This window comes from Musa acuminata, chromosome BXJ1-10, assembly GCF_036884655.1.
Source record: "Musa acuminata AAA Group cultivar baxijiao chromosome BXJ1-10, Cavendish_Baxijiao_AAA, whole genome shotgun sequence".
Taxonomy (NCBI): Eukaryota; Viridiplantae; Streptophyta; class Magnoliopsida; order Zingiberales; family Musaceae; genus Musa; species Musa acuminata.
This window is the reverse complement of record NC_088336.1, coordinates 306,946-451,124: the sequence shown is the minus strand read 5'-3', so window position 1 is coordinate 451,124 and position 144,179 is coordinate 306,946. Positions and strand designations below refer to the sequence as shown.

The 144,179-nt window shown below is 39.5% G+C and overlaps 1 protein-coding gene across 2 annotated transcripts; it reads left to right on the top strand.

Moving 5' to 3' along the window:
• The first annotated feature begins 45,107 nt into the window (after window positions 1–45,107).
• On the top strand, window positions 45,108–113,170 carry LOC135584575 (mitochondrial thiamine diphosphate carrier 2-like). 2 transcript variants are annotated; one of them, XM_065085654.1, is made up of 7 exons: window positions 45,108–45,412; window positions 53,209–53,325; window positions 60,268–60,379; window positions 76,718–76,845; window positions 94,896–95,048; window positions 106,467–106,616; window positions 112,627–113,170. In XM_065085654.1, exons 1-7 carry the CDS (start codon window positions 45,296–45,298, stop codon window positions 112,843–112,845), a joined length of 996 nt encoding a protein of 331 aa, XP_064941726.1. In that variant the 5' UTR covers window positions 45,108–45,295; the 3' UTR covers window positions 112,846–113,170. The 2 variants fall into 2 exon arrangements, with proteins under 2 accessions (XP_064941726.1, XP_064941727.1); XM_065085655.1 differs by having other exon boundaries at window positions 45,306–45,412; window positions 53,209–53,317.
• The last annotated feature ends 31,009 nt before the right edge of the window (window positions 113,171–144,179 follow it).

The window sequence follows — 144,179 nt, the reverse complement described above, 5'->3', positions numbered from 1 at the left end:
GTTGGGTTGTCCAAATAACCAGACTTGCAACTAACTCGTTATAATGAGTTATTGCAGTTGCCATTGCCGAGGCCACGATGGAAAATAGACGACGTTGCTTGAGCAACTAGGAGCGGAATCTACTGGCATTATAGAGTTGTAGTTAAATAAGTTCAATCTCATTCTGTGCATCAGCGTCAGTGAATTCTTTTAGTTGTGACAATGGAAAGAGAGGCCTCTATAAGAAGTTTCGGCAAAAAGGGGGTATATTCTGGTGTCTCTGTTAAGAAGGTAGTAATAGTTCAAGCATAATAAAGATCATAAACAGCGCTCAGAAGGTCTGGGTTCGGTGCTTTACTTGAAGTATAGGTCGTGTAAGAGGGAATCATAAATCGGCTCTTAGTCTTAAAGTAGAGAGTCTCGAGTATAATAAGTTGCTGTATCTAGATCTTAAACTGTTGGCAAGTAAGTTTCAAGTCATTCTTTATCTTTACTATAATATATACATTGTTGGATTTCTTTATCTTTACTATAATATATACATTGTTGGATGGGTTCATTCTCCTCTTTCTGCTCCAAGTCTCAAACAAGTATTCCGGAAGTCTTATAAGTTGCAGCAGGAAGTTCCGTTGAAAGTATTGTTTGTTCTAGATTCCGTTGGAGAGTAAGGATAAGAAGAAAGGGTCTGTCTAGCTTAGAACACCGACAGCAGTACAAGCAAGGGAAAAAGCATAAGCCGAATCCAAGTTATCAACTGCCCCCGCCGGAGCGATAAAGTCTAAAGTGTCAGCAGCAATCGGGTATGGGTATCTCGGGCGAAAGGAATCCAATATGTAATAACATTCAATATCTTTAGTTTAGTATCAATGAGCCTTAAGGAGTTCTAAATAATACTCTAAAGTATGTTAATAAACCCTGGGAAAAGCCGGAATCTTCACGCCTTAAGAATCATGAAGGGGAGGTCCTTCGCCACACTCCCGCTCCAGACAGAAAGGTAAACTCTAATAGTCGCAGAAGAAGAAAGGCTGGGTAGGATCGTCAACTCATCTGCGAACACCTAACAGCTGAGGTTGGTTCCCAGGACTTGGTAATAAACTATAAATACACATCTTTCGAGCGCAGAAGCTCTTTCTTAATTGAGTATAGAATGAGATTGAACTGACACAATAACCTCTCTTGCAGACAGTGACTCTTTCTTGCAACAACTGTTGTACCGTACCAATAGGTAGAACTCAAGTAATACCGAAATCCATACTTTTGGCCTATAGTAAAGGAAAACCAGTGAATGGAACTTTTGCAACTAAGTCAGGTGCCGCGCCTAAGCTTTTAACTGACTGATGATGCACCTCATTTCCATATTACTGATTGATGTTCTATACCAGAGGAATGTAACCTTTCTCTTACTCTGATTACGAGATATTTCCATATACAAAGCTCATGTAAGCTTCTTCTTATACTTGACCTTGAAACCGCTCCGCTTCTTATTTATATATTATGGGTAATCTGGCTCGTCGACTTCTTTTTCACCCCAACTAACTCAACCACCCTAAACATAAAGCAAGCCAAGCACCCACCTTTCCTACTAAACTACTTGGTTCCTATAACACAACCCCTAAACATAAAGAAAACCAATTGAATCGCTCACACTCCTGAGACTTATTTATAGAGCGCATCTCCTCTCCTTATACATCTATTCCAGAGAATATATCCTCTCCTTGGTTACCTATATTCGATTAGATCTATTGTAATATAGCGGGTAACAATAATTCTTTCAGTTGCTTCTCTATCTTCGGCAACTTATCCTATCCTAATTAACGCTTCCGATCCCGATCCTAGCTCTTCTTTCAACTCTCACAGGAACAGGTCATTCTTCTGCTTGGGATCCGTATTCAGATCTATCTTCTGCCGGAACTGTTGCTTTAAGAATTGAGGAATCCCAACGAATGCTATACTAAAGTACAGAATGAAGTTTGGCAAGTCCCATAGTCCCACATCGGGAAAATCAGACTTGTTATCTCATATTGGAACTATAAATAAGGGTCTGGGCTTTGAACTCAGATGCACCACAAGTAGCATCACAAGAAAAACCTAAGTGTTTGCTTTGGGTTTAAGTCCACACTCAACTTTACTTTCAATTCCAAACTCAAATAAAAACAGGATATGTTTCTTGCCTTGCGTCTAGTCGTTAGCTGAAAACTTTACTTTCCGTGAAGAATTCCATTATTGATTACCCGGTTGCTACTGACGATTTAACCGTGGAGTCGTGAACTGATTTAGAGCCAATAACTTCATTTTAGGAATCGTTTGCTTATGATCTAGCTTCATCTCTTCTTGACAAAACTATACTTGGAAACTTTCCTTCCCACTTATACGCCAGTAGATTCTTTCCCGAACAAAACTTTAACTGCGAGCTTGAGTCGACTTTCCATCTTCATACCCGGACTTTGATATCTGCTAAGAAGTCAGAGTTCAGGGACATAATAAAGCCCAAACTTTTCTAGAATGGTCATCAATAAAAGTAACAAAATAAAGAGCACCTCCTAGAGTTCTAGTTTGCATAGTACAAACATCAGAATGAACTAAATCAATAACATCAGATCTTCTAGATGATGGATATGTCTGAAATGCAACTCTATGTGTTTTTCCAGCTAAGCAATGATCACAAGATTTAAGAGATGTACCTTGCAACTCTGGTAAGAACTGCTTTCTAGCAAGAGTTTGAAGTCCCTTCTCGCTGATATGTCCAAGCCTCTTATGCCAAAGATCTATACTTTCACCTTTTCGAATTGCATTAATCTCTCCTTTGTGTAGCTTAGCTTCCATGACATAAAAAGAGTTAATCTTCTTTCCTTTTGCCACAATTAGAGAACCTTTAGTGAGTTTCCATTTACTTTCACCAAAATAATGTGCAAAGCCCTCATCATCAAGTCTACCTGTAGATATCAAGTTAAGACGAATATCTGGAACATGCCTTACATCTTTGAGTATCAATTTGCTCCCAATACTGGTCTCCAAGCAAATATCTCCAATACCCACAATCTTAGATGTACCATTGTTTCCCATTCCGACATTACCAAAATCACCAGCACTGTAAGATCTAAAGAAATCACCATGAGAAGTAACATGAAATGAAGCACCAGAGTCAATTACCCAATTATTGTCCTGAGCTACAAGGCTAACACAACCTTCATCACAGACAATAGTGATATTACCTTCAAGAGCAACTGTATTGATCTCTTTCTCATTTTTCTTCATTTCATTCTGTTCTCACTTCCAAAACCTACACTCTTTCTTCATGTGACCTGGCCTATTATAGTGAAAACATTTGATATCTCTTCTAGACTTGGATCTTCCTCTATAACCATATGAATTTCTGCTATGACTTCTTCCACGTCTTTCTTGTTTTTCAGTAACAAATGCACCAGAAGAAGATTCACCCTGTTCTTTCCTTCTTGCATCTTCATTTAGCAAACTGTCTTTAACCATATCTATGGTTAGAGTCCCCTCTAGCGTGGAGTTACAAATAGTCACCACATACGTTTCCCAACTTTCTGGTAAAAAGCTGAGAAGTAATAATCCCTGCATCTCATCATCTATATTCATTTTTATAGCAACCAACTTGTTTGCAAGACTCTGAAATAGGCTTATGTGCTCAACAATGTTACCACCATCTTTATACTTCAAATTTACAAGCCTTCTGAGGAGAGAAATTCTATTTCCCACTGTCTGTTTCGCAAAGAGATTTTCTAACCTTTGCCAAACAACATCAGCTCTGATTTCATCTGAAATATGCTCATGCAAGTTTATATCCATCCATCTTCTAATATAGGCAATAGCTTTTCTATGTTGAACTTCCCATTCTTCATCGTCCATAATAGAAGGTTTATCTTTAACCTTAATAGGCTTATACAAATCTTTGCAATATAGCAAATCTTCCATCAGACGCCTCCAAGTGGAATAATTTGATGAGTTCAATTTAATCATACCATCTGACTACTCCATTTCAATCACACAAGAAAACTAGCACCAAACAACCTGATGCTCTGATACCACTTGTTGGGAAGAAACCTGTTAATGCGGAATAATTCTTTTCCCTCTTTGTGTATCAAAATAGGTTCCTCATCAAAATACCAACTTGATATCAAAATGCTAATATCAATCAGCACAGCATAAACAATAGAGCAATAAATCAATCACACAGTGAGACCAAATCTTTTTAACGTGGAAAACCCAATGTGGGAAAAACCACGGGACCGTAGTCCACCTCAAACTTCCACTATCAATAATAATGATAACAGGTTTATAGTAGGTCTTCTCTAGAATAACTAGAGGATCAGAATAACATCAAGAACATAGATCTTGGCTCAAGAATAGCATATCTTCAGCACATAGGTAGATCTCCTCCAAAGAGAATTCTAGGTCTCATAAAGTGGATATCGCAGGAAAGTACCTTAAAGAGGGTAAACTGCATATCAACACCGTTAGGATTGTAGAGTTTGCTGTAAGGATTTTCTACATAAAATTTGGGCCGAAACTGACAACGTTTGGCCACCGATCATCAAGCAAAAAAACTCAAAAATCTTACTTTCTCTCTCTATTTCTCTCTCCTCTTTTCTCTGCACGCCACATGCTCTTACTCTAATCTCACCCTAATTTCGTTCTCTCTAATCTCCAATTAGTTGATTTGGGCTTATGGCCCAAATTGTCCAAGCCCACATATGGACTGGACCCAACATTTATAGAGCGCATCTCCTCTCCTTATACCTCTATTCCAGAGAATATATCCTCTCCTTGGTTACCTATATTCGATTAGATCTATTCTAATATAGCGGGTAACAATAATTCTTTCAGTTGCTTCTCCATCTTCGGTAACTTATCCTATCCTAATTAACGCTTCCGATCCCAATCCTAGCTCTTCTTTCAACTCTCACAGGAACAGGTCATTCTTCTGCTTGGGATCCGTATTCAGATCTATCTTCTGTCGGAACTGTTGCTTTAAGAATTGAGGAAACGCTATACTAAAGTACAGAATGATTGCCTGCCTGAGATGGGAGAAGTAACCTAACAATTAGTTTGATAAGTCTCATAGTCCCACATCGGAAAAATCAGATTTGTTGTCTCATATTGAAACTATAAATAAGGGTCTGGGTTTTAAAGTCAGATGCACCATAAGTAGTACCATAAGAAAAACCTAAGTGTTTGCTTTGGATTTAAATCCACACTCAACTTTACTTTCACGCCGGTAGATTCTTTCCCGAACAAAACTTTAACAGCGAGCTTGAGTCGACTTTCCATCTTCATATCCGGACTTTGATATCTGCTAAGAAGTCAGAGTTCAGGGACATAATAAAGTACTTGCTTTGATGCCCCAAGTCATAGAGATAAGAGAGAGGTTCCTCCTGTCTAGTTCTTGTGCGAGGAACGTCTACAAGCGAGAGATCGGAATCCTGATAAGATTAATAAATGTTTCTTGCCTTGCGTCTAGTCGTCTTCCGATTTGGGGGTCAAAACACTCTCCCCCGCTTTTCTCTAGGGTGCCTTTTCTAGTCCAAATCCACCAGGAGAATCCATGGACAGTCTTGATCCAGAGAGAAATCCTTCAGACTAACCCGCCTGCCGTTCCTCCATACACACACCTGTTAGGAATAAATGAGTTTGACTTCCCACAATCTGTCATTGTAAATGGAAAAAAAAGATTGTTCTCTGAGATGGACATGAAACTGGAATCCCAACAGATCATTATTCCGCTTTTAGTACTGGATGTAAAATGAAAAAAAAAAAATCCTGTAAAATTGTTCTGCGAAGGACTGGCTAGGTCGAAGTGGTTCTTCTCCCTCGATCTGTCTTTTCATTGGAAGGTTGGGTTTTCCCTCAATCTGGGTGTCCCGTTGAGTGCTACATCCGGTTGTCTCCCTGTTGGGAGGTTTGGTTTACTCCTTTTCTACCTTATTTTGGTTTTCCACAACTGAAACACCATGCCCTTTCTCCAGGGCTAGAATAGGATAGGTAAGAACTCCCGATCCAAAAAAGTATTGACTTTACTCTATGCCGTCCGCTTAGACTCTGACTGCTTTGCTCTCATGAGTGCCGGTCGGGGAAGATAGCCGATCCAAAAAAGTATTGACTTTACTCTATGCCGTCCGCTTAGACTCTGACTGCTTTGCTCTCATGAGTGCCGGTCGGGGAAGATAGACCAACCTACTTTGGCGCACGAGGTGGTGGCTAGGTAACATAATGGAAAGGTATCGGACTGCAGAACTCCATAAGCGCTTAACTGCTCAATGGAACTTTCAACACTAAATAGAGCAGTGGTCGACCGAAGCCTTAGGTCCTTTAATTAACCCCTTTTCACGCTAATGCTAATAGGGTTTTAGTTTTTACTCGCATCTATTGATTTGGATTGGATTGCTGCGTGCGATACAGCTTAGTCGAGGTCTACTTGGAGTCCCGGTTTAGAGGATTTTCTTAGCTTTAGATGGGAGGCTTTCTCTCCTTGGGGTAATAGTTTTGTAGGATGGCATCGAATTATGTGGTAGGACGGGAAAAAGCCCTAAACGCAGGAAGAATGAAACAAATCCAAGAAATACTGTTTGTTTGCGAGGAATCAACGCGCACCTTAATCAATAGGTATAACTAGCCGACAAAAGAAAGCCCTCCGAGATGCAAGAAAGGGACGGTAGTTCAGTCATCTGCGGGCCCAAGGCTTTAGGAAAAGGCGTCACTTTCCTTCCGACAATGCTCAATAAAGGCTAAAACTTCTTTATTCATTTACGATTACCCTTATTTTTGTCCTTACCTGCAAACTCATCATTTGAGAGAGCGTAAATAAAGTCCTCTGCTGTAAGGCCCAAGCAAGGAAAGAAGGGCGGGAGACTCAGAAAGATGGGTTAGCGAGGCGGGACGCAAGGTTTTAATTGATTGAGAAGGACTCGGCCCTATCGTCAATCGCCGGTCAATATTATTATTTCTTTCTACTAGACTAGTTCTCCAATAAGAGGAATCGGGGACGGCACTTAATTTTGACATTCTTTCTTCGTTGGTACCCCAGAACAATCAATAGTAAGTAGTCAGGTATAGCCAGTAGTTGGCCTTAAGCCTAGCGGTGTTACGGAATCATGTTCAGGTGTTTCCTTTCTTTAAATATCAAGTCTGAATGTACTTATCTCTAAGAGAATGGCTTGCCCCCACATGTTTTAGATCTAGAATCGAAGAGTAAACCCTCGGATGCCGGTCTTTCACTCCGTGAAGGCTTTACAGAGAACTAGGCTTTTAGCTTCATTGGATAAAGGCAGAGATCACACTGGTTTGTAATTGCTTTCTTTGGCTGTCACTTCATTCATCCGTGATAACCCAAGGCCTTTTCAAAAGCATCTTTTGATCCTGCTTCCTCTGCTTTAGTAGGGTAATAAAACAGAATAAATGGCAACTAGACTAGTGAGTAATTTCCTACTTATGTCGTTGGGGAGCGGAAATGGCACAGCAAGAAGAAAGAACAACCGAAAGTCTTCGACTTACCTCTAGCATTTTCTTCTTCTGTAGCTAATACAACCGATGTTGCTTCATCTCCTTTCCCATCCGCCCGGGGAACCGAGTCCTCCTCTTTAGTTATTAATGAATCGGCTGCTTCAGAGGATTGATACCACTTACGTAACTGACTCAGTAGATGGACGAGACCAACCCTCCTCTTTCACCGAGCCGAAAAGTCTGCGTTGCCAGCTGCTTGTTTCATTCTCTATTCTTATATTCTTTATTTCTTGTTTCATTCCTTTACTTACGAGTTGCATTCTGGTTTAACGCCCCCACTCCTGAATAGATAGAATATCGATGACTCTGACCGAGACTCCTGCTCCTATACCTGAATTATTACTTTGAACTGGCACTCAGCGGCTCCTATACCGCCAAGCAACGTAGACAAAAACATCCCTTTTTCCCAGGTATCGAGTTAGTAGTTGGAGTCTTCGAGTATACGCTTGGCCAGTTTATAGTGTAGTCGGTTAATAAATCTCTGTTGAGTGTAAGTTGAATCGAATGAGAAACTCGGAATAAGGAATTACAGAATGCAGCAACTACTACATAAAAAAGAGTAGGAGACTCCGAATAGGAATAAGGGTACTATAGAATGGAAAGCATGAGATTCCGGATAGGAATCCATCCCTACCAGAAGTAACAGAATGAAACCACAACTATAAAGAATTGTACCAAGGGGTATTCTCTACTGACTATAAGGATGGAACTGCTGAGTATCGGCTTTGACCTAAGAGTATAAGATTGGTACTATCCCTCTCTGGCTCTCTAATTCTTATTTCTCATTACAAACCTCTTCTTATTATATCTTATTATTTGATTACTAGCCACCAAGCAACTGACAAGTAAGGAAACCAATCTAATCAAACTCTACCTAGTACAATACCCTGGAAGCAAGAGCCATCGGACACAGAATCAGAACGAAACCGCTACAAATCTAATAAGAATTGACACCGGATCAAGGAATCCATCCAGCTACAGATAACAACGAGGCTTTGACTCGAAACCGGGAATTACATCGCTGACTAAAAGACTGCTTTCCCTCGAAACCGGGAATTCCACCGCTGACTAAAAGACTGCTTTCCCTAGACCCCAGGCTTACTATCTTGTCTTTCGCTCTTACGTACCCAGCTCTAAAACAAACACTCCCGACTCGGATCTTTGAACTCTGGCTTGGCTCCCCTACTAGGCACAACTCCTTACTTACACAACTCTAAAATTGACATTACCTTCATAGCTTCACACAAGTACGACTTTCTTAGACTTAACGAACACTTCAACTAGAGCACTGAAACGTAACTTCCCGCTTCTAAGCCAACACTCGATTCAACGCAACCTGTACTTTATTCAGTGAGGTCACTCTGGGCCTTGCCTCTTTCTCCCGTAGGATTCAGCACTAGATCATACCCATGCTTATACTTATTTGTTGGGTTCTATGTTCTCTACAACATATCCCGTAATATCCCATCTATAGTGAAAGTACGTTGGATTCAGCACTAAGTATGGGTTGGTGCCTATAGTAGTGAGACTTAGAGACAGGGGCGGTAGCTTGGGAGTGAAGGTATAAGTTTTTAATTGGATTGCCGGACCTAGTATAAGTATGAGTTTCCACTACGATGTACTTGACTTATTATTATTATTATTATTATTATTATTATTATTATTATCATTATTATTATTATTATTATTATTATTATTATCATTATTATTATGACATACCTTATGATATCCCTTTATAATAATATACCTTCTAATATATAAGTGGATAAGTAATAAGTAAAGACAGTCTAATAGGCATGGGTGTTTAACTCGCTACCGCTACACTTTTTCTCTCTTCTCTTTCCCGCTGACTGGATACTTAACCTATGTAGAGCAACTTTACCTTCCCTTTGCTTTGCTGACAGTGAGAGGGCTCTCATGGCTAATCATCTGATTACCTGCATATCTCAACTCGGAAACAATCCTTATAATTCAGGGGTTGGTCTATAATATAAGTTTAATTTCACTTATTTTCTTTAGTTAATCAGTGAGTTCCGTAATTCCTATTATATAGGCGCGGTGAGGGAAATCTTTTTCAATTGATTTCTGCGCAAGAATACTCTCTGTGGCCGGTCAGTCGAAGTCTCAAGGAACAGTAGACAGTAGAAAGAATGCAAATACACTCCAGCAGTTGAAAGATTATCAACAGGGTCAGGATCTTCAGCAGGGACAGAGACTCCATCAATCTATCTGTAAATACACTCCTTCCCTCTTATCGACCATACCTTTGCCCCCAACTCTCCTTTCAAAGAATGCATTTTCTCTTTCGTGGGCACCTCGCCTTAAAGACAAGACCCGAACTAACTCCCAGCCCAGAGATCTTAGTCTAATAACACTTCCCTCTCTCCACAACAAAGAGCATAGGTGGGACTAGAAGCTTCATCAACTGACTCGGAAAGTAAGAATGCAATTTCTGTTTTGAAATTTATAGGTTATGGTGCATTCCTACTTGATATATATAACATCCAGTTCATCAATTTCAGTTTGAGTTTGACTCGAAAGAAAGAGTGGTTTTGTTACCCTACCTGCTAGGTTAATGCGATACTAAGCAATAGAAATGAAATGAAAGTAGAGGAGAGGCAAAAGGTGAACTCGCATTAGTGAGTGGTGCGCTAGTGATATAAGTGGAGCATCAGCAGTAAGGTGCGCTAGTGCTTAGATGTATCTGTTTTGCCTCAGCAGGAGAAGAATCTTGAGTTGGAGAAGTAACTCCTACCGAGAAAGACTGACAGACCCGCGAGCCCCTCATTCCAGCACTCCCCTGGCTAAAATGCTTTCCCCATTAAGATGAAGGAAGAGAAGAGCTCGACTCGACCCATTCATTAGTAAAGGGGCTTGTATGCGAAAATGAAAGGAGTGAAGAAAAGAATAGAAGATAAGAAGTTTTATTGAAAAAAATAATGAAGCTTTATTGAAGAAGCTTTAGCTTGAATCTATTAACATGTTCCCTCTTCTATTTATACAGATTAGGAGGAAAGATTTCCCTATATAATTGGGAAATAAACAGAATAAAGAGATTTCCTTATATAATTGGGGAAATCTTATCCTCTATCCAAGTTGGGAAAATCTTATCTTCTATCATGCCCCCGCAAGATTGTGCTCCTAACAAGGATACCAATCTTGGATCGATGCAAAGAATGGTTTAAAGCAAGAGGCTTCGTGAGTGGGCAAGAGCGATTGCTGTTGCTGTGAGGGCACAAGCGTTCCCTTCGTTCTCCTTACATCCGCCCTTCGTTCTCCTTAAGTCTGCCGACTATTGGCAGATCAGCGAAGACTACCGCGGTGAGGAAGATGAGGATTGGCCGTGAAGCCTCTCAGGAATGTGGCTGCAGCGGCGTTGGTCGCTGGCCGAAGACAAGGGCGAAGCTTCGCTTTTCTCAGCGGCGTTGATCGCTGGCCAAAGGCAAGAGCGAAGCTTCGCTTTTCTCACTGCTCTGATACCATGATAGAAATAATAGAAGATAAGAACAATAATTGAAGAAGCTTTATTGTAGAAATGAAATAGCTTTAGCTTGAATCTATTAACATGTTCCCTCTCCTATTTATACAGATTAGGAGGAAGGATTTCCCTCAACAGAATAAACAGAATAGAGAGATTTCCTCAAATAATTAGGAAAATCTTATCCTCTATCAAGTTGGAGCAAGAGGCTTCGTGAGTAGGGCAAGAGCATATCGCTGTTGCTGTTGCGATTACTGTTGCTGTGAGGGCACAGGCGTTCCCTTCGTTCTCCTTACATCCGCCCTTCGTTCTCCTTAAGTCCGCCAACTGTTGGCAGATCAGCGAAGACTACCGCGGTGAGGAAGATGAGGATTGGCCGTGAAGCCTCTCAAGAATGTGGCTGCAGCGGCGTTGGTCGCTGGCTAAAGACAAGGGCGAAGCTTCGCTTTTCTCAACGGCGTTGGTCGTTGGCCAAAGGCAAGAGCGAAGCTTCACTTTTCTCACTACTCTGATACCATGAAGAAAAGAATAGAAGATAAGAAGCTTTATTGAAAAAAATAATGAAGCTTTATTGATTGAATAGTTGAAGATGCTTCAATACATTAACATGTTCCCTCTCCTATTTATACAGATTAGGAGGAAGGATTTTCCTCAACAGAATAAACAGAATAGAGAGATTTCCTCGTATAATTAGGGAAATCTTATCCTCTATCCAAGTTGGGAAAATCTTATCTTCTATCACTGAGGACGTTAACCCGCAGATACCGGAAAAGTAGGAGTCTCTTCAAGTTAATGTTTCATAACATAAACCGGTCGCGCCATTAACTTTTGCATTCGATATTGGTTGCTCACTAGAGAGCTGTTCCAGCTGTTCCTGATGTCGAATGAGTTCATTACATTCGTGGAGAGAGAGGGAAGGCTTAGCTTCAACTCGACCGACTCGGGTCTCGACTTGTCTTTTACCGCTTTCTTTTCTGATCGCTGGTAAAGCCCACTCCGCTCGATGTCAAGTTCCTGTTTTGTATAGAAAAGGCGCCGATATTCAATGGCCTTATAGTCATTCGCTCTTAACCTTCCCCCTTGCTTGTTCCCTATAGCGCTAGTGAGTATGTCGGAGGAAGTGGAAACACGAGAATGGTGATTATGTCCTGTGAGTATAGGATCTATCTGCCTCAATTCTTAAAGCCAGAGGTGCGCCTCTCTGTTTTTCACAAAATGCAGGAATAAACCAACTATTCTATTTCTTTGTAGTCTATCCTTGGGTGCGTCGAGATTATATTCTTTGACTTTCCGGGCGAAACTGTGATAGTGATGTTAGCGAATTACTATAAGGCCGGGCGAAACTGTGATAGTGACATTTTAGCTTACTTTTGTTTTAGAGTGCTAAGGAAAAACTAGTGGTAGAGAATAAGCTTTAGGCAATGACTGAAGTACTAGCGCTTGGCAACTCCCGTAAGCGCTGCTTTCTTAGTTGTTTGTTCCCTTAACTATAACATTAGGACAGAGAGGCAGAGTGGAGAGAAGAGAGATTGACTTTGCTCACCATAGGAAGGGAAGAATGGGCTGGGCAGTTAACTTCATGTGTCTCATATTGAAACTTCTATTATAATGAAACAAGTTGCGTAGGAACAAACAAGTGCTAAGTGATAGAAGATAAGATTTTCCTAACTATATGAGGAAATTTCTCATTCTGTTGAGGAAAATCCTCTATTCTGTTAGGGAAATTCTTCCTCCTAATTTGTATAAATAGGAGAGGGAACATGTTAATAGATTCAAGCTAAAGCTACTTCACTTCTTCAATAAAGCTTCTTCAATTATTGTTCTTATCTTCTATTATTTCTATCATGGTATCAGAGCCGCTTGCTTAGAGCATGCTCTCTTCTCGCTGCCAATTCATCAAAGAGCTCGCTGCCAATTCATCATTGGTGTTGCCACTTTGCGCCAACGTTCGTTCCCTTCCGCTACGGCATCTCTAGTGTTGCGCTCATCAACACTGCCCCATCTTTCTTCCTCGTTGTAGCTATTTTCCTCCTCTTCTGCTACAACTTCCTCTTCTACTACAGCTTCCTCCTCTGTTGCAGTTTCCTCCTTTGCTGTAGTAGCATCACTGCAACATTGCTGTAGATTTCTTCTCTATCGTCGCAGCCATCGTAATTGCAATCACGACCAACGTCGTTGAGAAAAGCGAAGCTTCGCTCTTGCCTTCAGCCAGCGACCAACGTCGCTGAGAAAAGTGAAGCTTCACCCTTCGGCCAGCGACCAACGCCGTTGTATTCCTAAGAGGCTCCGTGGTCAATCCTCATCTTCCTCACCGCGGTAGTCTTCGCTGATCTGCCAACATTCGGCAGACTTAAGGAGAATGAAGGGAACGCCTGTGCCATCACAGCAACAGCAATCGTAGTAGCAGCAGCAGCGATCTACACTTATCTTACTCATGAAGCCTCTCGCTTGTAAACAATTCTTTGCATCGATACAAGATTGGTATCCTTGTCAGGAGCACCATCTTGCGGGGGCATGATAGAAGATAAGATTTTCCTAACTATATGAGGAAATTTCTCATTCTGTTGAGGAAAATCCTCTATTCTGTTAGGGAAATCCTTCCTCCTAATTTGTATAAATAGGAGAGGGAACATGTTAATAGATTCAAGCTAAAGCTACTTCACTTCTTCAATAAAGCTTCTTCAATTATTGTTCTTATCTTCTATTATTTCTATCACTAAGTAGTATTTATAGTGTTAGAAGCCAAATCAAGAATAAGCTTTAGGCGATAAGTATGTAGATCAGAGTCGGAATACTGCTAGTAAGATTGAATGTCGGAATACGGCTAGTAAGATTGAATTCGTTAGGATAAGGTAGGTCAAGACAGGAGGAGAGCAACCCATGTGTTCTCAGGTAGGTCAAGACAGTAGGAGAGAAACCCATGTGTTCACGGGAATAATTATCTCTATTTAAGGAATCTTGGGAGACCAATTTAACCAGCTGCATCTCTATCCTTTTCTTTCCTTCCGGATAGATGTTGATGGGGATATAAAGCGGAATAACCTTTGTATATGAACAAATACTAACAGACCATGATATGCAGCAGAATTAAATGAAATCACAATAAAATAGAACACCAAGATATACGTGGAAAACCCCTCCAATGTGAAGGGTAAAAATCACGGGACAAACTAGAGATAATCCACTATGAGAATAATGAATATACAAATCTCAATCTGTTGCCCTAAACTCTAACAACAATCACAATAGAACAATTGGGATACAAGGATCACATCACTGTCCACGATATCTAAAACCTCCTCAAGTAATCACAGCAAGAGTTTACTGTAGATTTGATCTAACCTAAGATGAGAACATCGCTAGATGATTGAGAACAGTCTCTCTGCGTTGTCCTTGTTTTCTTCCCTTTCTTTCTCTTGTTTTTCTGTCTTTTTCGTCTCCTCTTTGCTGCTGCGAAGATCACCACGTTGCTGCCCTTTTCTGCCCAAAAAATACAGTCACCTCCGTATAAAAACACAACCGCCACACCCCCCTTATATTGATCTAGGGTTAGGTTAAGAGGGGGTGTAGGCTGTGGGCTGATAAAGCCCACATGGGCTGAATATGGGCTGTCAGCCCAACAACCTCCCCCTTTAGCCCATAAGGGAGGTTGTCCCATGACTCCTCAATGTGAAGCCATGCCGACCAACTGTCGGCATATCTCCTGTCTTTCTTTTGGTAAAGTCTTTGTCAACATGTCTGCTCCATTGTTATCTATGTGAATTTTCTGAAGTTGCAACTGCTTCTCTTCAAATTCATTTCGAACCCAGTGGTATAAGGCATCTATATGCTTTGACTTGAAATGAAACATTGGGTTCTTACATAAATGGATGACACTTTGGCTGTCACAATGCACCACATAATTTACCTGTTTTAGCCCCATTTCTTATAAGAATTTTTTCATCCATAACATTTCTTTGCATACCTCTGTAGCAGCAATATATTCTGCTTCTGTGGTGGAGAGAGCAATACACCTTTGCAACCTAGATTGCCATGACATAGCTCCCCCTACAAAAGTAAGTACATAACTTGAAGCAGACTTCCTCGTATATATATCTCTTGCTATATATGCATCTGTGTAACCTGTCAACACATGTGGTTCACCTCCAAAGCTTAAACAAACCTTAGAGCTCCCTCTGAGATATTTAAAAATTCACTCACTACTGCCAGTGCTCTTTGCCTGGTTTACAAGAAATCTGCTAGTAACACCAACTGCATATGCGATACTGGCCTCGTACATACCATTGCATACATTAAACTTCCAACTACTGAAGCATAAGAAACCTTTTATATTTTCTCCTTCTCCTCATCACTTGACGGACTCTGTTCTGAGCACAACTTGAAGTGACCTACAAGAGGAGAACCAACTAGTTTTGCATTGCTCATACTAAATCTTTCCAATACCTTCTCGATGTATTTCTCCTGTGACAACCAAATCTTTTTATTTTTCCTGTCATGGGAAATCTGCATATCCAGTATTTGCTTTGCTGGCCCTATGTCCTTCATTGCAAAAGACTCACTCAGCTCCTTCAATCTATCAATTTTAGACATCTTTCCCAAGAATAAGCATGTCATCAACATAAAGTAAGAGAATAATAAAATCTTCACCAAACCATTTGATGTACACACAATGATCTGAAGTCATTCTTTTGTATCCATTTTCTGCCATAAATGAATCAAATTTTCTGTACCACTGTCTTGGAGCTTGCTTTAGCTCATACAAGCTCTTCTTCAATTTGCAGATAAAGTTCTCTTTACCTTTGACTTTGAAGCCTTTTGGTTGCTCCATATAAATTTCCTCCTCTAACCCCATAAAGGAAAGCTTTCTTCACATCTAACTGTTCAACCTCCAAGTCCTGGCTAGCAGCAATACCAAGAGCAACATAAATAAAAGATATTTTAATAACAGGAGAAAAAATCTCTTCAAAGTCAATACCTTTCTTTTGACCAAAGCCTTTCATAACTAATCTAGCTTTGTACATTGGTTGAGAACAATATTCTTGAGTCTTCAACCTGAAAACCCACTTGTTCTTCAAGGCCTTCATTTCGTTTGGTAGTAGCACCAAATCATAAGTGTTGTTCTTCTGAAGAGCATTCATCTCTTCCTGCATAGCAACTAACCACTTCTCTTTCTGCTCACTTTTAACTGCTTCCTGGTAATTCTCTGGTTCACCTGCATCAGTAAGCATCACATACTCATCTGTAGAGTACATTCTAGAATGTTGATGTTGTCTAGAAGATCTTCTCAACTGAGGTTCTACGGGAAGTTGCTCTCCAACTTCTTCTTGCTCAACATGTCCTGCAGGTAGATCAACATTATGCTCTATACTATCTTCCTGCACATCTCCCCCATCACCCTAATATACTAGAGGAGTAATTGGGTCACAATCTGCTAATCCTTCTGTAGAAGTATTGGCTGGTGCCTTCTTCTTCAAATCTTCAAAAGTTTGATCCTAAAAAAAGACTATGTCTCTGCTTCTAAACACCTTCTGCTTTTTTGGATCCCAAAACCTGTAACCAAAATAATCATGTGAGTAGCCAAGAAAAATACATTCTTTAGACTTACCATCCAGCTTGGATCTCTCATTGTCTGTAATATGTGCAAATGCACGACAACCAAACACTCTCAAATGCCTGTAGGAAACATCTTTCCCTGACCATACATGCTCTGTAATATCACCATCTAGGGCTGTATATGGTGATAAGTTGATCACATCAACTACAGTCCTCAAAGCCTCATCCCAAAACCTTTTAGGTAGCTTAGCCTGTGAAAGCATACATCTGATCTTTTCCATAATGGTGCGGTTCATCCTCTCTGCAATAGCATTATGTTGAGGTGTACTAGGAACTATCATCTCATGTTGGATTCCATGTGACCTGCAATAATTATTAAACAATCATGTATACTCACCACCATTATTTGATCTTATGCATTTTAATTACCTTTATGTCTCCTTTTCAACCCTGGAATTAAACTCTTTGAAGACATTAATAACCTGATCTTTGGTCTTCAAAGCATAGGCCCAAAATTTTCTGGAAAAATCATCTATAAAAGTGATAAAATAAAGTGCACCACTTATACCAAGAACATCAATAGATCCACCAGGAGTTTTTGTCCTCAAAAGACCACATACATCTATATAAACACGGTCTAAGGCATGCATTTTTCTAGATAAAGCACGACTAGTAAATGAAACTCTATGTTGTTTACCTGTCAAGCAATCAATACAAGGGTTCAAATGTATACCTATGAGGTTTGGTAATACCTCTCTCTTGAAAAGAGCTTGCAGCCCCTTCTCGCTCATGTGTCCCAGTCGCCTATGCTACAACTCCATTTTAAAGTCTTTTTCTGTAGCATTTAACTGCTCACCATAAGCTTTAGCCTGCAACTTGTACAAAGTATGACATTTCTTTCTATTAGCTATAACAAGAGAACCCTTACTGAGCTTCCATTGCCCTTTGTGAAATCTGCTATCATAGTCTTCATCATCTAGCTTTCCAACTGAAATTAAATTCAACCTCAAGTCAACCACATGCCTCACATCCTTGAGCATCAACTTGCAGCCAAGATTGGTCTTTAAATGGATATCACCTATGCCTATGATGTTTGTTGTGTCATAGTTGCCCATCTTGATAACACCAAAATTTTCAGACATGTATGTAGCAAAAACCTCCCTCCGTGGTGTAGCATGATAAGAAGCACCTGTGTCAATCACCCACTCAAGATCCTGACACACACAAGAAAAAATATCATCAGAATGAGACAAAATCAAATAATCACCACCCTGCACTATAGTTGTGATATTATCTTTTGACTTTATAGACTCTACTTCTTTACCCTTTTTCTTGTTCTTCTTAGGTTGCTTATATTGGTTCTTGTAATGTCCTTTCTCACCACAATTATAACAAACAATATCTTTTCTTGATCTTGACTTGCTCCTACTCATGCGTGAACTACTTCTAGACTTTAACCTTCCTCTGTTCTCTGAGATAAGTGCCTGTGAATCATTCTGAGATGTTGCTGAACTCTTTCTTCTCAACTCCTCATTCAACAAACTGCTTGTTACTTTGACCTTCCTCTGTTCTCTGAGATAAGTGCCTGTGAATCATTCTGAGATGTTGCTGAAAATACTATCTAGCATAGAATTACTAAGGGAAACCACCAGTGTCTCCCAACTTTCTGATAATAAACTGAGAAGTAACAATGCCTACAACTCATCATCAAGAGACACTTTCATAGAGGATAACTGGTTAGTAATACTTTGCATTTCATTTAAATGCTTAGCAATAGAAGCACCCTCTCTATATTTTAGGTTCACAAGTTTTCTGATCAAAAAAGCTCTGTTGCCAACTGTTTTTCTTTCATAGACTTTTCAACTTTTTCTAAAGAGAATATGCAGAAATTTCAGTAGAAACATGGTAAAAGACACTATCATCAAGTCACTGTCGAATAAACTCAATTGTTTTTCGATCTAACCTCTTCCACTCATCATCTGTCATAGTTGTGGGTTTTGCACTATCCTCCTACAAAGGTCCATACAAATTTTTGCAATACAAGAGATCTTCCATATTTGGTTTCCATATCATCCAATTATTTTCATTTAAACTAATCATGCGAGAAACATTACTGGCCTCTATGTTCAAATATAAAAATTAAATCACCAAATTCCTTGCTCTGATACCAATTGATGGAGATATAAAGCGGAATAACATTTGTATATGAATAAATACTAGCAGACCATGATATGCAGCGGAATTAAATGAAATCATAATCAAATATAACACCAAGATATACGTGGAAAACCCCTCCAATGTGAAGGGTAAAAACCACGGGGCAAACTATAGATAATCCACTATGAGAATAATGAATATACAAATCTCAATCTATTGCCCTAAACCCTAGCAACAATCATAAGAGAACAACTGAGATACAAGGATCACGTCACTGTCCACGATAAATAGGGGAGCCCCGACCATGTATCGCACTTATTCTGTATAAAGATGAGTCTCTATGGTAAAGATGCCTCTACTCAGTTTCCACTCTAAAAATTATATCGATAAAGGGCCTATGTTATCTATCTTATCTATTTTATGCCTAATCCAGCCTATGTTGAACCAAGCTATAGATTGTTGAAGGCCTATGTTGAACCAAGCTATAGATTGTTGAAGCAAGAAGAGAATCATAGATTGATGTCACATAGTTCCATGTTGTATATTAGATTGCTGCATTGATTTCCTCTTCTGTAGGGGTCTGTCGATCTCATCGGACACCTATTGCTTGGCCGCTTGCTTTACCAATTGGCTTTCAAGGACGTTATTGAGAGTGGAGTCCAAACCAAAACCCATTCATTCATTTAGAATACTAGAATAGCGCTTAATTAGTTGGTGGCAACCAGGCGGAAACAGCCGAGACCCGACCCAACACCATATATCCTCTTCATCACATGAAGAAGGTAAATCCATGTAGTTTCTTGAGTTATATCGATGGTAATCAACGAGAATAGAAAAAGAAGGCTTGCACAGCTAGGCAGACGGGTCTCTCGCGCCGCCACTACTATACATCGAAGGAACATAACAAATAAGAATTTCGAAGGCAGAATAAATAAGAATTCGCATGGTGGTTTGGAAAGATAAGATTGAAGCCTAGCAACATACTTTGAGTTTTCATATACGTTGCCTCTCGCTCAACTAAAAATAAGACCTTCCGTCCATGTCCCTACGTCCAAAAAGAGAAAAGAAAGAGGCTAGAGCACTGAAAATCCACCCGAGGCGCGAGAAACTATCCTATTAAGGAATTTATAAGTTGTGTGGTGTAGACCTATAATCCATTTAAGGGTTTCTGCCCTCTGTCAGTGCATTAGGATGCGTCTATTTCTATCTCTTGACTCGAAATAGGAGAGAGCTGGTTGGAGAAAAAGGATCTTAGAGCTTATAGGGTATCTCTTGACTCGAAATAGGAGAGCTGGTTAGTTGTCAAAAGGATCTTAGAGTTTATAGGGGTCGCCTTCTCTTCTTTCCATCAGAGTTATTTCACAAAGACTTGGTCATGGTAAGAGAGAAGGGGGCACAAGCACACATGAAGAGCGCTGTATAACAAAGAGTTGTATGCTGCCAAGGTCCCAAAATGAATCTATTAAATCTCGCTTAAGGTGTAGGTGCGATGATTGACTTTGACTTCACGGGCGAGGTAAGGGAAAAAAAGAATGGAATAAGCATCTTACTCTTTCAAGCATACAAAACTTGGGGCGATATTGCTTAGTTGGTATAACTCTGCTCTTGCTATTAGGTCGTTCCGATTACGGGTTAGATGTCTAATTGTCAAGGCGGTAAGAAAGAATATAGTAAGAAAGAATAAAGGCAAAGAATATAGTAAGAAATAATTCAGAATATAAATAAATAAAAAAAATAATAGAATAGTATAATATAAATAAATAAGAAATAATAGAATAGTATAATAAATATTGTAAGTATAATCAATATTGTCAGAAATAATATAATAGTTTAATAAATATTGTAAGAAATAATAGAATAGTATATTGTACCTGAACCCGTGGCTCACTTTTCTAAGTAATGAGAAAGAGGACCGCGCTGAATGACTCCATTAGACAAAAATAGAGGCTGAACGTAGAGGAGGTGCGTTGGTCGTATGGATCTACCATGGACAATAGTTTGAGTAAGCGGTTCTCCTAGGGTTAACTCATCTGGTATCCCAGGGGCAGAGAAGAGGGGTATTTTCATAATTTAGACAAAAGATAGAAATTGAAATTTCTCAAATTCCGAGGGGCAAAATTATCTTTTGCCCAGAAAACCCTAATGCTCTCATCCTTAATGCTGTCACCGCCTCCGCCATCCTGTTGGCGACGGGCTATGTGGCGGAGGGTGGGGTCGCTTCCCTCGCTTGCAGGCGGCATGCCCACTAGCGGCACTGCCCCTGCAGCTGGGCGCCCCCGCGGGCTCCGTCGCCTCCGCGGGCGGGCCCCCCTGTGGGCATCGTCCCCTCCGCGGGCGGTTCTGCCCGCAAGGCAGTGCCCAAAGGCGATGCTGCCTCGCCGGGCGGCCACCCCTGCTGGGTTTTTGCCCACAGGAGCAGCGGCCACAGGCGTCGCTACCCTGCGGCACATCACCATGCGAGAGCAACGGCCGCAGGCACCGCTGCCCTTGCGGTAGCTGCTTTAGGCTACCTGCCTACACGTAGATGGCAGCGAGGGCAGCAACAGTTGCTGCCCTTTTTCGCTTTTGCGTCAATGATTTTGACGTCAAAAACTTCTCCAAAATACAACACACGCAGTTTAAAACCAATCTATCGCACGAACAACCTAGCTCTGATACCACTGTTGGGAAAATCTTTGGGGGCGATATCACATGCGCAGCGGAAGAACAAGAAAATAAAATCCTCGATTCCCAAAGAGATGTTCATCGTTGTGCGAAGATTGGTGCGCAAAATCCGCGAAACTGAAAAACTGTATATAGAATAGATTGTGTTACCTAGGGAGATCATATATCTATGTTTCCTTGTAGATCCTTAGGATAGGGTGAAGGAGGTCAAGCGTCCTCCTCTCTAGCGGTGATCCACATAGCAGGGCTGCGACGACGCTCCTCAAAAACTCCAAGCCTACTCTGAGGTGGAGAGGGGAAGGAGAATAGGAGAGGCAAGCAAAGGCTCTAGCCTATGAGGCTCTGAATCCCTCCTATTTATAGAGGTCCCCTGTCAAACCCTAATGGATCCTCGCCTAGTGGGTATTGGATCTGCATCCAATAATCCAAGTCTTTTAGATTAGTGGATCTCTATCCAATAATCTCTCATGGGCTCTTATTGGATCTCGTCCATGGGATCCAATAATTCAGGGGCTTATTGGATATCCAATAAGACAAGGGCTCCGTCGGATATCTTATATCCAAACCTCTACTCATCGCAATGCCTACCATATGTGTGTGACCCTCCAGGCCCAATATCGAGCTGGCCGTAAGTCATACCTGTCAGAACTCCTTCTAACTCAGTGAATTATTATCTCTGTAATAATTCACTTGACTCATCGACTACGGACGTACTAAGCCACTACGCCGTAGTCCCCAGACGATACAGGGGAATCTAATCCATTGGACTTGTCTGTCCTCAGTTACCGTGTACCTATAGTCCCTCATCCATCTAATATCCCAAAGACCATATATCGAGTATGGTGCTGTCAGACCCATACGGTTTCTTCTCGAGTCTCGCTCTAATCGGATTCTCCCGGAGAACTCTTTTTCTCTCAACCCGAATGACCCTGGCCAGGGATTTGTCTGAGCAAGAACATATTGGATATTTCTCTCATGACATTGAGAGTGGATGATCCTCTATTGACACTCAATAGCCCTCGTAAGGTCGACTACTACTCCCAATGATCAGTTGTACTAGATCTGGGACAGTCAAATCTATAAGTCTGGTATCAAAGAGTGGAGCACTTATACAAGACATCCTTAGTGTCTCAAGTCTAAGGACCAGATATACCACTAGGACTATGGAATCGATGTTTGACAATAAGGCATCATCAACCATCCAGCATTCCGTAAGCGAATAAATTAGTGAACTCATTCTCCAATGAGCACCTGTACTAATCCCTAGTGTCCCTACACGAGCAGCTATGAGACCAGCTGCATCCATCATATAGACGGGTATACAGCACACTAGTCTGTCCGGTTATCACGATGTCCCTCTCGAGTAACTTATGACCGGGATTATTTAGGATATGTGTTTAAAGGTGAATCGATCTCATTTTCGTGAACTCATCATGATCCGATTCCCATTGCACAAATCTAAGGATATCAATATATATATATATATATATATATATATATATATATATATATATATATATATATATATATATATATATATATATATATATATATATATATATATATATATATATATATATATGTAATAGTTATAAAGTAATATATGCCAAAATATAATAAGAATAAAGATTCTGTATCAAGTCACACGTGCCATCACTCACGTGATTGGCTTCTTGAGCACTTATGACTAGCACCTCATCCATCTAATATCTCAGAGACCGTATATCGAGTATGGTGCAGTCAGACCCATACGGTTTCTACTCGAATCTCACTCTAATCGGATTCTCTTGGAGAACTCTTTTTCACTCAATCCGAATGACCCTGGCCAAGGATTTGTCAGAGCAAGAACACATGGGATATTCCTCTTATGACGCCGAGAGTGGATGATCCTCTATCGATACTCAATAGCCCTCGTAAGGTCGACTGCCACTCACAATGACCGATTGTACTAGATATAAGACATCCAAACCTATAAGTCTGATATTGAGGAATGAAGCACTCATACAGGACATCCTTGTGTCTCAAGTCTAAGGACCAGATACACCATTGGGACTACGAAATCGCCCTTTAACAATAAGGCAACATCAACCATCCAGCATTCTATAAGCGGATCAATCAGTGAACTCATTCTCCAATGAGCACTTGTACTGTATCCCTAGTGTCTCCACACGAGTAGCTATGAGACCAACTGCATTCATCATATGGACGGGTATACAGCACGCTAGTATATTCGGTTATCTCGATGTCCCTCTCGAGTAACCTACGACTGAGATTATTTAGGATATGTATTTAAAGGTGAATCGGTCTCATTATCGTGATCTCATCATGATTCGATTCCCATTGCATAGATCTAAGGACATCACAATATATACATGCATATATGCAATAGTCAATATAAAGTGATAAATGCTAAAATATAATAAGTAAAAAAATTCTATGTCAAGTCACACGTACCATCACTCACGTGATTGGCTTGCTGGGCACCTATGACTAGCACCTCATCCATCTAATATCCCAAAGGCCATATACCAGGCATGATGCTGTCAGACCCATAAGGTTTCTACTCGAGTCTCGCTTTAATCGGATTTTTCTAGAGAACTCTTTCTCTCTCAATCTGAATGACCTTGGCTAGGGACTTGTCTGAGCAAGAACACATGTGATATTCCTCTCATGATACCAAGATTGGATAATCCTCTATCGACACTCAATAGCCCTCGTAAGGTTAACTACAACTCCCGATAACTAATTGTGCTATATCTAGGACATCCAAACCTATTAATCTTGTATCAAAGAGTGGTGCACTCAGATATTGTTGGGAAATCATTGGGGGCGACATCACATGCGCAGCGGAAGAACAAAAAAACAAAATCCCCGATTCCCAAAGAGATGTTCGTCGTCGTGCGAAGATTGGTGCACAAAATCCGCGAAACTTAAAACAGCGTATAGAGTATATTGTGTCACCTAGGGAGATCGTATATCCCTGTTTCCTTACAGATCCTTAGGAGAGGGTGAAGGAGGTCAAGCGTCCTCCTCTCTAGCGGTGATCCACACAGCAGGGTTGCGACGACGCTCCTCAAGACTCCAGGCCTGCTCTGAGGTGGAGAGGAAGAGGAGAATAGGAAAGGCAAGCAAAGGCTCTAGCCTATGAGGCTCTAAATCCCTCCTATTTATAGAGGTCCCTTGTCAAACCCTAATGGGTCCTCCCCTAGTGGGTATTGGATCTGCATCCAATAAGACAAGGGCTCCGTCGGATATCTCATATCTGAACCTCTACTCATCGCAATGCCTACCATATGTGTGTGACCCTCTAGGCCCAATATCGAGCTGGCCGTGAGTTATACCTGTCAGAACTCCTACTAACTCAGTGAATTATTATCTCTATAATAATTCACTTGACTCATCGACTACGGAAGTACTAGGCCACTACGCCGTAGTCCCCAGACGATACAGGAGAATCCAATCCATTGGACATGTCTGTCCTCAGTTACCGTGTACCTATAATCCCTCATCCATCTAATATCCCAGATACCGTATATCGAGCATGGTGTTGTCAGACCCATACGGTTTCTACTCGAGTCTCGCTCTAATCGGATTCTCATGGTTGGTCGAGTCCTTTCCTTGTTTAAAAGCGACATATTCTGAAAATAAAGATGCAGCAGAAATGAATAACATGCAGATTTTACAAGAAATAAACTATCAAGATATGGACTTCTATCTTAATATGCTCCCACTATTTTACTAACGAGTCACGCGACACCCTCAGCACGTGAAACGGAAGTCTCCGGCAGACTTCTAGTGGGGATCAGGAATGAATCAGCTTCTTATTGTAACCTCGTGGGACTCGACCAATCACACTAAGCCTAAAAGGTAGGCAACTCTTGCCGATCATAACTCCTTGTGATTCCCGTCCTGTTCGGCCTCCGAATCACCATGGCCTCGAGGGACTCGACCAACCATGATGCTCGGTTAAGTCAACACCTTCGTTACAAGATGAGTCTGATTTGATGATATACCCTCGAGGGACTCGACCAAGCATACCATGCCCTAAGGTCACCGGTGACTCTCTATGTCGTAAGCAAGATAGCGAATCGCGATATAGGTGAGTCTCGAGGGACTCGACCAACTCAACCTACACCGGGAATCGGTTCCTACTCATAACGATGGAAGGCCACGTGGGTCAATCTAATTGTCTCACGTTTACCGACTTAATATTATCGAGAGATGTTTCTATGATTTGGTCTCTTAATATGACATGTCACACATATACATATTTAATATATATCTACATCGCATGCAAATATATATATATATATATATATATCTATCTAGTATGTGTATAAACAATCACACCAGATGATCATGGACCACAACCTAATTTGATTAGGCCCGAGCTAGTAGGCCTAATCACTCACATCAAGATCTATGTGTGCAACGGTGCATCTCCATGCCCTGTGATCGTCCATCTCGTCCTCGTCGGTTCCATCGACATCTTGATGCATCTCCATGCATCACGATCGTCCGTCTCGTGGGTCCCGCTATCGCATCCACGCTCTCGCTGCGCCTCCTCATGTGATTACAACTTAATCATAGGCACGCAAGCCCGACAATAAACGAGAAATATAATGGAGGCTCGCAGACCTCAATAATAATCACAAGTACACACATCACACGGTCCATGATCATCCGTCCACACATCATACATCACATGTATAATTAATCATCATAATGTAGGACTACTTGATAATAATAAAAATAATAATCAACTAAACCTTTTAATTAATTAATATTTTCTGAAATCAGGGACATGTAGGGAATGGCTGAATTTATAGGGGTATTTTCATAATTTGGACAAAAGACAGAAACTGGAATTTCTCAAATTCCGAGGGGAAAAACTGTCTTTTGCCCAGAAAACCCTAATGCCCTACTACCCTTTGTTGCTGCCGCCGCCGCCACCACCCTGCTGGCGGCGGCCTGTGCGGCGGGGCGAGGGCGCTGCCCTCGCCTGCAGGCGGCACGCCCGCTGGCGGCGCTGCCGCTGTAGGTGGGCTCCCCCGCGGGCGGTTCTGCCTGCGGGGCAACGCCCGCAGGCGGTGCTGTCCCACCGGGCGACCACCCCTGTGGGGGGGGGTTTCGCACGCGGGAGAAGCGGCCGCAGGCGCCTCTGCCGGCGGGCTGCTAGCCCCACCGGACGCAAGCCTACTGCAAGCAGGTCGCCGGCCGGCTACTACAGACGCAGCCCCTATGCTGCCCGCCTTCGACTGCGCTGCACGCACGTAGATCGAGGGCAGCAACTGTTGCTGCCCTTCCTTGTTTTTGCGTCAACGATTTTGACGTCAAAATTCTTCCTAAACACAACACACGCAGTTCAAAACCAATCATTCGCACGAAATCATTGGAGGTGACATCACATGCGCAGCGGAAGAACAAAAAAACAAAATCCTCGATTCCCAAAGAGATGTTCGTCGTCATGCGAAGATTGGTGCGCAAAATCTGCGAAACTTAAAACTGCGTATAGAGTAGGTTGTGTTACCTAGGGAGATCGTATATCCCTGTTTCCTTGCAGATCCTTAGGAGAGGGTGAAAGAGGTCAAGCGTCCTCCGCTCTAGCGGTAATCCACACAACAGGGTTGCGACGACGCTCCTCAAGACTCCAGGCCTGCTCTGAGGTGGAGAGGAAGAGGAGAATAGGAAAGGCAAGCAAAGGCTCTAGCCTATGAGGCTCTAAATCCCTCCTATTTATAGAGGTCCCCTGTCAAACCCTAATGGGTCCTCCCCTAGTGGGTATTGGATCTGCATCCAATAAGACAAGGGCTCTGTCGGATATCTCATATCTGAACCTCTACTCATCGAAATGCCTATCATATGTGTGTGACCCTCTAGGCCCAATATCGAGCTGGCCGTGAGTCATACCTGTCAGAACTCCTTCTAACTCAGTGAATTATTATCTCTGTAATAATTCACTTGACTCATCGACTACGGAAGTACTAGGCCACTACGCAGTAGTCCCCAGACGATACAGGGGAATCCAATCCATTGGACCTGTCTGTCCTCAGTTACCGTGTACCTATAATCCCTCATCAATCTAATATCCCAAATACCGTATATCGAGCATGGTGTTGTCAGACCCATACGGTTTCTACTCGAGTCTCGCTCTAATCGGATTCTCCCGGAGAACTCTTTCTCTCTCAACCCGAATGACCCTGGCCAGGGATTTGTCTGAGCAAGAACACATGGGATATTCCTCTCATGATGCCGAGAGTGGATGATCCTCTATCGACACTCAATAGCCCTCGTAAGGTCGACTACCACTCCCAATGACCAATTGTACTAGATCTGGGACAGCCAAACCTATAAATCTGGTATCAAAGAGTGGAGCACTCATACGGGACATCCTTGGTGTCTCAAGTCTAAGGACCAGATACACCACTAGGACTATGGAATCGCTGTCTGACAATAAGGCATCATCAACCATCCAGCATTCTGTAAGCGGATCAATCAGTGAACTCATTCTCCAATGAGCACCTGTACTATATCCCTAGTGTCCCTACACGAGCAGCTATGAGACTAGCTGCATCCATCATATGGACGGGTATACAGCACACTAGTCTATCCGGTTATCACGATGTCCCTCTCTAGTAACCTATGACCGGGATTATTTAGGATATGTGTTTAAAGGTGAATCGATCTCATTATCATGATCTCATGACGATCCGATTCCCATTGCACAAATCCAAGGACATCACAATATATGTATGCATTTATGCAATAGTTATAAAGTGATATACGCCAAAATATAATAAGCAAAAAGATTCTGTATCAAGTCACACGTGCCATCACTCATATGATTGGCTTGCTGGGCACCTATGACTAGCATATATGACATCCTTGGTGTCTCAAGTCTAAGGACCAAATACACCACTGTGATTATAGAATTACTGTCTGACAATAAGGCATCATTAACCATCCAACATTGCGGAAGCGGATCAATCAGTGAACTCATTCCCTAATGAGCATCTGTATTACATCCCTAGTGTCCCAACATTAGCAGCTATGAGACCAACTGCATCCATCATATGGACGGGTATACAGCACGCTAGTATATTCGGTTATCTCGATGTTCCTCTCGAGTAACCTACAATTGAGATTATTTAAGATCTGTGTTTAATGGTGAATCGGTCTCATTATCGTGATCTCATCATGATTCGATTCCCATTGCACAGATCTAAGGACATCACAATATATACATGCATATATGCAATAGTCAATATAAAGTGATAAATGCTAAAATATAATAAGTAAAAAAATTCTATGTCAAGTCACACGTGCCATCACTCACGTGATTGGCTTGCTGGGCACCTATGACTAGCACCTCATCCATCTAATATCCCAAAGGCCATATACCAAGCATGGTGCTGTCAGACCCATAAGGTTTCTACTCGAGTCTCGCTTTAATCGGATTTTTCCAGAGAACTCTTTCTCTCTCAATCTGAATGACCTTGGCTAGGGACTTGTCTGAGCAAGAACACATGTGATATTCCTCTCGTGATACCAAGATTGGATGATCCTCTATCGACACTCAATAGCCCTCGTAAGGTTAACTACCACTCCCGATAACTAATTGTGCTAGATCTAGGACATCCAAACCTATTAATCAGGTATCAAAGAGTGGTGCACTCAGATATGACATCCTTGGTGTCTCAAGTCTAAGGACCAAATACACCACTGTGATTATAGAATTATTGTATGACAATAAGGCATCATTAACCATCCAACATTGCGGAAGCGGATCAATCAGTGAACTCATTCCCCAATGAGCATCTGTATTACATCCCTAGTGTCCCAACATGAGCAGATATAAGACCAACTGCATCCATCATATGGACGGGTATACAACACACCAATCTATCCGGTTATCTCGATATCCCTTTCGAGTAACCTATGATCGGAGTTATTTAAGATCTGTGTTCAAAGGCGAATCGGTCTCATTATCGTGATCACATCATGATCTAATTCACATTACACAGATCCAATGACATCACTATATATATATATATATATATATATATATATATATATATATATATATATATATATATATATATATATATATATATATATATATATATATATAGTGATAAATACAAAAAAATAATAAGCAAAAAGACTGCGTATCAAGTCACACATGTCATCACTCACGTGATTGGCTTGTAGGGCACATATGACTAACAATCTCCCACTTGACCTACAGCCAATCACCTATGTATCTATTGAATCTCGTATTTTGATGATGAAACTACTTGATATATGTTTATGATTTAATCTGTGTTTTGAGTGACGTAGGATGCTTCGATCAGGATGAGACAATTAAAGCAGGAAAATCATGTTGTGCCGGAGGAACATGTCAGAAGATTGGACGTCGGGCCGGTAGATCGGTCAACGTATCAACAGAAGGCTTCGGGCAGTGGACCTTGGCATCGGACCAAGAAGAGCGGGTATTGTGCCAAGGATATCGGAGTTGCAGAGTCAACTGGCCAATTGGGCAATAGGCTACAGGAGAGGACGATGCGCCGAAGAATCAGACGAAGCGTCGAGGGACCAATGACATGCCGGACAACTTGGTTAATTACTTAAGATTAATTGTCTCGATCGAAGTTTTGTTCTAAGTGTGCAGGATTAACTACGATGGAAGAAAAACATGCAGCAGGAGTTACGTCGGAATCAAGACAATGATCACGTTGGGAGTTCGAGAGTTCGACGGAAGTTCGGACAATCGTCGGAGGTTCTGCGGGAACAAAATCCGAGAAGTCAATGAGCTTGCCAAAGAAGCTCGTCGGAACTCGCCAAGTGGATCGTCGCAAGTCCAGGAGTTTGTCGGAAGTCCGCATGAGCATCACCGAGGGTTCATCGGATGATCGACGGAAGTTCGCTGGAAGCTCGCCGGAAGAAGCGATTGACGCACCGGAGCAAGTTGCAGTAAATGTCTTAGGAAATATCGTAGTTAGCACAATGATTAAGTTGGAAATGGGAGGTGATCCCATTAACTTAATCTTGGGACAATTTGGCCCCTGAAAAACCCAAATTGGGCTGAATGGATCAACCCATTCGGACCCTGATTTCTGCCAGGCGGTCCAAGCCAGGTGGTGGCACTGCCTGGGCTCAGTCTCTGAGCGAGACTGGGCAGTGCAACCGCCCTAGCCAGGAGGTGGCACCGCTTGGGCTCGGTCTCCGAGCTCTAGTTGAGCGGTGCAACCGCCTCAGTCAGGCGGTGGCACCGCCTGAGCTCGGTCTTCGAGCTCTAGCAGGAGGTGCAACCACCCGTGATAGGAGGTGGCACCGCCCAGAGGCTCAGTCTTCGAGCTCTGCCAGGCGGTGCAACCGCCAGATCCCGGAATTCCGGGAATTGACAGTTTTGAGCTCCAAATTCAAACTGGGTTGGGGCCTATAAATACCCCGCCCTTTCAGCACTGAAAGGGCACCCAGAAACCACCGAAATTCTGATTTTACTTTGTGATTTTTAGAGCTCAAAAGTGTTGTATGAGTTGAAAGTTCTTCTTCCTCTTTTCTTCCAAGTTCTAATTTGTTAAGAGAGGAAAGGAAATTCTGTAAGGGTTGTCTCCTAAGCCCGTCAAAAGGAGTGAAACTGTAAAAGGGTGGTTGGCCTTCGCCTATTGAAGGAAGGCCTCTAGTTGACGTCGGTGACCTCGTCGGTGGAGGAAGCTAAAAGTGGAGTAGGTCAAGATTGACCGAACCACTCTAAATCTCGGTTTGCATTTACTTTGAGCATCTTATCTTTACTACAAACCTCCTCAAAAGCTTACTGCATTCTGCGCATATACGATCGTGTTTCAAGCTCTGCATTTTCCGAATCGGCGTTTAGACGTAAATCGGTTTTATCGTACAAACATCATATTTCAGTTTGCGCTTACATTTTAACTTCCATTATAACTACAAACTGCCTTCATAGATTTCCTTTAACTACATCTCGCTTGATTACAAGTTAAAGAGATTTACGAATCGGCTTTTCTATGAAAATCGTTTTTATCGTACGAACACTTTTTTAATCGTCGAAAGTTTTTCGCTGCACGAATTTACCCCCCCCTCTTAGTGCTCTTGATCCTAACAATTGGTATCAGAGCCCGGTATTTCTCATTTCGGATTTACACCCAAGAGAAATGACTCTTCATGGCTTTCAAGAGGGCTTATCGGTTGTTCGTCCACCGTTGTTTAACGGATTGGACTACACTTATTGGAAAACTCGAATGAGAGTTTTCTTGATTTCTATGAATTTGGATTTATGGAATATTATTGAAAACGGTTTTCAACTTCCCTCTAAACCGATGAACAAATGGTCGGATTTGGAGAAGAAGTATTTTTCTTTAAACGCAAAGGCTATGAATGCCTTATTTTGTGCTTTGGACAAAAATAAGTTCAATCGGATTTCTACGTGCGAAACGGTTTTTGACATTTGGCGAACACTTGAAATCACGCACGAGGGAACTAGTAAAGTCAAAGACTCGAAAGTTAACATTTTATTGCATGATTTTGAGCTTTTCGAATGCAACCAAGCGAGACTATAGGTGACATGTACACCTGTTTCACGGATGTCGTCAATAGTTTAAGAGCTCTTGGAAAATGTTTTTCAGATTTTGAACTCGTAAACAAGATTTTGCGTTCTCTTTCTAAGAAGTGGGATTCAAAAGTAACTGCAATACAAGAAGCTAAAAACCTAAACAACTTACCACTTGAAGAACTAATTGGTTCGTTGATGACATATGAAATGGTGCACAATGCACATGATGAACATGATGAACAAAATCACCTTCCAAAGAACAGGAAGGATTTGGAACTCCAGACAAATGAATACCACTTGAGCGATGACTCAAGTGATGAGGACAATGATGAACTTGAACTTCGAACACTAAATCTTAATAAATTTATTAAATAAAAATCTAAAATAAATAATAAACTTGAACGAAGGAAGAGGCCAAAGAAGAAGAACACAAAGTGGGATGAATCGAGCTCCTCCGAAGATGAGGATAAAATCAAGAAAGGCGAGGTGGCAAACTACGCCTTAACCGCTTTCAATGATGAGGTAATCGAAATCCCCCTAATTTATTTTGAAATTACTTGATGCTTTCATGATGTATTTTCTTTTTTAGTTTAGAATTAATTTTCTTAAAAATTACATGTTTAAAAAAAATTATGATCATGCTAAGTAATTTTGAAAATGATAATATTACATATTTTATGATAAACAAATAAAATGATTTTGATTGAAAATATGAAATCATGGTTAAGAAGTAATAATGTGTATTACGTTGATTTCCATTGTTATTTCTCGATTTTGATTAAAAAAATCATGTTTGATTTGAAGAAATGCATAATGATGTAATATTAAATATTTTGATTAACAATTTTATGCATGAGATTTTAAGCTATACATGATGATAAGCATGTGTTATTTTCATGAGTGTATTTAAAAAACTATGGCAAAAATGTGCTCGAATGCATGAACTTGTTAAGATTATTTTTCGGACTTTCTTGATTCAATATTCAAATCACTTAATTGCCATGATGATTTTACACTATTACATACCTCAATAACATGTTGGAAATTATGTGTTTTGGATACAAAATTTTTATGATCATGAGCATGTTTTATCTTCATGATTGAACTTGAAAATCTATAGCAAAACCTTGTCCGAATGCATGAAAGTGTTAAATTTTATTTTTGGATTTTCTTGATCATAATAATTCATTTTTGAGAATCTATTGATCTTGATGGTTTTATGATGAAATTCATTTTTCGATCCTAAACGTTGATGCATGTTTAACATAAATGAAAAGCATGCTAACATGAAATCAATCACTTAAAATGAAATACTTAAAAAAAAAGGAAAAATATATTATCAATGAAATCATGAATCTACTTATGTTATGAATTTTGTGAACCATAAAAATGATTTTTGGTGATTTGAATCTGAATGAGTTTTATCCAAAATCATGATCTTGGTTCCGTGATATTTACAAATTAAGATTTATTATGAATCAAGATTTTTTCATTAATCGTTCTCGTAAGATTTTCTTTTGATTAATTATGGAGTAGGTTTTTCAAAAAGAAATCATGTCTTTTGGTATTCACATGTTCTAATCTTTCATGATATGATTTTTATGCAATTCCTTGTATTCATGAAATGTTTATCTCATCACCTAATAATTCTTCTTGATATTCCTTATGTGATGATAAGAATACATGAAATATTCATTAATTTGTTTTGATGTATACAAATAAGAAGTTTCGATCATGTATGGTAGAATGTAATTTGACAAATTTGGTACCATCATATTGCAAAATAAATGATGATTAGGAATCATGCATTAATGATGATTGTATATTTTATGATTTGGCATGATGCATGCAATGATGAAATATTCATGAATTTGAAATGATGCATGCAATACTTATGACAATGATGTACATGATGTATTGCATATGATATGTATCATGAATGCTTTAAATGATGAATGTTTGGTATCATGATCAACATGTTGATAAATGCTTAAAAATTTTAATGTTTAAGTATCATGTATGATATACCCATTAATGATGATTGATTTATTTTTCGGTATCGTACATGAAAAATAAGGTTTTTGAAATTGTGTATGTTTTAATTTGAATATATAATGATGCACAAATAAAATTGATATTTACCTTTGTCATAATCTGAAAATTGAAAAAAGGGTCTTCCCTTTTTTTTGACAATGACAAAGGGGGAGCAAGAATTTCTAGCGTGGACATCATGAAAAGAGGCAAACTAGCTAGCTTACACAATTCAAGATAAAAGCAAAAATTACACTCCTCTAAAGAGAAGATGCAAATGTAACACTTGCCAAATTATTTGCTTGCCTCATGAAAAACATTATCTCTTGCTAGTTTGGCATTTTGCTAGCTTGCACTTTACAAAGAAAACAAAAATGACACTTCTCAAAAGAGAAGAAAGAGCTTGTTATCTTGAACATCACAAGTTTGCCAAACAAAAATTACAAAAGTGCTATCTTGCCTATCTCAAGAAGCAAAACTTGCAACTTGCACATTGCAATAGGAAGCAAGAATCATAAGCTTATACAAGAAAGCTATCTTGCATTTGCTTTCGAAATTTTTGCTAACTTGTATGTAGTAAAACTTGCATATTATAAAAATTGCTAGCTTGTAGTATAAAGAGAAGCAAATAGTTGCTATCTCAAGAAAATTAAACATGCTAAACTTACACCTTGCAATGGAAGCAAAATTGCGAGCTCAAACATTGCAAAGGAAGCAAAAATTTGCTAGCTTGCAACTTGCATATTTCAAGAAGCAAGAGTTGCCTTCTTGAACATCTCTAAATTGCTAGCTTGCAAATTCTAAATTGTTGTAACATTGCTAGCTTGCATGTTCTAAAAGTGCTATCTTATATGCTGTAAAACTTACATATCTAAAACTTGATAGCTTGAATGTTCTAAGCATGATGTAACATTTGCTAAATTTTCTGGCATCAAAACTGCATGATGATAAAACTTGATATTATGTTTTTCATGCAATAAGTTAAACTAATATTCCAAACACAAGAATAGTTGGACTTCTCCTTTTTGTTGATGACAAAGGGGGAGAAGTATGATGTTATACATAAGTTTATGCATAAGTTCATGATGACGTGTTGCAAGTATTCATGATGAATATTGCAATGACTTGAATTCAGTTTGAATTCAAGGTTCTATCAATATGGCATATTGATAGGGGGAGTTTGTTTAAACTCCGGGAGTTAAGTTTAACTCCGTCATCAAGTGGTTGTCATCATCAAAAAGGGGGAAATTATTGAATCTCGTATTTTGATGATGAAACTACTTGATATATGTTTATGATTTAATCTGCATTTTGAGTGACGCAGGATGCTTCAATCAGGATGAGATAATTAAAGCAGGAAAATCATGTTGTGCCGGAGGAACATGTCAGAAGATTGGACGTCGGGCCGGTGGATCGGTCGACGTATCGACAGAAGGCTTCGGGCCGTGGACTCGGGCATTGGGCCAAGAAGAGTGGGTATTGTGCTAAGGATATCGGAGTTGCAGAGTCAACTGGCCAATTGGGCAATAGGCTGCAGGAGAGGACGATGCGCCGAAGAATCGTACGAAGCATCGAGGGACCAATGACATGCCGGACAACTTGGTTAATTGTTTAAGATTAATTGTCTCGATCGAAGTTTTATTTTAAGTGTGCAGGATTAACTATGATGGAAGAAAGACATGCAGTAGGAGTTGCGCCGGAATCAAGACAATGATCACGTTGGGAGTCCGAGAGTTCGACGGAAGTTCGGATAGTCGTCGGAGGTTCTGCGGGAACAAATCCGAGAAGTCCATGAGCTTGCCAAAGAAGCTCGTCGGAACTCGCCAAGTGGATCGTCGTAAGTCCAGGAGTTTGCCGGAAGTCCGCAGGAGTATCACCGAGGGTTCATCGGATGATCGACGGAAGTTCGCCGGAAGCTCGTCGGAAGAAGCAATTAACGCACCGAAGCAAGTTGCAGTAAATGTCTTAGGAAATATCGTAGTTAGCACAATGATTAAGTTGGAAATGGGAGGTGATCCCATTAACTTAATCTTGGGGCAATTGGGCTCCTAAAAAACCCAAATTAGGCCGAATGGATCAACCCATTCGGACCCTGATTTCTGTCAGGCGGTTAAACCGCCCAAGCCAGGCGGTGGCACCGCGTGGGCTCATTCTCCGAGCGAGGTTGGGCGGTGCAACCGCCCCAGCCAGGAGGTGGCACCGCTTGGGCTCGGTCTCCGAGCTCTGGCTAAGTGGTGCAACCGCCTCAGTCAGGCGGTGGCACCGCCTGAGCTCGGTCTTCGAGCTCTGGCAGGAGGTGCAACCGCCCCTAACAAGAGGTGGCACAGCCCAGAGGCTCAGTCTTCGAGCTCAGTCAGGCGGTGCAACCGCCAGATCCCGGAATTCCGGGAATTAACAGTTTTGAGCTCCAAATTCAAACTGGGTTGGGGCCTATAAATACCCCACACTTTCAGCACTGAAAGGGCACCCAGAAACCACCGAAATTCTGATTTTACTTTGTGATTTTTAGAGCTCAAAAGTGTTGTATGAGTTGAAAGTTCTTCTTCCTCTTTTCTTCCATGTTCTAATCTGTTAAGAGAGGAAAGGAAATTCTGTAAGGGTTGTCTCCTAAGCCTGTCAAAAGGAGTGAAACTGTAAAAGGGTGGTTGGCCTTCGCCTATTGAAGGAAGGCCTCTAGTTGATGTCGGTGACCTCGTCGGTGGAGGAAGCCAAAAGTGTAGCAATGCACTCCGCTTTTGTGAGTTAGCAGTAGTATCTCGCTTGGAACTCTTCCAGGACACTGCTCCTCCATTCAGGGTATACATAAACCTTGAATTTAACTTGCTATCATCGACATCGAATTGGAAACTTGAGTCTGTGTAGCCTTGAACCCTAAGGCTACTACATCCATATACTAGTAAAAGATACTTAGTCCTTCTCAAGTACTTAAGGATATATTTTACTGCTTTCCAATGCTCCAGGCCTGGATCCGCTTGATACCTACTAGTGAAACTCAAAGCATGCAAAGTATCAGGTCTGATATATAGCATGACATACATGATAGACCATAGTACTGAGGCATAGGGTATCCTATCCATGTTTGCCCTTTCTTCAGGAGTCTTTAGAGACATACTTCTAGAAAGCGATATCTCATGTGTCATCGGTATGAGACCTCTATTGAAATTTTTCATGACAAACCTTTTGACAATGGTGTCTATGTAACTGGATTGGGACAAACCAAGCATCCTCTTGGATCTATCTCTATATATTTGAATCCCTAAGATATAGGATGCTTCCCCTAAGTCCTTCATGGAGAAATGTCTAGATAACTAAGCTTTATTGTGGATAGCATTCCTACATCATTCCCAATGATCAGGATGTCATCCACATATAACATCAAGAAGGTGATAGCGCTCCTACTTATCTTCCTGTACACATAAAGATCTGATTGCGTTATCAAATCTTATGTTCCAACTTCGGGAAACTTGCTTTAGTCTATAAATGGATCTAAGCAACCTGCACAACTTATATGGGCAATCCTTGGACATGAATTCCTCGAGCTATATCATATACACCTTCTCCTCGAGGTTGCCATTGAGGAATGCAGTTTTCGTGTCCATTTGCCAGATCTCATAATCATAGTGTGCTGCAATTACCAAAAGAATTTAGATGGATTTTAGCATGGCTATAGATGAGAAGGTTTTGTCATATTCAACACCTTGCCTTTGATGATACTCATTCGCCACTAGCCTTGCTTTATAGGTCTCTACCTTTCCATCTACTCCTATCTTTTTCTTAAAGATCCACATGCAACCGATAGGTACAATACTCTTAGGCTCATCAACTAGGTTCCAAACCTTGTTGGAGTACATGGAATCCATCTCCTCCAATATGTCTGAGGATCAATATCCTCAAAATCCTCTCCTCTAATATGTCTCACATATCTCTCAAGAGGATGGGATACTCTGTCGGACCTATGTAAAATCGAAACATGTGTGTTAGATACCTGAATAGACTCGGGCTGTAGAGTGGTGCTTGAGCTATGTTCTCTAACCTCGCTCAACTATATCATGCTCCCACTGTCTCCACCAAGAATGTGATCCTTCTCAAGGAACACCGCTCTCTTGGCTACAAAGACATTTTGGTCCTCGGGATAATAAAAATAATACCCATAAGTTTCCTTAAGGTATCCCACGAACTTGCACCGCTCCGTCCTTGATTCTAATTTATCGAGGTTATGTTTTGTAACATGGACAGGGTAGCCCCAAATCTTAACAACCTTAAGATCAGGCTTCTTCCTTTTCCATATCTCATATGGTATAGAAACTATCGACTTAGTTGGAACTATATTCAGAAGGTAAGCTGCGGTCTCTAGGGCATATCCCTGGAATGAGATGGGTAGGTCAGTGAAACTCATCATGGGTCATACCATGTCTAACAGCGTATGATTCCTCTTTTCAGACACATCATTAAGTTGAGCTGTATGAGGAGGTGTCCTTTGGGATAATATCCCATGGTCCTTGAGAAACTTAGTAAACTCTGTACTTAAGTACTCACCTCCTCAATCAAATCGAAGAGTCTTGATACTCTTTCCAATCTGGTTCTCCACTTCATTCTTATACTCTTTGAATTTCTCAAATACCTTGGACTTGTACTTCATTAAGTACACATATCCATAACTTGATAATTTATCAGTAAAGGTAATGAAGTAGGAGCAACCACTAATGACATGAGTTAAGATGGGTCCACATATATCACTATATATGAGTTCCAACAACTCAGTGGCTCTCTCTCCAGTTCCACTAAATAGAGAATTTGTCAGTTTTCCATGAAGGCAAGGCTCACAAGTTGCATATGTCTCATAGTCAAATGGATCTAGATATCCATCTTTTAATAATTTTTTAATTATTCCCTCATAGATGTGACCTAACTTACAATGCCACAAGTATGCATTGTTCACCTCATCTCGTTTCCTCTTAGATACACTTATATTCATGATATGTGGAGTAGTGTCTAGCATAAACAAACTATTATGTAATGTTCCTCTTGTGATGGTCTCATCATCTAATAATATTGAACAATCATTGTTCTCAAAAACTAATTTATATCCACTAACTGTAATAAAAATAATACTTTTAATAATAGAATTAACAAAATAACATGTATCTAATGCAATATTAGCTCCACCAGGTAGATGCAGGGCGACCTCGCCAACAGCCACTGTAGTAACTTTTGTTCCATTGCCCATCTTGAGGCCCATCTCATCTCTCGCCAATCTCCTAAGTCTTGCTAGAACCTGTAACAAATTATAAATGTGATAAGCACTACTAGTATCTAATACCCAAGTGTTATAATAAGATTCTAATAAATAGAGACTTATCATGAATGTACCTGAAGTTTCTTTAAGCTTTTGTTTCGCCTTCTCTGCAAGGTACATTTTGTAATTCCTCTTCTAGTGCCTATCTTTTCCACAATGGAAGTACTGATCTTTATTTTTTGTTAGGTCTTTTTTAGCAACCTTTGTTTTACCTGGTCTGCCCTTATCCTTGCCCTTCTTAAGGGACTTTTCTGTTTTCTTTTTTTTTCTGGTCTCACCTGTGTAGAGAACTGGTTTCTTTTTCTCGATAGTGCTCTCTGCCTCCCTCAACATATTTAGGAGCTCCGGGAAAGTCATATCAAGCTTGTTCATATTAAAATTCATTATAAACTATGAAAAGGAATTTGGTAGGGATTGATGTAATCATCAATAATTTTTTTCCTTAACATAAATTAATTACTATAAATGATATATTACTTTATTATTAACTTCTATATTTGTATATTATAGTTAAGGAAATGATTAGATTTGGTTTCCTTAATCATATGGATAAGTTAGGAATTCTACTAATCAATTAAATTATTAATTGATTTATTTCCTAATGAGTGATTTGATATTTAGGAAGTAAATAGTTTACATTCCATTTTTGTGTTTGAATTATAAGAAATAAATATTATATTACTTTTTTGTGTGTGAAAGCAAATGTAAAATAAATTAAAAATAAAAATTAAATTATTACTTACCTTTCGGGGAGATCTCATCTTCTCCTATATAAAGGGACTATTCATCCCTCATTCTCTACTAGGCCTAACAATAGAATGATTGAGGAGATGACTTTCTGGGGAGATGATATCAAGGAAGGGATAATCGAAAAGAGGTAGGATCCTTTCTTTTTAATTAGTTTTGATTTGTGTTTTGAAATCTTGACATTGAGATTGTTACAATTTTATAATGAATAATGATGTTTTAATTTCGAAATTTCATGATTTTTGAATAATAATAATTGATTTGTGATGTTAAACTAATTATTTGATTTGTATTCATCTTTTAAGCTTAAGTGAATTTTAATATTGATTTAATTATTAAAATTCTTATTTAGTATAATAGTTCTAATTTATTTAATTAGTTATATCTATATTTCAAGAATTATGTGTGAATTTTTGTAATGTAATTAGTTTTAAATTTTAGATCATGAATTTAAAGATTTAATTAATGTATTTGAATAATTTTTTAATAATTTTAAATATTAAAATCTAATTTGATAAGAGTAGTCTAATTGGGGTCTGACTTGAGTCAAGTTGATCGATCAGATCGAATCGACTCAGACCATGTGATCATGTACAACCTAGCTTATGTGACTAAGTACAACCTAGCCCATATGGTCAGGCATGACCCAACCCATGTGGCTAGGTACGATCTAATCCATATGACCATGTATGACCTAGCCCATGCGGTAAGGTACGACCCAACCATATGGTTAGGCATGGACCAGCTCATGTGGCTAGATACAATCCAGTCTATGTGGCAATGTATAACCCAACTCATATGGTAAGGTACGACTCAACCATGTGGCTAAGCATGGGCCAGCTTATGTGGCTAGGTACAACTCAGTCTAGGTGGTCAGATACGATCCCAACTCATGTGTCTATGATCAATTCGTGAGCCAAGCATGGCTTAGTTCAATGGTAAGGCCCAGCCCAACTTATAAGTGAGGCTTAGCCTAGTCAATGAAGTTAAGCCTGCCCAGCTACGCGATTGATATTAGACATATCATCGCTCCTTTTATATAGCCCGTCGTACCTCAACTCAACCTAGTATTTGGAACAGGTATATGCAATGTATATGACCCGCCCAAGACTCAGGTGGGTTGGTTCGGTTTGGATTAGTACTATACGACATAGTCCAATCTCCTTCTCTATTGGTTTGAGCTCATTAATTGACGAAATCAAACAGGTTTGATCAGTTAAAGCTGATTTAGGGTGATTCCAAACTAACTTGACTGGTTCAAACCTATTTGACCTAATCGAGATCAATCAAATCTAAATTAGACCGGTTTAGGGTGATTCCAGACTGGTTCCATAAGGATTTAGTATTGGTTCCGTTAGATCATAATCGAATTGAGTTTGGTTTAAGTCAATTGAGCTATTCCAATTAGGGTTTTGATTGATTGAGGACTATTGAGATATTGATATTTAATGCTTTTATGATATGATGAATTTAAAGGTTTTATCTGAAGATGTCATTTGAAAATGATTATTGGTTTTCTATGTTTATGATATTGATATGATAAGTATCATGTAGTAGATGTGACTAGACTAGTAGTTCACATTGAGAGTGCAACCTGTGAAAGAAGCTACGGGCCCATCATAGTGCGGAGCCACCAATGAACATAGTCTAGTAGATTTACATCAAGTATAGTCTCTCATAATATTTAATCATATTGATTTCTTGATGTATGCATGAGTGATTGAATGAGTGTAAATGAATGATCATGGATGTTTATGTATCCCTGCCGAGGGCAGGTATGGCGATTCCCTTCGGGGATTAGCGGGACGTCAGACGTGATGGTTAGACGGTTCCTTCATCCACTGTTGGGAGGAACGTGTCCCCACTTGGGCGGGTGAGGGATACCACTCCATCCGCTGTTGGGAGTACGATATGGATTATCTCTATCCGTTGTTGGGAGGAATCCATCCCGTGGAATATGCCTCTCCATCCGCTGTTGGGAGAGCGCACCATTGGGTGATGTACGCCTTTGTTATTATGTATGTGTTGTATGTGGCTGATGCATGATTTTGTTTATTATGCAAGAAATTATCATCATTTTTCTGATGCATAAGTTTTATGATAAATAGATATATTTTTATATTGAATTATTGATATTTGTTTATATTTCATGAATATTGAAGATTATTTTTATGACTTTTCTGAGGTTCCTACCAGCATGTGTGGTTGCTGATGTGTTTTTATTTTATATTTATTTTCAGAGTAATCGACTATTGTGTAATATATCTGAAGCTTGGGTGGAAGAGACTTGTGACCCTGTGAAGAAGATGCCATTTTTCTAGCTAATAGAATATCTACTACTGTAAAGACAATAATTTGAATTCAAAGACGAATGAAAAGAAAAGGAGGGAGTTTATTATGTAAATTATGGATAATAAATTACTGATTTATTATTCTTTTTATAAATTCGGGATGTGACAATTGAAGTACAAGATCCATACACAGGTTATTCTCTAGGACCATTCCTAGATTTATGAGTTTCTCTATCCACTCTATCATCTTTAGGATATGGTAGAACTTGTGTCCCCTTAGTCATTCTAGTACGGAAGAGGCTTTTGAATATCTCATATCGTTGAGTCCTTCCCTGTTCCTCAAACAGTTTATGGACATGTAGGAGAATGGATCTGACATTCATCTTTTCATGTTGTCTCTGTAGGTCAAGAGTCATTGAGCCCAATATGTAATACTGAGCAAGAGTGGAGTCATCAATGTACTTCACGTAGCGAGCGATCTCATCCTCGCTTGTGCCTTCCTCGGGCGTGGGCATTATTGTATCAAGGACGTATAAGATTTTCTCCATCGTGAGAATAATTCTCAAATTGCAGAGATAATCCATATAATTTGGACCAGTAAGACGATTGACATCAAGTATGCCACGTAAAGAATTTGAAAATGATATTTTTTTGAAAATAAAGATGAAACAGAAATAAATAACATATAGATTTTACAGAAAATAAATAATCAAGATATAGACTTCTATCTTAATATGCTCCCATTATTTTATTGGCGAGTCATGCAATACCCTCATCACATGAAACGAAAGTCTCCGGCAGACTTCTAGTAGGGATTAGAATACAATCAGTATTTTAGTGTAACCTCGAGGGACTTGACCAATCACACTAAGCCCGAAAGATAGACAACTCTTGTCGATCACAACTCCTAGTGATTGCCATCTTGTTCAGCCTCCAAATCATCATGGTCTCGAGGGACTCGACCAACCATAATATTCAGTTAAGTCAACACCATTTTTATATGATAAGTCTGATTCGATGATATACCCTCGAGAGACTCGACCAAGTATACCATATCCTCAGGTCACTAGTGACATCTTTATGTTGTAGGCAAGATAGTGAATCACAATATAGGTGAGCCTTGAGGGACTCGATCAACTCAACTTGCACCGAGAATCAGTCCCTACCTATAACGATGGAAGACCACATGGGTCAATCTAATTACCTCATATTTACTTACTTAATATTGTAGAGAGAGGGGTTTCTTTGATTTGGTCTCCTAATATGATATGTCACACACATACATATTTAATATATATCTACATCGCATGTAAATATATATATATATATATATCTAGTGGGTGTATAAGCAATTATATATTACATGAGCAATCACACCATATGATTTGGACCATAACCTAATGTGATCAGACCCAAGCCAGTGGGCCTAATTACTCACATCAAGATTTATGTGTGTAGCAGTGTATCTCCATGCCTTGTGATCATCCATCTCGTCCTTATCGGTTCTATCGACATCTCGACGCATCTCCTTGCATCGCGATTGTCCATCTCGTGGGTCCCGCTATCGCATCCATGCTCCTACTACACTTCCTTGTGTGATTACAACTTAATTATAGGCACATAGGCCCGACAATAAACAAGAAATAAAATAGAGACTTGCAGGCCCCAATAATAATAATCACAAGTACACACATCACACGGTCTATGATCATCCATCCACACATCATACATCACATGTAAATATTATTTTATAGGACTATTATATAATAATAAAAATAATAATCAATTAAACTTTTTAATTAATTAATATTTTCTGAAATCAGGGACATGTAGGAAATTTTTTGAATTATGAGGGATATTTTTATAATTTGGATAAAAGGATAGAATATGAAATTTCTAAAATACAAAGGGGCAAAACTATCTTTTGCCTCAAAATGCCCTAATCCTCCCCATCTTGCTTCTTACTGTAACCGTCGCCCCTATGGGCAGTTCTGCCCGCGAGGGCTATTCCTGCAACTACCACCCCTATGGGGGTTGCTCCCTCAACCGTCGCCCCCGTGGGCGAGCAACGCTGGCTACCTGTGGGCGTGCCGCTGCGGGCATTGTGCCCGCAAGCGGCACCCGCGAGTGCCGACGTCGCCCCTTGCATGCCGTAAGCGGCTCTGCTTACGTGCGATCGATCGCCTGCGGCTGCAACTGTGTGCAGCAACAGTTGCTACGCACAAGCGGCCTGCCTGCGATGATGGCATGCTGCATTTTACCCCTATAAATTTATGAAATTTCAATTATGTCCTTTCTTATTTATCTTATCTATTCAACTTTCTAAATAAGAGTAAATGCACTTCTCGATATTTGTAACAAAAAAAAATCGAGCAAGAGTTTTCTTCTAGTTTTCAACTTTTTAAAAAACTGCATTCAAGGTTAAGATTTTGAATCAAAGGATATATGTAAAATTTCATTTTTAGTTCAGTTTTTTCAAATAAACTAAACTAATAAACAAATTGGTTCAAACAAGTATATACTTATTTGCCAGATTATATCCGCTATGGAGGGCCAGATCGGGTCGGATGGGACCCAATCTGTTGTGACCGGTCTTAATATAGTCCAAGATGGTACACGGGAGACTTAGCTTAACCGAAACCATCCGACCCATCTGAATCACATACCCAACCCCGCGTGGAATTTATTTGACTTTCCAAAGTTCGACAAAAGAAAGAAAGAAAAAAAAAGAGACGAATAAAAACCGGGCTTGTAAAAGAACGGGTCTCTATTAAATACTAACAACAAGCCGTCTCTCGGCCTATCTTTTTCCTTTATTTTCCCTTTTCCAGCGGTGGTGTCTTGTCTCTTCGCCTCGTCTCGAACCCCAAATCCCTCACGTGCATCGCCTCTTCTTTTGTTGTCCGGGGCGATCCCGTCATATCCCAACTCGCTTGATCGTGGAACTCCACTTTCTTGCTCCGTGCCTTTTCGGGGCTCTAGGGGACTTTAGGTATTCGTGGTGGATGGAGGAGCCGGGGCAGTTGAAGCGAGCGCTGGTCGATTCTCTGGCCGGCGCCGTCTCTGGTGGGATCTCCAGGACGGTGACTTCGCCGTTGGATGTGATCAAGATTAGGTTTCAGGTGCGTCTCCGTTTCGGTGGATTTACCTTTTTTTGTTCTTTATTATGCATTCAGTTTGTTTCTGTGATGCGATTTTTCTTATAATCAATTTTTTCTCTGTTTGAAAGAATTAGCGTGAACGAAAATTAGTTCATATTATAAAGAATCGCTGTAATGTAGGTCTAAGGTTTGTGTAAAGGGCAGAAGATTTGGTATGATAGGTTGTTTCCCAGCAGGCGAGAGGTTATTTTGCTGGTCTGGTGGTGGTTTGTACTATGGTCCCTTGTGTTCTAATGCTATTATATTAGTACTGTTTATTTTGCTTTCTTAACTGGGTGTGTGTAAACTTTACATCGAACATATACCTGGTTAAAGCCAGACTACTAAATTCTTGACAACATCCGATATGAGAACAACTTTTAATTTTATTATGATATCCCGTAAAGGGTTGTTATTTGGAAATAAAAATAGAGTATCCAAGTATTTTGATTATTGGAGTTAGCTTATTTTTGTTATGTGTAGATTAAGTGGAAGCTGTTTCTGCATATGGACCTTGTACTCAGAAAATGATTTTTACTCATCCTGGTTGAATGGTAATTTTCATTTGTGGGCATTGCACTTTCTACTTTACAAGAAATGGTTTCTTGATCGATCACAATGATCAAAATTCTTTTTAATCAGCATAAAAACAGAACTTGGTGCCTTTTTCCTATTTCTCCTATTTCTTTGATGTATGTTTGATGCTTTGCAATTAGAATCTTAGAAAACATTCGGGAACTATTAACAATGATGCATTATCCAGACTAAAAAATTAATTTTCCTTGCTTATTTGTATACCTGCTTCTCATTTGCTATATTTTCCAAATAATATACATATGAAAGATTTTTTCTAACACTAGTGTGATCACAATGTGCATGTAAAGTTGAGAGCTTACTTATCTCAATTGAATCCTTTTCAAGAGAGTGGGGATATTTGAAATTTCATCTATTTTTTCTTTGTCAAATTTTAGTATTTGTAACTAATAGCTTAAACTGCTATCCATTTTAAATAAGGTTTGTATGTTTGCTATTATACTATTTTTCTAATCCTTAGGTTGTTGTTTATCCCATTGATCGTTGTTTCACTCATAACAATATCAAACGGGTGGCATGTACCAGTTTAGACATAAATCGGTATGCAGACCACCCCCAGGTAATATAACATTGTCACGCACGAAAAGGTCAAGATAACTAGGATCTCAAGAAACACAAAACAGCTAGCTTTTATTAGGCACAAAAAGCTCCTGCAAATGGGCTGAACAATCACAGAGGGTTAAGAAGCATATACACGGACACAGACACTGTGACAAGCCATTTTTTAAAAAATTAGGATACAGACACGGCACACATTGTTTAATATATATATATATATATATATATAAATATAATATTTGATTAACATGTTTTATAGTATTTATATATTTAAATTTTACAGACTCAGTAATATGAATAAATAAGTATCATCACACAAATTTAAATAACGAAAATAATCTAAATCTAAATATCAATCTAAATCTAAAGATTCATGACCTAACTAATCTATTAGCCAAAAATAACTATGTAGAATCTGAAACAATGCAAAATCTTTAACAATACAATGGTACTCTCTATTTTTCAAGACAATGCAAAATCTGAAACATAATAATAATATTCTAAAATAGGTTAATTAATAGGTTAATAATATGTTAGCAAGTTAATCAGCAGTAAAAAAAAAGGTTAAAAGAATAATATAGGTTAATAATATGTTAACAATTTAATTAATAGTAAAAAAACCCAGATTAAAAAAGAAAAAAATAAAAAAGGTTAATAATATGTTAACAATTTAATCAGCAGTAATAAAACCTATATTAAAAAAATAAAAAATAAAAAGGTTAATAATGTGTTAATAAGTGTTTTTTTGTAAAAAAATATAAACAAAATTAATTTACCTTCGTTGGATGTCGGATGTTGCTGAGGAAGAAGCTTTGCTGGATGTTACTTAGGAAGATGGTTTGCCCGATGCTAGTGAAGTCATTATGGGCTCGAGAGTGCACAACGATAGCAGGGTCGCGACAGAGGGGGGCTCGGGGCAGAGGGTTTGGCAGTGCGACGGTAGCGGGGTTCGACGACGTGACGACAACATGGTTGTAGCAGAGGGAAGCTCGGGGGGGAGGGTCCAATAGTGTGACAACAGTGCATGTTGGAAGAGGAGGCTCGGGGCGGAGGGCTTGACAACACGGCGAGGAAAAAGGGAAGCCGGTGAGGAAGAGGGGTTCGGTCGGGTATTTAGGTACTTAATGTTAATCCTCTTGGAATCCATGATGAAGGTTTTCGGATGCCTCCCGCTCGTGGTGAGAAATCCTGGTTTTATGATGTCGTTGCTCTGCTCATGGTGAGAAAGAGTCTGACATGTCATCTCGTATTTGACACGTGCCCAGTCTTGTCGACGACGAATCCATGGTCGACATGTGTCGGACATGGATATGCCACTAAGTCCAGTGTGTCCATGCTTTATAGACATAGGGTCTTCCGAATGTAGGTGCATGCCCAATATTCACCTAGCGCTTTCATAGAACAGAAAGTGGGCACATTAAAGACATACCACTTCTCATAACCAAGGCCCAATTCGACCTAGTGCTACCCATGGGGTTCCAGGGTGTCGAGATAGCTTACATTTCATGCCGCAAGGTCATTAGCTAGAAATTAGCTCGTGACATATGGGAACTAGGTTGTTTTGGCTATTTTTCCCATCACGTGATAGCTCCATATCCTATGGATTTGTTGCTTGGCAAGAGAAGAGCCTTTACACTTATGCTTAAGCGCCTTTAAGGTGTCACCTTGCTAGAGCTTGATTGGTTGGAACTTTGCCAACTTTAGATCATAGAACTTGAAGAGTCTTTGGCCTTGTCCCACAAAGTTTGCCATCACATCTTTGGATCCTTCACCATCTCGTCCAAGTAGGTTTGCATTATCCCCTTTTGAGTTAACTTGATAAAAGGATAGTACACGGACATATTCCTTTGGTATAGTCGATCACCCAATAGTGAGGAGTTGATGGTTGTTGGCTTCTAAGCACTTCAAAGGGACCTCCAATTGATGCAGAGCTCTATTGCATAGGTGAGAAGAATTGGGTTACTTTGATTGCTTTATCCAAATTTCTCAGCTTGTACTTTTTTACTTTAAGATGGTTACTTGACTTCGCCCACTCTTCACCATCACACTTTAGGAGTACAGAAATTGTTTTTCGAACCTGAGTTGAGTCTCACCCTTAATTGTTTATATGATAGCTTGGGATCGCTCATGTCCCATTTGTGGTCGAAATTGCATTCTCGTCTCAAGAGCACAAGTTGAGTCGGCACTCGGAAGACATGTCATTATGGTACTATGTCTTATCCTTTGATATTCATGACCTTTAGCATGACACTTTCTCGTCCAAGTTCTTAGGTAGCCAAGTCGCTCTTGGAGTCGAGGCCGGCCCAGTACCTTGCCTCTTTTTATTAGCAGCATTTGCACACGTGGCTTAGGAAGCATTTCCCATCCAATCTTCTGTCAATTAGACAATTAGACTAAGATTTTGGTGTGGCCATCATCATTTGCTTATTGTAAGGTCTTTTGCCAACTTTGATTTTTTGATTGTTTGCTTGGTATTGATCATCGCTCATTCGATCTCGCCCCTTGAAAGCATCTAGATACCCATGAGTAAAGATAAGCTTTGACAGTCTGTTGTTTGAGATTCTTCCACTTTCAGAATGATGCCCATTGTGGATGGCCGGTGAGATCTTTGACTCCTTCACTGAGTTTGAATTGACGTTCCACCTTGTATCATCCTGGAAAGGGCTTTGGTAACTATGTTGTTAGCAAATCAACATATTCTTCAAGAGTGTTCGTTTCAATGGATCATTGCTTCGCACTAAGGCCTTCTGACTCTAGCTGCATTATTGTGGGATCTCTTATCTTTCCGTCTTGATTCCTCCTTTACTTGCACGACTAAGAGTATACGCATGTCCTTTGAAGCACTATTCGAAAGTGGCACTGTGCATGAAGAGTCATCGTCCATTAGAAAGAAAGAATTCAAGAACGACATAGGGCCTCACGCTGAAACTCCACCACAAGAATGACATAAAAATTGTCACAGGGCAGCGCTATGAAGTTGGTGCTCCTGCTCCAATCTCTAATCTTGATGTTGACTCCCTTTGACAATTCGAAAAGAGGCTTTGCCTCCGAATTGACTACCTTCATATGACTCAGACTCTTTTGCCTCTCGATCTACTTTGAGGTTGTTTGTGGCTCTATGTCCACTTATGTGTGAGTCACCTTCTCGTTCAATCTGTTCAATTTGATGTTCATGGACATCAACATGTTGTCACATGCCTTAGCCTCTTTTGGCATTGCCTTTAATTGCTCCCCCACTTAGTGCATTCAAGGTCATTGAGATGATTCTTCGTCACTACTCAATTTCGACAAACATGAGGTTGAAGAGTTGGTCTTCTTCTTTAGTTTCTGCTTTGGCATCTCATGGGCTTCATCTCGTGATACATTCAACAAATGCACATCTCTCATGCGATATGCTCTGACCTCTTCCAAAGGGAAAGAAGGTGTAAGGGCATTGAGCATCTCATGTCATTGCGGGCATTCCATCATTAGATGTTGTCCACCACACAAAAGACATCAGATTTCGCGACACTAAGCACTTGTTAGTTTAGGAACATTTTGATGATGCTTCTCCAGTTGAGCCTAGTTATGCAGACTATCAAGGAAGCAAAAAAGTTTGTTTTACTTGGTCATATCTCTTGGATATCTAGCATAATCTCGAATTGTCAAGATCCGGTGAAGTTGTCACAACTTTAGTTGTTTGATGAATTTGTGTTCTTTAATCTTTGGCATGCGTTGAGTTTAGAATTCCTTCTTCAAGGCTTCCCATGTGTCAATTTTGTAATGACCTTGCTACATTTCTTCTTCACGTGTACACTACCATTTTTTTCATCACCGATGAGGTACATTGTCGCTAAGGACACTTTATAATCTTCTTATTTGGGATTGGGTCGTTTTGAAGTATTGAATCGTATCAAAGAGAAAGTTTTCTAACTCCTTAGCATCCTGAGCACCCTTATAGCTTGGCGATTTAGGAGTGTTCACTTTCAGTGAGAGTTGGTCGCTAGACATTCCTTATTCGCATGCAGTGTTTGCATAAGTAACGACACGTCGCCAATTCCCATACTTGCCCTTGAAAGTATTGTAAATGCTACACTCCTGTTGAGTAGCTTTGCTAGTTTTCGTGCGAATTCTCATTCGTTTTTTTTGAAACGATCACATATTGCTGCTCCCCTCTTGTATGACAATATTGTAAATTCCACCCTCATGTTGAGCAGTTGTGCTAGTTTTGCCACACTACCATGCCATGACAATTCGATTTTTTTTGACCTGCTCTGATATCACTTTGTCATATCCTTAGATAGGTTTGTGTGAGACTCATGACACCTTAGTGTTGTTTGCTTGCAAGGATCGGGACATTAGTCTTATGTAGTCTATTCCATAAAGGACTAACATTAAGCGGAAAAGGTCACTAAGCAAAAAAGGTTGGCAAACATGTAGGTAATACATTGTCGTGCATGAAAAGGGCAAGATAACTAAGATTGCAAGCAATACAAAGTAACTAGCTTTTATTAGGTATAAAAACAAACACACTAAAGACATTGCACAATCCTTTAGACATATAACCCGAGTCCCATTCGGTCTGGTGCCACCCAAGGGTTCCAAGGTGTTGAGATAGTTGATGTTTTGTGCCACAATGTCATCAATTAGAAATCAGCCCATGGCACATAAGAACGGGGTTATTTTGGCTATTTCCCCTTTATACGATATCATGCAAACAAAGGATTTTAATTTTGAATAATACAGCCCGTACTGGGCGGTACGTATTAGTCCGCTAGCAGATCGGTATGCAGACTGCTTGCTATCAGGCGGTACCGTCGATTGGGACTGCTTCCGCCCCGTTACCACCCTAAATCGGTCTACCAGGTTGTCACGCACTTAGTTGGTTTTGCCTAAGTCGTGCTGCACCCTTGCTTGTCCGTTCGCGAAGATTAGCCTCCCGGAAACCTCCTATGGTCCCTTAGGACCTATAAAAGAGAAAACGAGTTAGAGAAAGCGTTTCACTTGGGATCCATAAGCAATCATTTCAGCAAACATTTCATAGCCAATGCACATTACAAACATACTTCACAAGCTCTGAACGGGCGTATAACAAAGGGTCCAAAATGGTCCACTATAGATCAAAATCCCCACAAGCGCTCACATGACATAACCTTTATTTGCAAGCCTAAGACGACCACCAAAACTAAAGAAAATGGTGCTGCTAAGCCTACTGTCAGCCCTTTACATGCTGTGCAAACTGCAAAGCATAAACAAAACCGAAAGACATGGACATACATGAGCATTACATCAAATACTTCGTTTACAGTTTTGTCCGTGACAAGGTGGTATTAGTTGAGGGAGAGTCGAAGGAGAAGAAAGAAGAGGGAGAAGAGAAAGGAGAACTTGGAGATCCGGCGTCGCTCTCCCTCGATGATCCTGATCGATCGTCGCCCTCCCTCGCCGAATGTCGTAGATGAGATGTTGCCTCCTCCTCGTCTGAGGCGACGAGGCCTCGTCGTCGTCGACGACTTCTCCTCATCCGAGTGGGGAGAAGAAGCCTTGACGACGTTGCGGGGAGAAGAAACATCACCTCGTTAATGCAACGTTTCTTCACCCCACATGGGCAGAAGAAATGAGGCGACAAGGTGGCGTACGTTTCTACTCCCCACGCGAGCAGAAGAAATGAGGCGACGAGAAGGAAACCTCAGTTTCTTCTCCCCATGCCTCGTCGCCCTTTTTTTGCACGGGGAGAAGGAAACCTCGGTTTCTTCTCCCCACGTGGGCAGAAAAAGGAGGTGATAGTAGTGCCCTGTTCAATCTACTTAAGAGAAAACACTCGAAAGCACCGATAGACAATGGAAAGACAATATTGAAAAACGTCATGGGTATGCGTCAAATACCTTGATTGCATTGCTCCATGATAGCGTGCTGCCAACGATGGGTATGCTTCCTCCTCTGCCCCTCTTCCTCCTTTGTCCGCTGCCTCTTTTCTTCCTTTATCTTCCTTTCTCTTCCTTCTTGTTCTTTCCTCTTCAAGTCTTTGGTACATACTAATGTACCATGTGTCGGAATGTACCAACTAGTATATATCGGTCTGACCAGGTACCAATAGGGGGTGGTCGGTACGAGAGGATGATCTTTGGTTTATCCAGCAATTTGTATTTGCCTTGGAATTTATTTATGAGCTTTTGCATTTGTGCTATTAAGTGTTTTCCATTCGTCATCAATCTATTGCAATTCAAGGCAGCCAAAAGCTTGCCAGAGGCTAGTTCCCAATATTCTGGATGAGAAGAGATTATTTTATGTTTAAACACTAAGAAACGCTTGCTAGATTATTTTATAATAACAAATTTCCATGAACTGTATTTTTTTTTGTTTTAGCAAGCATACTGCTTCCTCACTGCATGGGGATCATGCTATAGTTAACACTATGAAAACTGGTTCGTATTCTCTTTTAAGTGTAGGAATCTTCATAACTGAAAAAAATTCATCCTTTTTAAGAGTGAAGTAATCCTAATTTGTTAGGATTCTGAATAGAATGTAATTAAAAAAAGTTTTTTTTACATCTTCACTAAACAACGTACAAAATCATCTTGCATGTTTCTTGACCTCGTTCTATGTTTGAGAGCATTTAAGAAATTTTTATTTTTGGTGGCTGATTTCAGGTTCAAATAGAGCCGACATCTTCGTGGGCCTTACTAAAAAGGGATTTGTATGGTACTTCAAAATATACAGGCATTTTACAAGCTACTAGAGATATTTTTCGAGAGGAAGGTTTGTCGGTATGAATTACTTTAGACATTCATGATTCTTGTTTTTCTCCTACCATCATCAACATGCTCTTAGGTATTCAATATATTCTTTAATTTGACGAGCAAAATAATATGATAAATTAGTCAACATTAGTTGGAGAGAGTTATTTTTTTCTCACATTGTAAAATAGGTTTTTATCATTCAAATCAAGGTTCTAAATATCGTATCGTACCAGTGTACCGATCAGCTGTCAGTATGGTACATACTGATCTGTACTGAGCGTATCGACACATGGTACACTAAGGTGTACCGATGTGCCACCCGTACTGATCCTCTATCGGACCTGTATGTACTGTCCATATCGAACGGTATGGTACGGTATTGTAAACCGTGGTTCAAATCAAATGGTTGACTGGAGTACCTTTTGGCCATAGAATATTATTTGGAAACTGACTTTATACACTTACTGATAAAGGAGAAAAAAAAGATAAACATCAAGAATGGTTCTTCAGTTATGAAAGGAGTTAAGACCACATTACTAGATGTAATAAGCAATAGTGCTGGTAATTTAGTTCATACTCTTCTTGACAGTCTCTAACGTGTTCTAGATATGTTTAACATAGTTCACAGTATAGGCTGATTTCAGTGTAACACACTCACTTTGTATTGATATCATGCAAACCAATTCGATTTTGATTGATTTCTTGATTTTAGAACTATAATATTGGGAATCAGCTAAGTTAGGAAACTCTGGCACTTTTTTAAAAGAAAAAGGAGACAAAGGGAGAAAGAGTGGAAAGAAGTTGGCAGTTCACAAATGGTAACCATTGGAGGAGAAGAAAATTTCCTCTACCACTATTATTGCGATACATGCTTGATAGAAGACACTTTTAGGTAGAGGAATTAAGGCGTTAGAGATTGACCCCTCACTTCTATAGGGAATAAATGATAGATAAAATCATGAAAAAGTAGAAATAATTGTATTTTAGAATCTTGATATTTTATGGATGCTATCTTCAACTAAATTATTTATTTGTCTTAGCATTGCCCAACACTTCATCTGCATGTTTATTACGGAAGTAATGGGGTGAAGTAAGGCTGATTATTTTTATATCATTTTATGTGACACATAATAGCTCTCTAACACATTAATATTTCTTATGGTATATTATCCTATTTGTTAATAAATATATCATTAGTTATATTTAACAAACCATTCTCCATTATTTTTATTGTTATGTCATACATCTTCTTTTTTAAATATTTTAGTTCCATATATAATTTATTCTTTGAAATAGATATCTTATGGATTATGAAGGTAAAAATATCTTTTAGCATATGATATTTTATTTTTAATTTAATTTAATTTTTCTAATGCTTTACTATTCTATGATTTTTCATATTTCTTCTTTTAGATTTTTTGGCTGATTACGATGTTGATCCCACTCTTGATCTTGCTAAGTGTGATTTTAAGCCCATAACAGTGCAAGATTTGAAGAACTAGTGCAATTGTTACGTACCAATCGGTATTTTACCAATCCAACAAGGTGTTGTCGTGCAGATCGGGAAAGTTTGTCCACAAGTTTTTGTAAATCTAGACAACTGAAAAGAAATGGTAAAAAGATAAAAAAAAATAAAATCTAACAATTTAATCAAGAGGAGGTGATTTCATCGTTGTAGCTTCACTTCCTCTCTCTCTTTTTCTTTTCTTCCCTTGATAGCAATCTCTGCTGTTGCTGCCTCAACATTTGCCTGTCTTCACTGCCATTGTCTCTGTCATCTCTACTGCCTCCTATGGCACAGAAAAGTTGTCCTCTGCTTCCACCTGAACATTCATCTCTCTCCTGTTTGGTCATGCTAACTGGCATATATGGGGATACCATATGCTGGTATGATGGTATGATGCGAGATGATATTGCTGGTATGTGCCAGACCCATACCAGTTTGGCTAAGGACTGGTTTAGGTCTTGGACCAAAACATGAAACCTTGAATGATAGTTTTGTATTTCAATTCAAGTTGACCTCTAAGATGACTCGTGTGTTCTCTTTTGTTGGTATAGTTGTTCCTGTTTACTTTATTATTATTGGGATGCTTGCTGCTATATTCATCATTATTCTCAGTCTCAAACATTTAACGGACAATTTTATGATAGAAAACAGAAGGTGACTTGTAAATTGTGAATCTTTGCAATCAAGTGATAGACTTGGAAAATATTCCCGTCTTTGGTTATTGCAGTCTGAGGCATGATCTTGAAGGTTATGCTTGGTACGTTAAGGTTGATTTTAAAATTTAAAGCATTACTGTAGTGCAACTTAGTTCTTGAAAGGAACACAATGTCTAATTTATTAGAAGGTTTAATCTGCAGAGAAAGCAGCATAATGGTGGGAGGTCTTTACTTGAACCTTTTCCTCTCATCTTTCCCATTAAAATTTATTGAAGCAGAGTTACCTTGTGATATTGTTCATGGGTTAAACAATAGTTTCATGGTTAGCCTAAAAGTTAAGACTTATTGATGCACAAGCTAAGCTTGAACAAATGCTTGAAAGTTCAAGAATTATGTGGATAATTAATGCACAGAATTGAATCAAACACAATATAGTGACTAGGTAATGCTAAGAAGGTGCAAGTATATTTTCTTGAAGGTTCTTAGCAGCCAATTAACCCAGTCTCTTTTGATTTCTCTTATATATACTTATCCATAGGTTTCTAGTAGTGTTCTCTGATACAAGAGGCTTCTTAGGATAAGCAACTGGCAAAACCTCGAGGCTTATCTGGGACTTTCAGGTTTGCTTGCCAATCAAGTCCATCCATACTTGTTTACTTTATTCCTTTTTCCTCTCTCTACTGGCTTATTAGTGTACATGTAGGTTACCAAAGGATAAATTTGTAGGCTAAGCAAGAAAGAAGCTGCCTTATGATGTGTAACAGTTTTTTTCAAGACCATCCTTTCAGTTTCATTCCTTCTTCGGCTTATTCTTGTTTCTCAGGTCCATTTTCTTTATCAGCCAACAGTGCACACATTGCTTTATGGTAGACTGGGTTATAGAGGTGGATTTTTTTTTTTTCTGTTGATGTTTCTCTGGCTTTTTCTTCTTGGCATATCTGCCTGACTAAAGAAAACTTGCTCAAGGCATCATTTTGTTTGGGATTCAGGCTTTAAAGAAAGTTCAGTATTAAAACACAAGCATAGTCCAGGTTTAGGAATTCTGACAAATTAGGTCTGATTTGATATGTTGACATCATATTGGTCTATCCTGGATTGGTTTCAATTTAGTTGGAGACCAATTCAGGTTAGTTATTTTAAATACATACATATATGTAACCAGCTACTTGTTTTTAACTTGTATATTCATTGAATATTTTGGATCATATTAGGTGGGATTTGGGTCGATTATAAACATCAAGGTTGATTGAGTTTGCATATCTTCATATATTAACTTTGGTGAAAGTTTGGATTAAATTTTGGGATTGGATTGTCCAACTGATATACATTTCTGTTTGGACAATTCATGATGTCCAAAACCATGTATGGAATGGGGGTACTGGCTCTTTTGCCAATGGAGGTCTGGCCTCTTAAAAGAAAAAAATAGTGTTCTTGACTGAGTTTCATTTGTTATAGTCTCCTTTTGGCCTGATATGGCTGAGGGTTCATTCTTGCCCAGTTAGAGGTCATGTTGCCAACTCCTGTTTCAATTAGGATTGACCTTGTTGCCACCTCAAAACAGGTCCTATTTGTAGCCAAATCAGAGTATATCTGGATCACATGACAATGAGGGTTACCACAAGCAGAATTGTTATCTAAGGGTGTTGATTGGAGATCGAGACCTGCTAGTTGGATCATGACTTGCCATTTTCGCTAGTAGGCCTTGTCTTCTTCCTAGACAAACCTTTTGGTTAATTTATAGCACGAGGAGTGAATTTTTATGGTTGAGGAAGGGGTCTTCATGTTATGTGATAAGAGTAAGTGCAGGAATGTTGCTTTTCTGGATCTGGCTTGTTGCTGTTTTGGATGAGGGTTGGTCACCCATGCTGTAACAAAGATACTCTTTTCCATGCTTGGATGACATTGAGAGTCTAGCTACAAAAAGGCATGCTTACCATTGTAGAAGTAATTTGTAGGAAGAAAAACAACTTCACTCTGAATCTGTTGTTTGTTCAACATTCCAAAGTTAAAGGTTTGTGTTTGTGGATCACATAGTAAGTGATCCATTATAGTTTTCCACAAATTATATTGCTCTCTGCCAGTTCATGGAGATCCATGCAAGTGATGATGGCGTGAGAAGTGTAAGTCACCATATTCCAAATAATTAGATGTCTATATTTAGGATTTCAATGTTGGTTTTAATTCCAAGAAAAATCAAGAATATTTAACCTTAAGAGAAAGGTATACTTCTTTGTTGATTTTGGCTGTTTGCTAGGTGTAGGATGATTTCACTTGTTTGAATTTAGCCATGGTCCTTTATTGCTGGATTTACAGAAGTATTGATTAAAGTAAGTTGTGCATCAAAATATTCCATTTAGTTATAATTTAATAAGTAGCTCAATGAGCCAATTGCTGGAAGATGCTCCTAAAGATCACATGTCTTGGATCCAAATTCACCATATTTTTTAATGCACTTTGGAATTGGCAAATGCTTTTCTTTATGGTCTTTAAGTTGAAAGAGGAGGGCAAATGGAGTTTGGGTTCTACATGAAAATAGAAAGGAAACGTTGATATTTTGGTGGTGTTGGCAATAATAGAATAGTTACTTTCTATGTATTTTATTATGGTCAGTCGAGTCATTTGGGTTTGAAATTTTGGTAACTCCATTTGGATAAGGTTTAGTACTTTTATCGTGATATGATGTAATCATAAAAAGAATACTTGAGATTTAAAATAATAGAAGTTAATAGCAAGGTTTGCGATTTCGAATCATACTGTTTGTACCGGGCGGTACGTATCGGTCCGCCTGTGAATCGGTATGCGGACCACCCGCTACCGGGCGATTCGCTCGATATAGCGGTTTAGTTGTAGCAAGGTTAAGGGAGAAGCGTTGAAGAAGGAAGAAGAAGGAGAGGGCATTCGAATAAGAGGGAGAATCGGGAGAACCTCGATGCAAACTTGTTTCCACGTTGTTGATCGATCCCGATTCGACGCCGCCCTCCCTTGACGATCTCGATCCAGGAGGTAACGATGAGAAGAGTCGTAAAGAGGAGGATCTGGAGGCGGCAGTTAGAGCAGCGGAAGAGGCGATCTCCTTTATCGCCTCGTCTGTGACTCTGCGGCCTTCTTCTTTGCCGCATTCTTCATCGAAGGCCGGAGACGCCTGCAGCCTTCGATGTCTTCGTCGTCTTCTTTGCCGAATGCCGCAGACAAGGAGATGAGGAGGAGGCGACGTCACTGAGGCTACGTACGCCTTTTATATAATTTTTTAATATTATTTTTTATACTTCATATATATATATATATATATATATATATATATATATATAGGCATACCGCTCAGTATGACGTATTGTGCCGTACCAAGCAAAGCTCGATATACTGGTACGGTACGTACGAAATTTTAAACCTTGGTTGATAGTACTACTTCTTACAATTATTTATGTGAATAAATTAAATGGATTCAAAAGATTCTTTTGGTTAATGTGGAAAATAAAAATGAAAATGCCTTTTGTTTTTTCTTCAACCTCAGTTTCCTCCTTTTTCCCTTTCCACTTCCCTCTTTTTTTTCGAAGTTATCAAATTGATTAGAATTAGTCAAGATTGGCCAACTCCAATTGAGTTTCGTCAATTCTAGCAAATCATGATCAAAATATCTGAATGTAAGACTGGAAACTTAGACAGAATTGGATAGACTATGTATGATACCAATATAAATTGTACATATCTCATTGAAATCAACCAATAACAAGAACAGTGATCTCAGTGTGATCAATTTTAGTCACGGAAGTCTTATTCCTTTAGGTGGTTTGATCAATTGAATTTTCTCAATAAAAGACACCATCTTACAGGTCCCCCCTAATGGTACTTTTGTGCATTCAAACTGTGAAAACAAAATAATTTTAAAAAAGGAAAAACAGGGTGGCTTGCTTATGGAGCCAACCAATGCATATGCAGTATACATCTTTGCTTCCTTCTACTTTCCTTCGCTTCCATTCCTCTTCATTTTCTTCTCTTAAGCTGTCAAATCAATTAGAATAGGTTAAAATTATCTATCTGTGAGTTGAGTTTGATCACTTCTACATGATTGATTGTTGACCAATTTTCGGTGATAAGACCCAGAATTCAGGCAAAATTGAATCTGTCCAAGACAGACCTATGTAGATTGGTGTATCATATTGGAATCAACTAGTACCACAATTTATAGGTTCCACCTCAATAAAGAATTTCAAGTGAAATCTCATTGTCATTCTACCATGAAGTAGAATGCACAAAAAAAGGACCAACCATGGTATGTAATTTCGAATGGTACTGCTCGGTATGGGCGGTACGTACCGGTCCAACGACATACTGGTACGCGGACCGTCTGCTACCGGACGGACCGTGTTATAGTGTTACACTGTAGCAGTGCTATAGTACTGCAGTAAGAGGAAATCGCTCGGTAAGCCATGGTGTATCACTCGGTATGCCAGTACCATACCGTACCAAGCCAACCTCGAAACACCGGTACGGTATGGTATTGCATACCTTGGGACAAACAATACTTATTCTCATGGGACCTACAAAATAAAAGAAAAGAAAAAAAGTTGATTGGCTAATGATTGGGAAGAAAAGCTTGATGTTTTATATATAGAGTATACATTTGTGCTTTAAGATTTCTTATTTTTGAATTTTAAATGCTTTAGTGGTTGTCTTTATAAAGAGTAGAATTAGATGTGTAGAGGAACATAATTGATTTTACAAAAGCATTTCAGATTATCCCATATGTTTACTTTTGAAGAGAGTTATTGCTTTGTTTTAGTTTCATTAAATAGCATAATGAAACAGGGATTCTGGAGAGGGAATGTTCCAGCTCTACTATTATACATGCCTTACACTGCTATACAATTCACAGTTCTGCACAAATTGAAAACTTTTGCAGCAGGCTCATCTAAAACAGGTATGCAATTCTGGGAGAGGTTGTTGATCTTTTTACTTTTAAGATTTAGAGATATTACTTGCTTATACAGCAATAGTTTCAGCCTGTCACATGCTTGGATGTGCTACCTTGTATAAGATAGACATGTCTATTCTTTTGTTCTCTTCATTTTTTTCAATGAATAATTTTTCCCTAGCTGTTTAGCAACATCTTTATTTCACACTTATTTGATGATCTGGTTGGGTGGTAATCTTATTTTTATGTTCAATAGTGTCACCCTAAATATTCTAAGCAATATTACCTAGATAACATAGAATGTGGGAGATTCTAGGTTGATCTATGGATGTGGGTAGTAAGCATGCCATCTTATCTTGTTTTGTGATACTTTGAGGGTAGGGTTAGTTGGTTTATTATATAAAACTCAGAATTATGCAGTAAATAACTTAGCAAAGTTGCTTTCCATGTTGAGTAAGATATTGTGCAGCATCTTGGTAGTCACATGACTGGCACGAAACCATCGTAACAAACTACTATGCATAGGCCAGCATGAAAATGTATTCGTAGGAAATAAATGAAAGTGACAATTATTATTTATTGTAAAACAAGGTTTGAAAATTTGATTGGACTACTACATATCAACCAGTATTTACTTTTTTTACATGCAGACCAGGTAAGCCTAGACCAGTTGAAATAAGTACTTTACATTTTTATATATTTTTAAAATTTATACAGCTGAAAACAAATGATAAAATAATGAAAAATCCTGCCTTTTTGTCTGAGTGGAGCAATTTTGTTGTTGCAATTCTGTTTTGTCTCTCTCTTTCCTTTGCTCGGCTGCAACCTTTATCACTTCTGTTCAAGCATCCATCTCCTCCTATTGCTGCCACCACTACTTCTGTATCATTACCACTGCAGTTTTCTAAAATTGCCTTGGCCTTCACTTCATTTTTTTTGTTGGTGGTTCTTTTATTTGTTGGTTACTCTAGTTTCTATATTAAGTTTGTACCATAAAATTTATGAAGACTAATTTAGTGCTTTATTTATTGTGATCTTTGCATATACTCTCTTGTTCACATCATTTTAGTTTACCTTATCGGTTGATATAATCTCTATATTTCTTGCTTCATTTTATCTTTTTTTGCAATTTCCATTTTACTAAGAATTAAATGCGGAAATGCAAAATTCTTATCGTGGAATTCCTTGTTCTAATTATCTAATTCTTACATGCCTATGGCCATATTCATGGTTTGATCGTTGATTTTGTCTTGTTTGTATATTATGTTGTTTTTACTATTTTTGAACTCTTATGACAATTCTTTAGGTGGCTATATAATAGTTTAGGTAATTTATGCTATATGTTTCAGCATCTATGGCTATTGACTATTAAGTTATTCTGTTTTGAGCATATTTTTCATGGAATGATATGAGGTGACAATTGCTTGGAAACCTTAGGGGAGCATCATATGTGCAGCGGAAAATAAAAATAAAAATAGTTCCCAAAACATATATTATCGGATCGTCGTGTGATGACCGCGAGCGGAAAACTCGAAACGATAAAACCACATCAAGGGGTGAGATGTTCTCACTAAAGGGGGATCGTATATCCCCTAAATCGCGGATCCTTGTCCGTGGGATGAAGGAGCTTTCATGAACTCCTCTCTAGCGGTAATCCACACAACGGACGCATCACTGACGCACCTTCTTGCGCAGCGGGTTCTCCCCTCGTGATCGCGCACCACTATGCAGCAGTAATCAAGAGGGGCCGACCCTCTTGCTGCCCTCTCACACCAGGGTGGCTCACGACATGGAGGGATGGGGGGAGGAGATAGGAGGTCGACGACTATAAGGGTCAACCTATGATCTTTTGAGCCTCAACTACTATTTATAGAGAGCTTCTTTTGCTAACCCTAATGGATCATTCTTAGTGGGTATTGGATCCCCATTCAATAACCATTGGCTTAATGGGTATTGGATTCCCATCCAATAACTATTCTAAGCTTTATTGGGTCCTCACCCAATGAATCCATTAAAACAGGGGCTTATTGGAAATCTTATATTCAATCCTTTATTCGTCGTGTCATTCACCATATTGTCATTGACTTGGCTGGAATTGCCTAAGTCGTGAGGTACCCTTGCGACAAAGTTGCAAACTTAGCTTGAGTTGCCTAAGCCGCGAAGCACCCTTACGCCAACTCCTCGGACTTAGCTGGGATTGCCTAAGTCATGATGTGCCCTTACGATATGCATCCGCAAAGGGTCAGCCAATTTGCAACCTCACTCAGGTACTGAAGGACTTGTAAAAGAGAAAGTTGATTAGTTCGAAAAACGAGCGGCGGACAAGTCTCGACGTCTTGCGAAAAGGGGAAGCTTTACAAGCAATTCAGCAAGCACCTTGCGTGCATGAGAGAAAAGAGAGGAGGAAAACAAGGACTTTAGAAGGTAGAATGAATAGTTGCAAGTCCACAAACAACTACTCACCAGGTGCCGGGCGCGAAGGCAAGTTCCTGTCAAGTTAACGTGCGAACTTGTGAAGATTGTTTAACGCCCGACAATATATCGAAGCCCCATCCAGCCCTTTGCCACCCAGGGGATTCCAGGGTGTTGAGATGGTTGATGTTTTGTGTGCAGATGCGGTTTGTAGAAAACAAGCCATGGCATGCGAAAACTAAGCCATTTTGGGGCAGTTCGGCCCGGCGCAACGAGCGGTCACACTGCAGCATTGCAAACTGTCGTTGCTTACATTTTCCAAGCAAAAACACATAAAACTAAGGCAAAACATACTGCCAAGTCTTTGTATAAGCATGCAAAAGCGACGAACGGTTCGTTGAACGAAGTTGCTGCAGGTCCGCAACGACTGTTTGTGACATTCTCCCCGACTTAAATTGTCGACGCCCTCGTCGACGCTTGTTGGTAGTTGTTGACGATTGCTTCTTTATGTCGTAGGGCATCTTCGGGCTCCAAACTAGCTTCGATTCGTAAAAGCTTTCGTCACTTCACCAAGTACTCGGCCTGCTCAGCTCCATCGGGTAGCTTTATCTTGCGATCAGCAAGAATGGTTTTAACTCGCTTCTCGTACGAGGCTCTGGTGGGGGGTAGCCGAGCTAGAACACTTCGGGAAGTATCTTATGGATCTGAGTGGTAGGCTTTCAAGTTGTTGGCGTGAAAAACATTGTGAATTTTGAGCCATGCCAGTAGCTGCAACTTATAGGAGACGTTACCTATCCTATTGATAATTGGGAAGGGCCCTTCATACTTGTGCACCAATCCTTTGTGTACTTTATGCCTAAAGAATTGGAGTGATGTTGGTTGGAGCTTCACCAACACCAAATCGCCGAATTTGAACTCTTGTAGTTGCCTTCGTAAGTCGGCCCACTTCTTCATCTTTTTGGCCACTTTATCTAAGTAAGCCCGCGCAATATCTGCATTTCGGTGCCATTCTCTTGCAAAGTGATATGCTGACGGACTACTCCCTGTATACCCGATAGACAATGTGTGAGGAGTCGACGACTGTTGTCCTATAATGATCTCGAAGGGGCTCTTGTTGGACGTAGAGCTCCGTTGCAAGTTGTAGGAGAATTGGGCTATACTCAACAACTTTACCCAATCTCGTTGGTTAGCACTCACATAGTGCTGAAGATATTGCTCAAGGAGCGAGTTTATCCTTTCGGTTTGGCCATCCGTATGGAGGTGGAGGCTTGTGAAGAAGTATAACTTAGACCCCTATAATTTGAATAGCTCAGTCCAGAATCGTCCTAAGAATCGAGCGTCTCGATCACTGATGATATTGTGTGGGACTCCCTAATACTTCACCACATTCTTCATCATCAGCTTGGCCACCTCCTTTGCTGAATGGTGTAGGGGTGCAGCAATGAAAGTTGCATACTTTGAAAATCAATCGATCACCACGAGTATCGATTTGAGTCCCCCTATTGTCGACAAGCTTGATATGAAGTCCAAGGAAATGCTCTCCCATGGGGTACGAGCAACAGCTCTAAAAGTCCCTCCGGCTTCCGTTGCTCCACCTTATCTTGTTGGTAAGTGAGGCACGTTCGAATATATTCCTCCACTTCAATCCCTATCTTCGACTAGTAGAAGGCCCTCTCCACAAGAGCCAAGGTTCTGTGAATACCCGAATGTCCAGCCCAAAGGAAATCGTGACACTCTCTCAAGAGTTCACGCCTCAAATTGTCCACTCGAGGAACATAAACCCTATTCTCTTTTGTGTAAATGAGTCCCTTCTGGACCCAAAATTGTCGTGCCTTGCCTTCTTTGATGAGCTGCATTAGCATTACTGCTTGGGGATCATTGTACAGTCCATCTCTGATCTTGGAAAGGAAGTTGGAGTGCAATTGACTTACTTGGCCTCTGCCCTCCAACTGTATTGCATTCACTCGCTCCACTTTCCGGCTCAGTGCATCGGCCACGACATTTGCTTTTCCAGGCTTGTACTCCATTGCCATATCAAATTCAGCTAAGAAGTCCTAACATCGTGCTTGCTTTGGGAAGAGTTTCTTTTGAGTTTGGAAATAGCTCAAAGCGATGTTGTCTGTCCTCAGCACAAATCGCGATTCGAGAAGGTAGTGCCACCAAACTCGTAGATAGAGGACCATCGTTGTCATCTCCTTCTTGTGCATCGGATATCACCGCTTGGTCTCGTTGAGCTTGCGGCTCTCGTAGGCCACCGGGTGACCCTTCTGCATGAGTACTACTCTAATAGCGAAATCTGAAGCATCTGTATGGACTTCGAAGGGCTCCTCATAGTCTGGCAATTTGAGCATCGGTTCTTCCAACACAACAGCCTTCAGATCTTGGAATGCAGCTTCACATTTGTCAGACCATCTCCATGGCTGCTCCTTCAGCAACTTCGTTAGTGGAATTGTGCGCTTCGGATACCCAGCTATGAAGCACCGATAGTAGTTGACGAAACCAAGGAAGGTTCGACACCTTCTTTGGAGTTCGCCATTCTACAATAGTTTGCACCTTTGATTTGTCCATCCGAATGGAACCATCATCGATTCGATGCCCCAATAATAAGATCTTCGTTTGAGCAAAGTAGCACTTCTCCCTTTTCACGAACAAAGTGTTCTCCTTGAGAACCTTGAAAATTGTTCGAAGGTGGTTGACATGCTCCTCGAGCGTTTGGCTGTAGACGACGATATCGTCCAAGTAGACGATCACAAACTTATCCAAATACTTTTTGAATAGTTGGTTCATAAGAGTGCAAAACGTGGCTGGAGCATTGGTTAAGCCGAAAGGCATCACCAAGAACTCAGACGCTCCATACCTGGTCACGTAGGTAGTCTTCGCTTCGTCGCCTTCAGCAATGCGCACCTGCCAATATCCCGACTAGAGGTCGAGTTTGGAGAAATACTTTGCTTTGCTCAGTTGGTCGTACAAGTCCGTGATTAGCGGGATGAGATACTTGTTCTTCATCGTCACCTTGTTGAGGGCTCGATAGTTGACGGGTAGTCGGAGGCTCCCATCTTGTTTCATTTGGAAGAGAACTGGAGCTCTAAATCATGCTTTAGAACTGCGGATGAGACAACCGCTTAGCAGTTCATCTAATTGCTTCTTGAGCTCTGCCAACTCTGGAGGGGACATACGGTATGGTGGTCTTGCTACATGCTTCACTCTCGGCTCCAACTCAATATGATGATCCACGCCTCTGCGTGGAGGCAGAGTTTTTGGCAACTCAGGTGACATAACGTCTGTGAACTCCTTTAGAACGTTCGCCACCATAACAGGTTCGTGAATGGTCTCCCCGTCGAGTGGCCCTAGCTTCACAGCAGCCACGAAGGTTAATTCTCCTTTTCGTACCCCTTTCTTCAATTGTAATGCCGATATTTGTTGGGGGTCCTTGGTTCCACTCCCAGAGACGGGAACCACATAGGGGTCGTTGCGTCCCATCAGACATAGGGAGTTCAGGAGTGGCATAGGCACCAACTTTGCTGCGTGCATGAACTCCATTCTGAGAATTACTTGGAAGTCGTCTAGTGGCACCGCCATTATGTTTGTGCTTCTGCTCCATGTCCCGATCTTGATGGGGACCCCCTTTGCCAGCCCGAAGATCCGCTTGGCCTCTGAGTTCACCGCCTTCATCCGACTTGGGTTCTTCTCCAAGATCAGCTCAAGTCGCTTTGCTTCTCGATCGGCAATGAAGATGTGGGTAGCGCTCGTGTCCACCATTGCACGGGTTGTTTGGCCATTGAGCTTAATGTCCACGTACATCAGCTCACTGCTCTTTGCTTTATGTGACTCTGTCTTTATGTTCTCCCCCACTTGACCCCGCAAAGCATTCAACAAACGTATTGCTCCCATCCGGGGTCCTTGCGACTCCTCATTGTCACTGTTGGATTCTGAACTACTCGAACTAGGAGCGATGACCTTGCCCTTGTCTGATTTGGGGGGGGGGGGGTGGATTGAAGCTGTTAAACCATTGAGTGGCTATTTCTGTGGGCACTCCCTTACCATGTGCGACCCTCCGCACAAGAAGCATTCGCCAGGTTTTGGGGCCTTGTCTTTTGAGCGTGGCCCTTTGTGGGAACTCTTCTTCCTTTGTTCGCCCCAGGGCTCCTTCCCTCGAGATTATTTTGGAGGGCAGTTTCCTAAAGATCGTTTCCTTTTCCCCGAGTCCTCCGAGGAAACAAAGTCGGTGAGCCTTTCTGCGGCCGCAATTGCCCTGATCACATCGGTGACATTCCTTCGATGTAATTCTTGTTGAGCCCATGGTTTTAGGCCATCGAGGAAGCTGAACAACTTATCCTGCTCGAACATGTCCTATATGTCCAGCATCAGCGCATAAAATTGCTTCACTTAGTCTCGGATGGAAATACTTTGGCGGAGTTGTCTCAACTTCCTCCTTGCGACGAACTCTGTGTTCTCGGGTAGGAACTAAGTTCTCAACTCCCGCTTTAAGTCCTCCCATGCGTCCACTCGACACCGACCTTATTAGATCTCCTCCCAATGGGTTCGCCACCAAAGTTTTGCATCCTCGTTCAGATACATGGTTGCTATTGAAACTTTGGTATCTTCAGAATCAGGCCTTGTAGCTCGAAAGTACTGTTCCATGTCAAACAAGAAATTCTTGAGCTCTTTTGCGTCCCTAGCACCTCTATAGTAATGAGGCTCAAGTGCCCTCAAATTTTGTGATGGTGCAACGCGGGTGTTGCTCCCTCCCGTATTCAGTGCCCTTGTGAGTGCTGTCACTCTGGAAGTGAGTTCTGCCATGACTTCGTGTAAATGTTGTACAGAGTCTTTGGTATCGTCTGTCAGTCGATCGACTAGGGCCTCAACCTTGTCGATTTGGGATTCAACTTCTTCTTGCGAGCTCTCTACCCCAAGAAGCCTTCGGTGGCCTCGGTAGAGTTCCTCCAAGCTCGCTTCAAGAACATCCAAGCGGGTTTCCATTGCTGTAAGTCCCTCCTTATGGCTCTTGTTCCCGGTCGGCGCTCCAGATTATGCCTCTGCTCGCGGGGAGTAGCCAACTTCTCGTTTATCATGTTCGCTACCACGCTCCTTTAGGGCGACTCCCACAACATGAGAGCGAGTTTGCACTTGCAGCCCACCTGCGGCTGCTTGGGCAATGGTTCGACTTGCCCCGTCTTTCTCGATTCGCCACGATACTTTGCCATGGCAAGATTGTGAAGTTTCTTTGCTGCTTGCTCGAATTGCTTGCCTGCTTTGATACCACAATATCACGGGCTTAGCTGGAATTGCCTAAGTCGCGAGGCACAATTGCGGCAAAGTTACAAATTTTGCTTGAGTTGCCTAAACCGCGAAGCACCCTTGCGCTAACTCCTCGGACTTAGCTGGGATTGCCTAAGTCATGATGCACCCTTGCGATATGCGTTTGCCAAGGTTCAGCCAATTTGCAACCTCACTCGGGTCCCGAAGGACCTGTAAAAGAGAAAGTTGATTAGTTTGAAAAACGAGTGGCGTTTTTCCAAGTAAAAACACTTGAATCTAAGGCAAAACATATTGCCATGTCTCTGTTAAGCATGCAAAAGCGACGAACGGTTCGTTGAACGAAGTTGCTGCGGGTGCGCGACGACCGTTCATGATAATATGTGTGTGACCTTCTAGGCCTAATACCGAGCTGGCCGTGAGTTGAACTTGTCGAAACCTTTTCTGATTCAAAACTCCTTCTGACTCAGTGAATCATTATCTCCATAATAATTCACTCAACTTATCGACTATGGACATACAAGGTCGCTACGCCATAGTCCCCAAACGGTATTGTGTATTTATTGGACCTATCTGCTCTCATTTACTGTGTATCTGTAGTCCTTCATCCATCTAATATCACAGAGATCGTATATAGGGCATAGTGCTATTAGGCCCAAATGGAATCCATTTGAGTCTCACTCTTATCGGATTCTTTCGGAGAACTCTGTCAATTTAAATGACCCTGGCCTGAGATTTTCCTGAGTGAGAATACACAGGATATTCCTCTTATGATATCGAGAGTGAATGATCTTTTATTGACACCCAATTGCCTTTGTAAGGTTTGTTGCCATTCCCAATGACCGTCCGTACTGGATCTGGAACTTCCAGACCTATAACTCCGGTATTAAAGAATGTAGTACTTAAACAAGGCATCCTTAGTGTCTTAAGTCTAAGGACTAAATACACAATTGAGACTACGAAATTGTTGTCTGATGATGAGGTATCATTAATCATCTAACATTCCATAAGTGGGATCATTTAGTAAACATTCTCTAATGAGCACCTACACTATATCTCTACTGTCCCCACACAAGCAGCTATGAGACTTGTTGTCTCCATCATATGGACGAGGACGAGTATATAGTCCACCGGTCTGTTCGGTTAACTCGATGTCCTTCTCGAGTAACCTATGACCAGGAATATTTAGGATGTGTTTAAAAGCGGATTGGTCTCATTATCATGATTTCATTGTGATCCAATTCTCATTTCACAGATTCAAGGACGTCACAATATATTCATCATATAATATAAAGTGAGATAATACCATTATTAATATCAACCAAAAGAGATTGTGCAGTGTGTCACACGTGCCATTACTCACGTGACTGGCTTGTAGGGCACCTGTATCTAGCAATCTCCCACGTGACCTAAAGCCAATCACCTACATGCCTGATCCCCATCAGGTCCCGGTGACACTCGAAAACAATTTAAGACAACGGCTTCGTTATTGAATCTATAATGTTATCTTCGGACGAAACTTTTTCCATTGCTACATCACCATGGGCTACGATTTCTCTGATCAAGTGGATCCTTCTCAGAACGTGCTTAGACTTCTTATGAGACCTAGGTTCCTTTGCTTTTGAGCAATCACTCCGTTATTGTCGTAATATAAGGGAATCGACTCGTTGCTCGGCACGACTCCTAGATCTATGATGAACTTCTTCATCTAGATTGCCTCCTTTGTTGCTTCTATCGCAGCATATACTCTGCCTCAGTGGTCGAGTCAACAGTAGTGTCTTGCTTGGAACTCTTTCAGCTTACTGCCCCTCCATTCAGGGTGAACACATACCCTTAGTTTGACTTGCTATCATTGATATCATATTGGAAACTCGAGTCCGTGTAGCTTTCAACATTAAGGTTACTTCTTCCATATATCAATAAAAGATTCTTAGTCCTTCTCAAGTACTTAAAGATACACTTTACTGCCTTCTATGGTTTTAAACTTGAATCCGCTTAATACCTGCTCGTAATACTTAGAACACACGCTACATCAGGCTTGGTACATAAAATAGCGTACATGATATACCTTATCGCTGAGGCATAAGGTATCTTATCTATGTCTGTCTTTTCTACAAGAGTCTTTAGGGACATACTCCTGGAAAGTGATATTCCAATGTCTCATCGGTATGAGACCTCTTTTGGTATTTTTCATGTGAAATCTTTTGATAATGATATTTATGTACCTGGACTGGGACAAGCCAAGCATCCTTTTAGATTTATTTTTATAGATCCGAATTCCTAAAATATAGGATGCTTCCCTGAAGTCCTTAATGAAGAAGTGTTTAGATAACCAAGTCTTAACCATAGAGAAAATTCCTACATCATTTCCAATGATTCAGATGTCATCCACATACAACACCAAGAAGGTGATAGCGATCCAACTTACTTTCCTGCACACACAAGGCTCGTTTTTGTTCTTAACAAAGTCATAAGATTTGATCGCCTCATCAAATCTTATGTTATAATTTTTGGGAAGCTTACTGTAGTCCATAGATGGAATTAAACAATCTGTACACTTTATTTGGACTTTTCTTGGACACAAATCCCTTAGGTTGTATCATATACACCTCCTCGAGGTTGCCATTAAGGAATGCGGTTTTTATGTCTATCTATCCGATCTCGTAATCATAGTGTGCTGCAATAGCTAACAGAATTCAGATGAATTTCAGCAAGGCTATAGGCGAGAAAGTTTCGTTATAGTTAATACCTTGCCTTTGACGATATCCTTTAGCCACTAGCCTTGCCTTATAGGTCTTTACCTTTTTATCTACTATGATCTTCTTTTTGATGATCTATTTACAACCAATAAGTACAATATCCTCAGGTGCATCAACTAGATTCTAAACCTTGTTGGAGTACATGGAATCCATCTCGGAATTCATGGCCTCTTACAACTTTCTGGAGTCTATATTTGTAATAGCCTCCTCATAGGTCTGAGGATCGATATCCTCAATGTGATCACCCTTGATATGTTCCACATATCTCTCAAAAGGGTTGGATACTCTATTGGACCTACACAAAGTCGGAACTTGTGTGCTTGGTACTTGAACATACTAGTCTTGTGGAATGGTGCTTGAGATAGGTTCTCTAACCTCGTTCAACTCTGTTATGCTTCCACTATTTCCACCAAAAATATGCTCCTTCTCAAGGAACATCGATCTCTTGGCAATAAAGACCTTTGGGTCCTTAGAGTGATAGAAATTATACCCACAAGTTTCCTTGTGGTATCCTACGAATTTGCCCCGTTCCGTCGTTGATTCTACCTTGTCGGGATTGTATCTTCTAATGTGGGTACGGCGGCCCCAACTCTTAACAATCTTAAGATCGGGCTTCTTCCCTTTCTATATCTCATATGGTGTAGACATTATCGCTTTAGATGAAATTCTGTTCAGAAGGTAAGTTGCAAACTCTAGGGCATACTCCTAGAAAGATACGGGTAGGTCGGCGAAACTCATCATGGACCGCACAATGTCTAACAGTGTGTGGTTCCTTCTTTTTGATACACTATTGAGTTGAGGTGTATAAGGAAGAGTCCATTGTGATAGGATCCTATTGTCCTTGAGGAATTAGGTGAGCTATATGCTTAAGTATTCTCTTCCTCGATCTAATTGAAGAGTTTTGATACTCTTTCCAGTCTGGTTTTCTATCTCATTCCTGTATTCCCTGAATTTCTCAAAGGCTTCGAATTTGTACTTCATTAAGTACACATGTCCATATCTAGAGAAATCATCAGTGAATATAACGAAGTACGAGTAACTACTTGTGGCTTGAGTTGACATAGGACTACACACATCAGTATGTACGAGTTCTAGTAACTCAGTGGCCTTATCTCCAGTTCCACTAAATGGAGAGTTGGTCAATTTCCCTTGAAGGCAAGACTCACAGGTTATATATGATTCTAAGTATCCATTCTTTAGTAATATTTGAATTCTTCCCTTATGGATATGACGTAACCTATAATATCACAAGTATGTATCATTCATCTCATCTCGCTTCCTTTTAGACACACCAACATTCATGACATGTGGAGCAACATCTAATATAAATAAACCATTATTTAATGTTCCCTTACTGATGATCTCATCATCTAAGATCAGTGAACAACCATTGTTCTCAAGAACTAATTTGTATCAATTATTTCTCAAACAAGAAATGAAAATAATATTTTTGATGATCGAAGGAACGAAGTAGCATGCATCTAATGCAAGAATAGCTCTACCGGGCAAATGTAGGATGACCTCGCCAACGGTAAGAGCAACAACGGTTGCGCCATTCCCCATTCTAAGGTCCACCTCGCCTCTCGCCAATCTCCTGGGCCTTGTCGAACCTGCAACAAATTGCAGATATGAGATGCACTGGCGGTATCCAAGACCCATTTGACAAATGAAAATTAATCATGAATGTACCTGAAGCTTCTCTAAGCTTCTATTTCGCCTTTTTAGCAAGGTGTTCCTTACAGTTCCTCTTCCAATGCCCGTCTTTCCCGTAATGGAAGTATTGGCCTTTGTCCTTTGTCGGGTCCTTTTTAGCAACCTTTGCCTTACTTAGTTTGCCCTTGCCCTTGCCCTTCTTAAGAGACCTCTGCTTTCCTTTTCTTTCTGGTCTCACCAACACAAAGAACTAGCTTTTCTTTCTTGATAGAGCTCTTAGCCTCTCTTGACATATTGAGTAGCTCAGGGAGAGTCACTTCAAGTTTGTTTATATTAAAATTCATTATGAACTGGGAAAAGGAATCTGGGAGGGATTAAAGTCTGAGATCCACATACAGGTTATCCTCCAGTACCATTTCTAAACTCGTAATCTTCTCAATCCACTCAATCATTTGAAGGACATAGTTCTGAATTGATACCCCTTTAGTCATCCTTGTGCGGAAGCGACTCTTGGGTATCTCGTATCGTTGAGTCATTCCTGCTTCCTCAAACAATTTATGAAAACGAAGGATGGATCTAACATCCATCTTTTCATATTGCCTCTGTAGCTCGGGAGTCATCGAGGCCAACATGTAACACTGAGCTATAGTGAAATCGTCTACATACTTCTTGTAGCTAGCAATCTCTTTCTCACTTGCCCCTTCCTCAGGCTTGGGCATTATCACGTCAAGGACATACACGATTTTCAATGCCATGAGAATAATTCTCAGGTTTCGAAACCAGTCCATGTAGTTTGGACCAATGAGACGGTTGACATCAAGTATACTATGCAAGAGGTTTGTAAGCGACATTTTTATAAAAAGTATAGATGTAATAGATAATCAATAACATGCAAACTTTTGGATTTCTGAAAAAAAATCAAGATATGAACTTTTATTTTAATATATTCCCACCATTTTCTCGTGAAACACACGATACCCTTCGGCATGTGAATTGAAAATCTCCGACAGATTTTTAGTGGGGATCAGGATTCAATCGACGCCTTAGTATGACTTCGAGGGATATACTAAACCTAAAAGGTAGGCAACTCTTGCCAATCATAACTCATTGTGATTCCCGTCTTGTTTGGCTTCCAAACCATCATGTCCTTAAGGGACTCGACTAATCATGATGTTCGGTTAAGCTAATACCATCATTGCCAGATGATTCTAATTCGATGATATATCCTTGAGGGACTCAACCAATTTTATCATATCCTTAAGTCACTAATGACATCTCTCTATGTCGTAGGCAAGATCTTAAACCCTAATATAGATGAGCCTCACGGGACTCGCCTAACTCAGCCCATATCGAAAAATGATTTTCGCTTATAATGATGGAAGGTCGCATGGGTCAATCTAATTGTCTCACGTTTACCGACTTAATATTATTATTAGAGGGGTTTTTTGATTTAATTTAGTCTCGTAGTTAAATAACGTGTCACATACATATATTTAACATATATCTATATCACATGCAAATATGTACCTAGTAAGCATATATATATATATATATATATATATATATATATATATATATATATATATATAAGCATCCACACCAGATGATCATGGACCAATATCTAGTGTGATTAGGCCTGAGACAAAAGGCTTGATTACAAATAAAAGCTCTATGTGTGACTCAGCGCATCACTATGCTCGATGATCATCCGTCTCGTCCTCATTGGTTCTGTTGGCACCTCCACGCTCTCGCCATGCCGTCTCATGCAATTACAACTCAATTACTGGCATGTAGGCCCAAAATATACATATCACATAAATAAGAAATCTTAATCTTATCAAGGAGAGGTATAATTCTGAGAGAGATAGAATTACATGCTAGATTTAATGAGAGAGAGAGAGGGAGGCTTGTAAGCCCCAATAATAATTACATACACATACAATCATCACATATAGTCCATGATCATCTGTCCACAATATATATCATATGTACATACATACATACATACATACATATATATATATATATTTATATTTATATTTATCGGACTAACTAGGTGATAATTAATTAAACTATTTAATTAATCAATTTTGGATTAACTTTTAATCCTTTGGGAAACCCTAGTGGCTAGAGTCCCCAGTGACTAGGAATCCCTGGCCGTTAGGATTCCTACCTTGGCTAGAGTAGCCCAGTGCCATTGGTTAGGCCTTACAGCCATGCTACTTTCGGTCGGCCAGGGCTGCAAGCAGCCTGCTCTCGATCGGCCAGGGCTGGAAACAGCCTTGCTCTCGGCCAGGCAAGGCTAGAAGCCGCCCCTTTTTACTAGCAGATTGCAAGCAACAACCCTTGCTGCGTCTTCCTAGTCTTGTCGTCAACTCTTTGATGATAAAACCTTGTGCCATCTGAACATTTCAGATTTAAAAGATATGTTGTCCTGATTTGAAATCAACGAAAAATGTAACTAGTTTATGAGAAAATCGATTTTACACAATATGTAGTTAATAACCGGTCATCACACGGGGAACCTAGCTCTGAAACTATTGTTGGGAAACCTTAGGGGAGCATCATATGCGCAGCGAAAAATAAAAACAAAAACCGTTCCCAAAACAGATATTATCGGATCGCCGTGTAATGACTGCGAGCGAAAAACACAAAACGATTAAAACTACATCAATGGGTGAGACGTTCTCACTTAGAGGAGATCATATATCTCCTAAACCGTAGATCCTAGTCTGTGGGATGAAGGAGCTCTTGTGAATTCCTCTTTAGCGGTAATCTACACAGCGGACGCAACGACGATACACCTCGCGCAGCAGGTTCTCTCCTCGTGATCGTGCACCACTACACAGCAGCAATCAAGAGAGGGGCCAACCCTCTTGTTGCCCTCTCACACCAATGAGGCCATGGCAGGGAGGGATGGGGGGAGGCGAAGATAGTTGGTCGGCAGCTATAAGGGTCTAGCCTATGATCCTTTGAGCCCCAACTCCTATTTATAGAGAGCCCCTTTTGCTAATCTTAATGGATCTTTCTTAGTGCGTATTGGATCCTCATCCAATAACCATTCTAAGCTCTATTGGGTCTCACCCAATGGATCCATTAAAACAGGGGCTTATTAGATATCTCATATCCAATCCTTAATTCGTAGCATCATCCGTGTGTGACCCTCAAAGCTCAATATCGAGTTGGCCGTGAGTTGAACATGTCAGAACCCCTTCTACTCACTGAATTATTATCCCCATAATAATTCACTCAACTCATCGACTATGGACATACTAGGCCATTACGCTATAGTCCCCAAACGGTATAGGATGATCTAATCTATTAGACCTATATGCCTTTAGTTACCATGTATCTGTAGTCCTTCATCCATCTAATATCCCGGAGATCGTATACCAGGCATGGTGCTGTCAGGCCCATATGGAATCCATCCAAGTCTCACTCTTAACGGATTTTCTCAGAGAACTCCTCTCTCAATCCGAGTGACCCTGGCGAGAGATTTGCCTGAGTGAGAGCATGAAATATTTCTCTCATGATACCTAGAGTGAATGATCATTTATTAACACTCAATTGCTTTTGTAAGATTGGTTGTCATATCCAATGATCGTCTGTACTATATCTGGAACTTTTAGACCTTTAAGTTCGATATCAAAGAAGAGAGTACTCAAATAAAGCATCCTTGGTGTTTCAAGTCTAAGGACCAGATATACCACTACGACTACGGAATCGCTGTCTGACAATGAGGTATCATTAACCATCTAGCATTCCGTAAGCGAATCATTTAGTGAACTCATTCTCCAGTGAGCACTTGCACTATATCCCTAGTGTCCCCACACAAGCACATATGAGACCAATTGTCTCAATTATATGGACGGGTATATAGTACATCGGTTTCTTCGGCTACCTCGATGTACTTCTCGAGTTACTATGACCAGGAATATTTAGGATATGTGTTTAAAGGCGGATTTGTCTTATTATCATGATCTCATCATGATCCAATTCCCATTATGTTGATTTAAGGACATCACAATGTATTTATTATATAATATAAAGTGAGAGAATGTCATTATTAATATCAACTAAAAGAGATTATGCAACGTATCACAAGTACCATCACTTATGTGATTGGCTTGCAGGACACTTGCAACCAGTAATAATTTCAATGCAATTGGTCTAATTTACATTATTTTTGCTATTAATTAGTCATGTGCCTTGTTTTCAATGTCCTTATATGACATACTTTGCCTGATTAGTTGTTCTTTTCCAGAGGATCACTTGCAGTTGAGCCCTTATTTGTCTTACTTTAGTGGGGCATTAGCAGGATGTGCAGCCACGATAGGATCATATCCTTTTGATCTTCTACGAACCATTTTAGCATCACAGGGTGAGCCAAGGGTAAGCATTGATCTTTCTCAGTTCTTGTGCTTTTGACAAAAAGTCCATAGCTAGATCCAACATCATATTCTCAGTTATAGTCTATTGGCTATAAAAGCCACAGTCTTGAAGTTGAAACTGCCGGAATTCTGTGTTTTGTAGACTTTGGATCCTTAAGTTACTTGTTGGAAAAAATCTTAGTGATGTGAGAAAAACTCAGATACATGATGTGTTCTCATGTTGTAATATCTATTCTGTGTACTAATTATATTAATACAAAAACATTCATTTTATATAAGAAACTCCCGTGACTTGTATCTTTGTTGGTAGGTTGGACATGCCAATCCTTCTAAAGTTTGGGGGTTTGGAAATACATTCATGGAAAGAAAAAATTACTTTCCATGTGGTGACTAGAATCAGTGACCAGGTATTTTTTTTGGAGTTTGGGGGTTTTAGTAGGCATGTCCCAGTTTCATTTTTTTTTTCTCTATCACCCTCATTTTCCACTTATTGCTCAACAATTGGTTAGGTTGTGTGCTCTTGTGCATTTGCATATAGATGATGGATAAAGAGAGGAAAGAGAAGAGAGTATGAGACTCTCATAATTATCTAATCCATGACCCCATGCCATGAATATAAAAGACCTTTTGAACATTTAGCTTGTTTTTAGAGCTTCCAAGTGCTTGGATCAACTTCCAACCTAAACAGGAGATTATGGTTTCTTTGCTTCATAAATTCTGACATCAATCTAAAATATTAATGTGTTATTATTTGACTGATTGTTGTGCTTGTGATTTTCTGATATATATATAAACAAAATTATGTTCATATTAGCTTTTTTATCCTTATTTTGTTTTTGATTATTAGTTTTTCATTTTTGATTTTGTTTCAGCCGATTCCAATCCATAGTCTCATTTTAATTGTATAAACTAACGTCAATCTGCATCTCAATTCTAATGCAATGACATGATTGTGCCTTGAATATTAGGTTAGTTGTAGGTTTTTATAGAAAGACTTTTTTCTGCTCTCTATGACTCGAATAGTTGGCCTAGTGAGTGTACTTGTGTAATGATGACTCAAATAGTCTAATTTTATATGTTGGTGTAGTGAGTGTACATGTGTAATGATGACTCAAATAGTTGATGCCCCTAACCTATTTGTTCTTCTGTTGTATTTATCCCATCGGAAAATTAATTTGCAAATGTTCTACCCAGGTACGAGTGTGATTAAGAAGCTATCAGCTCAAAAATTTTTTGTTGCTAACTTGCTACTTATGTCAATTGTTGTTGCTCAAAGCTCCCTAATAGAGTTAATTAATTTATAAGCAGTTCCTCCACACTTTCAATTAATATTCTTGGTCTTTCTTCAAATTTTGAGTGATATTTTTGTAATATATTGCATGCTTGGGCTATTTGCAATGCATGGTTACACAAATAACCATAATATTAGAATAGTTTTTGTTTTGTAACTTTATGGTATTTTCAGATTTTTTTTCTTTTCTTCATATTCTAATAAATGCAGTATGGATTATCTATTTAAGGATCATTGTTTTTAGTCATCGGACCTATAATGGTGACTTGGTCGGACTAGTTCGTGTTGGTTGGTACCAGTGTATTGATGCATGGTACATTGGTACGTACTAGTGTCTCAAAGAGAAAGAAGAGAAAGAAGAGGAAGCGGTGGTTGAGGAAGAGGAGGAAGGAAGATGAAGGAAGAAGCAATGGCGGTGGAGGAAGAGGAATAGGAAAAAACAGAGGAGGTAATTGAGGAAGATGAGAAGAAGAAGAAGAAGAAGCATATTCGTTGGTGGGGCATGGCTAGTGGCGACGGGTTGTCACGGACAAAGCTATAAACGAGGTGTTTAATGTAATGCTTGTGTATGTTCGTGCATTTCGGTTTTATTCATGCTTCGCACAGTAAGCAGAGGACTTACAGTAGGTTTTGTAGCCCCATTTTGGTTGGTTTTTTATAGTCGTTTCTAGCTAGTAAATGCAAGTTATGTACAATCATTGTGTAGAGGCAAAACTATCTAGAAATAAGCCATCCAGGTAGTCATTTTGGGAGTTTTCTAACTCCGCAGAGTGGTGTGGAATGTCAATCAGCACAGTGCCCAAGAGCTACCCTGGTGGCACATGGCCGAATGCGCTTTTGGGGTAGTGTCTAGGGTGATTCGCTGCCTTGTTCTGTAGCAATGTTATGTGGGCACTTGTGGGGACTTTTAGTTGTGGTAGACCACTTTGGACCCTTTGTCGCGCGATTGTTCAGAGCTTGCGAAGTCTGTTTATTATTTGCATTGCCTATTAAGTGTTTGCCGAAATGGCTGCCTGTGTGATCCTGAGTTAAATGGTTCCTCTAACTCATTTTCTTTTTTCTAAGTCCTTAAGGGACCATAAGAGGTTTCGAAGAGATTGACACTTTGTGGATGGATACATAAGCATGCTGCACAACTTAGGCAAAACCATCTAAGTTAGTGACAAATGGTATTAGAGCGGGACAAGCATACTTAGAAACAATTGACATGCAAACGTGGGAGACATAGTGATGTTGCATGGAGAGCTGCCAGCATATACAACAATTATTTGAGGGAAATCGTCGTTGAGACGTAGGGAAATGAGTCGCTTAGAGGAGCGGACATCCGAGATTAGCATTCAAAGGGATAGCCAACCCTTCGCACAAGAGAGACCACGAGGACAAGCAAGTTAGGAAGAACGCATAGTGCATAAAGGTTGGGATGGTTGAGTGTGAGTTACGACTCAACGTTGGCAACTAAACTAGACGGTGCTCAAGGTAAGCAGAGTGCTTGGCAAAGCATAAGACCGTGCAAGGAGGAATGGGTTGCTCGGCGACCGAAAGAGTTATGCAAAGCTCATAGAGGTGAGGTGAATTGCTAACTTAAAGAATTCGATACTTATGTAAGTGTTTGTACGCGAACGATGAATTGTTCGTGGCCATCCTAAGGCGATCGAAACTCGGCGCTATGGAGGATTTTTTCTTCAGTATGAGAAGGATATGTCCGTAGGAGGCTGAAGTGTTTAATAAGTTCAACATGTTGCTAGGCCTTGAGAGGCACAATGAGGCCTGTATTGGCGGAGAGTCACAATCTAGCAAACGTGTTCGCGAGGACGAAACAGTGCACAGTTTGTTCAGCAAGATGGAGTAGTCCAAGGGGTTGGTAGTCTCCGAAACTTCTAGAGGGAAAAATATGAAAAGAAAAGTTACTCCAACGAGATAAATATCTAGGAGGGATGAGTCTCTGTTCTCCAGAGAGAGTATCATGTGTAACGGACTACACGTTGTTAAGGGATACCTCAAGACAACAACTCCACAAAGCTCAACGGATTGAGTGAGTTATAAGGAGTCGTTGTATGATCTTGTCGAATGATCTCGCATGAGGTAATGCGTTGGTAGACGCATTGCGAGATCAAGTGGGGGAGCGACCCAAGGTAACACCAAACGAAGGCACACTTAGAGTCGATGTGGAGATTAGACTCAACGAAGGGTCGACTCATGGAATGGTGGGCATGAGGGCCACCATCAACTTAATGCAAATCGAGGAATAGAGTAATTTGGGTGGAACTTGGTGAATTGCCCAAGTCGAATGAAGGTAGTCGACATAGAAGACGAAACATGGAGCGGAGGTACGAAGCTTTCCTTGGAGAGAGGTTAAGGACATGAACTCTTGCAGAGACAAAAGCGAGATCATGTCGTTCCATGGGTCCCTCGTTCTGATGGAGCGGACTCAACTTACATAGTACCAAAGTCGAATAGAGCTTCGAGGCACATGCACCTTCTCTTAATGAAGCATTTGATGGAGGAACTAAGGCGACTCAACTTGCGGAGGCAATGTTGGGGTCAGAAAGCGATGCCACTAGGAGGTGATATAGTGCAGCGGATCGTGGTGGAACAATTCGAGGCAATGCGACACACACGGGACAAGTCCCATGAGGGCCTTGATCATACGGAACTGTGATTGGGAGCCACTTGGAGCTCCACTTTGGTGAATAACAAGTGAATGCCAAGGAGTGAATGCCATGATACTGCAAAGGTGGGTTTTTCATGCATGCATCGAATTTTGTATTGGATGAAAGTATAACACTCTGCTCCTAATCCACCCATACCTTACATATATGACTAAAGTAGGATGCCACATTTTAATTTTTCATTATTATTATCGATGGGAATACAACGGAAGTAGACAATCTAAAAATTAAAACATGCTAACTTACTATACAAAATTGATAGGGTTTTCCCCTGTACACAATATTTTTGACACTTGTAGATAATTATAATATCTAACCAAAAGAAATCCCAAATATAATATGTTTAAAATTTATACACATAAAATACTCATAGGTCATCGTCCATATCTGTATTAGCATGGGCTTGTACATGCTCACTTCCCTACCCAATTATTTGTAGTATTTTTATCGACAAAATAAGGTTTATAGTAAGTAATCATTCCGTAAGTATAAGCCTTTATCGCTTTAATCAGGTGAGCATGTATTATGTCAGATATACCATATTTTAAAATCATCGTCATAAGACAATTAACACTAAACACCTCATCATATGACTTTTCTAGCAAACATAACTCTACAACATAACATATGCAAAATAAAGAGGTAAAAATCTATGTTGAAATAATTTAGAATTCTTATATGCACATGTAAGAAACATAGCAAATTCATGGACTTCTACGTCCCATATCATAACATATACATGCACTCCCACATCACACGTATATGCATATGAAAACATAGCAAATTGCATCGCTACTTCTAGTTAGTATATACATGCTTGTTATCATAGTTTAACTTCATATTCAAATCCTCTCGCACACTTTGGCTTGTTGCGCTATACTTAACACAAACATTAATGCTTATGCATGCTTAACCAATATTTCGTAGAACATTAAGAATGATATTTATGAAAAGCATGTACTTGAATCTTAAAAGTCAAAAGCATGAGCATGTCATTTATCTTATTTATGAATTATAGACATCACAAATCATTCGTCCTCGAAATTTCTTACTTGAATATTATACTTAAACATTAATGGTTATGTGTGCTTAACCAATATTTTGTAGAACATTGAGAATTGTATTTATGAAAAGCATGTACTTCAATCTTAAAAGTCAAAAGCATGAGCATGTCATTTATCATATTTATGAATCATAGACATTAGAAATCATTCATCCTCGAAATTTCTTACTTGAATAGCTCTGGCTATTTCTCACGTATCCCTTCTTCCCTTTCCTAAGTTGCTTGTTCTGTTGCTTGATTCCACCATATCACTTTGACTAAAGCGATCTTCTTATTACGAAGTTCTTTCTCCTTTCTATTAAGAATCTTGATAGCTCGTTTTTCGTATGTCAAATTTTCATCCAATTCTATTGGTTGTTCTTCGAAAACATGAGAAGGATAAAAAATATACTTTCTCAATATTTATACATGGAATGCATTATGCATCTTTGCTAATGCAGGAGGTAAGGGTAGTTTGTCGATCACATCACCAATTTTGTTAAGAATTTCATGTGGTCCTATATATCGAGGACTTAGCTTGCCTTTCTTCCGAAATCTCACGACTCATTTTATTGGTGTCATCTCTAAGAATACTTTATCGTTTATTTTAAATTTCAAAGGTCTCCTATTATCAATATAATATTTCTGCCTGCTTTGTGCTGTCTTTATCTTTTGGCGAACTTTTTCAACTATCTCTGTTGTTCTTCTCATCAAATCTAACCCCAGATATTTCTTTCATCTATCTTATCCCAATGAATAGGTGATCTGCACTTTTTGCCATATAGTGCTTCAAATGATGCCATCCTAATAGTTTCTTGATAATTGTTATTGCCGGCAAACACTATTAAAGGTAAATATTTGCTTCATGACCCCTTAAAGTCCATGACACAAGCTCTTAGCATATTCTCTAATATCTGATTGATTATTTCTGATCGACCATCTGTTTGAGGATGAAAAGTAATGCTAAAAGCTAACTTTGTGTTAGAACCCTTGTAGATTCTAAACTCGGGATTGATCTCTTTAGGGGATTGGCCTCCTTGGAACTCTATAGGGGTTCCTCCCTCCAAGTTGCTGCTCAAAGGCTGCAGAAAAGATTCATCTATTGCTTATGAAAAGAGGTGGAATACATGACTATTTATAGGGCTTCTAAACCCTAACTCCTAATAGGACTCTTACTTAAGACTCCTACTTCTAACCAACTCCTAATAGGACTCCTACTCAAGACTCCTACTTCTAACCAACTCCTAATAGGACTCATACTTAAGATTCATATTCCTTTACAACTCCTTATTCTTCTCTAAGAAATAACCTCCTAACCCTAGCCGACCACTTCACCTCTTTAATAGGGGTCGGCTTAGGTAGGTTTTACATGAATGTCCCTCTCAATTAGGACTCTCCTAGCTAGAGTCCTAACAAACCCGCCCTCTTCAAATCAGCCTTGTCCTCGAGGCTGACGATTCATGAATTTTGAGAATTTGATCTTCACGTCATCATAGTTCTCCCAAGTGACATCTTATGTTAGTAGGTTTGCCCACTGTATTAGCAATTCAGTAGTGGATCGTCGTCATCAAGTCACGATCCGTCGATCAATAATGGCACTTGGCTGAGTCTGAAGTTCTCCTTGGGTAGTCATATTTGGTGGGTAGCTTTGGGCTGTCTCCAAGCACCTATTTACAACTTCCGTCTAGCTGTCGGTTTGTGGGTGATATACCATACTCCTTTTCAATTTAGTACCCTGCATATGGAATAACTTTATCCAAAATCTGCTCGTGAAGATGCAAGTAGAATTTATCATAAGCACAATGCGTCCCTTATAGTGTAATTCTTTTGAGTCCCAATTGTAATGAGCCATGGGGCTTGGTGCTTCCTCAAATTTTTTTTTTTATAATCTTACTAGTCTTTGAATCTTCCTGCCATTCCATCTTAATATCCTTAAGAAAGTCGCTGGTCGGAAGTGAAACGGTCGAAACTTCAACTTGCTTGGGTAGTTGCGAAAGCGCATATGCAAGAACATTCTCTTTCCCCTTTTTGTAAGTTATATCATAATCAAATTCAAGAAGTTTTGTTACCCATTTTGGCTGCTCAGGGGATGATATCTTTCGCTCCAAAAAGTACTTGAGGCTTTTATGGCCGGTTTTAATTTGAAATCGTCGGCCAATCAAGTAGGGTCTCCACCTCGTTGCTGTGCGCATAATGGCGAGCATCTCCTTATCATATGCTGACTTATTTTGATGGGAGGGAGATAATGCCTTGCTAGTGTATGTGAGTGGTCGACCATCTTGCATGAGAATGACTCCAATTCCGACTCCAAATGCGTCAGCCTTAATAATGAAGGGTCGGTTGAAATCTGGTAGTGTTAGCACCGGCGTCGTCGTCATGGCTGCCTTAAGTTTGTCGAAGGCAGCGGAGGCTCTGTCCGACCATTGGAAGACATCTTTTTTCAGTAAGGAAGTAAGTGGTGCACTGATCTCTCTATAGTTTTTCACGAACTTGCAGTAGTAGCCTATTAAACTTAGAAAGCCATGTAGCAATTTTACGTTCCTCGGGGTAGGCCAGTTTTGCATTGCTTCAATTTTGAAGGGGTCCACTGTCACACCTTCCTCTGATATGATATGCCCAAGATATTCCACCTTTGTAAAGATTCGTAGTGGTTGTTGTGTGTTCAAAAGGTGGTTTTCGGTATGTCTTCTTCGCACACTCATATTTGATGATACCCGGATCAAAGGTCCAGCTTTGTAAAGATTTGTGCTCCCTTTCATCTAGCAATTCATCTGCTATTGGAATAAGGTATTTGTCCTTGATGGTTATGCCATTGAGAGCTCGGTAATCAACGCATATTCGCCATGTTCCGTCCTTCTTGCGTACAAGTAGCACCGGTAAAGAATAGAGGTTGCAACTTGGCCGAATAACTCCTGTTTCAAGTATTTCTTTTACAATCCTTTCTATTTCATCCTTCTGGAGATGTAGATATTGATATGGCCGAGTATTTGCTGGAGGTTTGCCTGAAAGAATCATTATATAATGATCATGCCGACGGGTAAGAGGTAGGTTGTACGGTTCGTCAAATATATCTGAAAATTCAGCAAGAAAAGGAAGTAGGTTTGGATCTTCAAATTGTATTGGCTCTCCCTTAGTTTGCTGCTCAAGTTGTATCAAAAATCTGCTGCATGCTTTATGCAAAACCTTTCACATTTGTTGTGTGCAAATCGTCGTTAAGTCGCCCCCACGTTTCCCGTTCAGTATCACTTGTTTCTCCTTACTGTAAAATTTCATAATTAGTTGCATAAAATTCCAAGAAATATCACCTAATGTCGTCAACCATTTAATTATGAGCATGGCCTCATGATCATCAAGAGGGAGAAGGAAGAAATATGCAATTATCTCTTGGTAAGGCCTCATGATCATCAACTGTTTCACTTGCGGGCGCCTACGATCATACTTCAAAATCCATCCATCGACGACCTTAACGTCAAACCTGCTGCAATTCTCAATAGGTAAGGCCATCTGGATAGTAACCTTACTGTTTAGAAAGTTATTAGAACTGCCCGTGTCGATGAGAACAGTGATCGGTTGTTGTTTGAGAAGGCCTCCAACTTTCATCGTTTGCGGGTTTGAGTAGCCGGCTAGTGCATGTACCGTAACTTCAGTCGGTTGTGGCTCTTCTTCTGCATTTTCTTCTTCATGATCAAGGCTCTCTTCTGGATGTTCAATGACCTCTTCTTCTATTGGTTCAATCATAAGAAGTCTCCCTTTACTACAGCGATGCTCACGGCTCCACGACTCGTCACAATGCCAACATAACCCCTTCGCATATCGCTCCCGAAGCTCTTCTCTTGTTAACCTCTTTGGTGTAGGGACTTGGTCGACAGTAGGGGGGCCTGAGGGCTTCAATATTACTGGTTGAGGAGCGACCCTAGTCCTTCGAGCTTCATGATTTAATTGCTCCTCTTGATGTCGTGCGAAAGAGATGGCTGCCATAAGCGTATACGGTTGTCGCGCTTTAACTTCTCATCGGATCTCTGGCTTCAAGCCCTCAATGGTCCTCAATAGCTGTTTTTGAGACCAATCATGAGTTTGATTAGATAACCTTTCAAACTTGGTTTGGTACTCTTGAATGGTAGAGGTTTGTCGGATCTTTGCTAGTTGTCCGTCAATATTCTCGTAATCGGTTGGTCTGAAGCGGATCAGCAGTCCTTCTTTGAATTGTCGCCATGAAAGGACTCCATAAGTTTGTTCAAACCAGTCAAACCACTGTATAGCATCCCTTTCAAGATGTATAGCTGCAATTTTCACCATAGATGCATCCGCGATTTTATGGTACCGAAAATATCGCTCCGCGCGCGAGATCCAACCAATTGGGTCTCCTTCTTCCCATCTAGGAAAATTTACCCTCATGCATGGATAGTTGGGGTCAGTCATAAAGCCTCCCCTCCCTTGGAACTCATCTCTTCGGGCCTGGTGCGATTTGGCAAAGCTCTCTCCTTGATATGATTTTTTCGGGCTTAGTGGTCGGCCCAATCTGAGTTCGGTAAAGAGCGTCCAAATCTTATCCTCCATTCGTGCCTCCAAGGCTTTGAATTTAGCATTGATTGCCTTCTTAGATGCCATAGTATATGCCTCCAAATCTATGATGTTAAGATCTCTCTTTTGTTGTTAGGTTAAAGGCATGTATAGGTTGAGAGAAGTGATGGTCGAAAGGGTTGGTGGATCGGTGGATGTAGGCTACGATTTAGGCTTGTTTTGTGGCTGTTTTGGGTGCAGTTTGAGGGTGTGGTTTAGTGGAGTTTTAGGGCTGTGGATGAAAGTTTTGGATCTGTGGTAGCTGGCAGCAAAGGTTTGATAGAAATAAGTGGAAGTTGCAGCAAGTATGTGCTGTCTTGTAAGAGTAGAATTGTCGTCGAAGAAACAATGGTTTCTCGATGTAATTTCTATCAAAAACTTGAGAGAATTGAGGAGGGAATTGATAGCAAAATTACAGTTTATATGACAGCAAGGATGTCTAATTTAATCAAGAGAATTTCGGCAGTATAACAACAAGAAAATTGGTGCAAGTTGCGATAGCAGAATTGTCATCGAAAAATTTCAACGGTTTACGACGAAAATTTGCAGCAACACAAAATCGTTTTTAGAGATGAATTTCTCAATAGATCAATCTTAGATGGAAGCCAAGATAATCTATGAAGTGTATAAGAAATTTCATTCAAAAAAGATTGCAAATAGATGGGTTAAGGCAACAATAAGCGGCTGAAACTTTCTGCAGCATAGATTTTTAAGTATAGTAGATTGGACGTAAAAGATCAGTGATTTATATTGAGAATTTTTTTATGAAACCAAAGGGAAATCCACTATTAGGAAGTGTCAAAGCTATCATAAAAATTTCGTAGAGATTTGGATAGAAACAACGTAGTATCAAGATCAAACAATCAGTACTATGCGGTTGAAATTTCACAGTGCAGATTTTCAAGTATAGCAGATTAGACATAAAATATCAATGGTTTATATTGAGAATTTTTTGACAAAACCAAAGGAAATCTGCTATTAGGAAATGTCAAAGATGTCATAAAAATTTTGTAAAGATTTGGATAGAAAAAACACAATAGCAAGATCAAACAGACGGTTCTATACGGTTGGAATTCTGCAATGTATCTTTCGTCGTAGAGATGAAAACTTTATGACGAAAAGTTTATGCAGCAATATAGGAATAATTTTTTTGGGATTTTCAAATAAGGATAACTAAATTGCAGCAGTAGTAAGGTAGAAAACCATAACCTGTTGCAATTCACGGGGAGATCAAAGGATGATCCGTGGTGGTGGAGATGACGGCGGAATTTGGCAACGATCTCTTAAGCAATTATGGGAATTGCTTTGGGCGGTTGTGGAGGGTTGATGGATGGCTGTGGAAGGGCAGCGAGACGCCAAGAACGCTGCTCTGATACCAGGTGTTAGAACCCTTGCAGATTCTAAACTTGGGATTAATCTCTTTAGGGGATCGGCCTCCTTGGAACTCTATAGGGGTTCCTCCCTCCAAGTTGCTGCTCAAAGGCTGCAGAAAAGATTCATCTATTGCTTATGAAAAGAGGTGGAATACATGACTATTTATAGGGCTTCTAAACCCTAACTCCTAATAGGACTCTTACTTAAGACTCCTACTTCTAACCAACTCCTAATAGGACTCCTACTCAAGACTCCTACTTCTAACCAACTCCTAATAGGACTCCTACTCAAGACTCTTATTCCTTTACAACTCCTTATTCTTCTCTAAGAAATAACCTCCTAACCCTAGCCGGCCACTTCACCTCTTTAATAGGGGTTGGCTTAGGTAGGTTTTACATGAATGTCCCTCTCAATTAGGACTCTCCTAGCTAGAGTCCTAACACTTTGTTCCTAGTGCCTTGTAGAGACTCTTCTAAAATCCTGATGTGAATCTGGAGTCGCTATTTGGCACAATGGACATCGGCACGCCATGGAGTCTAATTATCTCCTAGGTATATAATTGAACATTTTGGTCCATGGAATAGTTAACACGAATAGTTAGGAAGTGGGTTGTCTTGATCAATATATCCATAATAACCCAAATTCTATCATGTCCCTTGTTGGTCTTAGGCAAACCCATGAAAAAATCCATGCTGACCGCTCTTCTCATTTCTACTGGGGTATTTGCAATGGTCTTAAGGTACTTGCTAGCCTCTATTGTTCGATTTTGATTTGTTGACGTCTGAGACACTTCTTAACAAATTGGTATCACATCTCTCATCATTCTTGGTCACTAATAGTACTCTTTCAAATCCCTGTACATCTTGTTTATTCTAAGGTGCACTACGTATAGAGATGAGTGTGCCTTTGGTAAAATTTTTTGCTTTATGCCAGGCTCCTTTGGTACACAGTCTACCTCCAAATCTGATTACCCCTTTATCAATGTGAAAATATTTTCTTTTCCCCATCTCAATCTCAGACTTCAATCAGTTCAAATAAGGGTTCTTGACTTGCAACTCTTTAATTTTCTCAGAAAGGTTTGGCTGTAGTGATAGGGCTGTTAATCTTCCAATTAAACTTTTAAGGATTATCTCATATTTAAATTTTTGTATATCAATATAGAGAGGTTTTTGAATCGTTGATAACGTAACTAAATTGGCTAACTTTATACGCAATGCATCAGCAACTGTATTCGCTGTCCTACGATGAGAATTGATCACACAATCATAATCTTTTACTAACTCCAACTATCTCCTCTGCCTCATATTCAAATCATTGAGTAAAGAAATATTTCAAACTCTTATGATCAGTATATAATAATTCATTAACTCAATGCATCACCTCCTGTCCTCGGGCTAATAACTGCCCTAGTTGTTGAGATTGTCTCTCCACCAACTCTGTTAGCTTATTAATCACCACATCTCTTTAATAATCATTAACTCAATGCATCACCAAATCATTTTGAGTAAAGAAATATTTCGAACTCTTATGATCAATATATAATAATCATTAACTCAATGCACCGCCTCTTGTCCTCGGACCAATAACTACCCTAGTTGTTGAGATTATCTCTCCACCAACTCTGTTAGCCTATTAATCACCACATCTTTGTAGTGATAGCGCTGTTAATCTTCCAATTAAACTTTTAAGGATTATCTCATATTCAAATTTTTGTATTTCAATATAGAGAGGATTTCGAATCGTTGATAAAGTAACTAAATTGGTTGACTTTGTACTCGATGCATCATCAACTGTATACGCTTTCCTACGATGAGAGTTGAACACACAATCATAATCTTTTACTAACTCCAACTATCTCCTTTGCCTCATATTCAAATCATTTTGAGTAAAGAAATATTTCAATCTCTTATAATCAGTATATAATAATTTATTGCACCGCCTCCTATCCTCGAGCCAATAACTGCCCTAGTTGTTGAGATTGTCTCTCCAACTCTGTTAGCCTATTAATCACCACATCTCTTTAATTGCTTTGTGTGGATGCCTCTCTACCATCGGGAGTCTGCTCTCGAATATTACCAGAGTTACTAGCTTGCTCTCTAGTTATAATATCTTCCTTAATCCCAAGTTGTTTACACTTTAGTTGCCAAGTATAAGAGCTTTAAATAATGATATGAAAATTAATACAACTCAATTATTAAAACTTACAAGATAGTTGAGCAGTGTGCCTCTTGTTTTTGTAGATATAAATAGTCTATAGGACTCATGACTTGGGCTATGATATCACAATTTTCTAATATCCTACTCCTATTTTCTCCTATACTCGATATGTATGACTAAAGTAGGATGTCACATTTCAAATTTTTATTACTACTATTGGTAAGAATGCAACGGAAAGTAGACAATTTAAAGGTAAAATTGATAGGGTTTCCCCTTGTATACAATGTTTTTGACACCTATACATAATTATAAAATTTAACAAAAAAATCTAAACATAACATGACTGAAATTTATACACACAAAATGCCCACAAGTCATCATCCATATCTATGCTAGTATGTGCTTGCATGTGTTCACTTCTTTACCCAAGGGTGGAAAACTGGTATATTTGTAAAATAGGGTCTATATTGAGTAATCACTCAGTAAGTATAAGCCTTTATAAATTTATTCAGGTGAGCATGCATCATGTCATGTATATCATATTTTAAAATCATCATCATAAGACAATTAACAATAAACACCATATTCTATAACGTCTTTAGGAAACATAACCTTACAACATAGTATATGCAAAATAAAGAAAATTCTACGTCGAAATAATTTAAAATGCTTATATGCATATGTAGGAAATATAGTAAATTCATGGATTTCTACATCTTATAGCATAGCATATACATGCACTCCCACACCGTACGTCATAATATACACAGGCACTCTTACCCTACACGTCATAATATATACATCACTCTTACACTGCACATCATAATATATATGTGTATTCTCACTCATAATACGTACGTACACTCCCACACCTTATGTTATAACATATACGTGTATTGCACGTCGTAACATATCCGTGCACTCCCACATTGTACGTCATAGAAAACACGTGCACTCCCACATTCCATGTCATCAAATATGCATGCATATAAGATTATTTTATTATAATTCATATATTTTTATGCTAACAAAAGACATACAATCACATATAGCTCATGACGATTATATCAGTCGAAACATGTTTTCTAAAATATATTATGAATACGATACTTTATATGATCACTATTTTGTAGTGAATTAAACTTATACTTACCTGATTGAACTTGAAAATGGAGATGCTAAGGAAAGATCACGTTTCTTAATGATCGAGTGTACTAGGGAGTGATATACTTTTTAAATTGAGAGCATAAGGTCATGAGATACTTTAATTAAGAACCCCATCTATTGAATTGTCGATTTATAATAATTCATTGTACTAACCCATAAAAATTTTGATAAAATCCCTTGTAGAACAAACCATACTTAACCTGAACATTTATCTAGATTCCATTGTCAAATTTTTTAATAATTCACTTTATATTCAAATGAACTAGTTTGCATCAATTAAACCATCGCACAATTCTGTGAAAAAATTTTATTTCACTATTCTAGCTGACCAAACGATCTTGAATTATCCTGAAATTTTGTAGAAAACGAGAAAATATATAAAACTAAGTACACACTAAAATTTAGCTTAAAACAAAATCATTTGGAGGCTAAACCAACCTCCTAATTCAATTATCAACACCTATTTTGTTTTGTTGTTACTAGGTTGGGACTATCTGAACTTATAAACCTCATATCTTGGTATACAGAGGTGGTATTCACTTAGTTCGAAATCTCACAAAACCCTAAGGGACACTTTTAAAGCATATCAAAAGGATAGAGCCTAATCATATCCTTAAGGGGGTTAAGTCAACTCAAACAAAACCCTTTCTCAGAAAACAGGAGATTCTAAGTATCTCAGATTGCGACAATAATAACTCTATATACTAAACTCAGATTAAAGTCATACCAGAGGCCTTAAAACCATAAGAGAATCATACAAAACATATTAAAAAATCATAGATAAATTTGAAGTTTAGGTTACTCAAAAGCAGTTGGAAAGATCAGCATATAATCTGTAAAACTGAAACCCTAGATATAGTAAAGGAAGATTTGAGTTTTTCTTACCTCAATCTTCCTTAGAGTCAAGGTTTCATCGCTTCCTTAAGAGAAGCAGAGAGAGTGGCTGAAGAAGGAGAGAAAGGGTCATGGGTTATCATATTAGGTTGGGAAAGAGGATGAGGCCAAAATAAGGTTGAGGTGTTTAAGTGGTTGCCTTGAAGTCTAGGGTTCAGTCTCATTAGGTCTCATTTCAAGTTTTTTTTTTTTTTAATATAATTTTAATGTTACAAGCTTGTAGCAACTTTAATTGAGTTTAATTTGGTTCGGACAAAGATGATATTTTTAATCGAAACTCATCCTTCAATTTCACTTAAGTATCTCAAAGTTTAGTGTAACACTCTTTGATTTGCATCCCCATTTAGTTTTTCATTATTCCATCCATGGCTAAGTAGCTTATGATCTTCCATATATATGAGGTTTAAAACTTAAGCTTCCTTACGTTAATTGTGGTCAAACTCATTCAAGCCTTGAGATTTAGTTAAGGTCAATTAAAATTCCATCGCCACTTTTAGTCACTATATGCATGCTTATTACCATAACTTAACCTTATATTCAAATATGCTAGAACACTTTGACTTGTTGCGTTATACTTAATATAAACATTAATGCTTATGCATGCTCAACTAATATTTCGTAGAATACTGAAAATGATATTTTTGGAGAGCATGTATTTCAATTTTAAAAGTCGAAAGCATGAGCATGTTATTTATCATATTTATGACGCATAGACATCACAAATCGTATAACATATACATATTATTTATGCTTCTATTGGTATGCTAGTTGTAATTTGAAGTGTGAGACTCGAGCATTATAGAAAGCCTTGGTCATCAGTATATTGGGGCTGTGTACCATCGAGGGAGAATTCTAAGTACAAGTACCAGTGAGTCCTATGGGGGAGCTTGATTATATAAAGGTATAATCGGAGCGGTTGGAGAATTAGATTGCTCTAGAGTTCATATTCGCTTACGGGAGCTCGGTAAGTCAAAGGACAAGGTCGAGTAGGTGAATGTTGCTACCAAAGAAGTAAAGGAGAACAAAATTGACACGAGCCTTGTGACAAGAAGGCGGAGGCCATGCATAAGAGTTGTAGTTTATCTTTCCATCGACCAAGGGGAATTACTCGGAGAATATAAAGGTATTCAAATAGGTGGTTGAAAGGGGCGAGGAAGCGATGACGGGTCCAAGGGGACTTAGCTACCCCAAACCATCGGTTAAAATGGAAGTGGACTCGAAGGAGTGCCATAGTATCGCAGAGGTGGATTTGCTGATCACAAAGAAAGGAATGCAAATGCGAGGCGACATGGTAGCACTATGGTACCGTAGAGGCGAGACTTCCGTAGAGTCATCGATCTCTTGCTCTCATAGAGGGATAAAGCTTGGTGGTGAAAAGGGTCGAGGAGGTGGAGAATGCAGAGGCAAACTCCAATACTGAGATAAGGCTAAAGGGCAAAGGCCAGCGAACTTCGTAAGACCAGTCTTAACGAGCTTCTCATCGAAATAGCTAAAAGTGGGGGACTTCGGATCAATGCAAAAGGGCTCAACTTAGGAACGAAGTAGGCAATATGCAATGCTGCAACCTTTCTACTCAGAGGAGTAGGCGACATAAATGATGGAAAAGATGGTACAATCCTACAAGCGACCAAAACTATTGAAAACTTACTCTAAGTCGGAGCGAAATTTTGTTCTTTTCGAGCAGAGCTTCTTGCATTCCTGAAGTTTGATGACAATGAGAAGGCGACAACTATTGTCAAATCCTCTCTAATGGTGATCGGTGCTCTCGAGAGTAGACTGTGTGCTTCATTTCCTAACAGAATACCAATCAAAAGTGGAACTAATGCAAACTTACTTGGAGGTGACAACTAAGTGAAAGAGGAATCAATGTGTAAATTTTGTAAAGGAAAGACCTAAAAAATTTCAAAATCTACAAGGCGATACTCGTTAAAGCTCCAACAAGTATCCAACTAGTTCAAGCGACGCGAGACATCTGAGAGATTGGTGTACAATAAGGAAGGTCTTTTCCTTTATTCGAGGGATTTGCAGGAACCAACAAAGACCAGCACAACTCGGCCAACCCCATAGTAGAGTTAGAGTCATTTGTGAGTTGAAGCAACATGACAGATCAAAGTTTGACTACTTAAGAACAGTAGAGAGCAACTAGGAGCCAAGAATCACGTTGTAACTGGAGCAGAAAATTGAAGATTCATCAAAGATGAGGAGATGCAACGTTTACAAAGGTTTCGACGAGGACGTCGAAGAAATAAGTGGGGGAAAATGTCATGGAAAAATTTATAAATAGGGTGTTCGATGTAATGCTTGTGTATGTCCGTGTCTTTCGGTTTTGTTCATGTTTTGTATAACATGTAGAGGTCTTGTAGTAGGCTTGATAGCCTCATTTTGATTGGCTTTTGTGGTTATTTTTGGCTTGTAAACGCAAGTTGTGTGTAGTCGTCGCACAGAGGCAACACTGGCTAGAAACAAGTCATCCAGGTAGCCATTGTGGGGGTTTTCTAGCTCTGCAGAGTGGTGCGAAGTGTCAGCTAGCACACCACCAAGAGGCGACATGGTGCAATATGTGATAGACACACAAAAATGGCTGACCCTTTGCGGGGATGACACGCAAGAGTGCCACCATCCGAAACGGGGGTGGTCTATATATTGGTTCATGCTCGGACCAATATGTACTGCATGTTATTTATCGGTCTGGGCAAAACAGGTAATCTTGATGTACCCAAGATTGTGTTTTCTGAGGGAGTGTTTCTCCTGTGTCTATGAATGAATCTGAATTATTTTGTAAAAGAGTTTTTGGATAACATGTAAAGATTTGAGATTTTTTTAATAGATGCAATTTATGTAATGAATGCATTATGAGTGTGGGTGGTGACTGTTAGAATTTTTTTGTTAATCTATAGGTTTATACAACCATGAGATCTGCTTTTCTTGACATCATGAAAACTCGTGGTGTGCGAGGATTATATGCTGGCTTCTCACCTACACTTGTTGAGATCATTCCTTATGCTGGACTGCAATTTGGATCATACGACACTTTCAAGCGATGGATGATGGTAAATATTAAGAATTTTCTGTTATTTTTATTCATTTCTTGAAATGTTTGATTGTGTAAGTTTCGCATGTAATTACTATTGACGGTGTTCAATAGATTGCATCAACATAAATGTTTGAAACAAGAACTTAATTACAGTTTACATTGTCCTCATATCAACCTGTCAACGTTGCTACATTTGGACTGAAAATATTAATCTTACCAGTTGAAATATCACTAACCAATAATGGTTCTATTCATAGTTTCAAGTTTTGATCCAAGACCCTACTTATCCGAACTGATGTGGGTTTGATATATACCAATATGCCAACACTGTAGGTGACTGGCAACACCAGTCAGTATGGACCAAAGGGGAAGAAAGAGGAGACGAGGGGAAGAAGATTAGGACCTGAAAAATGCACCTGTCAGTAACTATCAACAAGAGTTTTTTGCCATCCAGGACTCCAGATTCCCAGAAAAAAAATTTGTTGGAGAAGAGGATCTGAAAATGTTCCTACTATGACAGCCAACAATAAATAGCTGTTTTCTATTGTCCAGGATTCCATGTTAGATAAAAGAATATTATTTCAAAAGAGGACATGAAAGTGCACTTGCTGTTGATAACGAACAATAAATAATTGTTTGCTGCTGTTCAGGAGTTCATATGAAAAAAGAAAAAGAAATTCTGTTATAAAAGATGGCTTGGCAATGAACTTGCTGTTGATAGCTGTTCCTATTTTTAACTGTCTAGGGCTCCAGGCAAAGAAAATAAAAATAAATTTCCTAATCAGACTGAGCTTAATTGCCCTTGCCCGGTTTGGGTGCTGGTCTTTGGTCGGACCAGTAAAAACTGTTGCTACATATCGTTTTGATTGTTTTTAACCATGGTTCTATTTACGCTTGTATATATATGCATATACATGATCCAATTAAAATCAATAATTAATATTCTTTCAGCATTAAGATTTATTTGTATGTTATATCTTATATGTATAGACTAAGCCTCACCATATATAGACCAAGTCAACTAGGAAGGTACTGTTTGTAGTTTGAAGCCACATCATTTTGTTCTGTCTATTGCATATCACATAATAAAATTTGTCATATGATTTGGAAAACATGTAGTGTTATCTATAAATTATATCTTATGTATATATTAGATGTATTCAAATGTATTGATATTTTTAATGATTATAACACGTGATTTCACAATTTTTTTAACTTTATTGCTATTATAATGAAAAATACTTTTCAAATTGAAAGTAGCATTTGTTGAGAATTTACGATCAATTATGTTGAAAAACAATATTGAAGTCAAATATGAGAAATATCGCCTTTATATTATTTATTGCTTTAGATGAATCTCAAACTGCCTCACAAACATGTTATTAGATCCAATTATGTTGATTTATTTTCTCTTGAAGCAAAGTTAAATATTAAAGATTGTCATTCTATAGTTGATGAACTTTGGCATGCTTGGTTACACAACCTCCAGATAGATTATGTGGCCAGGGCATGAAATTTCAATGGATAAAAGTTAAATTTTCTGATTTAAATGGGGCTTTGTGACATAAAGTTCAGAGTAAGATTTGCAATACTGGGTGGTATGGTACAAGTGATATTTACTGGTCCAATAGTCTATCAATACACAGACCAGGGTAAATTGGGTGGTACAGACCTAGTACCAGACAGTATTTTTTCTTTTCCGGCTTTTTTTTTCTGATTTTTCTGAAACTCGGTACTTGTTGGCCCGGTTCAAGCCTTGACTGGTACATGAAAGTGAACCTTTGTTCAGAAGATGTAGCTAGTACCAAGTTGAGAGAAGGCACAAACAAGTAAAGAATACTGCTAGAATAGTATAACAATCTCCTAAGTTCTATAGAGCTTTAAGGTGTTATTATGCATAGACAAGTGACTTCCAACTTGGAATTTCCACATGATGCCAAGATTTTTTGTGTTTCATGTATCCAAGCACGAAGCCATATAGAGAACTAGACATACACCCATCTATCCACTTAAGCTCATTGAAGATCAGTTGCATACACCAATGGAAATATCACATAGATAACATACCGTGTGAATGGAGAATACAAACATAAGTTATAGTGCTATGTTGTAACATAGAGCAAATGCTTTATGGTATAGAGGATGAATTGAGACAACTACATGATTCTCCAACTTGGGGATATAGTGATGGAGGAATTGATAAGTTGTAGCCTTTCTCAGCTATCAAATTGTTAATATGGCTGCAATGAGGTCCTCCATTGTCCCATAAAAGGGTCAACCAAACTAAGGCCATGACCAACCTAATATAGTAGGTTCGATTCCTTATGGGATGTTTACTTAGCCTGAGTAGTTAGGGAAGCGGCCTGCCACATCTGTTCAACCCCTGCATCATGCATGATTTCTTTCACAAATTATATGGGAGTTCTAATTTACTTGGCGGCCTGCCACATCTGTTCAACCCCTGCATCATGCATGATTTCTTTCACAAATTATATGGGAGTTCTAATTTACTTGGTCATGGTTTGACTAGTCAATCGTACTGATTCCTATTTAGGCTATTAATGGGGATTGACTGATTTTCTTTTATTTTTCCTTTTGAATCAATTGCAATTCATGTCTCTTAATCAATTTAGGTTAACTAGGATTCATGCCAATAGGAACCTTAGAATGCAAAAGTTAGGTCCAACCATCCCTTACATGGAGGCTCCACCTGTGGGGGTTGACCGACCGGCTTGGGTGATTCAGGCGGAGAGTCAACTAAAAGTAGGACAGCAAACCTGTGATGGGTATTCCAATCTATATTTTTTCCCTGACATTGAGCTAGCTGACCTGTGATGGGTATTCCAATCTATATTTTTTCCCTGACATTGAGCTAGCTAACTAGTCAGCTAGCCAGCTAGCTTAGAGAGGTTGACGTCCAAGTAATCTATGTATGTGTGTTATACCTCTTGGGCATGTGTCTGAAATTTTATCCCACAAATATGTCTATAGTTCTTTTCTAATTTCTATCTAATCTACCCCTCGACTTTCTTCTTCAATTTTTCCTATTTATCTCTTGCAGGATACTTTCTTTCCTTAGGGTAAGGTGACAGTTGTATCAAATCATATACAGTGGTTGCAGCATATAACAAAGGCAACAATAACAACATCTCATCTATAACATTTTCTTGTCTTTCTTTCATCTCATCTTCCCTCTTCTGCTTCCTGTTCTACCCTAAGGAATGATGAGTGTTATAGGAAAACCTGGAAGTCTTTGTATGACCTGTCAATTGTAGACACATTGGTCCTTGCTTGTTTGCTCAATAATTGAACCAAAAAACTAGCTGATAGTACAAAACATCCCTTACATGGAGGCTCCACCTGTGGGGGTTGACCGACCAGCTTGGGTGATTCAGGCGGAGAGTCAACTAAGAGTAGGACAGCAAACCTGTGATGGGTATTCCAATCTATATTTTTTCCCTGACGTTGAGCTTTTTAACTAGTCAGCTAGCCAGCTAGCTTAGAGATGTTGAAGTCCAAGTAATCTATGTATGTGTGTTATAACCTCCTGGGCATGTGTCTGAAATTTTATCCCACAAATATGTCTATAGTTCTTTTCTAATTTCTATCAAATCTACCCCTCGATTTTCTTCTTCAATTTCCTATTTATCTCTTGCAGGTTACTTTCTTTCCTTAGGGTAAGGTGACAGTTGTATCAAATCAAATACAGTGGTTGCAGCATATAACAAAGGCAACAATAACAACATCCCATCTATAACATTCTTCTTGTCTTTCTTTCATCTCATCTTCCCTCTTCTGCTTCCTGTTCTACCCTAAGGAATGATGAGTGTTATTGGAAAACCTGGAAGTCTTTGTATGACCTGTCAATTGTAGACACATTGGTCCTTGCTTGTTCGCTCAATAATTGAACCAAAAAACTAGCTGATAGCACAAAACGTTGATCCCATAGAAGATCAACTACATTTGAAAGGAGTTGTACTTAGGTTGGTTGGCAAGTTTTGTACTCGTTAAGAAATCTAATGCACATATTCATTGACTTTATTAACTTAAAGATCTTAAGAAAAAGAGCAGTTTACCCTCGAGAGTGGACTAGGAGTTTGAGGTTGGCCGTAGAATATGCATTTTCCAGTTTCGTGGATGCTTTTTCTTCATAAAATCAAAGCTTGATATGCTTAGATTTTGAGGTGAAAATGTTGTCCGCTCACCTAACATGGTTTGCACTACAGATGTTTCATTGTTTGAGTGGGGTCACCGACTGTGTCATTCACAATACGGGTGTCAGCTAGGGATGATTTGACTTGGATCCTATGTGTCAGTCAGATTGGACCAATGGGATCAAAACTGATAGATGAAGTAATTCAAAATTAAAGACTTTAATAGATATATTTAAAAATAAAAACACTAAAAAAATTAGAATTAGGAAATAAGAACATACAATGCTCAAAAGTCCTTTACATGCATATTTCGTAGAAATCTATCTTTAAAAGAAGTATATAAAAGATAAAGGAATTCAATAAAAATACTATTATAGGATTATTAAAAAAATAATCATATCATATTATGATATTATTATAGGTAAATAACTCTTGTATATTGCACCAAAAATTATCGACCTATAGGTTTAAAGATAAGTCCCTTTTGTGGCCCTAATGTTTCTCTAATCATCATCCAAGTGAATTGTAGGGTAGTGCGAATCAAATAAAGAGGGTTTGAGATCAACTTTGAATCTTATGACATCTCTATTCCCTGTGGCTACTTCCCTGTGTATGCTTACAATGTCATGGATTATTTGTATCCTGATGGGGTTACAGGCTATTTCTATCCTTATGAGGTCATGGGTTATTTTTATCCTTGTGGGATCACAGATTATTTATATCCTTTTCTCTCTTTAGACTCTTTTCTTTGTATGTTACATGATAGTGGATGGAGATATTGCAACAATGGTGGTAGACAACATATGCATTGGTTATAACAAAAGGGTAATTAGAACCATGGTATGCAATACCGAATGTTACCGCTCGGTACGGGTGGTACGTACCGGTTCGACGGCATACCGGTACGCGGACCGCTTGGTACCGGATGGAACATGCTATAGTGCTACAATATTACACTATAGCAGCGCTACAGTTCTATATTGTAGCAATGCTACAGTGCTACAGTAGGAAGAAAATATATAAAACTGTTCGGTACACCCTGGTGTATCGCTCGGTACGCCCTGGTGTACCACTCGGTACGCCCTGATGTACCGCTCGGTATGCTGGTACCGTATCGTACCGAGTCAACCTCGAAACACCGGTACGGTATTGCATACCTTGATTAAAACATTATTATAGTCACAAATTTTTTGTTTTCCTTTTATCGCAACTTAGCCCTATTCATTCCCTTTCGACTCCTCACTTTTCTTTCTTCTTTTGATATTCTTAAAATTATCTAATGGTGAAAATCAACCAAATTTGGCCGAGTAGGATTGTCCCATCGGTTTCTGAGTAAAGGCACATAAATTGATCAAAGTTTATTTGACCTTGGATGATACCGATGAGGATGCACATATCATATTGGAATGACATTACCATACGTTGTCAATAATGGATTGGAGGAATAAATCAAAGTTCAATTACCTTTGACTTTGAAGCGTACACCAATGACATTCTCATTGAATGTACTACAGTTAAAGAGACAACTAGTCGACCTCTAAGAGATGTTCAACACCCAACAAGGTGTGTGGGCTGCTAAAAAAGTTAATTCAGCCAAATATGCCTTCAGGGTGAGGCCTAATAATTTCCTTGGTTAACAGGATAAAAAATCTCACATCTAATGTTTGCTGATGACATCATTATGACTTTCAAAAGTTCCAACAACACCTGTATTAATCTTCAAAGAATCCTTAAGACCTACTCTTCTTTCACTAATCTTCAGATAAACCAACACAAATTTGAGTTATTCTTCCCCAAAAACAGACTTGCTGATGTCAAACACAAAATCACTTACCTTCTAACTTGAAACACTGGTAGTTGATCTATGAAATACCTTGGATCCTTTTTATCTGTTTCCTAAATTCCTGAGTTTGCAAAACTCCTTGGTTGACAATGCTACCAGAGAATGCAAGGATGGTTCAAAAGCTTGATTACACAAGCTGGCAAAACTATTCTTATAAACTCTGACCAATTCCATTCCAACTCACTTTCTTTTGAATATGAAAATTTCTTACAAAATCCTTAATCGAATCATCAAGATTTCTAGAGAATTATTTTGGCATTCAAACCCCCACACACAAAAAAGATCAACCTTATTGGTTGGGACCGGATTGTAACCACCAAAGCTAGTGGAGGTTTACGTATCCGAAATATCCTCACCATCAAGAAAGCCATATGTGCCAAACGTCTCATCCCCCTTCTAAATCAAGACAAATACTCTTTGGGTTCAAATTCTCACTAAGAAATATGGTTACCTCGTACCTTTGGCAAACCAAACCCAAAGCCATCGACTCTGTTAATTGGAAGAACCCTCGCTCTCTTACTGACCATATCAAAACTGGCCTTAGGAAACACATTGGAAATGCCAGGAACACCTCCATTCTAGTTGACCCTTTGATCTCCAACTCTCCAAATGGCCAACCTTCTTCAACCCTGATACCCCCCAGTCAACCAAAAAAATCTCAACTCTCCTAATGGGAAATCATTCGAATCCCCACATTCTTCAAAGATTGTTTCATTTCCTAATAATTCAGATGATTCAAAGCTTCTATATTTCAGCCCACCCTGATGATGACTCTTGGGTATGGTCCTTTACTCCAAACGGTCAAGCTTCTATTAAAAGTGCTTACCAATTTTTGAGAAAAGAGGGCCAGAAAGATGAAGATGATTAGCCTAGATGGAGGGTTATGTGGAGCCTAAATGTTTATCTCAAAACGAAGATATTCCTTTGGCAACTTTTGCTCAACAGATTGCCTACCTCTAGTTACATCTCTAGAATACTCCATTCCCAAACTGATAATTGTCATGTTTGCAAGCAGTACTCTGGCTCTCCTTGACATGTCTTCTACGAATGTGAGCTTGCTCGAGAATTCTGGATAATCGCTCAAAATCACCTACAAGCTAACTTCACTCTCTCTGAAACTTGGCATCAATGCTCCTGGCTTCTTGAAACACATCCTTCCAACCTTATTCCAGATTATGATCTATGAAGTATCATTGGCCTTTCACTTTGGCATCTCTAGTTAAATCACAACAACTCCTGCTTTTGCAACTTCCAAATCGAAGCTTCTTCATTATGGAGGAAGGTGGCGATTTCCACCAATGACCTCCGTCAATCAACAAGAGATGTGAGGGGAACTTGTCCATCAATACTAAAACCACTTCCACTGTTCCTCTGCATGATTTTGTTCTTGAATGCGATAGAGCTTTTTTACCTAACCAACACAATGCAGGCTATGGAAATACTATCAGGGATGTACAGGGCAACTTGATTGCAGCTGGATGTTCTTCATGTTTTGTCGCTTCCTCCACTCAAGCTGAAGGTGTTGCCATCCCTAAGAGGCTCCAGCAAGCACAGATGCTTGGTCTTTGATGCATTTTGATCCTCTCTGACTCTATGAACTGCATCAACTATGTCTCTAATGTAATTAAGGTACCTTGGTACCTATCTTCTCTCTTTCGGGACATTTTGTTTATGGCCGAGGTCACCGCAGTTAGTTATTGTCATATTCCCTGTTGCTCTAGTGGTTACTCTCACTTTCTGGCATGTCAGAGCCTCACCAATAGTTGGGAATCAGCCTCTACCATTGCCCCTCTCTCTATCATATCTGTAATCACTTTTTTGAGTGATGCTTAGTGTTTTATTTGAAAAGAAAAACTTATGTGCTTCTTAACGTCAAGCTAAACTTTAAAGAGGTTTCACAACATGGTAGATTGAATTCCACAGAACCATTTATGATGTCTAAAGATTTAATGGGCCATGAAAATCCTTGTTCATGATCTACAAGGTGCCTTCTTTTCTTGAGAACATTTTAGAACATAATGGTTTTTCAGATACCAAAAGGTCTTTGATTGACCTATTTCGGATTATTAATAATATGATCAATCACCAAGTTGCAACCCAATAAGAAACTCTTTCTAAGCAGCCAATTTCAACCATCGGCTTGTTACTTATTTGACACTAATTCGTCCACTTTTAAATCATACCAACATGGACTGTGTACATTGATAACAAATTGCTCACTTGGGGGCTGCCTCATTCTAGCTACTCTGGGTAGCTTCGTGGCCTGAGACACCCTTTATTTCAGTTCTAAGGCCTCCATGGCCAACCACAATGCCTTTCTAATTGAACTGCAGTTAACATAACTGAGTGAGAATCAACAAACATTTGATTGGTAACAATGGTTAGGGTGAGAATGGGGCATAGGTACTTGTATGATCAAAGATCTAGCAGAGCCAAGGTGATGGCTGTTAAATTTTGAAAGTTTGAAATGCAGCAGAAAATACTATGATTATCTGTATCATCAACAATCAATCTTGGTTCAAGTTCTTGAGAAGTTTGGAGGATATTATTTCTGAATGTATCCTGTCCAATGTTTTAAAATGTAATTTGCATGTGTATGCAGTCATGTTCATAAGGCCATGCAGCCTTGATGTATGGTGTTATTGTGTAAGCAAAATTTATAGCACATAAGTGGTGCGCATAAGCAAGAAAATGAGATCACAAAAATTTGTTTGTATTTCCTCAATGGGATTGTTTCAACTTTTACTATTATTCTTAACTGTTATATATGGTCAATGATAATGTAACATTTATTGTTGAAACCTTAACCCATCTTTTACATCTTTAATTAACTACTATCGAAAGTGAGGATAATTGGCATTCTATTATTTGGCCTTGGTATATTTTTACCACTAACTATGTAGTCTTGATTTTGTGTCTCTAGGTACACGTAATCTAATATTTTTGAATATTCTAATTGAACCTCATATAGTCTTTGCGTACTGCAAATGTAGTGTTGTACCTTGATTGTGTGGTTTACTACAGCATTTTAAAACATTGATTCTGTTGTTGTCTATTTGTGAGATGGAGCCTTGCCCGAAGGCTTCCTGTAAGCTTGGAAACTCATTTGACAAGTATCACACTTTATTTGGATTAATGGGAAACTCTACTAGTGGTTTTACATATTGTCATACTTCAAGTGCCTAAGATCAAAGGGGTTGTCCTTGAGGAAGTGCATCAAATTATTTAGGGAAACCATCTGGCATAGACCATAAACCAACAAAACTTTGTGCCAAGGCTACTATTGACAGACTTTCAAGTTGGCTGTTGAAGGGTTTGTCAACTACTATAGTCATTGCTAATGCCGTAAGAACATCCTTAACTTACCAACAATTTTCAAGGCAGGTACTAAGAGCTTGGTTCTTGTCTGAGAGTCCAGCACGATCATCTTTGTTACCAAAAGAACTCTTTTTTCTATATCTTCAGTGTTGTATTTTCATAAACAGATCTGGATAATTCACGGAGGAAGCCAGAGAGGAAACAAGCAAGGATGCTTCATTTCTCCCTATAGATTGAGTTCAAAGAGAGGAGGGGACTGAAGAGGTCAGAAGGTGAGGGAGGGTGGGATAGGACTAGGTGGGACATAGGACTTCGGATGGTGATAGTGATGTGACAAATGGTTTGTCACAGAAGCTTTCTCCTAGAGGATGAACTAGGGGAGCACAACTTGAGGATCCAAAGCTTAAATCCTAAGGCAGTGGGGGAAGAAGTGTTTAATTCTGTCTCTACACCATACCAAGGCGAGGCCATACCAACTCCTTACCCCTGGCAATAAGTATGTGAGTTTCTAATGACTTGGAGGTTTGAAGATTACTTGAAAGTAAACTTACTAGTTTTATTTTGCAGAATTAGAGGATAAGTGTGCAGTAAAGAGGAACACCACATCCAAATGTGGCCATATGGCTCCTGTTTAATGAAACTCTAGCCTCGAACAGTACATTAGCCTATTATGTTGTTCTCCACATGACCCTACAACCATGTTAGCCCAGAATTAGAGTATCAAGATTCCATCATTATCAACTTCCATATTGCCAACATCTAGCATTACATGGAAAAAGGAATCCAACTTTTGAATGATATGGTGCTCTATGCAGGCAACCAACAGTCCATGAACTAGCCAGTTTCTGAACATTTTCATGGGCCAACATTGATGTGTATCGAACCCTACCATAGATCAAGATGGCCTTTGGAGCATCAGGATGCCATCCTTTTCAACTTCCATATTGCCAACAGCTGCCATTACATAGAAAAAAAAATACAAATTTTAAACCTTGCTTTGTAGATCAAGAAAGGTCTAACTTGATATCAACGGAAGCCAAGCACTCGTTCCATTTTAAGGTGCATTTGTCATGTCAAATTTTGTGTCTCTCCACAATCAAAATCCTTCTGTTGGTTGTCATATGCCAAATGCTCCAATCAAATCCTTAAGGAAATTTCTTTTCCACAAGTTTGGGAATTAGAACAGCAAGAAAATAAAGTAAGAGGTGTCCTCTGTCTCAAGTCCTTTTTTTGCATACTTATAGCATGTCTGTTTCCTCAAAGAGAAACGTGAAGTACTCTTATGATAATGCGTATTAGTTGCTTAAAGTTAGATATGAGAGGAACTCCCTAATAACTTCCTAGTCATTATATTCATTCCTACTCAATTGAAATGTAGCAGAGTTGCAAGCATAGATCAAGATAAGTGTTGGGCTCTAGTTAGGTGATTATAGTGGACATGAGATCATTAGCATTTTGAGCAGAATATTTGCCCTTGATTTGTTTGATGTGATACCCTGATTAGTCCCATTATTGAACTGAGAAGAGGCTTATGATGAGGGAGGGAAAATTTGTATATGGTCATAACAGTTTCTTTTCAGCTAATCCAGGTTTTCCAATCTATTAAATTTTGCCATATTAGAACATTGTAGATAAGAATAAAAGCTGCCAGTACTTTACCCAGGTTATGATTAGCTATTTGTGCCTTGTGAAAGTGTTCTTACAGAATTGCATATATATAAATATATGTAAGTTTGAGGGTGAGTCTTGGTACAATGATAAGGTTGCTCCATTGCGACTTGGGAGACCAAGGTTCGAGTTACAAAAATAATCTTTTTTAATATTTAAAGATAAGGCTGCGTACATTGACCCTTCCTAGACCCCATATTGCGGGAGCCTCGTGCATTGGGTATGTTTTTCTTTAAAATATATGTTTCTATAGCTTGCGCATGTTTAACAATTTGGTTTCACCATTCTACTACCAACACTAGAATCATTCATCCTTGGGCTCAAAGCATAAGATCGAAGGGTAACATTGACTTATATAAGATTTTGCATGACTTTTAATTTATCTTACAATGTGTTGCATGTTATTTTATTCAATGGTTGTAACTAGAATTCCATTTTTTCCTACATACAGGCGTGGAACAGATACAGATTTTCCAATATTAGCTCAATGAGGCCAGATGATTCTCTCTCTAGCTTCCAGTTGTTTCTATGTGGGTTTGCAGCTGGAACGTGTGCGAAAGCCATTTGTCACCCTCTTGATGTGGTCAAAAAGAGATTCCAGGTTACTCCATAGGTCACCTTAATGTAATGCTAGATGGCCCAAAATGCTTGATACAACCAATCTAGATCCTTGTCAATGGACACTACTTCAAGGGTCTTTCTAGCTTTGCATAATCCCATTTATCATTAGTTGGTCAAAGATTGAGGCCAAGCTCCTTAATATCTTGTTTCATTACTTTTCATAAAGGTTTATTACTTTTGACATTATTTAGATAATTTTTCTGCTTGCTCCTTTTAGTAAAAACTAATATATGATACTGCTTCACATTCGACAGAGGTTGTGCATCTCCTTTTCTGTGGCAATCAATATTGTTTGAATTTACCAACTTAATATAATATATAATGTTGATCAGTTCAACTTGAACTAGTTAATAATAGATACTATTCTAAGCTTTTTGGGTTTCTTAAAACTTTTAAAAAGGTTCCTTTGAATACTATGTTTATTTTTTTCAGAATAATTTAATGGCAGGTGTATTATCATCATTTTCAAGCAGGCATTTTTTGTCATAAGAAAATTGGACAGTTACGTAACATAAAAATTAGTAGTAATTTGCCATCAGAGCATGTTAGAACCATGAGCCATGTTGTGGCATAGAGTGAGAAATGTTTGTATATATTAAGTTGAAATAACATCTGTTTGCATAAAAGAACAACTGATTCTTTGAAGTGTTTATTCATGAAGGCCACCGAGTGCACTTTGAAGCAGATATTAACTAAAGGAGTGATAAAACCCTAGGGCTTTATCTAAGAAAATAGATAAGGATTTGATTGCTTCGAGGGGATCAATCTCTAAGTTGGCTTAAGGCTTTGAGTTGTATTTGATTGCTTGAGAAAAATAAGTCAAAAGCATTACATATATATTAAGTTATGTAATCCTTAGTCAACTAGGACTAGGATTTCTGACAAAAATAAAAATAACAATTCCTAATTTGCTACATCAATGGACTCCTAACATAATTAGGAAAAATTTAGAAACTCTTACCATAACTAAGAAAAACTAAATAGGAAAATAAAGGTTAATATCAAATCCCTATAATTAAGGACTCTTAAAATTAAGGAACCTTAACATTTCTTGCCTCTCTAAAATAGCTTTGTCCTCCAGGTTGAGTAGCAATAAATTTTGGAAACTTCTCTAATGCTTTGTAAGACTCCAAAATGGTATCTTCAATTAGTAAGTTGACCCATTGAACAAGCACCTCGGTGACAAGGTATCTATAACGCATCATAATACGTCGATCAAGTATGGCTTGAGGCAGGGTTTAAACCTTACTAGTAGAAGAAATATGTGGTAAATGGTGTTGCACCACATCATCCTCACCTAACTTCTTTTTAAAGTAAAAAACATGAAAAACTGGATGTATCCTAGAGCTTGTTGGCAAGTCCAAGCAATAAGCAACTGGGCCAATATGTTCCAACACCTTATAAGGCCCAAAGAATCGAAGAGATAGCTTCATAGAAGATCGAACCTTTTGTAGAAGTTTTGCTTGTAGGGTTGAAGTCGAAGGAAAACTCAATCGTCCACTGCAAACTCCCGCTCACTACAATTCTTATCAGCTTGTTGCTTCATTTTAGCATATGAGACTGAGATTATCTCTTAGAAGTTGAATAATCTTATCCCTATCAAGCATTCCTTGTCCACTTGATCAACCTTAGAAGAACTAGGCATATATTTTGTAATCATGGAAGAAGGGTCGACTATAAACCGCCTCAAAAGGAGTCATTTTAGTATAAGAGTGATAAGTGATATTGTACCACCATTCTACCCAAGGAAGTCATTTCATCCACTCATTCCTTGTTCACTACTTCAGTCTGCCAATCTGTTTGCGGGTGATAAACAATACTCATATTCAACTAGGTATCCTGTAAGCAAAAGAGCTCTTTCCAAAAGGTGTTAGTAAAAACTTTATCTCGATCACTAACAATGTAATATGTAATTTCATGCAACTTCACTATATTTTCAACAAAATTGCGAGCAACACTTGTAGTAGTATAAGAATGTCGTATAACACAAAAACGAGCATATTTTGTAAGACGATCAACAACCACAAAGATGATGGTTTTACCTTGAGATGGTGGAAGTCCATTAATAAATTCCATGGATATATCAATCCAAGCATCATCAGGAATAGGAAGAGAATAAAGCAAACCAGGGGTAGCAACTATCTCACCTTTGTTGCGCTAGCAATCATCACATTTTGCAACAAACTTCTTGATGGTTTTCTTTGTACCCTTTCAATAAAAAGGTTGACAGATGTGTTGATCATCAATGAAACTCCTTCAAAATTATGTTCTGGCAAGAAGAATTTGGTGCCAAGACAATTCTGCCCTTGTAGCGCAAATCTATGAGATCCCAACTGTAATTAAGAATAAAAGTTGGATCTTCTTCTAGCTTTTTAATAACATCTTGAACTTCAGGATTATCTAACCATTAACTCCTAATAAGTTCTAGCGTTTTACAAGTAGAAATAGAAATAGCCACTAGTTAAGCTTTTGCTCTGGAAAGAGAGAAAGTGCATTTACAACTAAATTCTCACTCCCCTTGAAAATAATTTTGTAGTCAAAACCCAATAGCTTAGTGACCCATTTTTGCTGATCTAAAGAAGAAATCCTTTGCTCAAGAAAATATTTTAGGTTTTTGTGATTAGTGTGTATTTGAAATCGTCGACCAATTAAGTAAGGCCTCCACTTAGTGACTACATGAACAATGGCTAACATCTTCTTATTATAAATAGATAAACATAAATGAGATGGGGAAAGTGCCTTGCTAGTATAAGCAATTGGACGACCTTCTTGTATTAGTATAGCTCTAATACCTGCTCCAGAAGTATAAGATTCAATCATGAATAACATGTTAAAATCTAGTAAAGCGAGAACTGTTGAATCTCGGATTTTGATGATGAAGTCAATTGTCATTTGTTATCTAAGACAATAATCAGCAGGATTAACTACGATGAAAGTAAGATATGCAGCAGGAGTTGCGCCGGAGTCAAGACAATGATCACGTTGGGAGTTCGAGAGTTCGACGGAAGTTCGGACAGTCGTCGGAGGTTCTGCGGGAACAAATCCGAGAAGTCCATAAGCTTGCCAAAGAAGCTCGTCAGAACTCGCCAAGTGGATCGTCGCAAGTCCAGGAGTTTGCCGGAAGTCCGCAGGAGCATCACCGAGGGTTCATCGGATGATCGACGGAAGTTCGCCGGAAGCTCGCCGGAAGAAGCGATTGACGCACCGGAGCAAGTTGTAGTAAATGTCTTAGAGAATATCGTAGTTAGCACAATGATTAAGTTGGAAATGGGAGGTGATCCCATTAACTTAATTTTGGGGCAATTGGGCCCTTGAAAAACCCAAATTGGGCCGAATGGATCAACCCATTCGGACCTTGATTTCTGCCAGGCGGTTGAACCGCCCAAGCCAGGCGGTGGCACCGCCTGGGCTCAGTCTCCGAGCGAGACTGGGCGGTGCAACCGCCCCAGCCAGGAGGTGGCACCACCTAGGCTCGGTCTCCGAGCTCTGGCTGAGCGGTGACTTTACTACCATGCTTTCCCTTTATGATCACTTGTTTTCCTTTGACAAAAAAAATTATAATTAATTTAGAAAAATTTCAAGAGATATCGTCTAGAGTTAATAGCCACTTAATTTCAAGCACAACCTCATAGTCCTCCAATGATAGTAAGAAAAAATCCACAAGTAATTTTTGCCTTCGCATAACAAGGCTTTAGAACACTTATTATCATAAGTTAAAATTTGCCCATCAGCAACCTTTACCTCGAACTTATCACAATGTTTAATGCGATAGGTCAATTGCGCAGCAACCTCGATATCCATAAAAGTGCCGGTGCTACTAGTATCAATCAAAATAGTAATAGACCGACTTTTCAAAAAGCCCTTCAACTTTCATAGTTTAAAGATTATAATAGCTAGCTAATGCATGAACAATGTGTGACAGGTTCAATAATCTCATTATTATTAGTACCTTTATTATTAGAGTCTACAACCTCAATCTCTGGTTCCTCTCAATTGGTTCAATTATCTAAAGTTTTTCTTGCTTGCATTGATGCTCCCTAGTCCACTTTTCATCATAATGCCAATACAAACTTTTTGTTGATCGTTCTTTGAGTTCCTCTTGGGTCAATCTTCAACATTAGGATTCCGATTACGAATGGTTGGAGTAGTGGACTTGCTAGTTACCTGTTTATTAACACTCTTGGTTCGACGATTTTTCATGTTAATTTTTTCTTCATGCAGTCATGTTAAAGAACTTGCAGTTGTTATAGTGTGAGGTTAGCGAGCCTTAATTTTATAACGAATGTCTGAATTAAGCCCTTCAATGAATGTTCCCACAAATTGCCTTTTCAGTCTAATCTTTAGCTCGATTTAATAGTTGTTCAAATCGACTTTGATACTGTAACACCGTATAAGTTTGGTGAATCTTGGCAAGCTACCCATCAACATTCTCATATTCGTATGGTCCAAAATGAACAAAAAGCCTTTTCTTAAATTGCGCCCATGAGGGAACTCTATGACAGGTTTCATGCCAATTATACCATTAAATAGCATCCACATCCAGTTAGATTGAAACTATTTCCACTTTAGTATCTTCTGGAGTTTTATAAAACGAAAAAATTTCTCTGCTCGAAAAATCCAATCGGTCGGATCTCTATTGTCCCATCTAGGAAATTCTACTTTCATACGAGGATGACCATTGTCATGCTCTTAGTAACCTCTTCCTGTAACTTCAGATCGGTTTAGCTGTTTTACTAGCAGAAGTCGAATTTTCATCTTGTTGATTTTTGCTAAAACTCTCAAGCTAACTCTTTTTGAAATCATTGAGAGTTTCTTGCAACCTATTCTCAATTTTTGCTTCCAAGGCTTCAAATTGAGATTTCATAGAAGTATCTGTAGTTATTGTGTATGATTGTAGATCTGCAATTCCTAAGTTCATAGAAGTATCAATAGTTATTGTGTATGATTGTAGATCTACAATTCCCAAGGGCATGAGCACTACTTGGTGTTGAAGGTGAAGTGGTCGTTGGCGGTGCGGGCATTAGGGCCTACGGCAGCATTGGAGAGGAGATTGAGGGAACATCGAGGAAACATTGCAAATACTTTAGGAACGTCGTGGAAATGCTACAAGAACTTTGGGAAGGTTGCTCTGATACAATATGATAAAACCTTAGGGCTTTATCTAAGAAAATAGATAGAGATATGATCGCTTTGAGGGGATCAACCTCCTTTTGATCACTTCGAGAGGATCAACCTCCAAGTTGGCCTAAGGCTATGAGTTGTATTTGATTGCCTGAGAAAAATAAGCCACAGGCATTACATATATATAGAGTATTTAATCCTTAGTCAACTATGATTAGGATTTCTAACAAAAATAAAAATAACAATTCTTAATTTACTACATCAAGGACTCCTAACATAATTAGGAAAAACTCAAAAACTCCTATCATAACTAAGATAGTTTAAATAAAAAAATAAAGATTAATATCAAATCCCTAAAATTAAGGACTCCTAAAATTAAGGAATCCTAACAAGGAGATATTAAATAGTTCAAAAATAGACATTTAATGGAAGTTTTATGTTTCTAGTACCATGAAATTTTTTCTAATTGATCTGAATTTTGATGTCTGAATTAAGTGGAACAACTGGTGCCAGTACACATTCAAATTATTTATCTTCCTGCGTCCCATGCTTAATGTCTGGTTACTACTGCTTCCATCTCCTTTCAATGACACAAACACTTTAAAAGAGGCTCCTCACGTCATCCATGATTATCCTTTGCTACCCTTATCCACATGGTCAAATTCAGGTTTCTATTGAAAATATACTCTATTATCTCCCATGAATTGGGAGGCTTTGACTTCAATGGTGACCGTGAAACCATGTTGCTGCTTGTCAACCCATGTTTCTCTTGCACAGTTTTTCTGTTATATGTCTCCCATGCTGCATGCCATTCTTTATTTCGGGCTTTCTCTTGTTCTGCACTGTAAATTGGGCTTTCCTTACTGCAGATTGAAGGTCTACGGAGACATCCAAAGTATGGGGCAAGAGTTGAGAACCAGACATACAAGAACATGTATCATGCCCTATGGCAGATATTGCATGTGGAAGGGTGGCCAGGTCTCTACAAGGGCATCTTCCCATCGCTAATAAAATCTGCTCCTGCTGGTGCAGTCACATTTGTCGCGTACGAGTACATCTCGGACTGGTTGGAAACTCTACTCACATGAAAAGCGTTAATATAGTTATTTGGTTTGTTAGTTCTCTATACAGCAATTCTTTTTAATTTTCTGGGGAAGTGCAATTTTCATTAAAGCCACTTCATTATGGCAAACAATGTTTTGGTGCATCAGATGAGTTTTTGCAAGCCCATGCAATCATGATGCATGGTTAGGAAGTGTTAACAACAACTTAATTATGCTCATTCTTGCATTTGCTTGCCCTAACAAGGCCCTGTCTTTTGTAACATGAATAAACCACTCGGGCTAAAAGATATAGCTCTGTAATTTTTTTTCCCAGGAAAGGAACGAGGGGAGAGGTTGCTTTAAAAGCTCACTGGGGTTGTGTTATTCTCCCTTTCTATCGATTTTGCCTCATGCTGCATGATGTTATCATTATTTCAGTTATTGGCCATCAATAAGAGCTCCATTTCATCTAAATGTATGAATCATATCTAAGGATTGAATGAATTCGCAGATGTGATTGATGAAGCTTGTCCTCGTCTGACCGGTGTGTGGGCATTGGTCATACAGGTCGGCTGTCACTGAAGTCCTAATATATTATTTCCAATAGGTATTATGATTACTGGAACTGGACAGTGATTAACCTCCTTGTCTTTTTTGTTTTGTGATTATGAACTCCTAGAGTTTTTTGTTTTAATTATTTTAAAGAGGCATTAAAACAATAATGCGCTCTGGTCTCTTTGTTAATGTTTTTTAGAACCTGTCTCGGCAAATCTCTTCCAAACTGATATATGCTAAGATAGTTTAAATTGAAAATGACACTAAAAATAAAATTGAATCCAAGAAAGAACAAGTTATATGCTACGAATGCAAAAAGCTAGGACATTTCAAAGGTGAATGTCTCCAAGTGAAGAAGAAACAACCAAAGAAGAAGAAGGTACTCAAAACAACGTGGGATGATTCGAGCAATTTCGAAAATGAAGAACAAAGCAACAAGGAAATTTCCAACTACGCACTAATGGCTATCAAAGATGAGATAAGTAGTTCATTAGATGAAAATTTATCTTTCAATAAGCTTTTAAGTGCTTTTCATGATTTGTTCGATGAATGTAGAATAATAAGCAAAAAGTATAATTATTTGAATAAGGAGCATGCCCTTTTAACTTAAGCATGATAATCCTTCTTTGCCTCCATGCACTACGTGTGAACACTTAGAGGCACTTGAGAAGGAAAACTTGCTACTCAAATAAACTCTAGAAAAGTTTAAGATTGATAGCAAATCCTTAAACATGATCCTTGCCAATAAGGGTCACGTTCATAGAAGAGGCGAAATCGAATTTGTGAGTAACTCTTATCAAAATCCAACCACTTTTGTTAAAGGCCATACCTTGCATGTATCACCCTCCACCAAATGCAATTTTTGTTGCAAACTCGGACATGTTGCTTATAAATGTCCGTTTAAGAGATATAGTTCACACAAATTGATTTGGGTTCCTAAAGGAACCATAAAGAACTTTATGCAAAATGATAAGTTGAGTAGACCAATTTTTGAGGTACCCAAGGTCAAATAGTTACGTAAAAATCACCTTTTTTTGTAGAAATGTTTACCATCATAAGTTAGGAGCAAGAGATGATACCTTGATAGTGGATGCTTAAGGCACATGACCGAAAATCCATCTAAATTCTCTAAGCTCACTAGCCTAGATGAAGGGTATATCACCTTCGAAGGTAAAAATAAGGGTAAAATCATTGGCAAAGGAACCATAGGTAACAAATCCAACTTTTTTATTAAAGATGTGTTGTTGGTTGATAGCTTAAAGCATAATCTTTTGAGCATTAGTCAATTATGTGATAAATGATATATCATTAGATTTGAATCCAATGCTTGCATTATTGAACAATCGCACAAAAACATATCTATGATTTTCCTAAAACAATATAATGTATACACTATTGACATTGATGATCTTTGTAATAAAATATATTTTTCAATTTTGAATGACGATGCTTGGCTTTAGCATAGGAGATTAGGTCATGCTAGCATAAAACTAATCTCTCAAATCTCATCTAAAGAACTTGTAAGAGGTATTCCTAACATTAAGTTGGTTAAGGATAATGTGTGTGATGCATGTCAACTAAGAAAACAAATAAAAGGTAGTTTCAAATCAAAGAATCAAATAAGCATCTTTAGACCATTGTAATTGATCCATATGGATTTGTTTTGACCAATTGATAGAACAAGCCTAGGAGGTAGCAAATACACCTTCGTAATTGTAGACGATTATAGTAGATACATTTGGACATATTTCTTGGCACATAAAAGTGATTGCTTTAAGTATTTTTCTAAGTTTTGTAAACTTGATCAAAATGATATGATTTCATCAATTCGGAGTGATCACAGTGATGAATTTCAAAACCATGATTTTCAAAACTTTTATAAATATAATGGATACAACTATAATTTCTCTATCCCGAGAAATCCTTAACAAAATGGAATAGTAGAAAGAAAAAATAGGAGTTTACAAGAAATGACAAGAACCATGTTGAACGAACATAGCATTCCCAAATATTTTTAGGTCGAAACCATTAACACGGCATGCTATGTCATGAATAGGGTTCTAGTAAGACCATTACTTTCCAAAACTCCTTATGAATTATGGAATAACAAAAAATCCAACGTTTCATATTTTAAAGTTTTTGATTGTAAATGTTTTATCTTAAATGAAAAAGATGCCTTAGGAAAGTTTGATACAAAATCCGATGATGACATTTTTCTTGGTTATTCTTTTGTTTCTAAAGGCTTTCATATCTTTAATAAAAGAACTTTGGTTATAGAAGAATTTATTCATGTTATCTTTAATGAAGTTTTCGAATTTAAGAAAAATAGTTTTGATGATGATCTTAATTTTGATGTCTTGAATTTGAATGAAACCTCTCCTCTAATTAGTAACTTGGATACATCTTCTTTCGAAACATCTTTACCTAAAAAATAAAAGTATGCAGATGATCATCCTAAGGAGCTAATTATATAAGACACATCAAAGGATTTTCAAACTCATTCTTCTTTTAAAAATTTTTGTGCCAATGCCACTTTTCTTTCTCAAGTTGAACCAAAATGCATTGATGAAGCCTTAAAAGATGCTTCATGGGTTATCACAATGCAAGAAAAGTTGAACCAATTTAAGAGAAATGAGGTGTGGAAGCTTGTTCCAAGACTTAGTAACCATTTAGTTATTGGTACTAAATGGGTCTTTAGAAACAAGCAAGATGAATTTGGTATCGTGGTTAGAAACAAGGTTATATTAGTGGCCAAGGGTTTCAACCAAAAAGAAGGGATCGATTATGAAGAAACCTTCGCTCCTATGGCAAGATTAGAAGCCATAAGGATGCTCTTACCTATACTAGTAGTAATAATTTTAAGTTATTTCAAATGGATGTTAAAAGTGCTTTCTTAAATGGCTTTATTTCTAAAAAAAGTGTGTGTTGAACAACCACCGAAATTTGAGAACTCTTTTTTTCCTAATCATGTGTTTAAGTTAACTAAAGCTCTATATGGATTAAAACAAGCCCCGAGGGCTTGGTATGAGAGACTTAGCTCCTTTCTTGTCCCAAATAATTTCTCTAAAGGCAAGATCGATACGATATTGATTACTAAAAATTTTAAAAATGATTTTCTTGTTATTCAAACTTATATTGATGATATTATTTTTGGTTCTACAAATGAATCCTTATACGAATCGTTTGTCAAGAGAATGAGCCAAGAGTTTGAAATAAGTTTAATGGGTGAACTAACTTTCTTTTTAGGCTTACAAATCAAACAACTTAGTGATGGTATTTTTCTTAGTCAAACAAAGTATGCATTAAAATTGCTAAAATAGTTTACTCTGGATGGTTCAAAAGCTATCATCAATACTCCTATGAGTATCTCCACTAAGTTAGACATAGACGAAAGTGGAGAAAGCTTTGATAAAAGAACTTATAGGGGTATGATAGGTAGTTTACTATACCTCACCACAACTAGACCGAACATCATGTTTAGTGTAGGACTTTGTGCTAGATTTTAATCTAATCCTAAGCTATCTCATCTTAAAGCCATTAAAAGAATTCTTAGATATCTTAAAGGAATTGCTAATATATGATTATGGTATCCAGAATTCGAAAGCCTTGAGTTAATTACTTGTGCTGATGCGGATTTTACTGGATATAGAGAAGATAAAAAAAGCACATCCGGAACATGTCAATTCTTAGGTCATGCACTTGTTTCTTGGTCTTGTAAGAAACAAAACTCGGTTGCATTATCTACAATTGAAGCTAAGTATATAGCAGCTGGTGCATGTTATGCATAAGTTATATGGATGAAAAATACATTAGAAGATTATAAGATTCACTTTAAGAATATTCCTATAAAATATGATAACATAAGTGTAATATGTTTAACAAAAAATTCTATTCAACACTCTAGAACTAAACATATTGACATTAAACATCATTTCATAAGAGACCATGTTAATAATCATGATATATCTTTAGAGTTTATTGATACGAAACATCAATTAGCCGATATCTTTACAAAATCTTTAAATGAAGAATAATTTGATTTTATTAGAAGAGAGTTAGGGATGTTAAATTGGCCGAATGCATAAGTTTATTGTATATCTTTTCCAGACTTTCTTAATTTTTTTAAAATAAAGCTTTCATGAATTTATTTCATTTCGTAAATAAAGCTTTCATGAAATCTGGAATTTCTATCTTACTCTTAACTAGGTATCAAATTTATTTCATACTCTTGCTCCATCACTTAATGATTTTTGATACACTTAGTCTCTTTAGTCATGGATTTCATTAACAAATATATCTCTCATGGATTTCACTCTTGTGAATTTTTGTTTAGAAATGAATTTTATTGACGGATTTTATCTTATAAAATATTCGTGAACTTTAAATATTCCGATTCTTCTTGATAAATGCACTATTCATAAACCTTTCTTTCTCTTTGCTTAAGACGATTGCACATTTCCTTTTTGTTGATGACAAAGGGGGAGAAATGTGGTAAATTAATGACAACTTGGCATTATGAATGTTTGAAATAATGTGTCAAATATATCTTATCATAAATGCTTGAATGTTTTACGATTGCTTGAAATATGATTGGAATCGTCAAAAACATCATATATACTTGAAAAGTATCAAGATGTATTGCATATGTATCATAGATACTTGAAATGTATCATAAATGCTTGAAACGTATCATAATGTGGCATGAATACTTGAAAATGTTTCATTCTTAAAATCATGCTTGATTTCATATCAAAATGATTAATGTTTATCATTATGATTATCATGCTTAATTTCCTACTTATAATTGATATCATGCCTCAGATTCATGAATTATCATCTTTTATCAAAATTTGAATCTTGCTAAATTTCATATTTGAAATTCAAATCATACTTGTCTATCATCATTCTATATTGGACTTAAAAATGGATGTCATGTCTTGACATCATTTATATTGTGATAAATACGTGGTATCGTATTTTGAGATGGTAAATCATGATTGGTATCATGATGTGCATGTTGATAAGTTTAAATGCATATAACTTATTGGTTTGATACTTGAATTCAAAGGCCTTGAATTCAAGAGTATCTTTTCTCAAGTATGGCATATAGATAGAGGGAGTTAAGGTTAACTTCGTCATCAATTGTTTGTTATCATAAAAAAGGGAGAGATTATTGAATCTCATATTTTGATGATGAAATCAATTGGTAAATTATTTGATCAAATCAATATATTGAGAAAAATGTGTGGGATTAACTATGATAGCGATCAAGGCATAAAGAAAAACGAAGTGTCGGAGTCAAGATCGAGATTTCGTTGAGAGTTCATCGGGAGTCTGGAGGTTCGTCGGAAATGCTGCCAGGATTGACCGAGAAGAAGCTCGTTGGAACTCGCCAAGAAAATTATCGTGAAGTCTAAGAGCTTGCCGGGAGTCCGTTGGGAAATTGCCGAGAGATCGTCAGAAGTCTGCCAGAAGATCGCCAAAAGCTTGCTAGAAGAAACCTAAACTTACTGGATTTATTTTGTTTAGTGTATGCCTTAAAAATTAAAGTTAGCACATAATTAGGGTTAGGTTTGGGAGGTAATCCCATTAACCCTATTAAGGGCCAACTGGGCCTATAATTAGATTGGTTTGGGTTGGATTCAAGGCCCAAACAAGTTGCTGAACTGTGTTAGGCGGTGGCACTACCCAGGGTGGGGAGTGAAACCGCTTGAGGCTCAGCCTCCCAAGTGGTCGGGGTGATGGTATTACCCAGACTAGGCGATGGTATCGCGAGTAGTTAATGCTACTAGGTAGTGGTATCGTGTTAGGACTCTAGCTAGGAGAGTCCTAATTGAGAGGGACATTCATGTAAAACCTACCTAAGCTAACCCCTATTAAAGAGGTGAAGAGGCCAGCTAGGGTTAGGAGGTTGTTTCTTAGAGAAGAATTTGGAGTTGTAATAGGAGTCTTGAGTAGGAGTCCTATTAGGAGTTGATTAGAAGTAGGAGTCTTGAGTAGGAGTCCTATTAGGAGTTAGGGTTTAGAAGCCCTACAAATAGCCATATATTCATCCTCTTTTTATAAGTAATAGATGAATCTTTTCTGCAACCTTTGAGCAGCAACTTACAGGGAGGAACCCCTATAGAGTTCCAAGGAGGCCGATCCCCTAAAGAGATCAACCCCAAGTTTAGAATCTGTAAGTGTTCTAACACCTATTATTAGAGTAGCATTCTTGGCATCTCGCTACCCTTCCATAGCCATCCATTAGCCCTCCACAACCGCCCAAAGCAATTCCCACAATTGCTTAAAAGATCATCGCCAAATTTCGCCGTCACCTCCACCACCGTAGATCATCCTTTGATCTTCCCATGAATTGCAACAGGTTCTGGTTTCCTATCTTACTACTGTTGCAATTTAGTTATCCTTATTTAAAAATCCAAAAAAGAATAATTGTTCCTATATTGCTGCATAAACTTTTCGTCGCAAAGTTTTCATCTCTACGACGAAAGATACATTGCAAAATTCCAGCCGTATAGCATAGTCTGTTTGATCTTGCTATTACATTTTTTCTATCCAAATCTCTACGAAATTTTTATGACAGCTTTGACACTTCCTAACAGCAGATTTCTCTTTAGTTTTGTCAAAAAATTCTTAATATAAACCATTGATCTTTTACTTCTAAGCTGCTATACTTGAAAATCTGCACTGTAAAATTCTAGCCGCATGGCACAGATTGTTTGATCTTGCTACTACGTTTTTCCTATCCAAACCTCTACCAAATTTTTATAAAAGCTTTGACACTTCCTAACAGCTGATTTCCCTTTGGTTTTGTTAAAAAATTCTCAATATAAACTATTGATCTTTTATGTCTAATCTGCTATACTTGAAAATCTGCACTGTAAAATTCCAGCTGCATAGCACAGTTTGTTTGATCTTGCTACTATGTTTTTTTGTCTAAATCTTTATGAAATTTTTATGATAGCTTTGACACTTCCTAACAGTGGATTTCCCTTTGTTTCATCAAAAAATTCTTAATATAAATCACTGATCTTTTACATTCAATCTGCTACACTTGAAAATCTATGATGCAGAAAATTTCAGCCGCATATTGTTGCATTAACCCATCTATTTGCAATATTTTTTGAATGAAATTTCTTATACACTTCATAGATCATCTTAGCTTCCATTTAAGATTGATCTATTGAGGAATTCATATCTAAAAATGAGTTTGTGTTGCTGCAAATTTTTGTTGTAAACCGCTGAAATTTTTTGATGAGAATTCTGCTATCGTAATTTGCACCAATTTTCTTGCTGTTGTTAGGATCGGAGTGGCACTAAGAGGGGGGGTGGGGGGGGTGAATTAGTACAGTGGATTAAAACTCATAAGTTTGAAATCGATTTCATAAATGTGTAGAGATATCGATTAGATGAAGGATGACTTAGCTAAAATAGCTCGAGTAAAGGTAGTCAAGAGTAGGGAGATGAAAATCAAACGATTTACAGCTAAGTAGAGAAATAGTTTAGAAAATTAAACACTCGCACATTCAAGGAACACCATGATGTATAGTGGTTCAGTCAAATGACCTACATCTACTTTCGAAGCCTTCTACGATGAGGCTCCCAACTTCCACTAGCAAATCACTTTAAAGGGGAAGGACCAAATACCCCTCTTACAACCTTCTTACAAGTGGTTTACACTCTTGCAGATTTTTTTCACAGAGAAAGAGGGAGGTGAACACTTAAGCTATTGAAATCAAGACTTTGCTAGAGCTTTTTCTCACTTTCTAACTTATCAAAAAGGTGTAATCTCTGTTGAGAATTGAGGGATATTTATAGGCCCCAAGAGGATTCAAATTTTGGCTCCAAATTTGAATTACTTTTGGGTTTTCCGATGCTGGCGGTGCCACCACCTGTCAGTGGCGGTGCCACTGCCTATCAGTGTCTAACACTAGCAGTGTACTGGCGGTGCCACCGCTGGACCTCTTGGGTTTTGGGCAGTGCCACTGCCTGGACTGTTCCAGCTCACTGGTTGGGCTCCAAACTTGGCCCAAACCAGTCCAAACTCGGGCCCAATTGGCCCCTAACCGGGTTATAGGTTTAACCCTTAATCCTAACCCAAATTATATGCAAACTATGAAATTAAGACATAGCCCTAAGCAAATTTTTAATCGGCAATGTCGAGTTTCCTTCCAGCGAACTTCCGGCGGACTTCCGATACACTCTTAGATTTCTTTCGACGGACTCCAAGCACGCTTCCTGTCTTGTGGCAAGTTCAACGAGTCTTTGGCAAGTATCCGAACCTTCTCGATGATCTCCGCGAACCTCCAACGATCTTTCCGGCAGACTTCCGAAAACTTCGACAAGTCCCTGATTCTTTCTCGATTGATTCCGGCAGCATTTCCGACGATTCCTTGGACTTTCGGCGGACTCTCGAACACCTATCAAACTTGACTCCAGTAAACTTGCTTTATGTCTTCAAGCTATCATAGTTAATCATGCACACTTAACTCAATAATATGGATTAGATCAATTAACCCATCAATTGACTTCATCATAAAAATCTGAGATTCAACAATCTCCCCCTTTTTGATGATGACAATCAATTGATGACAGAGTTAATCATAACTCCCCCTATCTATATGCCATATTATGAGAAGATAAAAACATTTGAATTCAATCTCTTTGAATTCAAGCCTAAACTAATAAGTTATATCTGTTGAACTTATCGTTATTCTTAATAAGCATGAGAAAATACGAAACTTCGATAAGAAATAATAATAATTTAAAATTTCAACATGGATCTCATGATATAAATGCAAGGCATGATTTCATATAATCATGAGATGATTGCTTATCATATATATAAAAAAAATGATAAACATGATACGATAACCAATCTAAAAACTTTCATATGCGATATGCTCAAAAAGTTTTGCAATGCTATCAAGGAATATAACACATATAAGACATTTTTCATTGCATTATACAGCATATAAGCTATTGCAATACGACACTTATAAGTCATGTTAATTTCATATTTGCACAAGTCATCAATCTTTTGTATATTCTTCTCTCCCTTTGTCGTCAACAAAAAGGAGATGAGTTTTCAAGCATAAAACTCTTGATCATTGAAGCCATTCATAAAATCATCTCATAAGAAAAAAATCTTGAAAAGGAGATGTCAAAATTGACAAAGCTTCAACTTGGCATTAAGATCGATTATTCAAGGAAGACATCAAATCATCCAAAATAACATGAAGGTGCAATCAAAATATTGACAAAATTTTGGAAAGAAACATTCAACATCATATACTAGGATAATGTCAAACGCATGTCAAGGTAGCATAGAGGTTTACAATAATAAGAAAGCTTTAACACAACGATTATTCCTTAGGAAGAATTCTAGAGTTCCTATACATGGCATCTATCTTTTGGTTCATCTATCGTAGTTCCCTTAAAATTTCAACTTACTATAATTGGATTTGCTCTTGCTGTGATTTGAGTTGCTCTTGTTGTGATTTGATTTGATTTAATTCTGCCATGATGGGATCTTCAGAAGATGAAGCATGAGTTGGTTCTGAAAGTGCTGCACCAAAGGGACTAGGAGGAGATTCATTTCCCTTAAAAATGAGTGTTTCAAGGTGTTCTACTGGTGGGAGAACTGGATCAGTCCTTCTAGGTTGCTTAATCCATATACCATTGCCAAAAGTGCACCTAAGTCTCTTGAGTAGGTTTCTGTTGATAGTGTTAAATCGATCGACCTGGATTATTTCTTCATCGAGTGAGATACAAATATTATAAGCAAGCATTAATCGAGTGACTAACCCCCCATATAGTAACATTGAGTCTTTAGCTATTATGTCCTGCATATGTTGCCAGATTAAGTATCTAAAATAATTATTTTGGTCGATCATAATCCAATACATAGTACTTAATTCTATTTGACTAATCTCATCATTATGAAATTGTTTAGGAAGTAGGATGTTTATCATGATGTGATGAAGAAATTTAGAGTTAAAGGGCAACAAGTGCTCGCAACTTTTGAGAATTATGCCTAGGTTCGGATTTGCAAAAATAGTTTCTAAGGCTTCGGAGTAAGTTGCTCCGATTGCATTGATATCCCATTTACTTCTAAAATAATAACCCCTATCCTTTTCGGCAATTCCAATTAACTCACATATAGTGCTATCAAAGATTTGAATTTGTGTTCCTAAGAGGTAGGTAGTTAAGATATCATTGTCCACACTTACGTTTGCGTAAAATAACCTAACCAACCTAGGGTAAACCGGTTCATCGATTTGTAGGACAGATAAGACATCTAAATTTGCAAACCATCTAATGGGTTCTAGGTTTTCAAGTTCATCTAGATCAACATGTTTGCCCTTATGTATTGTTCTTGTTTCAAAATTTGGATACCTAAGGGCTACTTCATTAGATCTAAAGAGGATTTGGTCATAGGAATCTCCTTCCACCCTTTTCCCTTTGGTTCTTGATGATCTCTTAGGAGCCATATCTAATCATGATGATAGATTAAGAGAAAACTTTAAAGAATAAGCCAAATAATGAGAGGAAGAGAAAAATTTTAGATCTTACCTTATATAAGTTTCCTTGGGAGGTAGAGAGCTTGATCCAAGAAGAACCCCTCTCTTAGGCTTCTAGAGGCTTAGAATGAGGTTGAGAGAGGTTTAGAGGGCTTTGTGAGAGTGCTAGGGAGGGTGCTCTCGGGTTGGGGGCGGTTCCACCGCCGACCCTAACACCCCCTCTTTATAAGGGGGTTCTGGGGCGGTGCCACCGCCAACCGAGTAGTGCCACTGCTTGGGGACCGAGCGCCCAAGCGATGCCACCATCGATTCTGGCAGTGCCTGCTAGTCATAGGTTCCCAACAAGCCAATCACGTGAGTGATGGCACGTGTGACTTGACACAGAATCTTTTTGCTTATTATATTTTGACATTTATCACTTTATATTGATTATTGCATATATGCATGTATATATTATGATGTCCTTGGATCCGTGCAATAGGAATCAGATCGTGATGAGATCATAATAATGAGATTGATTCACCTTTAAACACAGATCCTAAATAATCCCGGTCATAGATTACTCGAGAGGGATATCATGATAACAGGATAGACTAGTGTGTTGTATACCCGTCCATATGATGGATGCAGCTGATCTCATAGCTGCTCATGTGGGGACACTAGGGATACAGTACAGGTGCTCATTAGAGAATGAGTTCACTGATTGATCCGCTTTTGGAATGCTGGATGGTTGATGATGCCTTATTGTGAGACAACGATTTCATAGTCCTAGTGGTGTATTTGGTCCTTAGACTTGAGACACCAAGGATGTCCTATATGAGTGCTTCACTCTTTGAAACCAGACTTCTAGGTTTGGATGCCCCAAATCTAATACAGCTGGTCATTGGGAGTGGTAGTCGACATTACGAGGGCTATTGAGTGTCGATAGAGAATCATCTACTGTCGGCATCATGAGAGGAATATCCCATGTGTTCTTGCTCAGACAAATCCCTAGCAAAGGTCATTCGGGTTGAGAAAGAAAGAATTCTCCGAGAGAATCTGATTAGAGTGAGACTCGAGTAGAAACCGTATGGGTCTGACAACACCATGCTCGATATATGGTCTCTGGGATATTAGATGGATAAGGGACTATGGGTACACGGTAACTGAGGACAGACAGGTCCAATGGATTGGATTCCCTTGTATCGTTTGGGGACTACGACGTAGTGGCCTAGTATGTCCATAGTCGATGAGTCGAGTGAATTATTACAGAGATAATAATTTACTAAGTTAGAAGGAGTTTTGACATGTATGACTCACGACCAACTTGATATTGGGCTAGAGGGTCACACACATATGGTAGGCATTGCGATGAGTAGAGGTTCGGATATGAGATATCCGTCGGAGCCCCTATCTTATTGGATATCCAATAAGCCCATGAATTATTGGATCCCATGGATGAGATCTAATAAGAGCCCATGAGAGATTATTGGATAGAGATCCACTAATCTAAAAAGGCTTGGGTAATTGGATGCAGATCTAATACCCACTAGGGGAGGATACATTAGGTTTTGACAGGGGACCTCTATAAATAGGAGGGATTTAAAACTTGATAGGCTAGAGCCTTTGCTTGCCTCTCCTATTCTCCTCCCTCTCTCCACCTCAGAGTAGGCCTGGAGTTTTGAGGAGCGTCGTCACAACTCTACTGTGTGGATCACCGCTAGAGAGGACGACGCTTGACCTCCTTCACCCTCTCCTAATGATCTGTAAGGAAACAGGGATATACGATCTCCCTAGGTAACACAATCTACTCTATACATAGTTTTAAGTTTCACGGATTTTGCACACCAATCTTTGCACGATGACGAAGATCTCTTTGGGAATAGGGGATTGTGTTTTTCTTGTTCTTCCGCTGTGCATGTGATGTCGCCCCCAAGATTTCCCAACAATGGTCTCAGAGCTAGGTTGTTCGTGTGATAGATTGGTTTTGAACTGTGTGTATTGTATTTTGGAGAAGCTTTTGATGTCAAAATCATTGATGCAAAAGCGAGAAAGCATAGCAATTGTTGCTGCCCTTGCTATCGTCGCAGATGGCAGCACTGCCATCTGTGTGCAAGCAGGCCGCTTATAGCGGCAGCCGTAAGGCAGGCCGCGTGCGGCCAGGGCCTTGCGCACGGGCACTGCGCCCGCACGCATGGGCGACGCCTGTTTGTGCTGAACCCATGGGCAGAGGCGCCTGCAGTCGCTTCTCTCGCGGGGTAAGGCGTCGTAGGGCAGTGGCGCCTGCCGCCGTTGCTCCCGCGGGCGAAACCCCCCATAAGGGTGGCCGGGCGACGCCCGCGGGTGTGCCCACCTGCAAGGGCAGCGCCGCCAGCAGGCGTGCCACCCACAGGCGAGGGCAGTGCCCCGCCCCCCGCCACACAGGCCGCCACCGGCAATGTGGCGACGGTGGCGGCAGCAGTAGGGGAGTGGAAGAGGGGCGTAGGGTTTTGGGCAAAAAGATAGTTTTGCCCTTGTGAATTTAAAAAATTCAAGTGTCTCGTTTTTTGTCCAAACTATGAAAATACCCCTAGGAATTCAAAAATTCCCTACATGTCCCTGATTTCAGAAAATAATAATTAATTAAAAAGTTTAGTTAATTATTATTTTTATCATTATCTAGCAATCCTACATGATGATGATTATTTATACATGTGATGTATGATGTGTGGACAGATGATCATGGACCATGTAATGTGTGTACTTGTGATTATTATTATTGGGGTCTGTGAGCCTCCATTATATTTCTCATTTATTGTCGGGCCTGCGTGCCTATGATTAATTTGTAATCATATCAGAGGTGCAGCTGGAGTGTGGATGCGATAGTGAGACCCACAAGACGGACGATTGCGATGCATAAAGATGCATCGAGATGTTGATGGAACCGACGAGGATGAGATGGATGATCACAAGGCATGAAGATGCACCGTTGCGCATATAGATCTTGATGTGAGTGATCAGACCTACTGGCTCGGGTCTGATCACATTAGGTTGTGGTCCATGATCATCTGGTGTAATTGCTTATACACATACTAGATATGTATATATATTTGCATGCGATGTAGAAATATATTAAATATGTATATGTGTGACATGTCATATTAGGAGACCAAATCATAGAAAGATCTCTCTCGATAATATTAAGTCGGTAAACGTGAGACAATTAGATTGACCCACGTGGCCTTCCATCTTGATAGTTTATTTCTTGAAAAATCTGTATGTTATTCATTTCTGCTACATCTTTATTTTCAGAAAATGTTGCTTTTAAATTCCTCACGTGGCATACTTGATGTCAACCGCCTCACTAGTCCAAATTATACGGATTGGCTCCGCAACTTGAGAATTGTTCTTACGGCAGAGAAAATCATGTACGTCCTTGATATAGTGATACCTACACTCGAGGAAGGGGTAAGCGAGGATGAGATCACTCGCTATGTGAAGTACATTGATGACTCCACTCTTGCTCAGTGCAATATGTTGGGCTCTATTACTCCTGAGTTATAGAGACAACATGAAAAGATGGATGCTAGTTCCATTCTCCTACATATCCATAAATTATTTGAGGAACAGGGAAGGACTCAACGATATGAGATATCCAAGAGCCTCTTCCATGCTAGGATGACTAAGGGGACACTCAGAACCATGTCCTAAAGATGATTGAGTGGATAGAGAAACTCATAGGTCTATGAATGGTCCTAGAGGATAACTTGTGTGTGGACATTGTGCTTCAGTCCCTACCAGACTTCTTTTCACAGTTCATAATGAATTTTAATATGAACAAGCTTGAGGAGACTCTCCCAGAGCTTCTTAATATGTTGAGGGAGGCAAAGAGTACTATTGAGAAAGAGAAGCCAGTTCTTTACACTAGTGAGACCAGAAAGAAAAGGAAAGCAGAAAAGTCCCTTAAGAAGGGAAAGGGCAAGGGCAGACCAAGTAAAGCAAAAGTTGCTAAAAAAGACCCAGCAAAGGACAAAGGCTAGTGCTTCCACTATGGCAAAGATGGGCATTGGAAGAGGAACTACAAAGAGTACCTTGCAGAGAGGGCAAAATAGAAGCTTGGAGAAGCTTCAGGTATATTCATGATCAGTCTCCATTTGTCAAACTCTTATGATAACACATGGGTATTGGATACCGGTAGTGCTTATTATATATGCAATTCGTTGTAGGTTCTGGCAAGGCCTAAGAGACTAGAGAGAGATGAGATGGACCTCAAGATGGGCAATGGAGCAAAAGTTGCTGTAGTAGCTATTGGCGAGGTCGCCCTACATTTGCCTAGTGGAGCTTTTATTGCATTAGATGCATGTTATTTTGTTCCTTCTATTATCAAAAACATTATCTCCATTTCATGTTTGATAGTCAGTGGATATAAATTAATTTGTGAGAACAATGGTTGTTCAATATTATTAGATGATGAGATCATCACGAAAGGAACATTGCATAGTGGTTTGTTTATGCTAGACACTGCTCCACATATCTATGACATTGTAGGCTTGGTCACATCCATGAGGGAAGGATTCAAAAGTTACTAAATGATGGATATCTAGATCCATTTGACTATAAGTTATATGCCACTTACGAGTCTTGCCTTAGTGGAAAACTGACCAACTCTCCATTTAGTGGAACTGGAGAGAGAGCCACTGAACTATTAGAACTCATACATAGTGATGTATGTGGACCCATGTCAACTCATGCCATTGGTAGTTACTCCTACTTCATTACCTTTACTGATGATTTCTCAAGGTATGGATATGTGTACTTAATGAAGTACAAGTCCAAGGCTTTTGAGAAATTCAGAGAGTATAAGAATGAAGTAGAGAACCAGACTGGAAAGAGTATCAAGACTCTTCGATCAGATCAAGGTGGTGAGTACTTAAGTACAAAGTTTACTTAGTTCCTCAAGGACCATGAGATATTATCCCAATGGATACCTCCTTATACACCTCAGTTCAATGGTGTCTCTAAAAGGAGAAATCATACGCTATTAGACATGGGATATCTAAGAGAGATCTCATATCGATGAGATATGGGATATCGCTTTCTAGGAGTATGTCCCCAAAGACTCCAGAAGAAAGGGCGAATATGGATATGATACATTATGTCTCAGCGATAGGGTATATCATGTATGTTATGCTATGTACTAGGTATGATATAGCGCATGATCTATGTGTCACGAGCAGGTATCAGGCTGATCTAAGCTTGGAGCATTGGAAAGCAATAAAGTGTATCCTTAAGTACTTGAGAAGGACTAAGAATCTTTTACTAGTATATGGAGGTAGTAGCCTCAAGGTTGAAGGCTCCACAGACTCGAGTTTTCAATTTGATATCAATGATAGCAAGTCAAATTCGGGGTATGTGTACACCTTGAATGGAGGAGCAGTGTGCTGGAAGAGTTCCAAGCAAGATACTACTGCTGACTCAACCACAGAGGCGGAATACATTGCTGCATCAGATGCAGCAAAGGAGGGAGTCTGGGTGAAGAAGTTCATCACAGATTTAGGAGTCGTGGTGGATAACGAGGAGCCGATTTCCTTATATTGTGACAGCAATGAAGCAATTGCTCAAGCAAAGGAACCAAGGTCTAATCATAAATCTAAGCATGTTCTGAGGAGGTTCCACCTTATAAGAGAGATCGTAACCTGAGGAGATGTAGTAGTGGAAATAGTTCCATCCGAAGATAATATTGCAGATCCACTGACAAAGCCGTTGTCTCAGATTGTCTTTGAGCATCATAGGGGTCTGATGGGGATCAGACACATAGGTGATTGGCTTTAGGTCAAGTGGGACAGTGCTAGTCATAGGTGCCCAGCAAGCCAATCACGTGAGTGATGGCACGTGTGACTTGACACGAAATATTTTTGCTTATTATATTTCGGTATTTATCACTTTATATTGATTATTGCATATATGCATATATATATTGTGATATCCTTGGATCTATGCAATGGTAATCGGATCGTGATGAGATCATAATAATGAGACCGATTCACCTTTAAACACAGATCCTAAATAATCTTTGTCATAGGTTACTCGAGAGAGTTATCATGATAACCGGACAGACTGGTGTGCTGTATACCTGTCCATATGCTGGATGTAGCTGGTCTCATAGCTGCTAATGTGGGGACACTAGGGATACAATACAGGTGCTCATTGAAGAATGAGTTCACTGATTGATCCGCTTTTGGAATGCTGGATGGTTGATGATGCCTTATTGTCAAACATCGATTCCATAGTCCTAGTGATGTATTTGGTCTTTAGACTTGAGACACCAAGGATGTCCTATATGAGTGCTCCACTCTTTGATACTAGACTTATAGGTTTGGATGTCCCAGATCTAGTATAGTTGGTCATTGAGAGTGGTAGTCGACCTTACGAGGGCTATTGAGTGTCGATAGAGGATCATTCACTCTCGACATCATGAGAGGAATATCCCATGTGTTCTTGCTCAAACAAATCCCTGGCTAGGGTCATTCGGGTTAAGAGAGAAAGAGTTCTCCGGGAGAATCTGATTAGAGCGAGACTTGAATAGAAACCGTATGGGTCTGACAGCACCATGCTCGATATACGGTCTCTAGGATATTAGATGGATGAGGGACTATAGGTACACGGTAACTGAGGATAAATAGGTCCAATGGATTGGATTCCCTTGTATCATCTAGGGACTATGGCGTAGTGGCCTAGTACGTCCGTCGTCGATGAGTCGAGTGACTGATTACAAAGATAATAATTCACTAAGTTAGAAAGAGTTCTAACAGGTATGACTCACGGCCAGCTCGATATTGGGCCTCGAGGGTCACACACATATGGTAAGCATTGTGATAAGTAGAGGTTCGAATATGAGATATCTACTAGAGACTCTGTCTTATTGGATATCCAATAAGCCCCTGAATTATTGGATCTCATGAACGAGATCCAATAAAAGCCCAAAAGAGATTATTGGATAGAGATCCACTAATCTAAAGAGGCTTGGGTAATTGGATGCAGATCTAATACCCACTAGGGGAGGATCCATTAGGTTTTGATAGGGGACCTCTATAAATAGGAGGGATTCAGAGCCTGATAGGCTAGAGCCTTTGCTCGCCTCTCCTATTCTCCTCCCTCTCTTCACCTTAGAGCAGGCCTAGAGTTTTGAGGAGCATCGTCACAGCCCTGTTGTGTGGATCACCGCTAGAGAGGAGGACGCTTGACCTCCTTCACCCTCTTCTAATGATCTGCAAGGAAACAGGGATATACGATCTCCTTAGGTAACACAATCTACTCTATACGCATTTTTAAGTTTCGCGAATTTTGCGCATCAATCTTTGCACGACGACGAACATCTCTTTGGGAATAGGGGATTTTATTTTTCTTATTCTTCCGCCGCGCATGTGATGTCGCCTCTAAGATTTCCCAATAGTGCCAACGTTGGCACATTAAAAAATAATTTTTTTTATTTTTGTTTTCAAAAGTTTTAATGTGTTTGATTTAAGATAGGATAGTGTCTTGGATCACTCTTTGAGATGTTATTCAAAATAAAAAAGAAGTAAGTCAAATCAACAAAAACCGAAAAGAGGATGAAAATTTTTTGAAAAATATATACAATCAAGCTCATTCACAAAGACAATTCAACATGCCTAATTCCCTTCTAATAAAGTCAAATTGATCTTCATTTAAGGCTTTTATAAAAATATCAGCTAATTGATGCTTTGTATCAGTAAATTCTAGAATGACATTATTATTATTGACATGATATCGTATAAAGTGATGCCTAATTTCAATATGCTTAGTTCTAGAGTGTTGAATTAGATTTTTGGTTAGACAAATAGCACTTGTATTATCATATTTTATGGGAATGTTCTTTAAGTAAATTCCATAGTCTTCCAACGTATTTTTCATCCAAACAACTTGTGCACAACATGCACTTGCAGCTATGTATTCGACTTCCGTTGTAGATATAGTGTAACCAAATTTTATTTCTTGGAAGTCCAAGAAACAAGTGCATGTCCTAAAAATTGACATGTTCTGAATGTGTTTTTTCTATCTATCCTATATCCTCCAAAATCGGCATCTGCATAAGCTATTAAATCAAAATTATCATATTTTGGATACCATAATCTTAAATTAAGAGTTCCTTTAAGATATCTAAGGATTCTTTTAACACTTTTAAGATGAGACAATTTAGGATTATCTTGAAACCTAGCACAAAGTCCTACACTAAACATGATATCCGGTCTAGTTGCGGTGAGGTAAAGTAAACTACCAATCATTCCCTTATATATTTTTTTATCAAAGCTTTCACCACTTTCATCCATGTCTAACTTAGTGGAAGTACTCATAGGAGTATTTATAGCTTTTGAACAATCTATGTTAAATCGTTTTAACAATTCTAATGTATATTTAGATTGATTATGAAATATTCCATTACTAAGTTGTTTAATTTGCAATCCTAAAAAGTGTTGAATCTCATATTTTGATGATGAAACCAATCAATATGTGTTTATGTTTTAATCTGCATTTTGAGTGACGCAGGATACTTCGATTAGGATGAGACAATTAAAGCAGGAAAATCATGTTGGGCTAGAGGAACATGTTAGAAGATTGGACGTTGGACCGGTGGATCGGTCGACGTATCGACAAAAGGCTTCGAGCCGTGGATTCGGGCATCATGCCAAGAAGAGCGGACATTGCACCAAGGATATCAGAGTTGTAGAGTCAACTGGCTGATTGGGCAATAGGTCGTAGGAGACGACGATGCGACGAAGAATTGGACAAAGCGTCGAGGGACCAATGACAAGCCGAACAACTTGATTAAATGCTTAGGATTAATTGTCTAGATCGAAGTGTGTTTTACATGTGCAGGATTAACTATGTTAGCTTGAAGACATAAAGCAAGTTTACCGGAGTCGAGTTCGATGGGTGTTCGAGAGTCCATCGAAAGTTTGAAGAATCATCGGAAGTGAAGCTGGAACCAACAAAGAAAGAATCGGGGACTTGCCGAAGTTTTCAGAAGTCCGTCGAAAAGATCATCAGAGGTTCGCGGAGATCACCGAGAAGGTTCGGATACTTTACAAAGACTCGTTGAACTCGCCACAAGATCGGGAGCCTACTGGGAGTCCGCTGGAAGAAATCTGAGGGTTTTGGGAAAATCTTTGGTGGCGACATCACATGCGTAGCGGAAGAACAAGAAAACAAAATCCCCGATTCCCAAAGAGATGTTCGTCGTCATGCGAAGATTGGTGCGCAAAATCCACGAAACTGAAAAACTATGTATAGAATAGATTGTGTTACCTAGATTGTGATACCCCTTAGCCACTAGTCTTGCTTTATAGGTCTCTACCTTTCCATCTACTCCGATATTTTTCTTAAAGATCCACTTGCAACCGATGGGTACAATACCTTTGGGCGCATCAACTAGGTTCCAAACCTTATTGGAGTACATAGAATCCATCTCAGGATTCATGGCTTCTTGCCACTTCCCGGAGTCTATACTCACAATAGCCTCCTCGTAGGTCTGAGGATCAATATCCTCAACATTCTCTCCTCTTATATGTCCCACATATCTCTCAGGAGGATGGGATACTCTATCAAACCTACGTAAAGTTGAAACTTGTGTATTAGGTACCTGAACAGACTCGGGCTGTAGAGTGGTGCTTGAGCTTGGTTCTCTAACCTCGCTCAACTCTATCATTCTCCCACTATCTCTACCAAGAATGTGTTCCTTCTCAAGTAACACTACTCTCTTAGCTACAAAGACCTTTTGGTACTCTCTTATCGGGGTTATGTCTTTTAACGTGGGCAGGGCGGCCCCAAATCTTAACAACCTTAAGATCAGGTTTCTTCCCTTTCCATATCTCATATGGTGTAGACACTACCAACTTAGTTGGAACTCTGTTCAAATGGTAAGCTGCGGTTTCTAGGGCATATCCCCAGAATGAGATGGGTAGGTCATGCTAGTCATAGGTGCCCAGCAAGCCAATCACGTGAGTGAAGGCACGTGTGACTTGATACAGAATCTTTTTGCTTATTATATTTTGGCGTATATCACTTTATAACTATTGCATATGTGCATATATATATCGTGATGTCCTTGGATTTGTGCAATGGGAATCAGATCGTGATGAGATCACGATAATGAGATCGATTCACCTTTAAACACATATCCTAAATAATCCCGGTCATAGGTTACTCGAGAGGGACATCGTAATAACAGACTGGTGTGCTGTATACCCATCTATATGATGGATGCAGTTGGTCTCATAGCTGCTCGTGTAGGGACACTAGGGATACAGTACAAGTGCTCATTGGAGAATGAGTTCACTGATTGATCCGCTTACGGAATGCTGGAAGGTTGATAATGCCTTATTGTCAGACAGCGATTCTGTAGTCCTAGTGGTGTATCTGGTCCTTAGACTTGAGACACCAAGGATGTCCTATATGAGTGCTCCACTCTTTGATACCAGACTTATAGGTTTGGCTGTCCCAGATCTAGTACAGCAGGTCATTGGGAGTGGTAGTCCACCTTACGAGAGCTATTGAGTGTCGATAGAGGATCATCCACTCTCGGCGTCATGAGAGGAATATCCCATGTGTTCTTGCTCAGACAAATCCCTGGCCAGGGTCATTCGGGTTGAGAGAGAAAGAGTTCTCCGGGAGAATACGATTAGAGTGATACTCGAGTAGAAACCATATGGATCTGACAGGACCATGCTCGATATACGGTCTTTGGGATATTAGATGGATAAGGGACTATAGGTACACGGTAACTGAGGACAGACAGGTCCAATGGATTGGATTCCCCTGTATCGTCTGGGGACTACGGCGTAGTGGCCTAGTACGTCCGTAGTCGATGAGTCGAGTGAATTATTATAGAGATAATAATTCACTGAGTTAGAAGGAGTTCTGATATGTATGACTCACGGCCATCTCGATATTAGGCCTAGAGGGTCACACACATATGGTAGGCATTGCGATGAGTAGAGGTTCGGATATGAGATATCCGACGGAGCCCTTGTCTTATTGGATGCAGATCCAATACCCACTAGGGGAGGACCCATTAGGGTTTGACAGGAGACCTCTATAAATAGGAGGGATTCAGAGCCTCATAGGCTAGAGTCTTTGCTTGCCTTTCATATTCTCCTCTCCCTCTCCACCTCAGAGCAGGCCTGGAGTTTTGAGGAGCGTTGTCGCAACCCTATTATGTAGATCACCGCTAGAGAGGAGGACGCTTGACCTCCTTCACCCTCTCCTTAGGATCTGCAAGGAAACAGTGATATACGATCTCCCTAGGTAACACAATCTACTCTATACGCAGTTTTAAGTTTTGCGGATTTTGCGCACGAATCTTCGCACGACGACGAACATCTTTTTGGGAATCAGGGATTTTGTTTTCTTGTTCTTCCGCTGCGCATGTGATGTCACCCCCAAGATTTCCCAATAGTGGTATCAGAGCCAGGTTTTTCGTGCGAATGAATGGTTTTGAACTGCGTGTGTTGTGTTTAGGAAGAATTTTGACGTCAAAATCGCTAACGCAAAAACAAGGAAGAGCAACAACAGTTGCTACCCTCGATCTGCGTGCGTGCAGCGAAGCCGAAGGCGGGCAGCATAGGGGCTGCGTCTGCAACAGCCGTCCGGCGGCCTGCTTGCAGCAGGCTTGCGTCCAGCGGGGCTGGCAGCCCGCGGGCAGAGGTGCCTACGGCCGCTTCTCCCACGGGGTGAGGCGCCGCAGGGCGGGCGAAACCCCCCCCACAGGGGCGGCCGCCCGGCGGGACAGCACTGCCTGCGGGCGTTGCCCCTCCGGCAGAACCGCCCGCGGAGGCGGCGGGCCCGCGGGGGCGCCCACCTGCAGCGGCAGCGCCGCCAGCGGGCGTTCCTCCTGCAGGCGTGGGCAGCGCCCTCGCCCCACCGCATAGGCGGCCGCCAGCAGGGTGGCGGCGGCGGCAACAGTAAGAGGGAATTAGGGTTTTGGGCAAAAAGATAGTTGTGCCCTTGTGAATTTGAGAAATTTATGTTTCTGTCTTTTATATAAATTATGAAAATACCCTTAGGAATTGAGAAATTCCCTACATGTCCCTGATTTCAGAAAATATTAATTAATTAAAAGGTTTAGTTGATTATTATTTTTATTATTATCTAGTAGTCCTACATGATGATGATTATTTATACATGTGATGTATGATGTGAGGATGGATGATCATGGACTGTGTGATGTGTGTACTTGTGATTATTATTATTGAGGTCTGCGAGCCTCCATTATATTTCTCGTTTATTGTCGGGCCTGAGTGCCTATGATTAAGTTGTAATTACATGAGGAGGCACAGTGGGAGCGTGGATGCGATAGCGGGACCCACGAGACGGACGATCGTGATGCATGAAGATGCATCAAGATATCGACGGAACCGACGAGGACGAAATGAATGATCACAGGGCATGGAGATGCACCGTTGCACACATAGATCTTGATGTGAGTAATTAGGCCTACTGGCTCGGGCCTAATCACATTAGGTTGTGGTCCATGATCATCTGGTGTGATTGCTTATACACATACTAGATATGTATATATATTTGCATGCGATGTAGATATATATTAAATATATATATGTGTGACATGTCATATTAGGAGACTAAATCATAAAAACATCTCTCGATAATATTAAGTCGGTAAACGTGAGGCAATTAGATTGACCCACGTGGCCTTCCAACGTTATGAGTAGGAACCGATTCCCGGTGTAGGTTGAGTTGGTCGAGTCCCTCGAGACTCACCTATATCGTGATTCGCTATCTTGCTTACGACATAGAGATGTCACCGGTGACCTGAGGGCATGGTATGCTTGGTCGAGTCCCTCGAGGGGGTGGGTATATCATCAAATCAAACTCATCTTGTAACGAAGGTATTGACTTAACCGAGCATCATGGTTGGTCGAGTCCCTCGAGGCCATGGTGATTCGGAGGCCGAACAGGACGGGAATCACAAGGAGTTGTGATCGGCAAGAGTTGCCTACCTTTTAGGCTGTGTGATTGGTCGAGTCCCTCGAGGTTACACTAAGACGCTGATTGGATCTTGATCCCCACTAGAAGTCTACCGGAGACTTCCGTTTCACGTGCTGAGGGTGTCGCGTGACTCGTTAGTAAAATAGTGGGAGCATATTAAGATAGAAGTCCATATCTTGATAGTTTATTTCTTGCAAAATCTGCATGTTATTCATTTCTGCTACATCTTTATTTTCAGAAAATGTCGCTTTCAAATCCCTTACGTGGCATACTTGATGTCAACCACCTCACTGGTCCAAATTATATGGATTGGCTCCGTAACTTGAGAATTGTTCTCACAACGGAGAAAATCGTGTACGTCCTTGATACAGTGATGCCTACGCCCGAAGAAGGGGCAAGCGAGGATGAGATTGCTTGCTACGTGAAGTACATTGATGACTCCACTTTTGCTCAGTGCTATATGTTGGGCTCTATGACTCCTGAGTTACAGAGACAACATGAAAAGATGGATGCCAGATCGATTCTCCTACATGTCTGCAAATTGTTTGAGGAACAGGGAAGGACTCATCGATATGAGATATCCAAGAGCCTCTTCTATGCTAGGATGACTGAGGGGACACCGGTTCAGAACCATGTCCTAAAGATGATTGAGTGGATAGAGAAACTCACAAGTCTAGGAATGGTTCTAAAGGATAACTTGTGTGTGGACAGTGTGCTTCAGTCCCTACCAGATTCCTTTTCACAGTTCATAATGAATTTTAATATGAACAAGCTTGAGGTGACTCTCCCAGAGCTCCTCAATATGTTGAGGGAGGTAGAGAGTACTTTTAAGAAAGAGAAGCTTGTTCTCTACACTGGTGAGATCAGAAAGAAAAGGAAAGCAGAAAGGTCCCTTAAGAAGGGAAAGGGCAAGGGAAAACCAGGTAAAGCAAATGTTGCTAAGAAAGACCCAGCAAAGGACAAAGGCTAGTGCTTCCACTGTGGTAAAGATGGGCATTGGAAGAGGAACTGCAAAGAGTACCTTGCAGAAAGGGCGAAACAGAAGCTTGGAGAAGCTTCAGGTACATTCATGATCAATCTCCAATTGTCAGATTTTTGTGATAGTGCATTGGTAGTGGATACCAGTATTGCTTATCACATCTACAATTTATTGTAAATTCTAGCAAAGCCGAGGGGAGATTGACGAGAGGAATATTGCATAAAGGTTTGTTTATGCAAGACACTACTCCACAAATCATGAATGTAAGTGTCTAAGAGGAAAAGAGATGAGGTGAATAGTGCATACCTATGACATTGTAGGCTAGGTCATATCCATGAAGGAATGATTCAAAAGTTGCTAAATGATGGATATCTAGATCCATTCGACTATGTGTCATATGCAACTTGCGAGCCTTGCCTTCGTGGAAAATTGACCAACTCTCCATTTAGTGGAATTGGAGAGAGAGCCGCTGAGCTGTTGGAACTCATACATAGTGATGTATGTGGACCCATGTCAACTCATACCATTGGTGGTTACTCCTACTTCATTACCTTTACTGATGATTTCTCAAGGTATGGATATGTGTATTTAATGAAGTACAAGTCCAAGGCTTTTGAGAAATTCAGAGAGTATAAGAATGAGGTGGAGAACTAGACTAGAAAGAGTATCAAAACTCTTCGATCAGATCGAGGAGCTGAGTACTTAAGTACATAGTTTACTCAGTTCCTCAAGGACCATGGGATATTATCCTAATGGATACCTCCTTATATACCTCAGCTCAATGGTGTCTTTGGAAGGAGGAATCATACGCCATTAGATATGGTACGGTCCATGATGAGTTTCGCTGACCTACCCATCTCATTCTGGGGATATGCCCTAGAAACCGCAGCTTACCTTCTGAATAGAGTTCCAACTAAGTCGGTAGTGTCTACACCATATGAGATATGGAAAGGGAAGAAGCCTGATCTTAAGGTTGTTAAGATTTGGGGCTGCCCTACCCATGTTAAAAGACACAACCCCGATAAGTTAGAATCAAGGACAGAGCGATGCAAATTTGTGGGATACCCCAAGGAAACTTGTGGGTATTATTTCTATCATCTCGAGGACCAAAAGGTCTTTGTAGCTAAGAGAGCAGTGTTCCTTGAGAAGGAGCACATTCTTGGCGGAGACAGTGGGAGAATGATAGAGTTGAGCGAGGTTGGAGAACCAAGCTCAAGCACCACTCTACAGCCCGAGTCTATTCAGGTACCTAATACACAAGTTTCAACTTTACGCATGTCTGATAGAGTATCCCATCCTCCTGAGAGATATGTGGGACATATTAGAGGAGAGGATATTGAGGATATTGATCCTCAGACCTACGAGGAGGCTATTATGAGTATAGACTTCGGGAAGTGGCAAGAAACCATGAATTCTGAGATTGATTCTATATACTCCAATAAGGTTTGGAACCTAGTTGATGTGCCCGAAGGTATTGTACCCATTGGTTGCAAGTGGATCTTTAAGAAAAAGATCGGAGTAGATGGAAAGGTAGAGACCTATAAAGCAAGGCTAGTGGCTAAGGGGTATCGTCAAAGACAATGTGTTAACTACGACGAAACCTTCTCACCCGTAGCAATGCTAAAATCCATCAAAATTCTATTGGCTATTGCAGCACACTATGATTATGAGATCTGGCAGATGGATGTGAAAAGCGCATTCCTCAATGGGAACCTCAAGGAGGAAGTGTATATGATGCAACCTTAGGGATTCGTGTCCAAGAACTGCCCAGATAAGGTGTGTAGGTTACTTAGATCCATTTATGGACTAAAGCAAACTTCCCGAAGTTGGAACATAAGATTTGATGAGGCAATCAGATCTTATGACTTCGTTAAGAACGAAGATGAGCGTTGTGTGTACAGGAAGATAAGTGGGAGCGTTATCACCTTTTTGGTGTTATATGTGGATGACATCCTCATCATTGAGAACGACGTAGGAATGCTATCCACAGTAAAGGCTTGGTTATCTAGATAATTCTCCATGAAAGACTTAGGGGAAGCATCCTATATCTTGGGGATTAGAATCTATAGAGATAGATCCAAGAGGATGCTTGGCTTGTCCCAGTCTAGGTACATAGAAACCATTGTCAAAAGGTTTGGCATGAAAAATTCCAAGAGAGGTCTCATACCGATGAGACATGGGATATCGCTTTTTACGAGTATGTCCCCAAAGACTCTAGAAGAAAGGGCGAACTTAAATATGATACCTTATGCCTCAGCAATAGGGTCTATCATGTATGCCATGCTATGTACTAGGCCTGATATAGCGCATGCTCTGAGTGTCACGAGCAGGTATCAGGCAGATCCAAGCTTGGAGCACTGGAAAGCAAAAATGTGTATCCTTAAGTACTTGAGAATGACTAAGAATCTTTTACTTGTATATGGAGGTAATAGCCTTAAGGTTGAAGGCTACACTGACTCAAGTTTTCAGTCTGATATCGATGATAGCAAGTCGAATTCAGGGTATATGTACACCTTGAATGGAGGAGCAGTGTGCTGGAAGAGTTCCAAGCAAGATACTACTATTGACTCGACCACAAAGGCGGAGTACATTGCTGCATCAGATGCAACAAAGGAGGGAGTCTGGTTGAAGAAGTTCATTACAGATTTAGGAGTCGTTCCGGATAGTGAGAAGTCGACTTCCTTATATTGCGACAACTATGGGGCGATTACTCAAATAAGGGAACCCGGGTCTCATCAGAAGTGTTCTGAGGAGGTTCCAGCTTATCAGAGAGATCATAACCCGAGGAGATGAAGCAATGGAAAGAGTTCCATCCGAAGATAACATAACGGATCCACTAACAAAGCCATTGTCTCAGATTATCTTTGAGCGTCACAGGGGTCTGATGGGGATCAGACACATAGGCGATTGACTTTAGGTCAAGTGGGAGATTGCTAGTCATAGGAGCCCAGCAAGCCAATCACATGAGTGATGGCACGTGTGACTTGATACAGAATCTTTTTGCTTTTTATATTTTGGCGTATATCACTTTATAACTATTGCATATGTGCATATATATATCGTGATGTCCTTAGATTTGTGCAATGGGAATCGGATCGCGATGAGATCACGATAATGAGATCGATTCACCTTTAAACACATATCCTAAATAATCCCGGTCATAGGTTACTCGAGAGGGACATCGTGATAACTGGACAGACTGGTGTACTGTATACCCGTCCATATGATGGATGCAGTAGGTCTCATAGCTGCTCGTGTAGGGACACTAGGGATACAGTACAGGTGCTCATTGGAGAATGAGTTCACTGATTGATCCGCTTACGGAATGCTGGATGGTTGATGATGCCTTATTGTCAGACAGCGATTCCGTAGTCCTAGTGGTGTATCTGGTCCTTAAACTTGAGACACCAAGGATGTCCTGTATGAGTGTTCCACTCTTTGATACCAGACTTATAGGTTTGGCTGTCCCAGATCTAGTACAGTTGGTCATTGGGAGTGGTAGTCCACCTTACGAGGGCTATTGAGTGTCAATAGAGGATCATCCACTCTCGGCGTCATGAGAGGAATATCCCATGTGTTCTTGCTCAAACAAATCCATAGCCAGGGTCATTCGGGTTGAGAGAGAAAGAGTTCTCCGGGAGAAAACGATTAGAGCGAGACCCGAGTAGAAACCGTATGGGTCTGACAGCACCATGCTCGATATACGGTCTCTGGGATATTAGATGGATGAGGGACTATAGGTACACGGTAACTGAGGACAGACAGGTCCAATGGATTGGATTCCCCTGTATCCTTTGGGGACTACGGCGTAGTGGCCAAGTACGTCCGTAGTCGATGAGTCGAGTGAATTATTACAGAGATAATAATTCACTGAGTTAGAAGGAGTTCTAACAAGTATGACTCACGGCCAACTCGATATTGGGCCTAGAGGGTCACACACATATGGTAGGCATTGCGATGAGTAGAGGTTCGGATATGAGATATCCGACGGAGCCCTTGTCTTATTGGATGCAGATCCAATACCCACTAGGGGAGGACCCATTAGGGTTTGATAGGGGACCTCTATAAATAAGAGGGATTCAGAGCTTCATAGGCTAGAATCTTTGCTTGCCTTTCCTATTCTCCTCTCCCTCTCCACCTCAGAGCAGGCCTGGAGTTTTGAAGAGCGTCGTCGCAATCCTGTTGTGTGGATCACCGTTAGAGAGGAGGATGCTTGACCTCCTTCACCCTCTCCTAAGGATCTGCAAGGAAACAAGGATATACGATCTCCCTAGGTAACACAATCTACTCTATACGCAGTTTTAAGTTTCATGGATTTTGCGCACCAATCTTCGCACGACGACGAACATCTTTTTGGGAATCGGGGATTTTGTTTTCTTGTTCTTTCGCTGCGCATGTGATGTCGCCCCCAAGATTTCCCAACAGGTCAGGGAAACTCATCATGGACCGTACCATGTTTAATAGCATATGATTTCTTCTTTCAGTGACACCATTGAGCTGAGGTGTATAAGGAGGTGTCCATTGAGATAATATCCCATGATTCTTGAGGAACTGAGTAAGCTCTGTATTTAAGTACTCACCTACTCGATTCGATCAAAGGGTTTTGATAATCTTTCCAGTCTAATTCTCCACCTTATTCTTATACTCTCTGAATTTCTCAAAGGCCTCAGACTTGTACTTCATTAAGTATACATATCCATACCTTGAGAAATCATCAGTAAAGGTAGTGAAGTAGGAGTAACCACCAATGGCATGAGTTGACATGGGTCCACATACATCACTATCTATGAGTTCCAAAAGCTTAGTGGCTCACTTTCTTGTTCCACTAAATGGAGAGTTGGTCAGTTTTCCATGAAAGCAAGGCTCGTAAGTTGCATATGGCACATAGTCGAATGGATCTAGATACCCATCATTTAGCAACTTTTGAATCCTTCTTTCATGGATGTGATCTAGCCTATAATGTCACAAGTATGCACTGTTCATCTCATCTCGTTTCCTCTTGGACACCTTTACATTAATGATATGTACTTGAAGCTTCATCAAGCTTTTGTTTCGCCCTCTCCATAAGGTACTCTTTGTAGTTCCTCTTCCAGTACCCATCTTTACCACAGTGGAAGTACTGGCCTTTGTCCTTTGCTGGGTCTTTCTTAGCAACCTTTGCTTTACCTGGTCTGCCCTTGCCCTTTCCCTTCTTAAGGGACCTTGCGAAACTCAAAACTGCGTATAGAGTATATTGTGTTACCTAGGGAGATCGTATATCCATGTTTCCTTGCAGATCTTTAGGAGAGGGTGAAGAAGGTCAAGCGTCCTCCTCTGTAGCGGTGATCCACACAGCAGGGTTGCGACGACGCTCCTCAAAACTCCAGGCCTGCTCTGAGGTGGAGAGGGAGAGGAGAATAGGAAAGGCAAGCAAAGACTCTAGCCTATGAGGCTCTGAATCCCTCCTATTTATAGAGGTCCCCTATCAAACCCTAATGGGTCCTCCCCTAGTGGGTATTGGATCTGCATCCAATAAGACAAGGGCTCCGTCGGATATCTCATATCCGAACCTCTACTCATCGCAATGCCTACCATATGTGTGTGACCCTCTAGGCCCAATATCGAGCTGGCCGTGAGTCATACCTGTCAGAACTCCTTCTAACTCAGTGAATTATTATCTCTGTAATAATTCACTTAACTCATCGACTACGGAAGTACTAGGCCACTACGCCGTAGTCCCCAGACGATACAGGGGAATCCAATCCATTGGACCTGTTTGTCCTCAGTTACCGTGTACCTATAATCCCTCATCCATCTAATATCCCAGAGATTGTATATTGAGCATGGTGCTGTCAGACCCATACGGTTTCTACTCGAGTCTCGCTCTAATCGGATTCTCCCAGAGAACTCTTTCTCTCTCAACCCGAATGACCCTGGCCAGGGATTTGTCTGAGCAAGAACACATGGGATATTCCTCTCATGACGCCGAGAGTGAATGATCCTCTATCGACACTCAATAGCCCTCGTAAGGTCGACTACCACTCCCAATGACCAGTTGTACTAGATCTGGGACAGCCAAACCTATAAGTCTGGTATCAAAGAGTGGAGCACTCATACAGGACATCCTTGGTGTCTCAAGTCTAAGGACTAGATACACCACTAGGACTACGGAATCGCTGTCTGACAATAAGGCATCATCAACCATCTAGCATTCCGTAAGCGGATCAATCAGTGAACTCATTCTCCAATGAGCACCTGTATTGTATCCCTAGTGTCCCTACACGAGCAGCTATGAGACCAGCTGCATCCATCATATGGACGGGTATACAGCACACCAGTCTATCCGGTTATCATGATGTCCC

What these genes read in the sequence shown, in the direction of transcription:
- LOC135584575 (XM_065085654.1), top strand. Translation starts at nt 45,296, where the DNA reads ATGGAGGAGCCGGGGCAGTTGAAGCGAGCGCTGGTCGATTCTCTGGCC. An exon ending in TTCGAGAGGAAGGTTTGTCG is followed by an intron (nt 53,326 to 60,267) that starts GTATGAATTACT and finishes ATAATGAAACAG; the next exon opens with GGATTCTGGAGAGGGAATGT. An exon ending in AGCAGGCTCATCTAAAACAG is followed by an intron (nt 60,380 to 76,717) that starts GTATGCAATTCT and finishes GTTCTTTTCCAG; the next exon opens with AGGATCACTTGCAGTTGAGC.